This window comes from Periophthalmus magnuspinnatus, chromosome 12 (genome assembly GCF_009829125.3).
Source record: "Periophthalmus magnuspinnatus isolate fPerMag1 chromosome 12, fPerMag1.2.pri, whole genome shotgun sequence".
Classification (NCBI taxonomy): Eukaryota; Metazoa; Chordata; class Actinopteri; order Gobiiformes; family Gobiidae; genus Periophthalmus; species Periophthalmus magnuspinnatus.
The window spans coordinates 12802442-12932261 of NC_047137.1; the positions used below are offsets into that span (position 1 = coordinate 12802442).

A 129820-nucleotide genomic window follows, 5' to 3' on the forward strand; every position below is an offset into this window, starting at 1 on the left:
TAGTAATAGTTTGCAATAGCAGTAGTAGTAATATTAGGAGTTTGTTGTAGTTTGAAGTAGTTTGTAGTAGCAGTAGTAGTATCTTTGGTACTTACTTTATTTCACTTAAGTTAATGCAGGGAAATGTGTGTAAGTTTCAGAGGGGAGGAGCTTCAGCAGATCAGGAGGTCATCTGTGTCACGTTGGATGAAGACCCAGCATTATAACACGGTTATAATGAATGAGTTCAGTGGAAACATGAAAATACCTGATATATACAGATATGATCATCATCATCATTTTGCCAAAAGATATCACAACATTGTAGCTGTGCTAAGATCTGTATCTGGCCTTTGTTATGTTACCTGTGCAGGGTTCACCTCATTGTTTGTTTGGACTGATGACTTCCCACATGATGAGCTCCATATTGAGTTTGACTAGTAGCACTTTATCCACAAGCCACTTTGACCAGTTTTAATCATACTTTGTAACAGTGGAGGTTCCTTAGGTAATGTCCGAGTTAAGTTCAGTGTTCCACAGAATGGTATTAAGTTGAAGTTGTGTGAGTTGTGAGTTCAAGACTGTAATGACAGAGGGCTGTACCAGACGCTCCCAACAGACCTTTACGATACACGATGATCTGCAGAGTCTGTCCATCTTCCTCCTGTCAACAGATCTAACTCACCACCAGGTGGTGCTCTACAGATCTGCCCTTCTCCTCACCTGACTGCCCAAGACACAGGGCCAAAGGTCAGATGACATGACGACAAAGTGGATCATCACTGGTGCCACGTCCACGGATGGACATCCTTGAACAACACCACAACACCACGTTAAGGTGGTGGTTCAAGAAACTTCTCTCATGGCTTGTACCTTTTGCCTATGCCTGTGGTAGAGACCCAAGAGACCCAAGTCTCTTGGGTCTCTACCACAGGCATAGGCAGGTCTCAGAACATCTGACCCTGTGGAATCTCTCTGTAATTGTGTTCAGTGGGTTTAAAGCCTCCGTGCTTTCGTCAGCAGATGTCCTCTCTCCCTCCAGGCAAACTACGTCTCTGTCGGGTAAACATGGGTAAAGAGTTCAAACAGTTATTCACTCAAAGTCTTTTTAATGTCAATGTTGAAGTGTTTTTGAGCAAAAGGGTGGAGTGACAAAAATGCTCATACTGAAACATTCACTCAATACTGACCCGGTTATATTTAACATGAAATTGTATCCATATTGATGACCTGTTTTTTGATGCTGGTGTGAGTTCTAACCTTGCACCAGCTTTCAGAACAGACCTGTCATAGACCTGGTTTAGATCTGGTGGTACTTGGAAGGTCAGATAGTTTCTTTAGTGGTTTGTGTGAAACGTGCATCTGTCATTTGTCATAATTATAGTAAGTATAACAAATGTATTTATATGAAGCATTCCTAGTGAACAGGAATGAGACTGTGACAATGACTGTACAGTACTTCCTTCTCTGAAACAATCATCACAAGGAAATAGTGCTAATAATACCTTTTTTAACATTTATTTCCTTTTAATCTTATTAGCATTACAGCATCCATATTATAACGTAATATAACACTCCTGTACCTGATTTCTTTCACAAGTATTTATTTTTTGACATTTATAGGACAAATAGGTATCAATATCACCCATAGCATGAAAATATAACAAAACATTAGATACACCACTGTTTTATGTTTTCTTATCAAATAAATTTAAATACTTCTGTTGATATAACTAGGAAAACTTCATTACTTCTAAGCGGTACTGCTAATTTTGCGTCAGCACTGATGCAGGACTGCCCAGGTTACATGTTTTACTGCAGTGAATTATTTGTTCACATGTGTTGAAAGGTGCAAAGTGGGCGGAGCCAAGTCAAAGTAAGGGCTGATGAAACACCTGCAATCGTCACAACAACAACGTGACATCAGCACTTCTCTTTAAAAGGACGGCAAGTTTAGGCTTATTCATCACATACAGACTTACACAGAGGCTGCCTAAGATCATCTGGACTCACCTGGACTCACCTGGACACAAGTAAGTAGCAGGAAAGGGTTTGGGTTGGGTTATACTGCAAAAAATAATGTTTACGGCAAAATGACTTGAATTAATAATATTAGGATTGAAATGAGTAGTGTTGACTTGTGCAATGTATAAATATCTATTGTAAAAATGCCAATGGAAGTCTTAAAAAAATAGTTAATGAACATAATTTTTAGGTTTTAAATTTGCATGGGATAAGTAGTAGTTTGAGGTCAGACATAGTACATCGACTTAACAAAATTACTGTTGTTAATATGTTCATTTACGTTCCATTTTACACAACAAAATCTGTATATATGTCTTCAAATAACTGCTTCAGCTGTTATATAAACTGTATGAACAGATTTAAATTTAATTACCAGAGAATATTATAGCCTAAGGAACAACATTTCCATAGAGACAAGCAGAAGAAGGTCAAATAAGAGTTAGGTTTGTGGAGATGCAAGCTCACGCACAGTAAGGATGCATGTTTTTCAGTGCCTCAAACATAACCAAACCAAAAAAAAAAACATGCTTTTATTTTAGATTTGGCTAAAAAGTTACATACTGTGGCTTTTAATAGACTTCGTGGGCCTTTATTGGTCAAAATACCTTGTAAACATGACCCTGTGAGTGGACTTGCCTCTCCACAGACCTGCCATAACTTGGACTTTATTATTATTTAGTCAAGTTTAAGTATTGGCTAAAGTGTTACGCAGTGTACACAGTTTAAGTAGTAGATCACAACTGCGTTACTATAACTACTACTATTACATAGGTTTTGACTGGAGCGGGGGATATTGTTAAAAAAAAAATACTTAAGGATAAATACTTACTTGAAAATAATTTTGAAAACAGAATCAGATTGAAATATTGGTCATATTAGAATTTAAATTTCAAAACAAAACCGGGAAAAAATACTAAAAATAAATTTTAAAAAAACTGGTTTGAAGTCTGTCGAGGTGAGAGAATCTTTTAATCTCACCTCCCACTTCACACAATAGCTGTCATCATTTCACACTTTTGTTATTCAATTTCATTCTTTGTCCTTGATGGGAAAGGAACCATATTTTTCACAAGACCTTAAATCTTAAAAAAGTAGTTTAAAAAAAGTAAAAAAAAACGGGAGTGACGTAACACGGCTGAAGATTGCGCTAAGAACACATGATCCAGCATAGCTACACCTGGAAAACAAGAATGTCAGTGTTATTCTTCATTTGTTTTCATAGTTCTAAAGTGACAGACTTGACTATTATTTTTACTTTCTGGTGGGACACGTGCAGCAGATGTGACATGTGTCTGCCAGTATAGATAAAGGTACTTCCATAGCTGTTACCTAGCAACCATAATGTTTACATGGGCCAAAACATGTCTGTATTACACATTTGCTGTGATTAGACTAATAAAAATGAATGTCAACACATTTATTTTGTTAAATTAAGGTTTAAACTTCCTAGCCTGTAAGCCTTCTCTGTATTTTGGATGGAATTTTCTGTGTTGATGAAATAGGTAGAGGTATGCAGGTATGCAATGTCCTGTATGTTTGTAGTTTTCTTTGCCACTTTTTTGCACAAACTTAACTGATGTAAAACTATGATAAATATTGACCACAGGTACTTTCCCAACACATCATTAGAAAAGCATAAACACTTGTCATGTGCTTTATAAAGCTTTGGGACTTGCTCTTTCAATGAAACATACCTATTTTATTGGGACTGAAACATTTTTTGGGTTAATACGTTTGTTAGTTTTACCTAAAAGCACACATGTATACATCCTGTTGCATTTACTAGAATAAAGACAGCCTGGTTTACCACTTGCGCTGCAGTAAAGTAAGGTGTTGTGTTGTATTGTGATGCAGGTCAAAATGGAGATGACATCGTTGAGCTCGCAGCTGAACAAAAGCGTGAAGCGGCAGTTCATGAGCCTGCCTCAGGGGGACAGGTGCCAGGTGACCTACGTGTGGGTCGACGGCACCGGGGAGGGACTGCGCAGCAAGACCAGGACTCTGCACAAAGAACCCATGACCATCCAGGGTATGACCGCAACTCTATTATTTATCTACTTTTCTCTATTCAACTCTACTTTATTTTACTTTACATGGTTAGTGGGCTTTATTTTTTGGAAGGGGACACTTATTGTAGTAATAGTACAAGTGAAGTGGGGATTTAGATAAGTTAGAAATGATTCCGTAAACGTTCAATGACTTTTTGTGAAATGTACTGGGACCATGTGTTAGTAGTGGAACGTTCTTAGAAGAAAAACACATAAAGATGATGAACGGTAATAAAACTTCCAAACCTCCTGACCAGGACTTGTTCGGACTGGACCAGTACAACCAGGTGTTTGACACTTCAGATCTGTTTGGCCTGGAGCATCATTGTGAGGGCTGACCAGGCAGAACCAGCCCATAATTACACACGTTTAGTCCTGTCACATGTTTGAGTCGTTCAGTTTTTCTTGTCATTTAGTTGCATATTCCAGGAAAACCATGCATGTGACAACTAGGACTTGCTGTACTTAGTAACTCCTATTGATTTAAATAAAGCGAATGACTAGTATTATACTCAAGTACAGCTACAACTACAGTATTATTGACAAAGTACACTTATCTAAAAATCTGCTTAATTACACCAACGTGAGTATTTGTAATTAAATACTTTCCACCCCTGGTAACCATAGTAACTGCATCCTCCTGCTTTACTTCACTGCTACGTTTGGGTACTATGTTTTACAGTAACAGTATTTCACATAGGGTTCATACAAGTTTTGATGTACAGTTGCAGACCGACCTCCGATCACATCATCTGAATATACAAAAATTTTAATCATGTGTGTTTTTGTTAGATATCCCCGAGTGGAACTTTGACGGCTCCAGCACGTACCAGGCCGAGGGCTCCAACAGCGACATGTACCTGATCCCAGTGGCCATGTTCAGGGACCCCTTCACGCTGGACCCCAACAAGCTGGTGCTGTGCGAGGTGCTCAAGTACAACCGGCTTCCTGCAGGTAAACACACAGGCCAGGATTCTTTTATTTGATTTATTTTATTCATATTAAAAGCGCAGTCCTTGTTATCTTAGCCTGCGTCTCTGGAGGTATAATACTCCCTATAACGGAAGTATAGGTAGACTGGACTGTACTAGACTGGAATAGCCAACTCTATCACACTTAAGGGTTCATGTGCCCGGGTGCTGGGTGCTGTATTGATGGTAAATAAACTTCTCTTGCGTTAAAACTCCAGCGTCATGCCTCTTTTCAAATGCAGAGGTTTTCCTGTTTGGTTTGGCCGCCTCCTCTTTGGCCAGTGAAGTGAACGCTCCTCCATGTCCACACTCCTCCGTGTAACGCCATCTCCCTGGACACAAGCTGGTGGCAGATCAAGGACATTTTTAAAAAGTTTCATAGCACACCTTTAAGTGTCTGTTTTAATACTTAGATACGTGAATCATTTGTCATGGCCTAATCCGCACACGTTTATGTAATCATTATGATCATTCCTGTCTTTGTGTGTTCAGAGACAAACCATCGTGCGCGCTGTAGGAAGATCATGGAGCAGGTGAAGGGCGAGGCCATCTGGTTTGGGATGGAGCAGGAGTACACTCTCTGCGGGACAGACGGACATCCCTTTGGCTGGCCCAAGAACGGATACCCCAAACCCCAGGGTGAGTCCAGCTCTGCTCTTCAAACATGGCTGCCACTTTGAGTCAATGAATCGAGCTCATTTTAAAGCCCCCCTCTTTAAAAAACAAAAATTACAAAAAAAATTGAAAGAAAAAATGAATTAAAGCTAAAAGGTAATTCTTTAAGTGTAAAAAGCATCTTATCTTACATCCTCTCCCACATCCTGGACCCCTTATGTTATATCCAAATAGCCTACATCAACACAAAATACCCTCTCGTTCTAGTCTTATGTGTAATATTCCATAGGTCCATACTACTGCGGCGTTGGGGCTGACTGTGCGTACGGCCGGGACATCGTGGAGTGCCATTACAAAGCCTGTCTGTACGCCGGGGTCAGCATCTACGGCACCAACGCAGAGGTCATGCCATCACAGGTATGAATTATTATAATGTAACAGACTAAATATCCACCCATGGACACTGCAGACATAGATCATTCTCATAGGACTGAGCATTTCTCTGTACTAGGGTTGTCAAAAGTATCGAAAAGCAGATACTAATTGATAAGGCCACATGGGAATATAAAAGAAAGTACTAAGTCATTATCATTGTGGTATCAGAATTGGTATTGAGTATCAAGTTCCTTAGTATCAAAATCAAGCTTGAAATTTTATCGTGACAACATTTCTCCATATTAAATCAAAAAGATGATTCGGGCAATAAAAGAATAAAAGTCTTTCTGATTGGCCAAGGGTTAGGAGAGGTGAATTATACAAATAACTCAATTTGGCCAAAAAAAACCCAACATTTTTACTATGAGAGCGTCAATATTAGACTAAAATAGCATCTTGTATGTTGTGTCTTGACAGTGGGAGTTCCAGATCGGGCCATGTGAGGGTTTGGACATGGGGGATCACTTGTGGATGGCCCGCTTCCTCCTTCACCGAGTCAGTGAAGAATTTGGGGTGGTGTCGACCTTTGACCCCAAACCCATGAAGGGGAACTGGAACGGAGCGGGCTGTCATACCAACGTCAGCACTTTGTCCATGAGGAGAGAGGGGGGACTCAAGTATGTATTATAAACTCAAGTCGTGCTAATCTTTCCTTAACTTTTTTAATGTAACTTTTTACTTCTGGTTGAGTATTGCATTATCATTTCCATCGTAATAAGAGACGGTCCAACCACAACCTCTAATTTGTAGCATGTCTCTTAAATACAGAAGACATTTCCTCTCCAAAATTCTCATTTGACTCGGAACATAATATATAAACAGAGATAAATAAGAGCCGCCATGTTTGTTTTGACAGGCAAATTTCCCATGGAGATGAGCACCCTCCAACAGCAAAGTTACATATTGCATATTTAATGTACATTTATATACATTTTCTATTATGGAATCTGCTCCTAACTTTGTGAATGACTGGTCTATACTTAAGCATATATTAGTTCCACTTAGTATCTCGTAGTAACACCTCTGTTCCTCAGGTTCATCGAGGAGGCCATAGAGAAGTTAGCCAAACGCCACGACAAGCACATCGCCCTGTACGACCCCAACGGAGGCCAAGACAACCAGAGACGCCTGACCGGGCAACACGAGACCTCCAGCATCTCTGACTTCTCCACGGGGGTGGCTAACCGCGCTGCCAGCATCCGCATCCCGCGCCACGTGGGCCAGGAGAAGATGGGCTACTTCGAGGACCGCAGACCAGCCGCTAACTGTGACCCCTACTCTGTGACCATGATCCTGGCTGAGACCATGCTCATAGACCCAGAGGAGCAGGACAAGGAGTATGACTTTGAGAAAGAATATATGTGACAAAGTAATACACAATAGTAAGAGTGTGTTACTGCAGATTTATTTCCGAGTACTGTGAGTGTGTAGATGTTTACTATGAGACTGCGTATATTTATTTGAATATTAACATTAAATGAAAACTAACTCAGAGGAGCAGGATAAGGACTACAACTTTCAGAGAGAATACATGTTTTACTACGTGTAGTACATAATAATAAGAGTATGTTACTCTATGTGTATTTAAAGATACTGTGAATGTGTATTTGTTTACTGTAATATCTTGTACATGTTGTCTATTTAAATATTAACATTAAAAAATGAAAGCTATGAATTGTTGGTGTCTTTTTCATAATGATGGTACAGTATAATTAGAGGTCGGTAGAGCAGACAAAATATGGTCTCAAGTACTTCCAAATGAGTAAAAAGTAGTGACCAAATTACTCAAGTAAGAGTAAAGAGTGTTCTCAGTTCTCAGTACTTTGTAACGTTTCTAATGGCACATCGGGCACTTGTTTATCTCCTTGGGGATGATGTTGCTTTTGCTGGAATGTTCCAAAATGTGGCATTAATCTTATCCATTCTGCATTGGTTCAGTTACAGGTATACATTGGAAAAAAGAACACACGCTCTTACAACAAAATTTATTATTAGACGAATAAAAATACATGACATTTATTTTTATGTAAATTGTTGGAATTCAGCGCTACTTCCTGTTTTTTTTTTTATACTTTTCTTTTCAATTTTTCCCCACAAACTGTAAAACTATAATAAATATTTACTACAAGTACTATTCCACCAAAACAAGTCAAAATAGAAATAGAAAACATGAAAACCTGACATGTAAAATGAAGATATACCATTTTGCCACTAGATGGAGCCAGATGGACTTTTTCTGAAGATTGGTCCAGTAATAGCAGCTCTTCAATCTGAGAAGGTCACAGTATTGTCAGTGCATTGTTCGATGAGTTGAACAAGGACACGTGGGATTAGGCCTTTAATGAATAATTTATGAATAGTCCAAGCAGGTCAAATGTGTGCAGCTCCGAGGTCAGAGCAGCAGAGGAGAGCCAAGACAAAATGAGAAGGAAAATCAACAAAGGGGTTTCCTGTGGCATAGTAATGATCTAAACAAGCACAACATTTAGCAAACCTCACAATCCAGGCATTATATGAAGGCAAAGATGAGCAGAGTAGCTAAAAAATGTACTAGAGTAAGAGTAACGTTACCTCAAGTATAAAGTAGTCGACCGAGAAATGACTCGAGTAAATAAGTCAAGTAAAAAAAGTATTTGGGAAAAGGACTACTCTACTGTTAACGGTAACTTAAAGGTCCTATATTACGCAAAATTGACTCTTGCGAGATTTAAGATGTGTTATAAAGTTGTTACCTCATCAAAAACATACCTGGCATTGTGTTTTGCTTCATTTACACATATTTGAGTAATTGTTTATTATTAGTATGTCTAGATCTCCACCTTGTGATGTCATGAAGTGGTAGTTTTCAAGTTAACAGTTACATTTTACCTTTAGTTCAGTAGAGATTGGCAATTCTAGGACTGAAATTCATCCAAATGATTCTAGTTAAGGTGTGTGGAGTTTAAAAACGCAGTGGAGCACTTCCTGTCTTACCACATGACATCACAAGGTGGAACAGAGTGTTTTCATTTTGAGAGAATAAGTATGCAGGATTTGTGCAAACATGTGTGAAATCAAAAACATATACAACTCCTGGTATGTTTTTGATGAGGAAACAAGAGTGTAACGGGAAAAAACACATCACTTATGCCTTTACCTTCCAGCTTCGAGGAACTAAAGATTTTCCCTTCAACAGTCTGTTAGAGTTGACACCAATCTAACATTTTAAACTCGATTTTGATACTAAGTGCGGCTTGATACATGATATTGCTTTCCATACCACAATGATAAAAAAGAACCCCTTTTTATTTCAATGCCAAATTTAATAGGATGTATCTGTAAAGCCCCACTGAGTAACGTTTTAGCCCAAAAATAGACTACAATTATTGTTATTAAGTGGTTTTATATTATACTGATATAGGGCATGACTATATTCTAAAACTATTTTGAAAAGGTAAAATTTTGCCCTATTTGTGTATTTTCTTTAATATCATCCATCCATTTGCTTCTGCTTATCCGGGACCAGGTCGTATTTTATTCAATATCAACTTGTCCAAATGAATATCTACTTCTGATGCTATGAGTACTGTTTAGTATTTGAGCATCGATACTTTTGATCGTCTTATAAACTATCCATGTCAGAATGGTTATAGGCGATGGATCACACATTAGGGGCTTGGACGATCATTCAAAATATGACTAGGATGACCGTTCACACCTTAGGGTAGTTCAATATACAGTGAGGCAAATAAGTATTTGAACACCCTGTGATTTTGCAAGGTCTCCCGCTTAGAAATCATGGAGGGGTCTGAAATTTTCATCTGAGGTACATTTCCACTGTGAGAGACATAATCGAAAAAAAAATCTGGAAATCGCTTTGTATGATTTTTTTAAATAATTTATTTGTATGTTACTGCTGCAAATAAGTATTTGAACACCTGTCTATCAGCTAGAATTCTGACCCTCAAAGACCTGTTAGTTCACCTTTAAAAAGTCCACCTCCACTCCATTTATTATCCTAAATTAGAAGCTCCTGTTTGAGGTTGTTAGCTGCATAAAGACACCTGTCCACCTCATACAATCAGTAAGACTCCAACTACTAACATGACCAAGACCAAAGAACTGTCAAAATGCACACGAGACAAAATTGTAGACCTCCACAAGACTGGAAAGGGCTACAGGGCAATTGCCAAGCAGCTTGGTGAAAAAAGATCCACTGTTGGAGCAATTATTAGAAAATGGAAGAAACTAAACATGACTGTCAGTCTCCCTCAGACTGGGGCTCCATGCAAGATCTCACCTCGTGGGGTCTCAGTGATTCTAAGAAAGGAGAGGAATCAACCCAGAACTACACAGGAGGAGCCAGTCAATGACCTGAAAAGAGCTGGGACCACCGTTTCCAAGGTTACTTTTAGTAATACAATAAGACGTCATGGTTTAAAATCATGCATGGCACAGAAGGTTCCCCTATTTAAACCAGCACATGTCCAGGCCCGTCTTAAGTTTGCCAGTCGCCATTTGGATGATCCAGAGGAGTCATGGGAGAAAGTCATGTGGTCAGATGAGACCAAAATAGAACTTTTTGGTCTTAATTCCACTCGCCGTGTTTGGAGGAAGAAGAATGATGAGTACCATTCAAAGAACACCATCCCTACTATGAAGCATGGGGGTGGTAGCATCATGCTTTGGGGGTGTTTTTCTGCACATGGGACAGGGCGACTGCACTGTATTAAGGAGAGGATGACCAGGGCCATGTATTGCTGTCATAGTTCTACCTGTTTGCATGTTTTTTTCCCTAATTCCGGCTTCATTTTTCAGCCTGTTCCAGCCCTCCTTTTGTTACCTCGCTGCTTTCCCTGCAGCTGCTTCTCATTTGTAAATCAGCACAGGGTAGTCTATATATACTGCTTCTGTTCTGTCAGTTCTTGCTAGATTGTTGACCAGTCAAGAGCAACATTCAAGCTCATCTGAAATACTCAGTTGTTTGCATTTCTGCAATTCTGATCTTGCATTTATATGTGTTTGAGTTACCTGTTCCTGAGTTTATTTGCCCCGCCTGTTTCCCTTATTGAATCCCCAGTGTGGAAGAGATTTTTGTTGATATTAAATAAGACATTATTTCTCAGTTGTTTAGTCCCTGATTTACCATATTCTGAATTACCTACTTAAAGGACACTTTCTGTTGTAGTTTATAAGACATTTGACTGTTCTTTGTGTTGCATTTGAGTCCAGTTTACCTGCGTGATATTGCAAGATTTTGGGGAACAACCTCCTTCTCTCAGTTAGAGCGCTGAAGATGGGTCATGGCTGGGTCTTCCAACATGACAATGACCCCAAGCACACAGCCAGGATAACCATGGAGTGGCTCCGTAAGAAGCATATCAAGGTTCTGGAGTGGCCTAGCCAGTCTCCAGACCTAAACCCAATAGAAAATCTTTGGAGGGAGCTCAAACGCCGTGTTTCTCAGTGACAGCCCAGAAACCTGACTGATCTAGAGAAGATCTGTGTGGAGGAGTGGGCCAAAATCCCTCCTGTAGTGTGTGCAAACCTGGTGAAAACCTATAGGAAACGTTTGACCTCTGTAACTGCAAACAAAGGCTACTGTACCAAATAGTAACATTGATTTTCTCAGGTGTTCAAATACTTATTTGCAGCAGTAACATACAAATAAATTATTTTAAAAATCATACAATGTGATTTCCAGATTTGTTTTCGATTATGTCTCTCACAGTGGACATGCACATCAGATGAAAATTTCAAACCCCTCTATGATTTCTAAGTGGGAGAACTTGCAAAATCACAGGGTGTTCAAATACTTACTTGCCTCACTGTATTATGCATTACTGAAGTGTTATTAGCCTTTAAATATGCACTTGAGGATCTCTGCTTTGGTGTTTCATGTTTAGAACTTATATAAACAAATCTTTTCCAGCTTGGGCGTTCCCCATAGAGGCAGAAGAAGGAACTACGATGAGGAAAAAAAACAAAGATTTTTTTCTAATGACAAACGTGCCTTGGCATGATAATATTAAATAGCGCAGTTGTAATGAAAACAATTTGAAGGTACAACTGCTTTGAACAAGTCTGGCCACGATTTATGGAAAGTGTTCAACGCTTCTACCTGTGACGCAACAATCCTGGGGAAAACCAAACCGCATCTTTTATAATGTTCAAATGATTTTTTTATAGAGGATTACTGAAACCAGTGTGAATGAAGAGAAAAACAAATCCAGTTATGTTTTTCGTGAGGAAATGATGTTATAACATGGTGACTTTTAACTAATAACAGACACTTTTTTACTGTAAACAACCAGGGCATGTTAGTTTCAGTCTTGTTAGCTCCTCCCTTCAGACAGAATGTAACGCAGTGATTTATCAGAACTCTGTCAGAACTTAAGAAGCCTCTTGGATTAGTGATGGAACGTAATCACTCCTAAAAACTTTCGTCCAGTTGACAGAATTCAATTTTCTTTGATCGTTGAACCTAAGCTCTTCATCGCTCCATATTAATTTGTCTGTTTGATCCCCTTCTGGCTGAAGCAACATATAACTGGTAAACATATAGACCTTTTATATTACAGACTGCACTTAGTTAAACATTAAAGACATTACATTACTAGGAACAACTTACTTGAGCTTAAGTGCCACTAATAATATAACATCAGTTTCCAATACCAAAATAGAGGATACAGAGTAACCAAATTGTACAAAAATACTATTACCTACTCATGATTTAAGAGTATTCATTGCTAAGTAGTTGTTAGTGAACAGAACCTTGTGTACTAACTCTGTGGATTATTAATGTTACCTAATCTATGTTTTCTTAGCAACAATACTGGACACTGTTTTTCTAGATGTTTCTGCTCCCATGAAAAAGCTATTTTCAATTTAATGGTTCTGTCTTGAAGCTCTGGGCTTTATCCTACTCTGAGATAACAGTGTCCAGCCCCAAAGGGAGGAGTTTTAAAGAGAAACTGCTCTACTCTTGTTTACTGGCTAACATGATGATGCGCGGTTGTGGCCCTGTTGTGCACTGGCTCATCTTCACCATAGTTTAGTACCTGACCATGTGGTTGGCTTGTTGGGGTTTTATTTGCACAACGTTCTGTGTCTGTGAGAGCATGCAAGTGTGTGTATGTGTGTGTTTGAGAGTGTGTGCGCCGTGAGCTGCTGTAAAATAAAGTCACAAAACAAGGAATGGATGCTAATGAATGTTTAATCATGTTTAATAAAGAGGGCAGAGTTGGTGCTGTTGATCAATCAATCAATCAAACTTTATTTCTATTACAACATTAAAAACACGATTAATAAATAAATAAATAAATAAATAAATAATATTAAACATAATATCTGCTGACCCCTGGTCTAGTCCTTTTGGGAGGGGTTGGAGAAGTCAGGTCAATTCAATTCAATTCATTTATTTTTGTAACGCCCAAAATCACAACAACAGTTGTCTCGAAGGGCGTTCATGTTTTGGTTGATGGGGGAAACCGGAGTACCCGGAGGAAACCCATCCAGACACGAGGAGAGACATGAAAAACTCCACACTGAAAGGCCTGGGCGACCCAGGAATCGAACCAAACCCTCTTGCTGTGAGGCATGAGTGTTGCCACCGTGCTGCCAAAGGTCAATGAGGTTTTCCTTATGATCTCTCTTTCCTGAAGACACCATGTGAATCTGGTGAGCCTGGCAACTCTGAGGAGGCAGGGGAGCTTGCAGAGACTGGTCCTGGGCCTGTGGAGCATGGTGGCCCTGGGGGACCCGGATGGTTCTTGCAGCATTGGTGAGTCTGGCTGTGTTGACGAGCCTGGCTAGAGCTTCTATTCCTTTTTAGGAGCAGAGTTCAAAGAGATGTCTCTGGGTCTCTTTGCCACCTTTTTGGGGACCCTGGTTAGCCTGGTGGCTCTAGCCAGTGTGGCAGTCCTGGTGGCCTAGGGGAGCCTGGAGGCGCTTGTGAGCCTGGCGCCGTCTGTAAGCCTGGCGGCGTTTGCGATTGTGGCTGCGCCTGGCGAACCTAATGGCCAGCCATGGGGCCTGTTTCGTGGCTGGAACCTCCTGCTCCTTTTGTAAGCAGAGCTCACCAATGAGTCTCTGGGCCTTTTCCTAACCTCCTTGGGGACTATCGAGCCCAGGTGGGCTTGGGGAGCCTGGTGGACCTCGGTAGCCTGATGGTCCTGGAGAGCGTGGTGGTCCTGGGGAACGTGGGGAGCCTGACATCCCTGGTCAGCCTGGCAGCGTTGATGTGCCTGATGGCCCTTGTGTGTGTGGGCCTTGGGACTGGAAATCCTTCTTCTTTTGGGAGCAGAGCTCACCAATGTTTCTCTTGGTCTTTTCCTAACCTCCTTGGGGACTATCGAGCCCAGGTGGGCTTGGGGAGCCTGGTGGCCCTCGGTAGCCTGATGGTCCTGGAGAGCGTGGTGGTCCTGGGGAACTTGGGGAGCCTGACATCCCTGGTCAGCCTGGAGGCGCTTGTGAGCCTGGCGCCGTCTGTAAGCCTGGCGCCGTTTGCGATTGTGGCTGCGTTTACGAGCCTGGCGAACCTGATGGCCCTGGTGGGTGTCAGCCATGGGGCCAGTTTCGTGGCTGGAACTCCTGCTCCTTTTGGAAGCAGAGCTCACCAATGAGTCTCTGGGCCTTTTCCTAACCTCCTTGGAGACTAGCAAGTCCAGGTGGGCTTGGGGAGCCTGGTGGCTCTCGGTAGCCTGGTGGTCCTCAGGAGCTTTGGGAGCCTGGTTGCCCTGAGCAGCCTGACAGTCCTGGTGAGCCTGGAGGTGTTGGTGAGCTTGATGCCCTTTTTGGGTGTGGGCCTTGGGGCTGGTCTTGGGACTGGAGCTCCTTCTCCTTTTGGGAGCAGAGTTCTCAGAAGTGTCTCTGGGTCTCTTTTTGACTTCTTTGGAGCTTCTGAAAGCTGAAGTTTGTCCCTGTGAGGATGCTGTAGTTGGAGAAGCCTCAGGCTCACCCCTCCTGAGGTAGGAGGTGGTGATAAAGGGGTGTTGGAGCACCTCCTCGGGGCAGATCCTGGTCTCTGGGTTGAGGTCCAGCATGCGTTTGAGCAGGTGCTCAAAGACGCCCCGGTCATGCTCCTCTGTGATGTCAGAGGTCAGCGGGTTGCAAATATTGTCCAGCTGTATGATCTGGCGAGTGGGATCCAAAGGACTGAGCTGAAACAAGAGCACAGGCGTCACAATCACATATATATCACATACATATATACATATCTCTGTACATAGAATCATACATGGATAGGTGTGAACAGAAGGACCTGTACGTACTTTATATCTCCACTCGTCTGTGGGCGTGGACCTGCTGTAAAACATTGTGGTCAGCAGGCCCCGGTCCAGACAGGACTTGGGAGGGTGCCCCACAATCTCCACCATCAACCTCATCAGGTCCTGCTCATTTCTGGCCGAAAACAGAATCATGCCCAGGAACATCTGAGCAGCAATGCAGCCCACAGACCACATGTCTATGGCCCCATGGACAGGGGCCTGGAGAAGACTCTCTGGAGCTCTGCAAACACACACATTTTACAGTTAGTCACAAATAAAATATTTGCAACACAGTCCTACCTCTACAGACCCTATTTTTCACTGAGGTTTGAACTGTCAACCTTGTGGTTGATGGTCAGGTGTGCAAAATATATATTTTTAAATATTATATAATATATACATATGAAAAGGTAAATTAAACATATAACACACCAATATCGATCAATTATTACAAACTATCGATTAAAAGGTTTTAAACCCATTCATTATAGTTACAACATATAGAAATCAGTGCTACATTATAGGACTGCCCCTGTGTGCGGTCACTATACTACACTGAACATGTACCTCAAGTACATGTGCCTGTAATATACTGTGCAGTACTTTCCCCGTGTATTCACGTACCTGTACGGGATTATCTGCCTCGCCTTTGCCTGTCTGGCGTTTCTCACAGAACACGCTACACCAAAGTCTATGATTTTGATGCACAGCGGCTGCTTCACGTGATCTACCATCATGATGTTATCTGGTTTCAGGTCACAGTGCATGATGCCTACATACTGTAGGAACTTGAGCGCTTCTGCCATCTGCAAATAGGCCACACGTTAGGACAATATCATCACATAATTTATCATATATTTATATTATTATCACTTCTCAAACTGTGGTGCAGGACTGTGTGTGTGTGCAGTGGTCAGAGTTAATGCTACAGTTTAGAGTAAAGTTCCAGTACAGTGGTCAGAGTTAGTGCTACAGTTTAGAGTATGATACAGGCTTCTCAAACTGAGGTGCAGGACCATGTGTCAGTACCTGTTTGATGATTGGTCGAATCTCATTCAGCCTCAGACTCCTATAGGGATTCCGGTTCAGAAACTCTTTAAGGCTGATGTCCAGCTTCTCAAATTCATGACAATAATATGTCGACCATTCAAAGGAGCCGAACCAGCTCACAATGTGGAAATTGTGTGAGCCGTGTGCAGCGAGGGTCTGGAGGATTCTCGTCTGTGGGGACAAAATATTAGTCATTCACATGATTCACATAAAGAGGGGGTATTTTACTCCTATTACTCAAATATGCGAGAAATAGCCTGTTCTAACTAACCTCTTGAAGGCCGGCTATTGTGGCATATGGGCCTTTCATCACTTTGAGCGCCACTGTCTGGTTGGTTCTGACGTTGTGACAGAGAGAAACGTCTCCGTACGTCCCCGAGCCCAGCAGGCGCTGCACCTGGTACACAGTGGTGGACGACCAGATCATTCCTCCAGGGTTCATTATGTGTGGAGGGGTCAGGGTCTCCACAAATACACGTGCAGGTGCGACAAAAAGCAGCACAAGTACAGGCACAGGTAGTCTGAAGAACTAGCGCTGTGTACAAGTACAAGTAGTGGTCGACCAAAGGGCAGGAGTACAAGTACAAGTAACCAAAAGCAGGAGCTGTGTAAATGCGTGTTGACTGTTCACGAGAACCAGATCAAATGACCAATTCTAGGACCTGTCTCATAGGTACAACCGCGGGAACTCAGAGCTCAGTGGCATCGACGCCACGGCAACGGCTTGACGGCAACCGTGTCCATGATTCCATTTGATGATGTCATCGGCCCATATATTAATGCCAATATATACAATGAAGATATTTATAGATTGATAATATGATGATAAGATGGAGTGGAGGTGGCCGGGTAGAGATTCAGGATGGGGCTTCATCTCAGGTGCTCAGCCCAGCAGATACAGGACCCCGCTCTGTAGATGTGCTACGGCTGAAAGACAAACTAGAGAGGGGGTGGAAGGATGGGCTTGAGATAGCTGAGACAAACTATTTTGATGGGACAGGCTGGTACAAATAGGCTTCTGGGCAGTTAGAGGTGTGGCTGAGGTGAGCTGTGGTTCACTGAAGAGGAGGAGAAAGAGGTTGAGTCGTGGTCCTGCTCCTGAATCTCAGCTAATCGTATTAACTCACTTTTATGTTTTGTTTAATTATTGTTCAATGTTGATATTTGAAAAAAAGAGTAAAAATACAACAAAAAACTGCCCCCACCCTCCTCTCCCTTTGCTCCCCATGTTAAATAACTCCCCCTTCAGAGCACTATCACACCACTTAAATAAAACTACTGCACATCGCATTAGGTTTGTGAAGTTGTTGTGTACTGATTTGCATCATGTTTTGTATATTTATGGAGGTGTAATATGGGAGCATGGGTGACGTAGACATGTTTTTGATGAGGGGACAGCATTATAACATGGAAGAAAGGTCAAATAAATCGTTTTTTTGCATAATACCCCCTTCTTTAAGTATATTGCACTATACAACACAGAAGCTTTTGTTATGGCAGCACAAGCAAACTCCAAATGATACTGCATACAGCTGATAATAAGGGACAGGGAGTGTGGTACTGAGTTATCCTGCTGCTGTTATCCAGTGTCTAAGCTCACTGTTATCAGCAGAGGGCGCAAGGACTCTACAAACTGTCACACCAAGGAGCGTTATGGGCTGGCACACTTTTTATGGCTTTGGTTCATCTTTAAAGGTCCTATATTAGACAAAATGGATTCTTGTGTTATAATGTTGTTAAGTCATCATAAACATACCTGGAGTTGTGTTTTTTTCATTCACACATGTTTGAGTAACTTTATTTTTAGTTTGTTTACATCTCCAAAGCTCAAAATGCTCTGTTCCGCCTTGTCATGAAGTAATAGTTTTCCAGTTAACAGCTCCTTTCACCTTTTGTTCAGCAGAGATTTGCAATTCCAGGGCTGAAATTATCCAAATGATTCTAGTGAAGGTGTATGGAGTTTAAAAACTCAGAGCACTTCCTGTATTACCACATGACATCACAAGGTGGAACAGAGTGTTTTGCATTTTTTGAAGAAGAACTTAGCCTTAAACATGTGGGTGAAATAAAACAAAACAACAGGTATGTTTTGATGAGGAAACAGCATTAAAACATAGATCAGAAAATTCAGTAATATGAGCCCTTTAATCTAAATATGGTAAAAAATTGTGATTGTATTTTGAATGATAAACATATAGAGGTTTTATGCTGCAGATTGCACAGATATCGTGGTGCTTTGATTCACCTGCCACTGTTAAAGACGTTGCATTTTCAGTGTGGCTTCATCTTGTGCTTAAACTTGGTAAAATAAATGATTTTTGACTTTCAGATTTGAGTTTGGTGTCTCCTTTTTAGCCTAAACTTTGCAGTAACATTATCAACTTAGTCATTACTTAAAGGTTTAAGTTATCACTCCTGGAATAACAGTAGTTTTGTCGTAACGGGTGAGTGTAGCGGACCAAAGGATGCAGACTCGGGGAATATTTACAGGATTTATTGTAGAAAATAGACAAGGTACAAACAGTGGGTGATCCGGAGGTGAGCAGGTGAGCAGGTGAGCAGGTGAGCAGGTGAGCAGGAACACAGGAAACACAGGGACCGAGGACATGAAGGGATGACAGGAAGACAGGCAGACCAGACGGGCGTAGGGCAGAGCGGGCAGGAGACATCCAGGACCGGAGCACGACAAGAACACAGGGACGACAGGAATGCAGGCAGGAAAGACGTGACACAACAATGATCCTGCGCTGAGTCTCTTCTCCCAGCTCCTTTTATGCACAGCAGGCGTGTTGATTGCACTGATGGGCTGCAGGTGCGCGTGGGAGGAGCCAGGAGCCCAGCCCAGATCTGGCAGGTGAGGGAGGGAAGGAGCAGGACAGGAGTAAAACCAGGAGTGGACAGTGCGGATCATGACAAGTTTACAGTATTAACACTGACAGAGTATCCTAAGTGCAAAAAATAGTGTTCCTTACTCAATTATTTTAAGTAACATTACTAACTAACTAACAAATGCTAAGCAAGAGTGAACATTGCTTGTATTTGTTAGTTAACAGAACCTAAGGGCGTGCTCCTCGGTGGTGGGGCTCTGGGGGTGGACGGGATTCGTCCCAAGTATCTTGGGTCTCTGGATGTTGTGGGGCTGTCTAGGCTGACACATTTCTGCAACATCGCGTGGCGGTCGCGGACAGTACCACTGGACTGGCAGACCGGGGTGGTGGTCCCGCTGTATACGAAGGGGGACCGGAGGGTGTGTTCCAATTACAGGGGAATCACACTCCTCAGCCTTCCTGGTAAGGTTTAGTCCAGGGTACTGGAGAGGAGAATCTGACCGATAGTCGAACCCCGGATTCAGGAGGAGCAGTGTAGTGGAGCAGGGTCTCTATACCCTCCATCGGGTCCTCGAGGGCTCGTGGGAGTTTGCCCAACCAGTCCACATTTGCTTTGTGGATCTGGAGAAGGCATTCGACCGTGTCCTTCGTGGTGTCCTTTGGGGGGTGCTCCGGGAGTATGGGGTCCTGGGCTCTTTGATAAGGGCTGTCCGGTCCCTGTATGACCGGAGCAGGAGCTGTGTTCATTGCCGGCAGTAAGTCAGACCTGTTCCTGGTGCATGTTGGACTCCGCCAGGGCTGCCCTTTGTCACCGGTTCTGTTCATTATATTTATGGACAGAATTTCTAGGCACAGCCAGGGGCCGGAGGGGGCCTGGTTTGGGAACCAAAGGATTTCATGTCTGCTGTTTGCAGATGATGTTGTCCTGATGGCTTCTTCGAGCCAGGACCTGCAGCAGGCACTGGGGCGGTTTGCAGCCAAGTGTGAAGCAGCTGGGATGAGAATCAGCTCCTCCAAATCCGAGGCCATGGTTCTCGACCGGAAAAAGGTGGTTTGCTCTCTCCGGGTGGGTGGTGAGTCTCTGCCCCAAGTGGAGGAGTTCAAGTATTGTTTAAGTATTGTTCACGAGTGGGGCACGGATGGAGCATGAGATTGAGGCATGAGGATTGGGGCAGGAATCTACGTTCCTGCTCTCACCTGTGGTCATGAGCTCTGGGTAATGACCGAAAGGACAAGATGGTGGATACAAGTGGCCAAAATGAATTTCTTCTGCAGGGTGGCTGGGTGCTGCCTTAGAGATAGGGTGAGGAGCTCAGACACAGGAGGAGCTCAGAGTAGAGCCGCCACTCCTACATGTCATGAGGAGCCAGCTGAGGTGGCTCGAGCATCTGCTCAGGATGCCTCCAGGACGTCTCCCTAGGAAGGTGTTCCGGGCATGTCCCACCAGGAGGAGGCCCCGAGGAAGACCCAGGACACACTGGAGGGACTATGTCTCTCGTCTGGCCTGGGAACGCCTTGGGGTCCCACCGGAGGAGCTGGAGGACGTGTCCGGGGTGAGGGAAGTCTGGGAGTCCCTGCTTAGACTGCTGCCTCCTCAATAAGTGGAAGAAAATGGATGGATGAAGCGATATTAACTAATAAATAAAATACTAAGCAAGAGCGAACATGGCTTGTATTTGTTAGTTAACAGAACCTACAGGCCCATATTACACTATTTTGTAATCTATGTTATAATGTTGTTTCCTCATCACAAACAGACCTGGAGTTGTGCTTTGTTTCATTCACACATGTTAAACACACAAACAAACTCTGCACATTTAGGAGTTCTTCTCTCAAACAGAAAACATTCTGTTCCACCTTGTGATGTCAGGTGATGATACAGGAAGTGCTCCACTGTGTTTTTAACTCCTTACAATTCTAGGTCAGTTTGGTGAAATTGCCTTTGTTCTGACTTTGCCAAATTAAAATGAAATCCATTATTGAACCCTCAGTACATAATTTGTATAGCACAAGTCATACACAAGGTCATTCAAAGTGCTTTACAGAATAAAAAAGACTTATTTAAATTAATCACAATACAACAAATTAAAATAAATAATCACAAATAATCATCATAAGATTAACATTAAAGGAGAAAAGTGCAGAATAAAATCAAAAGACTGTTCCAGGTTTTAGCTGCAGAAAACTGAAATGCTTGTCCCTGAAGTCCTCAGAGTGTGAGATGGTTCATATGACACTAACATGTCAGATGTACTTTGGTGCTGGTCCATGGAGAGACTTGTTCACACAGAGCTACTTTAAAGTCTATTCTCTGAGCCACAGGAGCCAGAGACCTGAGCACAGGACACATGTGTGAAGTACTTCCTGGTTCTAGTCAGGACCTGAGCAGCAGGGTTCTGGATGCAGTACATCCAGAACCCTGCTGTTAATGCTTGTTTGGAGAGGCCAGTGAGCAGGACATTACAGTAGTCTAACCTACTGGAGACAAATACATGAATATGTCTCTTTAATTCTGGTCTGGTCTGGTATATACACAAGTTTGGGGTCTTTGTAATGGTAACACTCAAAAATTGTATCCACAGGTGTCAGAATTTGCATTAAGACACTTTGGAGCAATTGCTTTAAGAGACTTTTTTCTTATCCTCGTCTATATTTTTGTTATTGAACTCCATGCACCTACATTAGAATTATTTGGATAATTTCACCTCTGGAATTGCCCGTCTCTACTGAACTAAGGGTAAAAAGTAGCTGTTAGGTTGAAAACTACCACTACATGACATCACAAGGTGGAACAAAGCATTTTCAGCTTTGGAGATGTAGACAGACTAATAATGTAGAATTACTTAAACATGTGTGACTGAAACAAAACACAACTCCAGGTCTGTTTTTGAGGAGTTAACAATATTTTAACATGGCCTAAAGAGTCAAGTATGCGTATTATAGGACCTTTAACCTTCTATTGTACCTCTGTTACTAAGGTAAATTAATGCAATCGTTTCTTTTCTTAATAAACATATTGTCAGGGTTTATTATTTCATGATGATCGCAGCTGTGGACATATGGCCGCCCTGTTGCTTCCTGTTGGACATATGTTGCACTGAAGCTGAGTCATGGTTTGAGGAGGGGCTGAAACATGACACAGCAAAAGCACACTATAATCTCAGGACCAGATCAAACGCCTCCTCACACACACACACGGACACAAGTGTTACCGGGCAACAACCGCGTTCGTCTGTCACCATGGAAACCGGCCTCAGTGCGCTGATGAGGCTGATGAGACAAGGACACGCGGTCGGTCAAAGGGAACATTTTGCAGTTTTTTTTTTTTTTTTAATGGGTGCGTTATGTAACTTTTCTGGTGCTCCGTGGAGATGTGTTGTTTTGCTCGAATTGTTCCAAGGTGTGGCATTAAACATGAATTTGGCATGTGGTTAATTACAGGGTTTTATTGCACATAAATACACGAGCGGGGTTGCCTCTCCACAGATGTGATTTGTAGTTTTGCCTGGTGGCTCCTCCTGATATTCATTTTGTTGTAGATTAGATTAGATGATCAAATTTAATGCCATACTGTAAAACATTCCAAACGAAACAATCAGAACACAGAGAACTATTGTGGTTTGGTAACGTCATCTCAGCGTCATCTCAACACTTAAAACCAGGAAGTCACCAAATGAATTTAGCTAACTGACCCTGTTGAGCCCAGTTTAGTCTTGAGGTACTTGGTTTGAGACTTGGTTTGGTCCTGGTCTAGTCCTGATTTAGTCCTGGTCTACTCCAAAATATATTCTGATTTTTGTCCCAGTTCAGGCCCAGTTTTGATGTGATGTTTGTTTCGTGTGGATGGCTGATTACAGGCTTACTCTGACTCTTTTGTACTTTGACACCACGATGTATCTGTTAGCATCATGTTGACAATAACCATGCTGCTCATTTGTCATTTTAAAATCCTTCACTCTCCCCAGTTCCCATGAATACTTATTCTTTATTGCAAGTATAGCACAGAGCAGCAGTGTGACTGAAGGGCAGACAAGCAGACATCAGTGGACATCAATGTTTAGTTGATACTTTAACTATGAGACTTTTATACAAACTGCAAGGCAAATGAGTATATTTATTTTAACTGACATATCCTAGAGTTTACTACATCAGAACTATTGTCATCTATGTGATTTTTATTATGCATCTAGAAACCATATGAGTGACATGATGTCTCTAGAGCACTGTCACTTTTAACATGTGAACCAGCCTACTACAGCAGAATTTACAGCACAAAACATACATGACATGTTTTTTTCCTACATTGTCCAGTAGATTTTATTCTCCAAAATGCATTACAGTCACATTACGTAACTTATAACCAAAAAATTGACAATGACATTGGTTGTTTTTATTGCACTGAGAAAACTTTCTCTTTTCTCTGACCGGGCTTGTTGCATCTGACTCTTCCTTGGTTTGGCCTCCTCCTGCTAGTTTCCATGGAAATGTTTCCTTTGTTTATCATATCCCAAGGTTTGGATGGATGTGATGTGCAGTAGTTTCATCAGCAGGATGCACGTCGACTGTGCTGCGATAGTGCTCTGAAGGGAGAGGGACTTAACACAGAGAGCAAAAGGGAGGGGAGACTCAAAAATGAAAGCTAAAATTATAAAACATGTTAATTCATTGTTTTCAGTGAATAAAGCATTTTCAAAACTCCAAAAGGTAACATGGTGATGTGTTTGCAGCTAATACCCCATATTAATCTACCTCCTCCTTCAGAATGTTCACTCACTTCAACTCAAACACTCAATTTTAACAACTTTTGGATCATAAAAAAGGTAAAAGTTAACCTGATGATCTAGATATGTGTTAGCAGTTAATACCCCATAGAAGTAAAATACCTCTCTTTAATATTTTGTTATATATATACTACACATATTTATTTATAATAGGTAAAGTCTCTTCTGAATCAGCTTGGAAAGAAATAATAAATATACATAAAACCCAATGTGTCTTTTGTGTTAAAACCTCCAGATTTTAAAATAATAAATCCATCTCCAGATATCCAGATTCCACATCATTCTTTACCTTTTTAGTCTACCTACTACTATACCCACAAAAATCTGACTTTACATATATTTCCATAACTCCCTTGTTCCCAGAGCCGTGATTGGGCGCTGGTCCCATGACGTCAGGGGCCTGTGGGGGAGGGGGTCCGGAGCAGGTGAGCGCAGCGCCAGCATCGCTCGCGCTCTCTCTGCTGCGCTCTCATTACGCGCAGACTGTCCGCCGTAGCGCGCAGAGCAGACATGGGCAAACTGCAAGAATTTGACATCACTTTCACCAACAACAAGGTGGTGTACAGCCCGGGGGAGTCTATCACGGGAACACTCAAAATAAGGACGGCCAACTCGCTGCAGTACAAAGGTAACAACCAGGATTCCGCTTTTTACGCATTTGGGATTTTGTCGTTTACGTCGCTGTGGCTGTGAAGAAGTTACTTTTTTGTGTTGGTACATGGCTGCTGTGGGCTTTGGGAGTGCACTGACTGGGAGGGATTGTGTTTTGGTTGCGTTTAAAGTCTGGTTGAACTGGTGACTGTTGATCTTGCGCGGTACGGTGCCCCTGGGTGCCCATAAAGACGCCCTCGAATGAAAGCGTACTGGAAAGTGAAGTGCTCTGACCACATCCTCTCCCTGACACCGCGTTCCCATCACGTCTTTATCATCATTATCACGACACACAAATGGTTTATTGCGCCAGAACAACAGGTCCGTAATTGCACTGTTGTTAATGCGCAGTGTCGTTGTGTCCACTTATTTTGTTTGGATGCATCATGATTACCTCCTTCTAGTTTTCTATGTTCTTACTGGTAATTGTTTTGTTTTTCTGCAGATTAAGTTGAGTTATAATTTACATTCATTTAAATTATTTTGTTCTGGTTTGAGCTCAGTTTAGTCCGGATTTAGACTTGGTGGTTCACACTTTGGTCCTTCTTTGGCCCAAGTTTTGATCAAATTGAAGACTTGGTTTTGTCCTGTTCTTGTCCCGTTTTAGTCTTAGTCTAGTCCTGGTTTGGTTTCAGGTTTAGTCCCAGTTTAGTCTCAGTTTTTGTGGTTTTTAGAGACTCTGTCACACTTTGGTCCTGTTTTGGTCCTAGCTTTAGTCAAGTTTGAATCTACTTGGTTTGGTCTTGTTCTCGTCCTGTTTAAGTCCTGGTCTAGTCCTGGTTTGGTTTCAGGTTTAGTCTGAGTTTAATCTCAGTTTTTGTGGTCTTTAGAGAATCTGTCACACTTTGATCCTTCTTTGGCACAGCTTTAACCAAGTTTGAATCCAACTGAAGACTTGGTTTGGTCCTGTTCTTGTCTTGTTTTAGTCCTGGTCTAGTCCTGGTTTGGTTTCAGGTTTACTCTCAGTTCTGATGTGGTCTTGAGAGAATCTGTCAGCTTTATCCTTAATTACAGATATAGCGGAAACACCCTTGCTCTGACCCGATTTCTCTGACTGCAACTGTAAAACAAATCGTTATCATTTTTCATGTGCGGTGGGGCTCTGTTCAGATGTGTTTCCTGTAGTGCAGCGTATCAATAACATGTATACAGTGTTAGACAAAATCCCCCTTGGCTCAGTACAAAAAGAATCAAAAGCTCACATGTTTAAGAGTTTCAAAGTCATCATAAAGTTCACGTTTTTGGAGATAAAACCAGCACTGTAACACAATTATAACTTATAACCAAGTTGCTCTGTATTTACGTTCAAGTATGTTGTTCGTAGCAGTAACTTCATACTATTCACCCCCAGTTTTAACTTTTCATATCAAATACTATCCCGTCCTTTTGTCTTTTGGGGACTTTGAGTTAGGGATGGGCGATACTGCACTTTCTGGTATCTATGCAACATCAAATATGAAGTACTTTTTGGGTTTTTTCTTGATATAACCCAGATCTAACCTCTTGGGCGAAGTCATTTCAATATAAAAAGAGCTTCAGACCTGTTTTAAAGGACACACAGAACACCTGACATGAGATGGATCAGTCCAGGTTTCTGCTTTGATGCCAGGCCGTAAAATTTGCATATGTTAATTAGCATTGATATTTACATAAAAGTATCAGTATCGAGTCAGGATTGATGGATTTGAATCTCACACAGTCTTTTCTTCTATTCCTAACCTGACACCTGTTACACGTTTGGACTTTCTCTGCGTGGCACCTAGTTTTTGTGTCATTCCTAACTCTTTTTTTTACCTCTGATCCAAGTACAGGTGCTGTTCAGACCATTTAAGTCTGCTAATGTGTCTACAATGAGCGTAAAGCTGTACTCTGCTGAAACAACTAAAACTCCCATGAGGTGAAGCAGGTGAGCGAGGTGCAGAGGAGCCGTGGGGTTTCCAGCGGGGACACAAAGGGGCTTTTGTGAGCGGTGATGTTTGCGGGGGATTGTTCTGTGATAATAAAGAGCCACTATCAGCTCCAAGTGGCTTTTTTTGGCTCCCAGGAATGTTAATGGACAGACACTGTTTACATGGAGGACTGCCCACACAGCTGAGGGAAGGTGGGACTGAAAATGAGACAGGGAAACAAGAGTTAAAGGTACGGTTTGCAGCCTGTGTTCTTACCGGTTTAAAAAAGGTACTGTAGACGATTCGCAGGACAGAAATGAACCTTTCCTGAATGATCTTGAGCTGTATCAGAACAAATATAAGACACATAGACTAGTATTCATCACTATGGCACCTACCTATCTCATATTAGAGGTATTAATCAAAATGTTTTTCAGAATTATTCCATCACAAATCGCTCAAAAAGACAACCAGTAGTAACTTTTCCGATTATGAGTTTTATGAATCTGTAATGTCACTTTGAGGTGCATAGTTTTATCGTTCTTAGTGCAAATATTGCTTTTAAATTGACTTAAAAGCGATCTTCACATTTTCATCTCATTATGTTTCAAAACTAAACTCCTAATTATTACAAAGTCTGAAGTTAAATATAGATTTTTTTGCGTTACTTGGGCATTTTTGGTTGTTTTTTTTGGCTATATGATGAAATCTAAGCTTGAATGAATGAGTTTTATGACTCGTTACAGATGCAAACTAAGTACGAAGTGTTTCATTCTTAACAGTTGTGTGCGCTTAGAATAGTTTTTGTGGTTTAAATCTGCTCTTTGGTTGTATCATTGGCCTAAACTAGTTTCAATATTACCGTTTATCGTCTATGTTTGCTTCAGCGATATAATGAGCTCGGTAAGTTGGATATTTCCTCGTGTCATTGGCTGGCAGCTCGCTCGTAGGTGATATCTAATGAGGTGAGAGTTTACTAAAGACGCTGTGACGTAAATCGTGTTCTGAGTGACTTAATAACCGGTGAGTTATGCTGATGCAGTTATGTGATGGTCCATGTGCGATAACGATGATGTACGGAAACCGAGGGGCCAAAGTCACTGATTAACCTGCTGTTTTGATAGGGCGAGTCACATGGGTCACAGATCACATAGACCATTAGTGAAAGGATGGAAAACCTAAGCGTTAGAAGTTAGTTTAAAGGGGCAGTCTGTAACTTTTCTGGAGGATCTGCCATTTGTCTCTATGGAGATGTTACTGCTACTCTATTTAAACATATCTACAGTTGAAACCATGATATAAAAAGACACATACGCTTTTTTTTCTTATTGTCTGACATGAAATCAGGCTAAACTTTTCCTGTTTTAGGTTAACAGAAAAAATGTCTAAAAATTAATTATTATTCTGGCATTTAGCAATAAAATACTAATAATTTTCAGTAATCTTAATTGACCTAAAACAGGAAAAATTTAGTTTTTTCAAAGCTATAAATAATGTAGTTGAATAGATACATAGTTAAATAAGTTTAGATAAGTTTAATGTAACACTGTAGAACATTTGAAGCAATCACATCTCCATGGAGACAAGCAAACTGGGAAACCCTCCACTAGAAAAGTTACATAGTGCACATTTAAAGAGCAAGAATCATGTTAACCGTGTAAGTTTTTCACCGAATGAAGCCATGTTCTTCCCTATTTAAAAAAGTTGCTGCCTCATTGTATGTTCAAAAGTACTTCCTCATGACACACTGTAGTAATACTTTGCATATTTATATGTCTATTGCTTTGTGATAAGCTCATAGTTTCTATATGATGTACCTTAGCACCATCGCAGTGAAAGCTCGCTAAAACAACACTCAATCCACTGGCGCTGCTGCTTCTTCCATATGAAATCACGGTAACACTTTATTTACATCCCGTATAAAGAGTAAACAAAGACGTAATTGATCATAGACAGTTTATTCAAGCTACAGTGTGTAACTCTGTGAAAAGCATGCGTCTTTACTGTGATCAGGCTTGCGTTTCCTCAAATTCGACTTGTCCTCCTTCTTGTCTCCATGGAAATGTTGTTCCTTTGGCTATAATCTTCCACAGTATGAAGGATGGTTTTAACTTTCTATTTCCGTGGAATCGTGCAGGTGATGAGCCGCCTCCAGAAAGTCGCTGTACCTTTAAGAATAATTAAGGCTTATGGTTGAAGAGCGGGTGTTATGCAAATGCGATATTTTTTTTTTAGCTTTCTACCATGTTACATCGTTGTTTCCTCATCAGAAACATCCCTGAAGAAATTTAAGACGTCATTCATGTTTCTCCTGGGCCCTATTCAAGCCTCCTTACGGTTAGCTGTTAGATTATGTCGAAAGCTCCGCCCACAAGGCTACATCACCCACGCTCTCACACGACAATTCTCCATAAATAAACAAAAAGATGATGCAAAACTGTACACTACAACTTCACAAACCTGACGCGATGTGCAGTAGTTTCATTATTATGCATGTTGATTATGTTGTGATGGTGTTCTGAAGGGGGAGTGACTTAGCACGGAGAGCAAAGGGAGGGTTGACTTGAATCCTTCTTAATAAACTATTTGTTCACTATAAATTACATCTTTCAAGCTTTTTAAATCATCATATTTGGTAACGCCTCTATCGTATTTAATGGTCGCGCTCTGACCTGTGCGCCGGACAGTGTGAGGTGATTACCCAGAATGCTGTGTGGCCCCGAGACAGATGGTGTTACAGAGTTAAGGTCAGTATGGGCGCTGAGGTGTGAGGGTGTGAGGTCATCGCGTCCTGTTTAGTCCAAATCTAAAACGTGGAGAAGAAACTATGGAAACTGTAACCGAAAACCAAAATCCTTATATTTTTTTTTCAATTTTGGGCAGACATAATGGTTCTTAAGTCCAAAATTTTAATTAACAAAACACATCCACACATATTAAAACATTAACGTCCCAATAGTTTAAAATGGAGCTGGAGAACAGGTCTGAACTCTATGATAATTTGCTGTTTAACTGTCAGATTGCAGATTTGTTGCCCTGGTTTATTGTTAAAGAGGGCGTATTACGGAAAAAATCAATTTTTTTGCGCATTCTACCATGTGATAATGTTGTTCCCTCATCAAAAACACGCTTGAAGAGCTTTTCGATGACATCCGTGCATGTTTGAACCCACAAGCGTACGTCATCCAATGCTCCCACACGACAATCCTACATAAATTTACAAAAACGATACAAATTCATACGCAGCAGCTTGACAAACTTGATGCGATGTGCAGTAGTTTCATTAACAGGATGCACGCTGATTGCACATCGAGCGCGGAGGGCAAATAGGAGTGAGACTCAGAGCGACAAAACGAAAGCGAAACTTATAAAACGTGTTATTAGTACATGGCATTTGCGTTTTCCTGCGGATATAGCATTTTCAAAACTATAAAAGGTAACATGGTGATCTAAATATGTTATGTGGTAGCTGTTATACCCCATAGAAGTACAATGCAGGCAACTGTTGCACACTTCGACAAACGTAGGGATGTGCACTCAACAGTAGAACAAAAGACTGTGAAGGGTTTGCACAGAGTGACTTAAAGCTCCCTGATGGTGTATCGCTCCTGCTTGTACTTGGTCTCGTATTTATTCATGTTTATGTTGTTGCTGTGATGTCTTTTCTCTCTTTTAAAGCATGTGACCCTTGTTCCAAGACAAATGTCCCCCATGAGAGACAATAAAGGATTGTCTTATCTTTTCTTAAGTAAAATACTCGCTCTTTAATACTTGGTTTATTCACATGAAACAAAAACTGGCACAATCTGTCAGCACAAACAAAAAAAACTGAATTTCCTGCTTCACAATAGCTCCAGAGAGCCTCCTTATTCAACTCTTAAGAGGTGATTGTTGTCAACTGAAAGGACCTGAGATTAATATGACAAGTTTGTGGAGCCAATTCCAGTGAAGTAATAAGATTAAACATTTGTGGCTGGTGCAGCTCAGTGAGAAAAAATCTGGAGGTTCTGAGCTTTCACATGATGCATTGGTCTGTCCATGTCCTGAAAACGAGAAAAACTTGTATGCGAGGTCAGACAGTCTCCACACGAACCAATGTGTTCACAGAAATTGAAAAAGAAACTAAAAAACACCCACAAAGTTTCACACCAGCTGCAGAACGTGGAGATTTTCACACCATTCGTAACAGTTATTTGCCTTTTTTGTATTACACGTTCAACAATAGTTTTCTGGGATTGTAAAATTCAACACCTAGATACAAATCGATGCTAAAACTAGATTCAAAACGCAATTCTCTTTTAAATAAGCGACTGAACAACAAACTAGGACAAAGTTGGACCTTTTCAATGCCCTTTATCTTATATTTTTTTGCTGAAATTTACAGAAAAATGCATTATTTATTAACATTGTAGTGTCAAAACTGGTACTATTAAGACTTGTACTTTTTCTGAATTTGTCTGCACCCAGATCAGTACTTTTATCAAATACTCTTACTGCAGTAATTGCCCGTCTCCTACTTCCTGCTGACTGTAGCGAGTAGAGCCCTACCCTCTTAGTTTAGGCTTTCACGCTGTCTGTTAATGTACCACAAATGCACCACCACCATCACCGCCGACAGCAGCAGTGTGATGCGTTCGCTGACATCAGCCTCTCTCGTATTCACATGTCTGATTTCCATGTCTGACTCACTGTGCACTTCTCTGTAACCCTCTGTCGGGGCAGGCCATGTCCTGTTTTTGTGTGTAAGTTCATTCATGTTTTGACCAGTGGGCAGATTGTAGTCTGAAGAGGTTCCTTGTTCAGGGCTTGAGTCAGGGCTTGAGTCAGGGCTTTTCAGGACAGAACAGTGTTAGTAGGTTGTAGCGTGGATGCAGTAAAATATCAACTTATCATTCAGTGAAAACAGGAACAGTATAATTTGGACATGGCTGCGTAAAACTAAGGACCAGCTGCAACAAAACTGACACAGGAAAGAGGGATTTTAGTTGTTCTGCTTCACAAAAATGGAATACAATCAAAGGAAAAGCAAAACTGGATACGTTGGTGACACAATCGCAATTTTATAATCTGGTAATGACCTTTTATACAAACTCCTGCAGCTGTTTTTAATGTTTTTTTAGACTTGGATACTTTGTTTTTCTGCTTGCTTTGCATTTTAAACAGGGCACCCATGAAAAAGAGCCCAAGTGCTCTCATTGGATTCCTGTGTATAAATAAAGATGTAGAAGAAAGATTCCCAGACGGCTTTCTGTATGGAGTCTGCGTGTTCTACCTGTGTCTGGATGGGTTACCTGAAATAGATTAATCCTATAGGAACTCCAGACCATGAATCTATTTGCCTGTTTCACCAAGACCACACACTTTGGCAATACTTTACAAATACGTGGGACCATATCCAGTCTCCCTGATTTCTTTTTTTCCCTTTTTTCAATGTAATATAGATGACCAAAATAAAACAAAACAAAACAGAGGTCAGTGAACAGCAAAAGGATTCACCAAATAACTCCTTTTCAGCTCAGTAATTACACATTTGCACAGTTATACACATCTATAAATGGTCGCCACGTTGAACAAAATGATCTGAAATTACCCTTAAGTAAGTATCTTATTTTTTGAAATCGTAAATGTCTTTCGTTAACATGGATTGAGAAGAGAGTCTTTTTTTGTTTCCAGTTTAGCAAAATGAATCTGCGCTCCACCAGCATCCCAAAACGTCTCACACTGACTTGAGGGTTTGAGAGTTCGACAGCTGCCGACTTCACCGCAAAAAGGACAAGTGTTGGACGAGCTTAAGTGGTTTATTAAGAATTTTGGACAAAGTATCAAATAGGCTTTTGAATATAATGTACTAGAACAGTTCCACAGCATCTGTCACATGAAAGGAAAGGAGTAACAGAAGGAAACGTTTTAGGCAGTTTGAGTATTGATAAATTAAGTTTGTGCAAGTAGACAGACTAATAGTAAAGAGTTGCACAAACATGTGTGAATGAAACAAAACACAACTCCAAGTATGTTTTTAAGGAGGTAACAGCCTTATAACATGGCTAAAACCTCACAAAGAGTCAATGTTGAGTATTATAGGACCTTTAAGTGATCTCCCTGATTTCTTATAATTGCGATTGACAGGAGGTGAATGCATTTTACAAGCAAAAAAGAGAACAAGGGCTGAGAAACAGCAAATTTCTGCAGAATCACCAACCGAAGCGTCAAACTGAGACTATGCCAGGCTGAGGTTATGCCAACGAAAAGCTCCAAAGACTCCAGAGCCAAGCAGTCAACCTGTAACTTGGCTAAAGCATGGCTCAAACTCAAATTTCCCATTGTAGAACCATAGACTGTATATATAAATGGACATACTGTAGCTAACCTGCTAGCTGCCACGTTCCAAATATGAAGTGAGCACGGGCGCACTTCTGGCTCCATCCAGAATCTATGTTACGTCTGCTGTCAGGCTCGTCATTTTGGTCTTAGAATGTTTATATTATCCTGCTTTACATGATCCTGCTATTTTTATTTTGCTATCGTGTCCGTAAATCAAGATAAGAACATGAATAACAGACAAATCAGGCGTCTTAATTCCCAGAGGTCACTCCTAATGGCGTTAGCAACAGGTTTGATTGACAGCGTTGTGGGAAGAGGCGTTACCTTCAAAAGCCTCGCTCTGGATTGGCTCTTTGGTTGCTATGATGGAACTCGGCTTCTGGTTCGCCGCTATAACCGCTATCCTCGATGAGCTTCATTTGACTGTAGCCGAGCTCTCACTTTGTCCACTTGTCTACGTGGACAATGCAAAGTAACCTTATTTTGTAGTTTCTTTTAATACTTGATCTTCAAAGTCTCCCAAAAAAAAAAAAAGTCCCATCCTAAATCAAACCTGCTCTTCGAATCAACGGTGGTCATAATGTTTTGGCTCACATGTATTGAACTGACTGCATTATGTTTAAATCCATACGTCTAGCAGGGACTGTCTTTATTGAGTGAAAGTTTGCGTGGTCTGGTGTCTCCCAAACAGACTATCAGCTTACACACCCCGGCTCCAAACTGGCCCTTTTTTAGCCTGTTATTTATGTCCTCACGTGAGCAGAGTGTGCTGTTACCAAAATGTTGTCTATGAAATAAATCTGTCCAGATATGAAACTCCGATGGTTTTGCGGGAGGCGAGAGCAGAGGCTAAAGTCGGGCGCGTTGTATTATTGATGATAGAATGCATTAGATGGCTCTGATATCGATCGCACTGAGGCGGTCATTACAGCACAGCCATGAGAGTAACCTACTCAAAACACATTACTTACACATTAGGAGCATACTATGGGCCAATAAGGGTGGTGCAGGACCGTTGGCCGCTCCATGTGCAAGTAGTGTAAGTATAGGGCTGAACGATTAGATTTGCGATTTATGTTTAATAATAATGTAATATGAAATGACAAACTAATAGGAGAACATGTTTTTTGCAAAATAAGACAGGATATCTTGTTGTTTTTGTAGAAGATTATGGTAATTGCAATTTCGATTCAGTTGTGATTCATCTTGCAGCCATAAATGTATGTTTGAATATATGTCAAAACACGCATGAAATATTAATGAAACCTATTGCTCATTGGCTTCACGCTTGAATAAATCAAAATACAACTCTTAAAACATGGTTATAACAAGCTCATTAAAACACATTTTCCATAATATTTCCCTTATTGATGATGTACGTATGATTTTAAGACAGGCGATCAAAGATTAGATTTTTATGAAGATATATAAAGTGATATTACTGCAGTTTTGTGTTTCAAGGAACTGTTTTGTAGCACTGATTAATGATTGGCTGCAGGTATGATAATAAATATATACGTTGTTTGTTCAATATGTGATAGATGGAACAATAGTTTTTAACGATCGGGGTCGATATTTATCTTGTGTACTTTTTCTTTGTACTTGTTAGTTTCCTGTACTATGATAAGATCTGAGCTGTAGAGCGTTGAATAAATAACTTCTATGACTTATTATAGATGCAAAATAACAACTTAAGTGTTTAATTCTGCTGTTTTTTTATTGTAGTTTGTGTTTTGGGGGGAATATCCTGCTTTAGGGTGATCGTCATTGGCATGAATTAGTTGCAATATAGTAATTTATGGTCTATATTTTCTTCAACAATATATCGTACTTCAAAGTTTGTTATAGTGACAGGCCTAGCTGCAGGTGCTGGGGTTTCAGACAGAGTCTTTTTAGGTTTAAACCAACTGGATTCCAGCATTGAAACAAACAAAACATCAAATTATAACAGAAAAACTTGGCAATCAAAAAAATCAATGTTTTTGTAATTAAGAATAAATCAGCATTACAATTGTTATCAGTAAAAGCTATATTTGATTTGAACACTTTTATGTCGTAACAGGGAGCACAGTGAGGTCATGTTTGTGAAATGTAAAATCTAAATTTTACATATAGTTCCTTTAAGTCAGAGGTCTCAAACTCAAATTATCTGGGGGACACAGGAGGCAGAGTCCAGGTGAAGCTGGGCCACATCAGGTATTCCCCAAAGAAAGCTTTGTTAAAATCTTCTCAAAAGTCATCGCTGTTTTCAACATACATGAAGAAATATACCAATACTTGTGGATTTTATGGATATACATTGTTATTTATTGAATCTTTTGAGACGACAGCGCGAGTGACACGTGTGTTTGGGGTTTACTGATTTGGCGGAACCTTCTACACGCAACATGGTAACGCCACACTAACATTAAACTTTCATATTGTCCTGCGGGCCACAAAATATCGTCTCGTGGGCTTCAATTTGCCCCCGGGCCACGAGTTTGAGACTCCTGCTTTGAGTACAGTCCATTCACTTTTTGTTCAGTACCTCAACCAAGACATTTACAGGCAAATTTTATCACATTTCTGATGGATCCCCATAATATTGTCTGAAGAATATCACCATCGAGATCAAGAAAATGTGTCCAATTTTGTTATTATTGCCCACCCCTAAATCTTGAATCATTTTTGTTCCAGTACTTTACAGAAGAGCCACATATCCCCAGCACGGTGGACGCAGAGGACAGGGAGGAGGCTGGTGCGGGCTCACATTAGCCTCAGTCTCTCTCAGACGCAGACGGAGCCACCTGATACTGCCCTGCCCACCTCCTCTCTTCCCACAGTCACAGAGCCTTTGTTTGGGCTTTGTCATATTTTCTTTCACCTGTGCATAAAAGATGGATACTTGTGTGCACTTCGTCAAGTCAATATACTCCAGACTCTAATTTACAGAAACAAAGACACTAATGCTTAATTGGCACAGCTTTAGTTTTATTTATAATGTTTGACAGATCTTTTATAGCTCATTCCCCACACTGAGCAAACAGTATTACAGTATATTTAATCGTCTCATTGTGCCCCATCACTCCAAGTCTGTTAAACTTTTTTGACAGCCATATTGTTTCATATTTAAAGAGCCTGTAACCGATTTCTTTCCATGTGTTTGAGCAAAATTTATCTTAATCCCAGTACAGATATATTGTATTAATGTCAGTTGATGTCAGTATAAGTCAGTTGTGTTGTGTCAGCAGCATTTTATTATCTGATGATCAGGAAGTGCACTTCTAACTTGCTAATTGTTACTAACTTGTAACTTACCGTGATGGCAAAACTCCGCTCTCATCCCTGAAAGTTGCGAAACATGCTTATAAACTCATCGCGGTGAATAATTAGGATGTTTTAAATGCATAAGGTAAGTGAGGAATAACTTTGGACCTCTGCAAACTGTTTAAAATGAACTAGGTTTTTTTTTTTAACGTTTTTCAGATAGTACAAATTTGGCATTGTTCCTTTAAGTTGTAAAGTACAGTGTGATTTGCTGTGTCTTATGAGCATGAGTCAGGATGGTAGCGCCCTCTGTGCTAAAGCTCTGACTGACAGCTTCTCTCAGTGTCTCTCGTCTCAGCGGCGTGAACTGTGGTCTGATGGAGTTTTTTTTTTATGCAGTCATAGTCAGTCAGGACAGGAGAATAAGAGTGTACTTGAATTCTTGCCAAATGAATTCTGGAAAATCCCAAATATCTGTTTAAACCGAACACCTTCACGCAATCAAATTTGTGTTTTTCACTGATGCATGTGAAACAAAGAAGCTCATTGGTCATCTATTATTTACAAACAAAATCATATTTCTCTCACCGCAGATTAACAGCCAATGCTATGAAATCTGCTGTTTTTCAGTTTCCTGTGCTATTTTTTTCCTTTCTTTTCCCTCATAAGCGGCCCCATTTGTTATACAGTTGTCCCTCGGTATATGGCAGTTCACCTTTCAGTTTCACCTGATTTTTTAGTATAATCTTGCATTGTGTTCTGCGTCCTGATTGGCTGAGGGACTGTAGACCATTGTCCATCAGTCTCCTCCGTGCCGTGTCTCCTGTACAGTACAGAATGTGTTCAGACAAATTTACATAAACGTTGGATCACAGTGTGACTCTGAAGTGCTGTATGGTTGCAATTTGTTTTCTCCCCGACCAAACCCACAGTGTCGATGAAACTTTCTGCACCGACAAAGGCGCCTACGAAGATTTGAACTTTGAGAATGTGAGAAAATGTTAATGCCTGTGTGACAAAAGTGTATAAAGTGTGTGGTGAGGGGTTTTACAGCTGCAAAACATATAGAATAACTGCAAAAAAAACTGATACTTTGTGGATTTAGCCTATTGCGGGTTATTTTTAGAACGTAACGCCCGAGATAAACGAGGGACCACTGTAATATGGACTTATCTACCTGTCTGGAGAAGTGTTTTATTCTGGATCTAAGGCAGTGAACCTCCTACTTTCTGTTCAAACACAGCAGACTCTCAAACCAGACTGTAGTGTGTAGTGCATCAGTCCCGTGTCCCACAGTCGTCGTAACACGAGTCTCTCAAATGCAGAAGACGACTCCTCTTGAATATCATCGCATCATTGATTTCACGTTTGTTTTGAGTTGTACGGACCATGCGTTTCTCTGTTTGATTGGTGCATTTGTCAGTCAAGCTCACGTGAACTCGCAAAGACAGGACCCGGCTCCAGAATATATGTGTTTTTGAAATATTAAACGGTAAAAACATGTAGTCTTGACAGGTCAGGCAACTTGTATCCCTGTCACTGTGTATGAGCAGGTGTGAGCAGCCTGTTGTAGTGATAGAGATAGGCAGACTGTACCTGTGTACCCGTATACCTGTGTACTAGTGTACTTTTACCTATGAGCACATGAGCGGGTGTGAACAGTTCTCTGACAGCTTGTTTTAGTGATAGTGACAGACAGTCTGAGCAGCTGTGTGGGAAGAAGAGTCTCCTGTGACAGACGGATGTGAGCACGGCACAAACGCTCACAAACCTTCACTGAAACTGGCCCTGCGCTCTGAAACGGCCTTATCTCAGAGTAAACATTAGCCGTCCCACGCTGCTCACGAGGCAGCGGGGGTTTCGGGCCACGCTCGGTTCCGGCTTGAATAAACTAACTAAAAATACTTTTCGCTAAGCCTCAACATGTGTAGAATTTGAATATTTTGTCAGTAAAGTTTGACCACTGTGGGTTTTTTCATGGTCAGTGTCGATAGTTGATAAGGTCTACCGATATTTTTGGGCAGATTTTGATGACTTTTCCCAAATTATTGAATTGAAAGTTATACTAAAAACTCACCCACTGTCTTTTTTTTTAGCACACACTTATAAGAGAGCTGTTTGGTCATGTTTTATGCAGATATCTTTTTGCAAGACGCTCTACCATGCCCCCACAGCATCAGCATCGCTCATTAGAAGGAATACTGATTCAGACGGGCAGTGAGTTCATATTTTCCACTAACTGTAGGCTTCACTCTGACTGAAGCTTAATCTGACCTTTATTTTACCACCATCTGACCATAAAGAACTGCCTCTGTTGGAACTACAACAGGTGAGCTGATTTGTGCCGTTAAACAAGTCTCTCACACATAAAATCATAGTCACAAGCTGCCTAGCATTAGCCAACAGCTTTTCACGTAGTCCCTTTCACCTTTTTGTTAAAAATCAAACTCCTAAACAGCACCGTGAATGCTCGTGTTGATCTCAGGCTCCTGGAAATGTGTTGTTTAAATCCGTTTTGTATTTTTCTTTTAACTTTGCGACAGTGTGCGTTGACGTGTGCGTTGCGTCACCATGGTAACCGCTGAACATTCCACCACAGAGATGCATGTAGAGCCCCCTTAGCGTGCGAAGTATCAATAAAAGGCCTGTTCTGTGTGACTCCTGTAGAGATAATGAGCTTTACAAGTGATCCATCTGTCCAGTTTTTCTAGTTTCAATATCAATATTAACACTGTCAATACATGATGCCAGTACAGGAACAAAAAAACTGCATTTTTGTTCTTAAAGTTGCACCATGTAGCTTTTCTGGTTGAGAATCCAGACACTTGCCTGCAATGTTCCACAGAATTTCATTAAACTCTCCTGTTACTCAAAAAATACTAATATATTATCTAATAGAGAACCTTGGTTTTACTGCGATAGAGATAGACTGATGTTTGGCTTTTTTTAGTTGATCTGCTGCCTAAAACATACGCACAAAGCTTTATATTAACACTTTAGTATGAAGAGATGGCTGCACAGAACATGACTAAAGAGCTCTCTTAGGTTTGTGGTAAAAAAGAGCTGGGGGGGGGAGTTTGAAGTAAGTTTATATGACATAATTTGGGGAAAATGATCAAAATTGGCCATACGTATCGCCTCAAAAATAAAAAAATCGGCCACTGGTTGCTCTGTCTTCTAAACAATCAGTATCACGTCGGCCATGAAAAAAAACATATCGCTTGATCTCTATTTTGCCAGCCTTAGAAAACGTCTATGGTAACAGAACTCGACCCAGCCTCACCCCCTCTCCACTTCCCTCCCTGTTGTCTGGTTAGTGCCTGCGTTTCCTTGACCTTACCAGAGCTTTAATCCAGTTTGGTGAATAAGAATGGCTTAATCAGATTGCTGTGTCTTGTTTCCGACAGGCCTCTGCAGCTCTGCTCCTCTGTGACTGTGATAAAGCGTCGGCTGTGAGGTGAGCTAAATGAGTAGACGGGCTATAATCTCCCGACCGGGCCTGCTTCGAATCATCTGCTCCTCTCAAAAGAGCAGCGGGATTACAGTGTGAACCGAGCACACGCAGGTTCCCAAGTCCGGCTTTAGCGAAGTCAAGTGCGGGCTCTGTCACAGCTGGAGGAAGGCTGTTTGTGTGGGTTAGCTTCCTCCTTATAGGTGACATTTTGAGGACGTTTCACCGTTCAAAAGACATAATAAATTGTTAAAGACGGGATATTGCACATCTATAGAGAATTAATAGTTCATTTTTTCATTTATTTGCCGAAAATGTCAGATATATTCAGCTATCGAACTAGTTGCAGTTTCTCCCCTTCTTGCTCTCTGCACTAAGTCACTCCCCCTTCAGAGCGCTACCGCAACACAGTCAGCATGGATCCTTTTAATGAAACTACTCCATATCGTATCAGCTATGTCAAATTGTAACGTTGTATTTTTGTATTTTTCTTTTATATTTTTGTACTGCTAACGATAAGGAGAGCTTGGACAGTACGAGAGATCACTAGATTACTCAAACATGCATGTGCGACATAAAACCACCAACCAAAAAAGTCCGTCTTGCGCAGTACCCTCTCTTTAATCGCTATGGCGACGATCTGAATTTTTCATCATTCAGAAACCTGGTAAAAATATACCTTGAAAAACGGTTTGTTAATTGATTTTATATATATTTTTAGATTAAGATGATATAATTCTTATTCTAATTTTGCATCTACACCTTTGCACAACCTTAATTTTTTTATATTTTTGGATCAAATCGAACAAAACACTTAAGTCAGTACCTTTTTAAAATGAACAGAATCTTTTTGCACTATCAGAGTGGAGCCTCCCTGACGGTCCAGACAGCTGTGTGATAGATAATGCCTTATTCCCACACACACACACCCCCGCACACCCACACCCCCGCACACACACATACACACACACACACTTTTATTATAGCAGCCACTTCCTGTTTGAGCACAGAGCTGAGGATGTGAATGACTGAGGAGGAACTGAAAGCCAGCAAACACATGTAGCACAATAAGTCCTATGGCAGCCAGACAGGGACAGTTTTAATGCAATTATGGAAATGTTTGAGACATGGAACCCTAAAATTTTACTTAAATTATCACTAAAAGGTACAGTATCAGGGATGTGCTCAGACATTTTGAAGTGAAGCTGCTCAACCAAGTATGAAGGTCGCTTTTCCATTTCGCTTCAAATGAACTTATCCTTGGTATTTGGAATATGATTTTGAAATATATTTAGAAATAACGTTTAGGTGTGTGAATGCTGAGGTTTAGCAGCAAAGATTTGTGCATAGATATAATTGAGCTGAGGGGCCGATAAGAATGTAACAAAAATGAGAGACGGAGCCATAAAGGTGCATGTGAGGGGGGTGTGGGGGTCCTTCCCTTTGTGATAAAATAACTAAAGTAAGTGACATTTCCCGTAATCTGGGCGGTAGGTGAAGAAATCCCATTACAGAACAATAGGATACTGTCCATTGTTTTAGCTACTTCTGTCCTTGATTCAAAACAGTTAGCGTTTTTTTTAACTATTAACAACTGGCATACTTAAAAATACTTGTCATTAACTTATATTTTAGGCAGTTCAGTCAGAAACCTTTCTCCAGAAACCAAGAATTATGTGTTATGTTGCTTTTATGAGAATTCTGCTGATATTTCTCAAAGATATGTGGATTTGGTGCCGTGTCTGTAAAGGTTAAGACACAAATGGTTAAGAGGAAGCTGCGACGGGCAAACGCACATCAGAGAGAGGCAGGAGAGAGGGAGCACCAGCTACATTCTTTTATAGAATAGTTGTGTTTCAAACAACTTTTTACACATCTGTGGTCTTTATAAGGCAAATATTAAACCCAAAAAAATATTGACCGTGAGGCACAAAGGGGCAGGTGCTTTACCTGAGCATGTCCCTCTGCTCTATGTACATTTCTGAAGGTGGCACATTACCTGCCTGATTCAGTGGAAAAAGAAATTCAAATTTAAATAAAAAAAACCCAAAAACAACACATATGCTTTTATTTTAGTCTATTCTTTTTAGTTTAAAGTTACAAACTGTGGCTTTAAGATGGTTGAAATTGCTAAAATGCAACTAGTGTAATTATTTAGTAATATATAGATCTCCCTTGGTTCAGTGTGTGAAATCCTTGTTAAGATCTGTAGTTTAGACTATATGAAACTCAATTCTAAATATATTTGACAGGAATTTTCATGAAAACAATTCTATATATTTATATATAATATTTTGCTAATCAGAAATGTGATTAAACTTCAGTATTTTGGTTGAGGTTTCAAGTAAATGTACTGCAGTGATCACCTTATATCTTTGTCCTGATTACACCACAAATTTCTGCCCTTTTTATTTTAACTTTTTATTTAACTTTTTTTTTTCTTTTTTTTTTTTTTTTTACAACCTTTGACAGTTGATCATTTTGATGCAAGTTATACTCAATATTGTCATTTTGTAATACCAGTCAAAAGTTTGCTCCCTCACACCCTTCTATTCACTGTTTTTTTTTTCTTTGTTTACTACTTTCTACACTGAAGAAATCAAATATATGGTTCAAATTGCATGGAACTTAATTAAAGGGAAAAAAAAGCCAAAAGTTAAATTTCTATTGTGTCGTCACCCTTTGTTTTGTTGCTGTGCCTTGTCAAGGTTCATCAGTGGAATGCCAAGTGTCCAAAGCAGTGATCATGGATGTACAGGCTTGTCAGGTTGTTGTGTCCTTGAGCAAGACAATTCTTTCATTGTCTAATATGAATGTGTTGTGTGTGAGTGTCAGTGGTGGTTGGATGAGCCGTCTGACTACAATAGTACCTTAACACCACCCAGCATGAAGTGAATGAATAATGCACTGTAAAGTACTTTGGGTGTCATGAAAGGTGCTGTTTAAATCTAATGGTTAAGTTTCTAATTAAAGCAGAGAGTGGCTGTTTTGAGGAATCTAAAATATAAAATATGTTTGTTGATCACGCATTTTATGTTCCATATTTTCCCATTCATAGTTTTGATTCCTTCTGTGAGATTCTACAGCATAAATAGCCATGAATATAAAGAAAAAACATTTTAGCGTCAAGTGTGTCCAAACTTTTAACACCTGACACCTTCAAAACATCAATTTGGATACTTTCTTGTAGTCTCTTTCTTTCATTTTGCAGTTCATATTTCAGTCTTTCCTCAAATGTTTGCTCTTAAATGTATTTCCCTGTGTCCATGCCTCCTCCACACTATAGGTCGCATACATTTGAGAGGTTAGCTGGTGCGCTGCTCGTCTGCCACGGCCTGCCCCTCTATAATAGACCAATACATTATTAATGGGTGACATGAATAGAAGCAAGTGTAAAATATTCATTCATGCCATAAGCCAACTGCATGACAACTGCTCCAGAGGGTGGACCTTAAATTATTTTTTTCTAGAGTCTGTGTACCCAGAATTCTTGAATCACATTACAATCAGCCAGACCACAAGCTATCGGTGGGTTTCATTCTCTTCTTTTATGTGAAATCGGAAAACACAAGCGGATAAAAGTAATTGTATACTTTCCAAATTAGTCGAGGCACATTCAAGCAGATTTTCTTGAGTTCTTGTATTGATATGTTAATTAATACCAGTTTGAAGCTTGAAAGTGGATCCCGTTTATCTTGTTTCAGTTAATCCAGAGTCACTCACTTCTTTAATGCTGTGTTCAGGCTGCGGTGACCAGGGCAGGGTTTACGTGCAAAGTCTGTGGTCCAACGTTTCCGCGGCGCATTTGAAACATTTCGACTCGAGATGTCAGAGTTGAAAAATGTAAACTTTTGGTTGGTAAATGAAACACCATTCATTTTAATGGAGAGGAGCTGCACTATCGTCCACTGTTCAACGACTACAACAAGAAGAGCAAATGTGTAGTTATATTACGCTAAATACACACACAAAAAATGAATAAAGTTGTCCAATGTGATGGGGCGATGTAGATTTTTTGAGCGTATACTCGAATATTTGGCGTGTGGCTGTGGCTGATACCCGATTTATTCACGATACCATTATTTTCTTTATCTTAAGTTGAAGTAAGAATCACAAACTAACTGTTCTCTTAAAAAAAATACTAGCAAAATGTATTTATGTTGAATATAAAGTAAGTAAGTAAGTGTTGCATGACTGTAAACATCAGCCATATAATACTCTTTTATTTATATTTTCAGTCTTGAGTCTGTTCAAAAAGACAAATCTGATACACTGAGAACAAGAACAGTCTGGGGACGACACATGGGCACAGATAGAATGGGACAGTGAAAAAAACATTAGTATCAAATATCAGTATTGAATATCGATACCAATGCCTACATTACTAAACTTGTATAAATATCCAAGAATGCTAACAGTAGCTACAGCCTACATACTACTACAATATTAATATTACTTTGACATTATGAGACCAATTTGCTCACTTTTCCCAGGTAAAACCATGTCAACAAGTTAAGGATGTCTGACTTGTCTTAGTTGTGCTTAAAATACACATTAATCTATCAGGAAACTTCACAAAGAAGAGGAAAAAGCAGCATTTCCCATGGACTTGAACGGAATGTCCCGTGCACGCTGCACGCCACGTGCTGCGTGCCAGACCACGCCCCCCTGCTACGATGCGCTGCCAACTTTATCGAAATGGCGACCACATCAACGCAGACACCACACCTATTCACCTGTCTGTCGCGCCGATCCTTCGCTCACTCGGTAACAAAACGATCTTTCCATATAACACAAATACAGTAACTTATCACAAAACAATTCCAGTTGTGTTACGTAACTTTTATTCATTCTTCAAGTAACTACATTTAACATAAGCACTGCATTAAATAAACAATGGCCAGTAAAAATGTTCATGAATCGATTGGCGTAACCTTTAAACAATATCATAAAACCAGTGCCGAACTCGGAAACCAATACTCAAAACTCTGATTAAGCCTGTACAGTATTTGTTATTCTGCAAACACAATTTGTCTGTCTGACTATTAGCCTGTAGCGCATTGTACTTAATCCTTTAAACATTCTCTTGTGTTTTACAGCCCTGCAGCTCAGTCGGAGTCTGACAGAGCTCATGTTATAGTGACTGGTGTTGACTCACGGGTCTGTTGTGCAGAGGGCGGCCATGACGGCTCTCGCACCTGCACAGTTTCCTCGTCACTCTGCTCTACAGCTGTTTCCTCACATTACGTCTGAACACATCAAAACAATACAGCTTAGCACAATTCAACCTCCGCTCAAAGCTCGCACAGCCCATAAAACGCTTAGGAACAAGAACTAGTTATAATTGTTAAACATCACACACTTTTCATGAGTGTTACAATGTGGTGTATGTGGTACAATGAAGTGCCTGGACCTGTCAGGAGCAGTGAATGCCACTGTCCCATCTCCAGATCTTGAGCTAGTCTTGGTCAGGTCTACCTCGGCTGGAGGATTTTACATGTGACTGTGCATGTTTTGGGTTGATAGCTGAGGTCAGAATGCCCAGAGGAAACCCAGACAGACACAGACCCACACATAAAGGACCTACTGATCTGGGAGTCGAACCCAGAACCTTCTTATTCCCCTCTTTTGTTTGTGTCACTTTCACTTCAGTTTCTTGTTTCCAGGCTTATAACAATTGTTCACAAGTTGTTGATGGCACTAGCTTTTATCTTGTGAGAATGTTAAAGTCAAGCTGGGTGTTTGAACAGGTTTTATAGCTCCACCTGATTGATGAAGACTTTGAGTTCTGTAGATAAAAATGAATACATCTTTAAAGTTTTTGCATCAGTGACTCAAAGTCCTTGGTTTTGATTGTGCTCGTGCTCGGTTTTCTACCTTTGTTCAGTTGTGGTTGCTACGGCGCCCTTCGTCTGTCTGCAGTGAGACAGCACGTCTTTGGAGGTGTTTCTAAAGCTCCTGTGAGTAAATGCTACATGAGATATTAAACATGCCTTGTGAACATTAACAGCAAGTACTTAAGTGATACTTTGAAGACAATGAACCATGTATAAAATGCATATTCATGTATGAAAGACCTCTACAAATATGTTCTGAAATACAATGGACTCTTATTTATTTATGAGTGAAATGGTTCATGTGCTCCTAGATGTCTTTAAATTAGATATTTTTTATGCATGCTTTATGTTGTTCTTTCATTAAAAACATGCCTGAAGAGTTTTTTAGATGTCATCCACGCATGTTTTTTAGTAATTTAGTGATCTCTTCATTTAGCAGCACACAAGCCTAAGTCCCCCACGCTCCCACATGACAATTCTCCATAAATATACAAAAGCGTGATACAAAACAATGCACAACTTCACAAACCTGATGCGATGTGCAGTAGTTTCATTAGCGAGATACATGCTGATTGTGTTGTTCTAGCGCTCTGAAGGGGGAGTGACTTAGCGCATAGAGCAAAGGGAAGGCAAACTCAGCGTCAAAAATGAAACAGACATTTACTAAACATGTTAATACATTGTTTTCGTTAAATATAACATTTTCAAAAAACAATAAAAGGTAACATGGTGATCTGAATATGTTATGTGTTAGCAGATAATACCTATAGAAGAGTAAAGTGTGAACTGAATCCCTACTTCAAACATAATCCATATCGTTCTGACCGGACTCACTGTAGAAAAAAACTGTTTCTTTGTATTTTGTCAGTGGAGGAGCAGTGTCTCATTCAGTTCAACAGGTGTGGAAGTACTGCAGGGGTCATAATTCACTGCAGCAGACATGCACTGTTACATCTAGTCAGTTTCATTCCCAGCCTGCATTTCTTGGTGACGTTTAGTCCTATTACTCTTTAGTAGTGTTGTCACGATACTAAAATTTCAACTCTTTTTCAATACTTAGAAATAGACTTGAGACTCAATAGCATTTCTGATACCACGATGATGAAGAAAAACATATTTATTTAGACAATAGAATGTGATTTTCAACATTAAATCACAGTACTTTCTTTGATATTACCATGTGATCTTATATTTGTGTAATCCAGGTAGGTTCCATAGTGGTCCATGTGCATATACTAGTCTATGTGTCTTATACTTCAGGAAAAAGTTCATTTCTGTCCTGTAAATTCCTTTTTTAGCATTGATACTACCTCAAACGAGTATCTACTTTTGATCCTAGTACTTACTCTTTAATTCCATAAAAAACAATCTGAATTTGAACTGGCGATATTCCATTTGAGCCCATTCCAAATACATAATGAGATAAATGAGCCGGGGCTTTGGAGTGGCTGTGGACAGATGTGCAGTGTCTCTACGGGTTGAGCCGTCTGCTGGAGCATGGCCCAAAACGCTGATGCATGATGGGAAATGCCAGGAGGGCGGTGTGCAGATTACAGACGGCGCTCTTGTTTTATGATGCTACGTGTGCGGAGTAAGCCTCTTATACGCGCACATGCATGGACGGACGCACAAATATTGAGCTGCGGTGTGTATTGAGAATGTTGTACAGAGGACTGAATGATAATGTATGTGACAAGGCAAGAAAAGTTAATTTGTATAGCACAATTTGTACACAGAGTAATTCAAAGTGCTTTACAGAATAAGAAGGACATTAAAATCGCACAAATCAAAACATAAATAATCACAAATAATGATAAAATTAACATTAAAACACAAAAGTGCAGAATATATATAGTGTTTTAATAGTTTTGTCTACTGTTCCTGGTCATTCTTTGTGCAGACTAGGTTTATTTGTGGCTTTCTGGTCAAAAACAGTTAAAAAAAATGAGTGTATTCTGCCTCCAGTGGCCATTGCAAATTCAAGTACTATGTGACATGACACAGAACTGCCCTGATTACAGCCTCTGCAGTCAGGTATTTGAAGTGTGGATACCTGTTAGACCAATTACACTGTTCCTCACACGTCCATACTCTGCCTCTTTAGACCTCCAGGTACTACCCAGTTCAGCAGCTCTAGTTGAAGTGTGTTTGTGGGCGGATATTAGGTGTTTAGTCCCCACTTTAAACTGCAGATGACACTACAGCCTCGGCGACTTCTTGAGGTCGTAGGGCATGTGCGTGACGGTGATGTAATCAGGAGAAAGAGCGGAGCTACAATGTTCCACACTGCACCATCAGAGTGCCAGGAGAGTGCCATTGGAGCAGAAGGGTGGGTCTTATCTGCGTATGAGATAATGGTAAAGGTCAGCGTAGTTTGCTCTAAGTCGTCACATTTTCCCATGAAGTCACCCAATGGACTTTTGACATTCTTGCATGTTTTTGAGCGAAAAGCGGAACTCCCACCACAATGTTTATTTATGGTGCTGTATTTGTCTGAATGCTTCTCTTTTACATTATTAGGTGGTACAAAAAAGCAGAAAGGAGAAGTAATGGAGTGAGTTAGCTCGAATTAGCTCAGGACTGGACATATTTCTGGAGGTGATGTTTATTAGTACTTCTCTGTGTACACTGTAGTTTTTTAGCTTTTGCCAGTGCCTCAATTTTGTTCGAGTTGACTACAGCCTCACAGTTTTGCTTTTATTTGGTAACTGTTAAAATAGGCCTGTCACGATAACACATTTTGAAGTTCGATATATTGCTTAAGTAAATATACACGATCAACGATAATATTGAAACACAAGAACCCAAGAGCAGATTTAAACCACAAAACCTATCCTAAATGTGCAATATTGTTAAAAAATTATGAGCTGCAATAATAAACAGCAGAATGAAGCACTTTAATTCATAGTTTGCATCTGTAATGAGCCATAGGAGTTATTAATTCAACCTTTTATGGCTTAAATATTAAAATATAGGCAAAAAATTTACCAAAAATATCCCAGTACTGCAAAGAGAATGTACACAAGATAAATACTAATGCGTCGATATGACAGGCCTATGTTAAAATAGCCAATCCAAACTAATTCCAGTAAAATCTTTTTCTAAATAAACCACATCTGTCACCATAAATAATTAAACAGCTCAATTAAAAACTTTAGTAGTTAGTTCTAGTGAAAAAAAACAAAAAATTACTAAACATTTAAACATTTAAAGTGGTTCAAAGTTATTCCTCATTTACCTCAGAGAATCCTAAGTATTCACCACGAGGTTATTAGTACTTTTAACAGGTCTCAGTGATTTACCCAGGCCAGCCACAACCATATACTTTGACAAAATTTGACTAAGACAAGTGGGTCTGGAGCCATGTCCTGTCTCCTTGATTTCAGAGGGCATGATTGACAGATGGATTAACCAATCAGAGAGGCACATTGTGTCAAAAACAAACATAGCTGCTTAGGGAAATAATAATAATAATTATGGCTTATACTTGTAATGCACTTTTCAAAGCACTACACTATAGTCATGATTCATTCATTTCCACACGTGGTGATGGTAAGCTACTATTGTAGCCACAGCTGCCCTGGGGCAGACTGACAGAAGCAAGGCTGACAATCAGCCCCTCTGACCACCACCTATCATTTGTGCACACCCCACTTTCATACTAGGCAATGTGGGTGGATTTTCAACCTCTATCGTCCACTTCTAGACCCTGCTGGATGTGTTCAGAATGTAAAAGGGACTGGCTGGTCAGGCAACTCCATTACCACAGCACAGAACAAAAACTAGCATGCTAACACGCACTTTCCAATAAAATGTTTTGATAATTAGATGCAGACAGTTCACAGCAGACTTATTTTGACCTCAAGAGCTGCTTACACTTGCTACTGCTACATCTGCACTGGAGCAAGACAAGAAAAAAAATTGTAAAAAAAATCCTTACAGGTGCAAACAAGTACATGCAATAATTATTGAGGCAGAATATTATATATGTTATATGAGTTATATATTGAATGATAATTGTACATAGACATGATCATGGCAGTCCTCAGAGCAGCTCCCAGCCCATCACAGGAGCTGATGCAACATGATACAATCACCCACAAGTCAAATATCACAATCTCACTGTTGTATTCTGTTGAAAGGAAATTCTCATCTGTTGGAGTGTGTCTTTGATCAGGAAAATCACTGACAGAGCAAAGTGTAGAACAGAAACATATTTCCAGTGTGCCCTGAAGCAGCACATTCCAGCTGAGGGAGAGGTTGAGGGTACAAGGAGTCAATAGCAAACACTAAAGAAACTGAGGTGTCTTCATCTGATAAAGAAAGTGATTACCAAACATAAGGCTGTGGTTGTGTTCACGTGTATGAAAACAGAAGCAGACCTGAGCTGGTGTCATGGGTAAAACTGTGTTGTTGTTTTTTCTTGAAGCCCTGTGTGAACCAGAGATGACGTCCCATTTGTTTGTTATAATTTGGTGTTTTGTTTCTCAAGACGATTATCCAATCACAAAGAAAAATCTGCCAACAGTAGCCCAGTTGGTAGAGCGTTTGTTTACTGATCTGAAGGTTCACAGTTCGATTGCTGCTCACGGTAGAACGGTCACATCCTCAGATTCACAGGTTGGCTGTGTGATTCCAGTTGCCACAGATGAATGCTGTCGTTGTGTCCTTGGGCAAGACACGTAACACCCCTCGCCCCCAGTGTCTGCGTACACTGGTGTATGAATGTGTGTGTGTGTGAATGGGTGAGTGATTCCTTGATGTAAAGCGCTACGAGTGCCTTGAAGGTGGAAAAGTGCTGTGACCAATACTGAAATCCAGTTGGTTTAAACCTAAAAGGACTCTCTCTGATCTGAATTGTTACTACCTAAACATCAGCACCTCCAGCCAATCATTAATCATTGCTAGTGCAGCCTCTGCAGCTCAGTGAGTGAATTGAGTGAATTAAGGCTCTGGCAACCCACGTTCAGTTTATTGACCTTTATATAACCACAAACGTCCTGCTGAGATTTGGAATCTGTTTTTCAGGGGAGTCCTGGCCCCAGAGCTGACCATATTGTGTATGTTTTTAGTGGTAGGGGAAACCGGAGTACCTGGAGGAAACTTACACAGGCAGAACATTCAAACTCTACACAGAAAAGCCCTGCGCTGCCCTAGAGCCGAACCCAGGATTGTGATTGTAGTAGCTTTTCAAAAGCTAGATGTAGCATTATTGATAGAAGAAATACAGCTGATCAATTCATTTCCTCAGCTCTAGTAAGACCTCGCAATATCAGAAAGTCAGTGACACAATGACATATTTTCCCAATGTGTTCTTGTCGAAATGCTGAGCCTGACTGTTCACCAGCTCACACTGTGAGCCCACTCCCTCCCAGCCTGTAGTGGCAGATGGCTGCACTGTGGCATGTTCAGAGAGACAGAGAAAACCTGCCTCTATATCCTTCACAATCACACATAGTCCAAACCATTAAAACACAACCGCCATCTGCACACATCCGCAGCACTGCTGCTCACTCTATAGACAGACAGGAGCCGCCAGACGCACAGATGAGCAAATCAAACGCTCCACAAACAAGTCAGTGACAGTAAAGAAGTAGTACTACCATGCCAGTACTGAAAATCTGGCTTAAAATGGATAGGACAGGTTTCCATGTTTTTCTAATTGTGACTTGGCTTGGTGGGATAGCACCTGTGCTAATTATTTATCATAGTTTTACAGCAGTTTTGCCACTGCCACTACCAGTGGCAAAAAGGGAAGAAAAGTAAATAAAAAACAGGAAGTAACAGTGAGTTCAAAAATGGAATAACTCCTGTCACACACCCATCCAAAATACAGAGACAGTTTACACAGAAGGAAGACATTTTTCTGACAGATTAAACCTTAATTTATTATCAATCAACATAATAATCATTGTTCAATCTAGATAAATTATGGCCTTTGTTGAACAATGGTTTCTAGGTAACAATTATGGAATTATGTCATATCTGCTGCCTATGTCCAACCAGGAAGTCAAATTATAAACTAAAATTTCAAACTAAAAACATAGAAAAACCCTGTAACTTTTTTTTAACTTTTTCTGTTTTTCATCACACAAAAAATGTATTAAATCATCTATAAATGCATCTCCCAAAAAGGGCCTCCTACTGCTTGTCTCCATGGAAATTTTGGCTATCGTACGGCGTAAAACGTATCGTAAAACTTTATATTTCCATGGAAACGTGACGTGCCACCTCCAGAAAGTTAGTGTTGCTTTAAATATAATTACTCCATCTTTGAAGCACCCATTGTGTCGTGAATCAGACTTTTAGATTTGAGTGTGGAAATTGGAGCGAGTCGTAACTGTAGGAGCACATGGAGGTGAATGAAATATTTTATAGACTGTTATTATGTTTGAGGTCCAATTTAATTCAAAAAAGACTGTCAAAGTAAATGAAGGGATTTGGGGAAGGTAAGAGTAATGATGTAAGAGTGACAATCTGGTTTATAATGTGAAGTTAATGTAATTGGAAAGGGGAAACATCTGGTATTTTCAAAGCAGAGAAACAAGATTAAGTCATATCTGAAGAAACTCAAACGTTCAAATCATTTCATATCGTCAACATGAAGCTTTTGTCACTTGTAGATTTACTCATGGGGGGAGTAACCACAAGAAGCACAAACTGACGATAAAATGTAACTCAAGTAAATGTACTGTCCGCCTCTGCCCACCTGAAGCGTGGCTCTAAAATGTATTGTTTGACTATGGCTCATCCCAGATAAATGTCCTGAAGGTGTGTGGTCTGTGAGGCTCTGATTCAGCAGTCTATGCCCAGACTGACTGTGTGGGAGGAAGACAATAGTACCCTCATGTGAATACTAAAAGGACAAGGAATTAGTGAGAGTATGAATGAAGAAAAGAGAGCTCATCTCAGTTTCATTAGCAATGGTTTGATTCAGAAAAATGCAACAGATACACCAGAGGCTAATCTCATTCATATCAGTAATTGTTTTGGATTTCATAGCTTACTTTCAAAGCTCTGAATTGACGTAGATTATTACAAAAAGGTGAATCATTCTAAACGAAATTGCAAAAGCTTTGGACATGAAGGTCAAGATGTTATTTTGTGTTGGTTCTAAAGGCGATGAAACAACCAGGAAGCAGAATGAGTCTCTTATTTTGGTTGCAATGCTGAGATTCAGTTGGTTTAAACCTAAATGGATTCTCTGATTGCCTTAGCTTAGACCAATGGCGGAGCTAAACTTTTACATGAACGGTGGCCAGGAGGTGTCAAAGTCTTATCTAGGGGGTCCTTTAAAATGAAAATGTTGTTGTTCATGATAATTCTTTTAAATAAATTAACTAGTGATTGCATGTGTGATTAAATTATTTGTCTTGGCTATGTTTTAGAATTTTATTTTATAGTGTCCATAACAGATTTCTGTGTAATCTAGTAGGAGATTTTGCTGAAAACAGGTGTAAATCCTGTATTTTGTTGGATTTTCCAGGTGAATTACTCCTTAATTAATTACTTATTGTCTCATTATCAGTGCCCATTACAGGTTTATAATATAGTTTTGTGTTCATGTGATGATCAGTAAATAGCTGCAAACACAATGCCCCATTTCTTATGATTATGATACAATTTAGTTTTAAAATTTGCTGCACAATCTGTTCTGTTTGCCCATTTTGGACAGTCACCTGCAGTTTGAGAATCACTGTTGTTAACCAGCTGTCACCTGCACTTGAACTGCATTGTGCCCATTTAATCAACAGACTGAAAATCTCCAGGCTAGAGCTGTACCAACTCTACAGCCAGTGACCACAAGACTGTCCACAAACCTGCGGTGATCAAGTCTGACCAGCACATGCACATAATGGGGCGATAGAAAGATGCACGGCTGGACAGAGTAGTTGAACCCCAAACAAGCCAAATGTTTCATTCTGTCACTCACAGCACAGGGTAAACACTAAAATAACCATTCAAAACCAACATTAATGACACAAATGCAAACGCCTGCATAGCTAAACCGCGACATAAGCATCTTATGAAGACTGTCTCTCCTGTGGTGCTGTGTCATCGTAGATAAATTCATGTCCTGTCATTACTGTATTAGCCAATGACTGTCGTGTTGGTCTCTGCTTATAAAACTATAGAACGTTTTTGATGTTGGTCCTCTACAGATAGTCCAACTTCTTCACTCTGCTCTGGTAATCACCGTGCTTAATTCACATTTCAAAAAGCAAAACTAACACTCTTATCCACTGTGTGCTACTGTAATAACGCACTCAGCTTGTTTTGTTTCACATAAGAAGCACATGTCCCAGTGTTACAAATGAAATGACACGAAGCATGAAACGACTGTGTAAGAATGCATTCACGGATATTCAGAACTTGGAGTTTTTAATCGCAAATGTTCAACAAAGCCCTTTATACACTCTTTTAATGGTCAGTGTCTCTAGTGGGGTGGCACTAGGGGTGGCGAGGGCATTTATAGAGACTGTAGAGTTTAGCATCAGCTGCTGCCTCTCTGCTAGACACCAGAGCTGCTGTGACTAACACTGGACACCGATAGTGGCAAAAGGCTTTGAAAGCCTGAGCCAACTCAGTCTGGGGTTTTGAATAAGAAACTCTACAAAACACTTTGCTGCTTTGTCTTGAACTACTGCTGTCCAGCCTGGGCCTCTCACCAGCAACAGCAGCTGGAGCAGACAACAGAGGCCCACGCTGCACCTGTCAGAATCCACATGTCAGAAGTGCTACTGGGTGCTACACTATGGCCTATGACACAGTGCAATGCAGAAGCTCAGAACTGTCTGTCCACCAACAGTCTGGACAGTCTGGACAGGCCTGCTCTCAGACAGACCTGCCTGTCATGAACTGCTGTGGAAAAAACCTCCTCCAAGATCACATATGAAGACCACATATTAAACACACATATGAAGCTCATGTTCTCTCATGAACTCAAGCATGTGCAGTTTTTTGCCATCTGATCGAGCTTCATCCAAAGGAGAAGTGTGCTCGGCTCAACATTAGCTCCACACTGCAGTGGTCCAAGAGGCAATTAACAGCTACAGCCCACCACCCATGAGCAAGCAGGAGCAAGAACTACCCAGGGCAGCAAGCACAGCCCAGGTTACTTAAAGCGGCTAAGCTAAACCAATATGGCCCACATGGATCCAGCAGTGTGAGACCAGTGCCCTCGAGACAGAACACACTGCACCTTTACACTGGCCTATCCCACTGAACTGAGCAGAAAGAGTTATTGTAGGCCTAAACCCCAGCACCTGCAGCCAATCATTAATCAGTGCTAGTGCAGCCTCCTCAGCTCCGTGAGTGAAATCTGGAGGTTCTGAGCTTTCACATGAGGCATGACCGGTCCATATATTGAGAATGAGAAAAACGTGTGTCATCTATTTGCAGGTTAAGGCTCTGACAACACAGGTTCACTTGGAAATTGTAGTTTAAAACTTTAAGATTATGTATTATGGTATTTTGAAAGGATAAAAAAGAAAAAAAAAACAAAAAAACAAATCACAGACAAGAATACATAAATGAAGAAATAAAAACATATAATCCTAGAACTGAATACATTTTCTACTTAGTAAATGTACTTTTAATGGATTGCAGCTTTTCTCATGGAGGAAATACTAGTGTAAATGACATTATAGATACATTATGAAGGCGTCTCAGTATCAGTGCAGCAGTATGGACATATTCACTGCAGCTTTCTACCACGGACAGTTTGGATGTCAAGATCATTTGGTTAAATGATAATTACATAACTGTGTAATCCTTTAGTCATCAGTGTGATCCATCCTAAAAGGAAAATTCAGATCTGTTGTCCCGTTGACAGATTTGAATTTTTCTTTTACTATGATAATTATATATTTAATAATTAACACAGACACAAGTGCCAAGATCTGTACCAATAGTATTGTGGCATTGTGGTTGCATGTTCTATTTTTAATTAAGTTTACCCTGTGGTTTTTGGGTCAACACTCAACCTACTGCACCACATTTACCTACATTTTATAAATAATCATAATAAATAAAATAAATAAATAAATTAGTGTTTATATGGAAAAGAGAAGATAGTGAGTGAGTGTTTTTTTTCTGTATTTATATGTAAAAATGTAGATTATATAAATACATTGTTTCCTAGTACCTTTTTTTTTAAACATAAATAGTTGTTTTTGCATGAACTTCCTATGCAGGTGCAGTCTTGTGATCTTGTAATCTATCCGCAGTCTTTATTCGACCAAAATTTTCTTTACCCGACTACTACCCTGCAAATTAATAATAGTATCTCTTCCTTTGCACCACCCATTCTGTGACAATTCATTATCTGTGGACTGATTCTAACCTTTACCATTGCCACTACTTGCATTGTCACTAGTCCTAGTCATTTTTTGGCAACTTTAGTGCAAACTATAGGTATATATGTAGTTTTCTGGTCAAAAATTCTTAAATCTAAGTGTGTACTGACTCCAGTGGCCCCTGCAGTTTCCAGTTAGTTAATGACATCAATAAAGCCCAGATTACAGAAACACCTAATCAGAAACATGATAATATTGAAACTACTTTATGCCACTGACACAAAGCAAGATAATACCTTTGTTAAATAGACAGTATCATTAATAGGCATGCACTGCAACAAAGAAACAGCAGAATGAACCAATAATTAGTCATAGAAGTGATTTATTCTACCTTTTACAGCTCAAATCTTATATAAAAATGGCAAAAATAGAGTTCTTATTATTAATATAGGCCTATTCGCAGGGGAAAAAGACTTAATTTGTTTATTTCCAAATTCTTAATTCCTGTTGCTTACAGTAGAGGGAGCTCCAGCACCTAAATGGCTCAATGGAAACAAAAGTGTAGTTTATAAAGTATGTTTTCAAAATGCAAGTTAGAAAAGGTGAAATACTTATCCCGAGGTGACCAGAAGCCAAATGCATAATTATACATGATGATTATATATATATTTTTTCTCTTGTCATTGCAGCGATCAAGGTGAACTGCCAGGGCTCATGTGGAATCTCCAACAAAATGAACGACGCGGCCTGGGCGGTGGAGGAGCAGTACTTCAACAGCACCCTGTCTGTGGCTGATAAAGGTGAGTGTGATTCTAAATATATTTTAGAAAAACCTTAAACATATCTGCAAAATAGATATGTGTAATGCCACTGTGCTAAGCAATAACATCTCCATTAATATTTGAACAGTTAGCTTTTCTTCACTCACATCTTATTCATCGTTACAGACTTGATTACCCAATTACTTCCCTCTGCCCTGCTCATTAGTCTCCTTTACACACCTCCGCTCCATTCTCTGGTGTTATTGAGCTGTTAAAATGCCCACACTCCTATCTGGTCCCGTCCTGTCAGGTGTCATCCCGTCAGGCGGCCGCGGTATCATGTGATTTACGGCCTCCGCCTCGTACCTCATTAGCTTTATGGAGCAGGTGGAATGTTGGATAGACATCAGAGACCTCTTGAGTGGAGTGTGCTGTGGGCATAACTGGACAATAGCGTAAAATCATGACGATAATTACGCTTCATCCTGGTATCGCTTCTCTATGAGGTCCAGAAAATGTGCTCTGTGGCTTCGGTGCCTGTTGAAATGTGCATGGATGTGTGAAAAATGCACGCCTCATCCCGATCTGATGGTGGTCATCAGAGCATGTAATCCCAGTTGGTTAATGATCCAGGAGGCAGTGCCATTTTTCATCCCACAATTTCCAATGTTTCTCAAACCTTTCAGCACTCCATGTCTGGGCGTTTCTAAGTACCAAAACAACAGGATCAAGATTAGACACAGACAAAATCATGACTTTACAACCAGGAAAGGCACGGACTTTAAAGGGAACACATGACACTCAACCTACATATATAAAGTTTAAGCTGATGTTTGCTTCATACACACATTGATTAACTTGTCTGACTGAATTGAGTTACACATCAATCTGAAACGGCTCACGGTGGAACATCATGACCAATATTAGAATCTGATTGGTCAAAACGTCACAACAGCAGGACAAAAACAAATCAAACTTTTGCTAAATCCAGTTGAGAGAAAAGCACAGACATGTCCCTGTCCACGAATAGTCAGTATTTCTGCAAAAATAGGTTGAGAGATGTCCGTCTGCGTCCCTGTGTTTTGGTTTATTTGAGCTTTTCACGCAAACCACAGTGCTGCTCTGTGACTGGTCTGAAACACTGATGACCTGAGTCCAGTTGCATCAGTCGGGGTCAGGTTGGATGGATTCAAACATTATATTGACAGTCTTGCATTTTCTGTCCCATCAGCTGAGGTCATAAGACGCAGAGATGCACCGATATCCAGCTTTTTTTGTTCAGATACTTTTACTTTGAGTATCTGCCAATACCTGATATCAAGCAGTACTAGGGCAGAGACTGAAAATATCATTTACTTTCAAGCAGGTTATTGTTATTCCAGTTATAGAATGATAATATAATGCTATATTTTAGACCACTTTAAAAGGTTAGTATGGAATTATGAAATGTTCCTGATTCATCATTATGTAGCAGGGAGCAAAAAGTGTTTTATGACTACAATTGATTAGCTATTTATACAGACTCAATGAGAATACATGCTTTACTGTTTATCTCAGGCCAGTATGAAGTCTAAAGGCCATGGTTTTACAGTGTGACTTATGTCCAAAGCTGAGGATAGAGGGGAAATACTGTAGCTTTGAAATATGGATGATGTATAGGGTTTGTGGAACAGTAAACTCCTTTTATAGCAGTTTTCCATCATTTTAATGGGCCCACCTCTGTCTCCTATCCACACGCCTCAGGTCCTGCGCTTATTATGGTGTCCGGCCTGTTAGCTGCCTGTCTGTAAACATGAGCAACGAATCCCTCCAGTGTATCCCAGCGCAATATCCCGTATGTGCAGTATCCCAATGCATCCCAGTCAGAAGTGTACATGGGAGACCTATGAATAATACATTCTGCCTGCTTTCTTCATCTCTGTCATTTTTCCACTGTCTCCTCTGCGCTGATAATGTGGCCCCCGGGGGTCGGCTCACTGCTAATGTGCTATGTATGTGTGGGTGTGTGTGTGTGTGTGTAGAGGGTAGGGCCTGGTCAGTGGAGGAGGAGAGGAGGAGCATGGTCAGTGGAGGAGCGGGGGCTGTCACTGTAGACTCGTGGTGTTAATATGTTGACCTTCACAAATGGTTGTCTCTCACTCGCCTGTCACTTTGCTCACGAATGTCTGTCACAATCAATATATAATATGAGAGCCAACGCTAATAAAAACGGCTAACATAGGAAAGTCCAGAATTGTCCCCATTCCCTCCGGAGCGCCTTGAGCCACATCCTGACAATACCAGAATCAGATTAGTTTATTTCAGTGGCTCATTAACACTATACTTAATACTGAATACTATATTGAGTTATTGTTCAGTACATGACAGATGGGGACCAATATTTATTGTTGAACTTTTTCCTTGCATTAGTGGGAAAAGTTATATAGTTATGGTTATTTATATGTACATCAACAGGGGCCACATCAGCAAAAGGGCCAGATGTAAAATAAATCTAACAACTTTTTTAACTTGTTAATTAACTGTTTCTGTATTTATCACTTATTCAAGTTACACATTTTGTATATGGATTTGCCTAGATGTAAAAATATGGCTGTGTAACTGTGTATCTCCTGATAAAATGACATTTTAAGACCATCATACCTTTTAATTTGATCTGTCAAGGGCCACATAAATGATGTAGAGGGCCACATTTGGCCTTGAGTTTGACACATGTGTACTACAATAAGATATAAACTGACTACTTGGCTGTTGAATTCCGCATTTGAATTGTCTTTATTTATTGCAGTTTGTGTGTGTGTGTTTTTTTTTTACAGATTTGTACATTTAGAATACTTTTGGTGGATAATTTTGCTTTATGGTTTGGTTTCAATATTATCGTTTATCGTGTGTATTGACTTCAGCAATATATCACACTTCAAAATGTGTTGTCATGACAGGCCTAGAGCTCATTGGTCACTCATCATTTACAAAATCAAACTTCTCTTGTCTCAGGTTAACAGAGTTTAGTGCTTCACTCATTAATTCTGCAGAAATCCGTGATGTTTTTCAGTCTCTAGCAATATCTTTTTCACCCTTTTTTTCTCGTAAGCTGCCACATTTGTTACAGACAGATGTATATCGCTGACTGGCTAATCCACCTGTCAATCACGCCCATCTGAACTCGGGAGATTCACTGGTGTAGTATTGCAGAAGTGTGTATTCTAGATCCCAGGTAATATAACAACAGTTTTGAAGATCTGATAAGCATTGTTGTCTTTGGGCTTTCTTTGTGGTGCAATTCTGGTTAAGCAGGTATTCATTTGTCATTTTTATTCATTTCAATGGAAAATTTGAGAAAGGTTTCACTGCTAAAATATGATATAAAGTAGGTTGAGTTGTGTAAAATGTGCATTGTTTATGTGCACATGACAGTTAGCATCACAGCCCCAGGGAAAGTTGATATTATTAGCTGCAACTGCAAAAATGTAAAGTAATGAGCCACGTGTTATATCTTTATTAGGTCCTAAACACATATTGAAACTCCAGCACTGCAAACACCTTGTAATGAGACTTGTAATTGAGGTTAAAGTCATTCCCACACACTTTGAAGCCAAGTGAAACCAGAAAGCAAATAATCAAATCAAACAAGAGGAAGTGTGCCACACCTGCCCACAGCACACAGAAACCACAGCAGACCAAGAGCCAGTGCAGGTGCAGAGGAACGCCTTGGCCTTGGTGTAGGGGTGAAGGATACTGAGAAATAGTAGTACTTTAAAAAAAAAATTCTCCCAATAAACATAATCGTTTATTAAATGTTTAATGTTCAAATATCGCACAAAATGAGGGGGGAACAGCACAGAACACACAAAAAACCCAAATCCTGACATCCTGTTATAATCCAGGTTTAATCGTGGTTTGGGGAAAGGTTTAGTCCAAGCTTAGTCCTGCTTTTGATGTGTTGTGTGTAGAAGTCTGAATACAGCCATAAAGGTGGATTAGATCAAATACTTGTCTTTCTGGTATGCAAATAAAAGATTAAGAAAAATGCATTTACAAGGCTATAAAAAGTCTGCAACTGAGCCTGTGTTGCCAGAGCCTTAACCTGCAGATGACGACACATACGTTTTTCTCATTCTCAGTATATGGACAGGCCTTACGTGAAAGCTCAGAACCTCCAGAATTCACTCACTGAGCTGTAGAGGCTGCACTAGCACTGATTCATGACTGGCTGCATGTGCTAGTGCTTAGGTGGTGACGATTCAGATCAGAGAGAGTCCTTTTAAGTGTAAACCAACTGGACTTCAGCGTTGAAACTGGCAACACAAATGAGAGACCAAATGAAAACCAAAACAACACATTATAACAAAAAACTTGGCGTCATGTCCAGTGTTTTTGTAATAAAGAATAAATTTGCATTACTTTTGTTATCAGTAACAGCTGTATTTGATTTGATAATGTTACTCTCATATCAGGGGACACAGATCAGGTCATGGGATTCAACATCTTAAATACAGTACAAATATCATCTGATTATCATTATCAACGTAATGCTGAAAATTGTTATGTTCATTTTTGTCAATATGGCCCAGTTTTAGTCTAAGTGGAAGCACAGAGTAGAGGCTTTGTGCTGTTGAAACTGCTGCAGAGAGATGAGATGATAAGAGCTCTGTTCTCTCAAGGCCAAAGTCACACTGTGCTTTGTCCACTCTGTTTCAACCTCTGCTTGTTCTTAGGATACTTAACATTATTGTATCTGATAGTTTTATGCTGAGGCTATATATAGATGCTGTAGCCTACATCAAAAACAGCTCAAGTTGTGTTTTGTTTAGTTGAAATATTTTATTAAAGGGCACACATTATGCTAAATGGACTTTTCTTTTGGTTATACTCTTGTACTTGCATCAAAAACATACCTGGAGTTGTGTTTTGTTTCAACATTTCATGAGGTGGTGCACTATGTAACATTTGTAGTCAAGGCTCTTCCAGATGGATGCATAATGCCACACTGTGGAACTTTCCAGCAGAAGTAATGATGTGTGGAATCAAACAGGTGGCAGTCCGTCCAACAGGTTTACATACTGCACCTTTAACCATCTCCACGTGTGTTCTCTGTGTCGTCTCAGACATGAGTCATGTGTCTCTGTGTTTCACCTTGTGTTTAATCAGTCCAGAGCGCGCACACACACACACAAACACACCCCCACACACACCCCCGCTTTCTCTCTCTCTCTCTCACACACACACACACACACACAAACACACACACGCACACACGCACAAGGAAAATCAGGAACTATTAGCTCCACTCTCTCTCTTACTCACACACACTCCCTCTCTCTCTCTCTCTCTCTCTCTCTCTCACACACACACACACACACACACACACACACACACACCCTCTGTCTCTCTCACACACACTCACACACTCCCTCTTCTCTCTCTCTCTCACACACACACTCTCACTTTCTCTCTCTCTCTCTCACACACACTCACTCTCCCTCTTTCTCTCTCTCTCTCTCTCTCTCTCTCACACACACACACAACTCCCTCTCTCTCTCTCTCACACACACACACAACTCCCTCTCTCTCTCTCACACACACACACACACACACACTCTCTCTCACACACACATGCACACATTCCCTCTTCTCTCTCTCTCTCACACACACACACACACTCCCTCTCTCTCATACACACGCACACACACACTCCCTCTTTCACTCTCACACGCACACACACACTCCCTCTTTCACTCTCACACACACACTCACACTCCACTCCACTTCACACTTCTCTCTATCTTTCACACACATACACTCGCTTTCTCTCTCTCTTTCTCTCTCTCTCTCTCTCTCACTCACACACACACACTCTCTCTCTTTCTCCTTCTCTGCCCTTGTCCTTTCCTCACCCCCTCTGTCTTTCTTTTCCCTCTCCCTCCTTTTCCACACTTTCTTCCCCCTCCTTTCTTCCCCCTCTCCCCTCTCCCCCTCTCCCTCCCTCCCTGCCTCTCTGTCTCTGTCCAGTTAGTCTCCAGTTTATTTGTGTGTGTGTGAGTGTGTGAAACTCCATCCCACTGGGAAGTAGGTGACTCCTCCTGGGATCTTCCCCACGCTGCCACTAAACTCAGCCTAACCAGAGCCAGTCAGAGTTTAGACAGACAGCCGTGTTTGTGTTTATGTGTGATGGTGGCTATTGTGTCCTTGAGCAAGACACTTCACCCACATTGCATTCACGTCGAATCTCTTCTGCTTTTACTGAGGAGCGCTTGTGTTTAATGTTTAATCTTTGTCCCTCTCTCACCTATGACCCACGACCCAATGAGTTCAGTGGGCGTCGTTTGTCTGGTGAAAATGTGCAATCGGAAATCAACTTATATGGGGTAATACCAGATGGAAAACAATGAGAAAGTTGTATCAGAGCCAGCCCTGATCCTGTCCTGACCTTCTCTCTCTCTTCTCTGCTGCAGGGACGTTATCCTCCGGAGAGCACACATTCCCATTCCAGTTCGTCATTCCAGGTGAGTGTAGAGCCCGCCCTGTTTCTCACACCAGGACCGGGTTCAAACCAGGACTAGAGTGAGTGCGCGCTTAGACTCCAGGCTGCTTGTCTCGGCCTGGGTCTAGTTCAGTTCTTTAAAGGAGCACAGTGTAACTTTTGTGGTTAAGGGTCCGCTACCTTCTTGTCTCCATGAAGGTGTTATTTCTTGACCTTCAATATTCCACAGTTTGTTATTAAACTATGAACATGACATGACGCTACTAGGCCAAATTACAGGTTAGATCTGTGGAGAGGCGTCACAGTAACAATACATGTTTACCCAGGTATTTTTTTGCAATAAAAACACCTGTGATTGTATAAATGTATACATTTTGAGCTTAACGGGACTGTACTCTTACAGTTGTAAAATAAAAACTACAGTCACAACTGAACCGGGGTTGCCAGAGCCTTAAACGCATTCTCAGTATATGGACAAGATATACTTTACTATACTAAGGTCACTAAACTCTTTCTGGTTTCTGACTGGATCATTGTCTTGAGAACCAAAACACCAAATTATAACAATAATTACTTGGTCATCATGTCTATTGTTTTTCCTGTTAAAATAAATCAACATTACAATTGTTATCAGTAAAACAGTAAGTGGGTTAGCTATGATCATTTATATATACAGTCTATAGTGTGGACACAGTTAGGTCATGTTTATGGAATTTAAAATTAAAAAACAGTAGCACATCCATTGAGACAAGCATATAACGAATGCCCACCAGAAAAGTTACATAGTGCACCTTTAAAGAGCTGAACTATGATCTTCCCCTGTACATGACTAGACAGAACCTCTCCTATCTTTTCTCCTCTGGTTTTGTTTCCTGCTTACACAATCACGCCGTTGTGATTTATGACATGTTATTCCTTTTTCATGACTCCTGATATGAGAGGGAGAGTGAGAGCTCCGGCAGTGGGTGCAGACCGGGCGCCCGAGGGTGCTAGTTGCCGGTGTACAGGGGGTGCTGGTGGGTGGCTCTCACAGGGGGGAGGTTATTTTTAGGTCTGTGTAATGAGTGTATGCCCCTGCTCTCCTCTGAGCTCTTATTGTTAGGATATACTGAAGGAAACACAGGAAGACAACGCCCTCTACTGGTCCTATTCTGTAGTGTTTTGGCCATAGGGTTGAATTGATACTTCAGATACAGCAGAGGTAGTATAGACAACTGAAACAATAAGATAAGAGCTCAAGTACCTTTAAAGAGTGGTTTTTTGTCACCTTACAGGACCTGTATGTGAGATTTTGATTATAAATACCATAACCTTGACCTAGTGTCCCCCAGAGGTAACCGTGTTCAAATATAGCTCTTACTGAAAACAATTATAATGCTGATTTATTCCTGATTACTTTTACATCATTTCATTCATTTAAATTACGCAACATAGGATTAAAAATAGCTTCATGTTTGTTTGTTCTGCATTTATTTATCACAAGGAAAAATCACATGTTTGTGATCAAGAACTGCGATGTATTCTTTTGATTTTAGGAAAGTAACTGTATTCTGAATCCTGCCAAATGAAAAAGTAACTACACCAAAAATGTGTATTCTTGGTACATGTATTCAGTTACTTCCCAACACTGGAGCTCAGTCACATAAATGCAAATGCTATTTCCATAACACAACTTCAACCACAAGTTCTTTTTCAAAGCTACCAAATATTTTTAAGTAAGATAACTATAATTTCAAAATAATACAACTCAAGTATAGTGATAGAACTACGCTTTGAAATCCAAATTCCTTCTCAAAAACTATTCATGAACATTTTTGCCCTTTAATCAAAGATGTAAGTGATACCTGTGTTGAAGTACACTCTTGACCTGTTCAGTAACTTTAATGCTGAAGCTGCCAGGCAATGTGGAGAGTGTGAGGTCATGTTTATTATGTGACTCAGTGGAAAATGTTAAGTCACTCAGGATCAAGAGTGGGGCAGGTGCAGCCACGACAAGTGCAAAGTCTGCTCCTGTCACCTCTCACCTGGAGTCCTGGGTATGTTCAGGATTTGAACTGGATCTGCCATAATTGTGTTTTTAAGAAGGATTTAATTCACAGTGCTTTAAAATGTAATGTAGACCAGGAAATATTTAGACTATTTATTTATATATGAAAACGAGGGTTGTCCAAACTATCAAAAATCAGAAACTAATCTATACTATAGTAAACTTAGAAAACTGTACACAACAACTTGACAAAGCTGATGTGATGTGTAATAGTTTCATAGCGCTCTGAAGGATGAGAACAAAGGGATGTAGATACGTTATTGTCTGCAAATATAGCATTTTCGAAACACTAAAAGGTAACACGGTGAGCGATACATGATATGTGTTAGTGGTTAATACCCCACAGAAGTAAAATACCCCTCTTTAATATTACATAATACATAAATCATGTTTGCTCACCACACAAAGAGATCTTGTTTATGACTTTGATTTGGAAATATATGTCATTAGAGCGTGTATAAAACTGGTGAGGCACTGTTTTAACAAGGAACTAATGTCCTCTTATCTCACATAGCCACACCTTTTCATTTGTCATATTATTTATTTCCGTGTGCTTGTAATTTATAACTTTATGGGCTGAATTAAGCTAGGGTAAAGCTACAGTAAGTACAAAACCGCATTTGCTTCTATATCTCCCCCCTGTGGTTGAAAATGACATTGTAATTATTGCCGAAATAGGAGTATTCTGAGACTTGGTACATATAAAATACAATTATTTCCAAAGAATCAATTAATTAATGTAAGAAACACAAGATTATCTGCTGTGTAAGATTACTATTACTTCAAAATAACACAACAATGCCACTCTAGTCATTTAGTATTGTCCTATGTTTATAAATGTGACTTAATTTAACTTATGTTTTGTAACTTTTCTGGTTTTCTGGCTAAGTTATAGGTTAGATCTATGGGGAGGCGACCCTGCTCACAGAAAGAATGCGTGCTTTTCCGATGTTTCTTTTAAGCATTTTATTCTTCATTATTAACACATGTAATTAAATTAAAATCACCAAGCCTCAAATCATATTACAAGTTTAAGGTTTTATCATTATTATACCACGTCTACTCGGGGGACCTTTAAATATCGTTCCTTAAATTATCAACCAGTGGCGTTTGTTTGCGTTGATGATTTCAGTGTCACCTCCAGTGTACCAGGACCTGGACTCACACGGATATTTTTATCTGGCTGCTTTTAAATTCGCTCGCCTCCAGCCATTTTCCTCCATCCTCCTTATCTCCTTTCCTCTGTCCTATTTCTTTGTCACCTTTACTGTGTCCTTGTTCCTCATCTCCTTTCCTGTGTCCTCTTTCCTTGTCTCCTTTTTCCTTGTCTCCTCTTTTGCGTCCTCTCCTTGACCCATTAAACTGTCATCAGCACAGTCAGGTTCAGACAAGCAGCTGTACCAATCCTTAAAAATGTGTAATGAGGCATGTTATTAAACTTTAAAGACACATGACACTCAGGGCTCATACAAACTCACAAATATAGTTGTTGTTAAACAGAGAGAAGGACTGTGTCAGAGATGGAGACCTTTTAGCAGTTATGGCAGCAGTATTTAAAGATTTACAATACTTCTTGATTGAATTTACTTCTTGGATGGGAGGCCGCTGGGAATGTCAGATATCACAGACAAAACTATCATTGTGTCCTTAGGGAAGACACCAGCCACGTTGCTTAGTATGAATGTGATGTCTACTTGAGTGTTGGTGGTGTGAGGGGCCAATGGCACAGATTGGCAGCCTCCCTTCCATCAGCGTACACCAGGGCAGCTACGGCTACACTAGTACCTTACCACCACGAAGTATGGAGTGTGAATAATGCACAAATTGTAAAGCGTCTTTGAGCGTCTGGAAAAGCGCTACATTAGACTAAGGCATTATTTATTTTTGAACCATTATCTCGAAGTATATAACAGAGTAATACATGTCTCTAAACTCTGTAAAAGACACTTAGTAACTGTAAAATCAATCTGTCAAATGTGAGATCAACAGAGATGATTTACTTTTGAATTTATAATTGTAAATGAGAATAGTAAACTAAAGACCGCCTGTCTGTTGCAGCTGCTGTGCCCACGTCATTTGAAGGTCCGTTTGGGAAGATCGTGTACCGCATAAAGGCCGCCATCGACACACCGCGCTTCTCTAAAGACTACAAAGCCCAGCGCCAATTCTACCTCCTCAACCTGCTCAATCTGAACCACGTCTCCGGCGTAGAGGTGAGTATGTGCCCGCTATGTGCCCGCCATAGAGCTGAGTATGTGCCCCCCATAGAGCTGAGTATGTGCCCGCTATGTGCCCCCGATAGAGCTGAGTATGTGCCCCCCATAGAGCTGAGTATGTGCCCGCTATGTGCCCGCCATAGAGCTGAGTGTACAGATGAGCGCCCTCTGCCATAGAGGTGAGTGCCAGGGATAGTTTAACATCGTATTACTATTTAGAGCCCAGTTTAGTCCTGAAATAGATTTAGTTTGGTTCCGGTCTACTCAATCAGATCAGTTTCAGTTCAGTCCCAACTTTCCTCTCACGTTTTAGGACATCAATATTGATTTGATATAACATGGCCTCTTTAACGTTTGTACGAGATCCAACCTTTGTTTTATCTTGTTAATTGTCAAACAAACCACATCCTTGACTGACATTATAGTTAATATGTCATGAAGTCTAATGATTATTTGTACTTTTCTTTTTCCCTCTGAAGCATCCTAGCTACGCTGTGGTCACTAAAAAGTTTAACTACCTGCTGGTGAAGACAGGGACACTAATGCTGAAGGCCCGCAGTGACCTGAGGGGCTACATCCCAGGACAGGTCATCAGACTGTCCACAGAGATCCACAACAAGTCCGGGAGGGACACGGGCTGTGTGCTGGCCAGCCTCATACAGGTACAACCAACAGATTTAATTTTGTCTTTTGCATTTACAGTCAAGGAAGAGTTTTTATTTAGCCCAGTGGAGATTTTAAGATGCTAAATACGAAGCCTAACGTTCATTCAAAACTTTTCTGACACTATGGAGTCATACATGTGTTTTCCAGTAGTGCATCAGCAGTTTATTGAATTGTTTTGTTTTCTTTAGGTTTTTTTTCTTGTTTTGTTAATGCATGTGGACGTTTGGCACATTTTGCAACATAGTGTTTTTGGCATTCAGGCCCTTCAGACTTGGTTTTCATTCCTGGTTTTATCCACCTGTTTAAGTTCTGGTTTAGTATTTCAGTTCTGATCTTAGTAGTTGACAAGACAAATATCTTGGTATAAATCCATGTTTATTTGTTGAGTTTAAGCTTCAATCGCTGCTCTGATGTGTCTTTGTGCTGTCCTGTGTGTAGAAAGTGACGTACCGGACCAAGCGGCCGGTGATGGACTTGCGCACCATTGCGGAGGTGGAGGGGGCGGGGGTGAAGGCGGGCAAACACGCCGAGTGGAGAGAGCAGATCATTGTACCTCCCTTGCCCCAGTCTGAGCTCGCCGGCTGCAGCCTCATCCACATCGACTACTTCATTCAGGTCTCAGCACAAGAACTGGTTTATTTTCATATAAATTAGCCATGACCAGATGTAAGATTCCAGGACCAATCAAAATCAAATCAAATAAAATTTTCAGGTTCACATTCAGTCATGATCAGCTTAGAAGTTTATATTGTTTATATTAATTAATTAATATTTATTTAAAATCAAAATAGAAAAAAAAAATTAAAAATCCTGATTGATCAGTATTGAGAATCTTTTTTTCTTTTACTTATTCATGCATGATTAAGCCATCTTTTTTACATTTGCTTTTCTGTTTGAAAAGAAAAGAAGAAATTCTGAAAACTTTGAGTTCAATCATTTAGTTTTCCATCACTAACCCTTCTCTCTCTTGTTTTGTACGATCCAGGTATCGCTCAAATCCCCTGACACTGTTGTGACCCTGCCCATCCACATCGGGAACATCGCCGTGAACCTGTCCCCAACCAGAGTCCCAGACCCCGTCCCCTCCAGTCCTGTGGGCGTGGCTCCGAGTGCTCCGCCCTGTGAGGACAACCTGGGTGACCTCTGTGCGGGGGGCGTAGCCAACGAGGAGATCCCCACTAAGAGCCACTCCCAGCAGGACCCAAGCGGGCAGCCCGTCACCATGTTGCCTGGAGCGGCACTGCCCCCTGCAGGGTTGTACCCCGACCTGTCTGCACAGCTCTTCTGTTTGTCCACGGGAGCCACCATTCCTTTCTTCACCGAGGGAAGTGACATCACACCCATCCCCACGTCCTGCTCCCTCATCCTACCCCCCGAGTATAGCAGCTGGGACTTCCCTCAAGGTCAGTTTGGGCTGAGTCATTTGAGAGAAAACTAAAGTCTCCATATTTTTTTACACATCTTGTTCATATGGTTTTGACACATTTTAATTAAAAGGTCTGTACCTGATTTCAAACCATGAGTGAACAACATGTTTTAGTTTTAACTTTTAGCCCCTCCCACTTAGTCCTTTCTGCTGCTGTGATATTGCACCATGACACAAAAACTGGGATAGTGTCATGATTTTTAGTAACAATGTGCCTGATTGGACAATAAAAAGTGCACATTTAAAAAGTCAGGAGCTTTTCTAGTCAATATTTTTCTCTTATTTAGCAGCTTTTGCCATACAAAGGGACTTGATTTTTACTGTCAAATATCTGAAAATCAGAACTTGTTTATTTAAGCAGTGGTTCGACTTATTCCTCACTTTCCTAATGTATAGCAGTATAATAGTAGTGATGGGACTTTCAGCTCTTTTATGCGATCCGAATCTTTTGGACCCATTCATTTCAAAGAGCTATTCAAAAGCCTCTTTTACCTTTATTCATATGACAGAAGCCAATGTAAGAACTCATTTTATCTACAAACTAATCACAGAGAGATGACCAAAGCTCTTTTTAAAATGGTTCAAACTGAGAGTGGGAGTTTGTTTTTAGCCTTTAAAATGATGCATTAACTTTGCACTACATGTTTTTCTGTGCACAAAGCCCTCACGTGTGTCACCTGCTCTGCTTCTGTGATGATTCTTGTGTTGATACAGTGTTCAGGATAAAAATGCGTATAAATCTGAAAGAAAAAGATTCTTCTTTTCAAAAATGAGATCCGGTTCCACCTGTAAACATTAAGGAACCGTTCAAAAGAGCCAACTCGTTCACGAAGGTTACATCACTAATTCTTAGCATCCAAATTATTCACCGTAATGAGTTTATAAGTGCTTTTTGCTACTTTCAGAAGCCAGAACGGAGCTGAGCCTTCACTGTATTGCTAACAACATCTAGCATTCTAACATGCAGTTCCTGATTATTTTGTGACTTATGATTATGTGATTCCTGATTATTTACTGACTTATTTTGACCTCAAGAGCTGCTTATACAATATATCAGTGCTGGGGCAAAAGTGCTATAAAAGTGTATTGGCATTTTCCCAGTTCATCATGGAATAGATGAAATAATTTACTGACAATAAACATGATTATATTTGGCAATTTTTTTTTTTTTTTATATCAATATTTATATTCTTCTTATTTCAGAACCCCCTCCCACATATGAGGAGAGCTGCAGTACGGCCAACTCCACTCCAGTCAACAGCAGACAGTAAACTAAAGCAGTGTCATCAGGCCCCGCCCACAGACCCCTCGGGGCCAATCAGGACCCCTACTGTCTGGATGCAGGTCACCGCTCTAAAGACTCTCCTGTTCTCAGACAATGACTTTTGAATATTGTTCTCACTGACAGCAGGTGAACTACACTGTGCCTACACCAGGAGAATGGGGCTGATATGGGATTTTTTTTGTTGTTGTACTTTGATGCCTTCAGAAATTTTGAGCCCAAAAACTCAGAAATTCATATTGTTTTGTCATAAATTTCTGTTTTGTTTCTCTGTAAGGACCAATAGAAACCTTTCTTTTAGATTGATTAGAACTTTTAGATTTTTAAAAGATGGATTTCAATAAAAAGAAACAAAATAAATCAATATAAAAATTTCATATTTATTCTTTGGGGGAAAAAAAAGTATAATATTGGACATTTTTGTCACTAAACCAAAGCACACTCCAGATGATTGGAACAGCTATATATATATATATATATATATATATATATATATATATATATATATATATATATATATATATATATATACATATATACATATATATATATATATATATATATATATATATATATATATATATATATATATATATATATATATATATATATATATATATATATATATATTTAATCTGTTTTGTTTTGTTTTTTAATCAACAGAAATCTGTATTGAAATGTCTTAATCAAAAATGTGTCCAGGTTTAAGTCTTTGAGTGCCCTCTTGTGGATGTCGTATGTACATTACTAACAGCACATTACTTGCTACAAGAATTATGAAACTGCAACATTAACTTTGTATTTCCAGTTTCTTGGTTAATGTTAATTTTGTTTTTGTTTTTTTCAATCCAATGAACCACAGCAGATCAGCCACCCAATTTCTTCAACTATGGTCAGTGTGATTAAGTATTTCTTTCTGATAATTCTGAATCACAAAAAATTCTGAGTGACCTTACTTTGAATGTGACCTAAAAATCGAAACAAAATTATAAAAAAAAAAAAAAGTTTACTACAGTAATTCCCCATATGTTGCTTATTTTTTTGCTTTCTTTCTTTGATTCTGAGCAAAACAGAACAACCGTGGCCTTACCCTTATGTTATGTTATTTACTGTACAACAATGTTAAAATTACTCATAGTTTAAGTGATTTTTTTGTAGTTAGACCAGAAGTAAAATGATTTGAAGTTTGAGATAACTGTGAAACTCCAAAGCCCAAGCCTGTCTATATACCTGGATGAGTCTGTACACTACACTCCAAATGTTATGAACCACACAAAAACGACAAATTGTATTTTTTATTAACATTATTATTATTGTTATTCATTTACAATAGCAGACTCTGTTTTCTACACACTGAAAGAATATGTAACTATGTAAGAGACTAGTTCATTTTTAGTTTTTAGTTTGCTTTTTTAATTGAAATCCAACAACCTACCAAATAATAGGTTATTATAAAACAGGCACACACATGTTATGCAAATGTTCTGTTATTTCCATATCCCAAAGCCTCAACATTTGTAAACCTAATGTGTATTTTGTCTGCTTCGATAAACCAGGAGTGTAAGAACCAGGAATTAACTGCAGGGAGTAAAGTCATGTAGTACAGACACAGTCACAAACCACTTCTTCAAAAACCTTTTTCTTAAATTATTTTTGTTTTATCTTTTGGGACAGTTTGTGCTCAAATGTAGCTAACTCAAGGACAAGGGCAGTCACTGGAATGTGTGATATTTGTTATAATTATTTTAGATTATGTGCAATGAGTGTTTTGACCTATTGTAATCTCATGCTGCTTTATTTCAAACTCATATTCCTTCTTATGGTACTAGAGCTTTATGAACCTCCTTCTTTCTGTTTCCATTGCGTATGTTTCTCCTGTTTTACTGTTTATAGTCACAAAATACAGATTATTATATCACCTCTATGAGAAATGTATCTGACAGTAGACATACAGTAATTTGTACTGTGACAAGTGTAAAATAAAAGATTTTTATAAACAAAAATGTATTATTATTATTATTATTATTATTATTATTATTATTATTATTATTATTATTATTATTATCACCATTAATGTTATTTATTTATTTAACTATGTACATGTGCATTGTCTTGCTAAGGCTAAAAGTAAGCTAATGAAAGCAATAATTTAATAATGTAAATAATTGATTTTAAATTTAAGAAATAACTACAAGAAGCGTAATAACAACATAAATAACTGAATTTCAGACCATTTCAAACCACAAAAAATCAGTAAATAATTTTATTTTTCCATGTTCCGTTAAAAGACTCCGCTTCCCATCAGCCCCTTCGCTTTGTTTGTAGCCTCCATGCTAGCGTCACACGGTTAGCCGCCTCGTCTCTTCGCTCTGTGCTGCTGCAGCTGGGACGCTCGCTCCTTCTGCTCGCTTTCTCGGGGGAAATCATGGCTCCTGCTCTACTGCTCTTCAACAACAAGTGGAACATTTAATTTTTACATCTTATATTTCTAATGGGCGGCGATTTAGAGAAGTTTAATACGAAATAATTCACAAAAAGTAGCAACTCCAGTCTTCACCACGATGCAAGTAAGTAATTCATTTAACTTGTATATGAATAATCAAGTGGTTTTGTGAACTTAAGTTATGCCAAAAATAAAACATGAGCTTTAGATTAACCAATTCTTCTAGTTTTGTAACTTACTGCAACTGTAAATTTTATGATCACCAGTGTCACCTGATTAGATCCATGATTTGAATGCCTGAGCACTGTTCCAGCTGTTAAAACCTATTGTGGCTCTTGAGTGGTGCTAGTACTTGTATTTTTTCTAGTGGGAGGCCTACCTAAGACCATAAGAGCACATTTTGACCTCGTTAAGACCGGTTTTGTGTCCTTGTTCATTAAGTAAACAAAGAAACAAGCAAAGAACTACTGAAACCCAATATTCAGTAAGTTTTACATTACTGAACATTTTAAACCTGTTCACACTCATACAAAGATCACATTTCAGAACATGTTTTACAGATCTCATCTACAGGGTCTGCAGTTTTTTTTTATGCAGAATAAAACAGGAGATTGTCTTGTTTGTGGAGGAAGTTATGGCACTTAAAAAATTGCAGCCTTTGCATCAAATTGCGATTTTGGTTCAGCTGTGATTAATCTTGCAGCACAAATTTTCATGTGACTCCCTCAAAACATTATTGATTATTATTGACTATTAAAGATAACATTGATCATGCTTATCAGTCCCATTTACATAATTATATATTTTTAAAAAGTCTGAATATAAAGTAAGGTAAATGCTGCATTCCCCACTTCTACACCACCTCCTTGTGTCTTCTTGTGTTTGTTGTGTTTGTTTCTTATTGTAAATATTGATTTTGTACTTACTGCTCAAATATTGTTTATCCGGTTGTTTTATGTTACAATGGTGATTAAAAAAAAAACTCTTTATTTAATAGAATCCCATTTTCAACATTGAATCGTAGCACTGTACTTTCTTTAATATTACCATGTGGCCTTTTATCTGTCTTCTACTTGTTCTGATACAGTTCAAGATCATTCTAAAGCTATTCAGGAAAGGTTCATTTATGTCCTGTGAATGTGAATTTTTTTTTAGTATCAAAACCTGCTCAAATGAGTATCTAGTTTCGATACTAGTTTTGTATCAATTAGTATCAAATTTCTGATACTTTGACAACCCTAGTTTAGACCAAATTTCAACCTTAGTCCTAGTTTGAAGTTTGGTAATCACTGTATTGCCTTAAAATAGTTACCTTACTAAATGTTAGAATTTTGCTGACTTAGAAGCTGTAAATATGAGGTTTTAAAATCTAGATAAGCTCATAATAGGAGCCTATAGGTCTGTTGACTTAGCCTGCTAACCTTTCTTTCCACTGCTAACGCTAACAGTCTGCTTTTTTATTATTAACTTTGCTTACATACTTTGAATACCAAATTTGTTCAGAGAAAGACAGTTGCTTTCTGTTCACATAGAGGTAATTAGGTTGTGGTTTTAGTGCCATCTATAACATTTCTGTGTCTAGTTCATATATTACTAGTTTTAATTTACTTCATAATAATTGCAAATAGATCAGTAACAGTTTCATTACTATTTTCAATATTATAAATGTGCTTGATTTTAGACAAAAAGACAAAAAACCCAAACATTTTGTTGATTTATTCTGTTTGAAATTTTTTGTAGAATTCTAACAAGTCCAATAAGTCCATAAACTTGTTTCCCCACACCTTTGAAGTGTAGATCAATGAAAATTCAAAATGTCCATGGTGCAAAATATCATTGTCGCAAGAAGCAGTGTTGGATATTCGATTAAATTTGTCCAAAGTCTTGAGGGAAAAAATCCTATAAAACTCCCAGTGAGGTGAACATGTGGTTACAAAAAGCATTCAGCTGAGCCTATTTTATCATAATTTACGCACACTTAAAGGGGGAGCATTGTGCAAAGTGCCTTTTTGGAGCTTTCTACCATGTTATAATGTTGTTCCTTCATTAAAAACATGCCTGAAGAGGGTTTTATATGTCACCCATGCTTGTTTGAATAATGTAGCGCTCTTTCCTGGGCCTTATTCAAACCCTCCACAAGGCTGTACAAAACTATCCTACGTAACACATTTTCCATACAAAATGATAAACTACAACTTCACAAACCTGATGTGATGTGCAGTAGTTTTAGTGTTATAATGGCACACTGAAGTGAGAGTGACTTAGTCCGGGGAACAAGGGGAGCAGGGACTGAAACTTATTAAACATTTGAGCGTTGTTTCTGGTGGTGATTTAATATGTTATGTGTTGGCAAAAAAATGTAACGCAAAAAAGTGTAATGCCTCTTCTCATACTTAACTGCGATTGGTTTAAAACACTTCCTACCAGTGGCACAAGTCGTGTTTCAGATTGTTATTTCCCAAATACCTGTACACAGTTTAACAGAATACAAAATGGTTCATATTTGTCACAGTAAAAAGAAAAGTGATAAATATGATCCCATTAGACTGGGACTGTCTGTGTCTTTAAACACAGCTCCATTCTCGTCCCATCCACAGCTGTCCCCCTGTGTCTTCTGTCCACTCCAGTCCAGCTCATATGGGGTTAAAGTGGGACAATGCCTTTTGAGCCAGTGCATTGATGAGCACACAGATAACTACCACAGGCCAGGCATTCCTGACATGTTTCAACCAGCCTCAATGACACACAGGAGGCTCTGAGGCAAAGGTGGGTCAAAATCTGTCCAGTGCAAATAGGGCTCAAATATAGATATGACAATGTATTATATTATTACAGAGGTGTGTATTGTGATACTTTTAAATAACTTAAATTCATATTGAATTGCAGAGTTGTACACTTTTATATGTGCTTCACTACAGATTGAAGGCTGAATCTGCTGGACTCTAAACGTGACTTCAAGACCAATGTGTTCCCATATTAAGGACATTGTGACCATGACATTCCAATACATGTTGTTTGTACATTCTGCATAATCAAAACATTCATTTGTAAACTTTTAGCACCAGTTTAAGGGAAATTCTTGTATCAGCACAGGTATGGCATCAAGTTACTAGTAATGGGATGCATATCATATTGTGAACTCTGCATTGAAAAGAGTGTTACTGTATGTTTACACAAACATGTAACTCATTATTTTATATCCCAATAAAATTAGTTAATATTTTTACAAAAGTGAAAAATGTATTTGTGCTCTTTACTTCAACTTAAGATGCAGTTTTGGGCCTTGCTTTACTTATATTGGTAAATATCCATTACTGGTCACAGCAGCAGCTCAAATATATATTAGTATCAGCTCAATTTTTTTTTTAAATATCAGAAAATCTCATAGGCCCTAGGGCTGCAGAATATAGTGCAAAAATACTGATATCGTGATATAACGGCAGAAAGGTCTTTTATCTCAAAGAAATTTACAGTTTTCCCAAATTAGCCATTTTTTAGTTTTGGTTTAGTCAATGTTAAGCTTTTATTGTGACAGTTAGACAAGTACATTAAAAATGGCACAGATGGCATGAAAACTGTTAACCCTGTAGTTTAGATCTGTACAGACATGCTCTGAAATGTCACTGTGTGTCAGATGCCCTCCCTGTGTATAGCATGGCTGTAAGTGGAGTTCATGTATGGAATGGCCTTGGACAAATATAAAAAGTATGAAAAAAATGTACAAGGACAATATCTTAGAGATGTACCATCATGAAAACAAATATTAATGAATTGTTATTTAAAAAGTGATTATTTTTATAAGTTATGACAAACGGAGGAATATTATGTAGATGATGGATGGTAAATTAGGGGTAAATAAGATATGCTTCTTTCTACTCTTTATTTTGAATGTTTTAAACTATTTTTTCTTTGTTTTTTGTTAAATGTACATGTTTAAAGTGTTCAAGATAATGTAACTCTAACTCTAAATCACAAATCTAATCACAGTCATAATGTTTGTCAGAAAAATCACTCTTGCATATTTCTCCCAAACCGTTCAGAACTTACAAAACAATAAACCCTTTTCACGGAGCCGCCCGGCTAGTTACTGCTCTCTCAAAACTTTCTGCACCGTGCATTCTCTATGAGGATTTAGCTAAGCCTTGTTAAAGTAAATCAGTAGTTAAATATCAGACAGAGAACAGCAATGTGATTATCCATGTGTAACTTGCTAACTCGGTGTCCACTGCCTGCGATTTAAATATTGATTTATTTTGGCGCAACTTGGCTAATTTCCAATACACAATGAACAGAGAGTGGCTCTGCGCTTTTTGAGAAAACCGGAACTAACCAGGCGGATCTGTAAAAACTGCCTATAACCATAAAGACAAGCAGGCGTCAAAACCCCCACCAGAAAAGTACCATAATGCACTTTTAATATTGTTTGTTTCTCAGCTGTTGACATAGTAACTGATGCTTCCTCTTAACTCCGTTGTAATAATGTTGTGTTTTTTGCAGATGACATTTTACACGTCCAGCAGTGTGACTCTGCTGTTTGAGTTCTGGGAGGTGCATGGAGTGGCAGGTAAATGACTCGTGCTCCTCTACACAAACTCAAAATATATAATAATATATAATTATATATAATAATATATATAAATATGTATGTGTATGTATATATATATATATATAATATTCAAACAGTAAGTGGCTGTGATGTTTACAGTACAGCATATGGACAGGATAGAACTAGCAGGTAAAGTGACTGCAGTATATAGGATCATTAAAGCTGGAAACAATGGAAAGTGTTAGATAAAATGTGGATTATAAGATGAGATAAGACCTTTTTTGTCCCACAATGGGGAAATTCCAGTGTTGCAATACTCTGTCTCACTGCACCAGGTGATTATGGACCAGTGGATTCACTCTGCAAAACAACTTTATCCAGCTAAACTCAGACAAGACTGAAGTCATAGCCTTTGGCCACAGGAACAAAGAGAAAGTGTTAGCAGTCACCTCCAGTCTCTCTGTCTCTAAAACCTTCAAATCAGGCTAAAAATCTAAAAAACTTTGCAAAAATTAAAGTTATACTCTCAAAACCAGACTTTGAGAGACGTATTCATGTATTCGTCTGCATAATGTTAGACTACTGTAACGTCCTGCTCACTGGCTTCTCGAAACAAGCGTTAAAACAGCTGCAGTACATCCAGAACACTGCTGGTCGGGTCCTGACTAGAACCAGGAAGTACGAGCACATAAATCCTGTGCTCAGGTCTCTGCACTGGCTCCTGTGGCTCAGAGAATGGACTTGCTGCACCAAACTACATCTCTGACATGTTAGAACCATCTCACACTCTGAGAACTTCAGGGACTGGCCTCCTGCTGGTCCCAGAGTCAGGACTAAACATGGAGAATCAGTGTTTCAGTTTTATGGAGCTAAAATCTGGAACAGTCCTGAAGATGTCAGACAATCCTCTACTTGGACAATGTTTAAATCCAGACTCAAAACAGTGATATTTATGTTTTGATTTGTTTGTATAGTGATTTTAATGTCTTTCTTCTGGTAAACACTTTGAGTTGCTTTGTGTATGAATTGTGTTATACAAATAGACTTGCCTTGCCTTATTAATATGTCTGATATAATTTGTGGCACACTCACCGTGGTGTATTGTCAACATACAAAGCTATAAATCAAACAAAGCTGTGAAGTTGTGGGTTTGCAATGATGTATTGTTAGACCCAGGGTTGTCCATAGACTGTAAATAAATGGACAAATACAAAGTGAGCATGAGACCGTTTCGGCTCCACTGACTCTGGCTCCATTTCACTTTACATTGGAAAATTGTCACCCCTCTCTCTGCTGTAACTGCAGCTGTCAGGCTCGTCATCTTGGTGCTAAAATGTTTGTATTAACCTGCTCCACATGATCCTTTGTATTTTAATATGCTATTTTGTCTGTGACTTATAAATGAACAACAGACCAATCAATCACCTTGTGTCCCAGAGGTTCCCGGTAGCGTTAGCAAAAGGTTTGATTGACTGTGTTTCTAAATCCAACAGTACAGGTGGGAAGGAATTGACATCATTATTTAACAATAATGTACCATTGTACTGGTACCAGTAGCTTGGTTGCCTTGGGTACGAGCTTGAAGGACTGAAGAAGCAGCTCGGATGAGCAGCCAAACGTATTCACTCCTACAACTTTTTGTCCAGTTGACAGATTTAGCTTTGGCTTTTACGATGGTTCAGACCTGGATGACTGAGGGGTTACACACACATCTTGGTTTCCTTGGTTAAGAGCTTTGGTTCATGGTTACATTGAAGTAAAAGGCTGTGTCTGTCTGATGTGTCTCAGGTATGCTGCTGTCTGTGCTGGTGGTTTTCCTCCTCACATTGACCTATGAAACCCTCAAAGTGACCAGGATCTGGCTGGATCATCACTTTAAGTGCACAGCGCCCCCTCCTGCAGGAAACAGAAGTCCTTCACTAGAGGGCTGTCAATCAGAATCGTCCCTGACCCCCATCGCGTCCACACAGCCCCCTCCCCCTGTCAGCACCAAGCACAGGTAGGACTGTACGCTCAGGGTGGGGGGTGTTTAGTAGTGGAAACAAAGTCACTAAAGACACTACTTTGTTTCCACACTAAACGCATTCAGTTCATGCAGGTTATGCCTGGATTCAGTACCCAGTGTTGAATCATACTGGATTATACTAAAAACACTATAATCTCTAAAATTTAAAAACTAAAATTAATCTGTGCACATTTGTATGAGGCTTCTTCTGAATCGATGATTGATATTCAAATAGGCTGTACTTTCTCTTTCGTGGTGTAACATTGTCGGTGTGATTGGTCGCTAAGTGCCGGCTTCACATGAACAAAGCGACCATTTTCTTTGGCTTGGTTTTTATTATTTTAATTACTTGTATATTTGGTCATTTTGATTAACAGTTCCTTGTGTGTGAAGTTCACAGCTCTTTTTTTTTCACTTTTCTATCATTCTGATTGGTCAGCTGGCGCTAACCCTGCCCTAATCCTAACAAACATTTGTGAATTTTGTGTGAACACACCCTAAGAACCTTTCACAGTAGCCAACATTTAAATGTTAAAGGCTGTTGTTAAACTATTCTACAAAGTCTGACACTGTTTTGCCATAACCAGTTTTGATGAAATTGCCTAAATTTGATTCCCGAGTGCTTTGCGTTGCCCAAGACCGTTCCCTCCCTCCTTCATTGATCTTTTTACCTCCTCCAGTGTGCTCTTCCACGGGGTCCAGGCTGGTCTCCACACTCTGCAGGTGGTTCTGGGATACATGCTCATGCTCTGTGTCATGTCCTATAACACATGGATTTTCCTGGCTGTGGTCTGCGGCTCAGTGCTGGGATACTACATCCTCTTCCCCGTCGCCTCCTCCATGTCCAACTATGCGAACACTATATGACTATTCTGGAGAAGGACTGTTTCACACAGAGGGCATCTCTTTTGGAAACTCAGGACGTACTCGAAATGGAAATCTGTGTTTTTGGTGGTATGTTTGGTGCAATTTTTAGTATTGTTATACTTTATGCTTAGGTAGGAGTCATGAACTGGACTTAATGTTAAAGACGAACTATGTAACTTTTCTTATGGAGGGCATGCAACCTACTTTACTTGTTAAATGTTAAAGAATAGGGATGCACCGATCTGATACAGGTACCAAATATCGGCACTGATCCTGAAAAGTTTGCTGGACCAGATATCGACTTCTAAATATCGGTTCAGCTGATATCGTGGTTCAACATATAAATTGATAAGCAATAAGACTGTTTACTGGTCATAGTTACATACAACAGCTTCATAACATATTTGGATCTTTTTTTTTCTTATTTTATTGTTTTATGAAGTGCTGTAAATGTTTTTTCAGTCTCTGCGCTGGTATCGGTTGATATTGGGCATCGGCAGATTCTTAAATCGGTGTTAAAAAAAAGCAGGATGAGTGCATCCATAAAGGAGCACTATTGTGTTTCTTGCATTTATTTAGTCACTGGTGTTTTTCGTCGCTAAAATGACTCTATGAAAAACATACATTTTTACGTACAGTGGGCTCACATCTCCACAGATCTGAACTGTAACGTGTTCTGATGGCCCCGCTTACTTGTCTCCATAGAGATAGACACGTTTTATGCCATACTGCGGAATATTCTTGGCAAAGCAATAACTTTACTATGGAAGCAAGAAGTTGGACCCTCCACTAGAAAAGTTCCGTAGTGAACCTTTAAGTAATGTAATGGTCACTGCCATACAAGCCTGTTTTGTTAAGACTTAATTTACTTTGTACGTAAACATTTAGTTATTATTAGCAGATAATTTGTGTATCATGAAGTTAATGTAATGCTAACCCAAGTGTGATTAATGGTGACTCTATTTTGCCATAACTTCATAATTCTACTACAATGTTTTGTGTCACTTCGCCAAGTGTTTTAAACGATATCTCCGTTGTGTCAGACGCATTGACTACTCATGGTATCCACATGGACGCTTAAGGCCCAAAGCTGCATCTTAAGAAGTTTGATAATAGTTACTGATCTCATAAAAAATACATGTGCCAAAAACGGTTGCATGTTGATTATATGTTGTAATTCAAGGTGAAATGTTGACTTCATATACTTGTACATATTATTTAATTACATTTTGTCTGGACTTTTTCTCAACACTACAACTAATAAAATGAACCTTGGTCTTTAAAGGGCCTGTACCTGATTTCAAACCACCATTTTTAACTTTTAGCTCTGACAAATTAGTCCTTTCTGCCATTTTGATATTACACCGTGACACAGAAACGGTCTGGTGATGTGTCATGTGGTTGTTTTTTGTAATTCCCCAATTTCTGCTTGGGTTTGTTTTTTGTTTTTGTTTGATATTCTTCAAAATGCACCATAACAGAGAACTGAGTGTCTGGAATAGTGTCAGGGAGGTGGTTTCCCAAGCTTCCTTTCACTCAAGATCTAATTACAAAGCTATTTTTTGAATTTATAAGATTATTAAAATGAACTCTAAACAGTAAATTCACCACGTTTCTGTTTGATCATGATCCTTCTCCCATTAGACTGTCTGGTTTGCATGTCATTTTAATCATCTTACATTTGGTTTTAGTCAGATTTAGTTGTGAACATAGCAAAAGTGCTGATCAAATGAAAAAAGGAGACCCAGTCAGTAGCTTTCGTATTAGTTATTACCAAAGAAAATGCTATGTAAAATGAATAGATGGCAGCTTTTACCAAGCAATCCATGATGTAAAGAGCATCTTGACAAGAATAAATTAAAATAACATAGTTGTAGCCTTCTAAAAGTATCTAAAACAGTGAATTTGAGGCTTGTTTCTATTAGAATGCTTTACTTTTTCCTTCATATTTCAGGCCAGTACTTCTGTTCTTCACATAGTTGTTCCTCATTGCGCTCTTGACTTCGTCCTGTCCGTCATCGTCACATGACCTCTCTATTTTCTGAAACCATGACTAAGCGCTTCAGTCAGGAGGTTTACCGCAATCATTTACTAACCACTAACTGCTACTACCCAATACTTCTACAGTTCATTTATTGTGATTTCAGTTCAATTTGTGCAATCGTGTAAAAATGAGCCAAAATTGTTGTTTTGGAAAATTTTTATTCATATTTTTTTTATTGCATGTTGCATTTATTTTAGCATTTTAGCATCAATGAATAAAACCAGAGGCGGTGCCAGGGAGGGGCTTGAGGGGGCACTAGCCTCCCCTAGAATGGTCACCCCACTTTCATAGCACATCCAATCTTGACTAAAAATGCTGCTCAAAATGAGACTCCAATAAAAATAAAAAAAATCCATATTAGCTTTGATACATCACTGAAGGGGCTAACTACATTTTAACTTGTTTAAAACAGCAAAGCAAACATGGTGAGGGGGTGCTCCGTTGTTAAAAAGCTCTAAATTAACATGTTAAACGAGCATCCACATCGAAGACCTTAGCACTCCTGTAGCTCTTCTAACCTAAAATGCTCCCCGTGAATAAAACACATTTAGCAGATGTACACAGGCTTGAGCAGGAAAATCCAGTTAGCTTCAAACTGCATAGTGGATTATTATAACACACCCTAAGCAAGATATGCAAATCAACATGTCAAAATCGAGTCTTAAGCCTGATGAAAAGTCAGACAAAACAAAACACACTTTAAAATTAAATAAACACTTTAAATAGAAACAAAAATAATAAGACATATCAGTAACATAAATTGCTTTTCTTGTCTCCTGACATCTCTCTTCAGATAATATGACTGCACGGTTGCATCAAACATATAAGATCATATTACAGTAGAAAAACTCCATATGAAGAAAAGATTTGAACTGTTGAAGTGATTCTCCCAAACCAATGAGGCCCTCTACTGGTCAGGTTCAGGCATTACATAAAGTACGTACATAGTCACACTCTGATGTCCTTAGATACTCTGCTGACAGGCCCTGCAGCCACACAGCTCAAACATATATCTCAATGCACATGTCATTCATTTTGGTTTCCGGTTTTGTCACATGGAAACAAATATTAGGGACGTACCGATCCACCTTTTTTAGTTAAGATATCAATATTGATACTTGATACTTGAATTTAAGTTCATACCTCATTAATCGATTCCAGTGAAATGGCATTTAAAACTGTTAATTGGAAATCTTTTGTCATAAGTTGTATTATATAAATGTTATTTATACAAAATAACTACTGAACAGCTTTGTATGAATAAATATATAAATGTTCAGACATTATGAGACCTTCTAGGCCAGGGGTCACCAACCCTGTGCCCACGGGCGCCATGTCGCCCCCAAGCCCCACATGAGTCGCCCGCAGACCGGTTCTAAAAATAGCACAACTCACTAATGAGCTGCATTGGAACTGATATTTGATACCAATATTTTGTATTTTAACAAATTCATTTTGTTAGAAAACAGGGCATCAAAAATTGCATTATTCTTTTTTGTTGATTTAAAATAGATTAGAGTACACTAGCCTGGCATGCCAGCCCCTCCTCTCTAATATGTCCACACATCCTCACAATGGCTCTCTCCAGGTTGTGGACCAATTAAAAACTAATGCAACATCTCTCAGATGTCTCATGAGAGGCAGCAGTGCTTAGTGCGTTTAGTGCGTTTCCTTCATCATCTGCTGATTCAGCTCATCTGGTGCTGTTTTATAGCCCTTCTCTGTCCATTTTAAGATCCACTGTCATCACACAACAGTCAAACTTTATCCAGAGGGCGCAGACACTGATCCAAGCATCACATACCTCAGTCATTACAACACACACTCACATCGGCCTGTTCCACACATTCAATAATTAAAGCTCTAAAGTGTGACCAAATCCAACCATGTCCAAAAACATAACCAGCATAAACCACAATACTCCTCCTTTAACCTCCCACTGTCTACGCCAGAACCACCTCCACATCTGCCGGCTCTACCTGTCCGTTCGAGATTGGCCGGGTACGCGCACTCTCTGGCCTCTCATTGGTCGGTGACTGGAAGCCGCTGTCGTTGTGGGAGCTGTAGACCGTCGTCTGGAGCCTCTGGGGTTGGACCAGGTCTGAGTCCGAGTCGGGTCCGGACGCGTTCTGGTCACTGTCCTCCTCATCCTGCACGGCGATCTCAAGCTCGTGAATTGCACTTTTGATGGCCGCCTCCTCCTCTTGTCTTTTACTTCCCATGAGCCTTTGCAGCAAACTATGTGGCGACTTTTTACTTTCACTTTCAGTTTCACTTTCAGTTTTAGAATCCATAAAGTTTTCAATTTGCAGGGTTGGCTCAACATTTTCCACATTTAGCTTCTCCTCAACAATCTTTGGGAACGTTTCACTGACTGGCGACACCTGTTTTTGTTCCTCAATTTCTCCATTGTTTCGGATTTTGATGGAACTTCGCGGGACTTTGTCTAGCTTTGTGGTCACGTGGGTTACCTCTTCTTGTATGCCGTCCTCCATAACTACCAGCCCTGTCTTAGACTCCGTCCCACTGGCCACCTCCTCCTGGTCAGATGCGGGAACAACGAGCTCCACCACCGGATGGATTAAGTCACGGATTTGGTTGATCGGAGTCTTGACATCCTCCTCCTGGCTGGACAGGCTGTCCTCCTCCTCCGGGATAAGGTCCTCACCAGGCACCTCCAGGCAGGACTCGTAGGGCAGTGGGACCCCCTCTAGCTGGATCATGGACACTACTTGATTGCGCTTGGTGCCTGAATTGGACCCTCGGGCTGAGCTTCGGAGCTGGGGGGCTGCTGTAGAAGAGTCAGATGATTCAGAAGGTGGAGATTCCTTGCTTTCCTTAACACTGAACTTGGATCTCCAGTCCACTTGGTCCTCCTCTCCCAGCAGGTGCAGGTTGGGGTCGCTGTTGGTCAGCACGATGCTGTCTCTGTACAGGTTGTGTCTCCTCTGGACGGCTGCTTCTTTCACAGCTGCAGGAGAGAGAAAAGGAGAGACAAGCGTGAATGAATGGATGACTTAAAGTTTCAGAATGGGCCAATAGCCTAAAAGGACAAATGAAGAGTCCAATAACAAAAACAATAGTATATTTCTTTTTGTTACCATGTTCTACACATATTATCAGTGACAATAATGTATAGTGGCTTTTATCAAGAAGGGGAAGAAATAATATTTGGCTTTTGAAAACATTTTTATACAAAGAGTGGACGACAAGCGTCTGATCACTTTAAAATGGCACATATGTTTTTGCAAATGAACTCTTCAAATATACTACCAACCAGAGGGTCAGGACTCCTTGCCTCGCCAGCCAAGGATACATACTTTTACTTTTTTATACAAAGACATGTAGTCTGGTGTAGAGATGCACCAGTACTGGCATCAGCTGTCCTTAACTAGGGCAGTCACACCAGTACTACCTATGCAAATATTTAGCCTTCTGAGTAATACTAGATCTAAGTCAGGGCTAAAATATATCCAAAACAAGTTTTAAACAAGTCATGAGCCAAAGGAGGACAAACATTTGGATTAAGTTGACTCTAAATTGTGAGGATTCTGTGTATGACCGTAGGAGCTCGCATAGCATGTACTATAGTTTGAGAAATACTACAGATCACCATTTGAAGGGCCCGTAACTCATTTATTTTCAGTATAATTGAGCTAAATTTGTCTTGCCCCAGTAAAGATATATTGTGTAACCTAAAGTGAACACAAAGCATTGTGGCTGCTGTGGAAATGTGTAAATAAATAAAAATAGAAATGATTAATGACAGTAGAAAGACGCCATGCTGACCTGACATGATGTCCTTTGACACGGACTGAATGATCACCTCCTCGTACAGGTCCTCCACCAACAGGAACCTGGAGAAGTCCTCAAAGATCAGCTCCTGGAACCGAGGCAGCTCCTGAAGAGGACAGACAGATCAATGTGTTGCAAATGCAGACAGTTAAAGTGGCTGGGTTTTTGAGTGAAATGTGTTTAGCCCCAGTACAGACATTATATCAGCAGACAGATGTGTGCTGTCTGCATCCGATTCTAAAACATTTTATCCTTCGGGAATCAGGAAGTGTGCATTAGCAGTAGTCGTTGCTCTGGTCTCTAAAAGTTGTGAAAAGTGCTTATAAACTCATCGCTGTGAATAATTAGGATGCTCAGAATACATAACTTTAATTTACTGCAAACTGTTTAAAATGAACTAGTTCTGTTTTTTTCTTGAGTTTAAAACAGTAAAATCAGGTACAGTATAGCATTAACAGCATTAACATGATTTGAATATAGTCTTAAACTGAATGTCTAGAGTCTATTTGAGTTACTAATTTCATTTTAAGGGTGGTCTGAATGATCACATCGATATTTTTCCTACTAGAATCAAAACATATCAATCAGTGTCAATAATATACAACTTCCCATTTAAATGTTCTTTCCCATTGGCATTGTTGACTCAAATAAGTCAGTTTGATCATGATATAGTATTTTTGTGCATTTTATGAACTGATAATATGCATTCATAAATCTAATAATGTATGGTTGCTCACCGGTACACAAGAGGGCGCCAGCTGCTGCAGCATGTAGGGCACGATGATCTGAAGAAGAGCCTCTCTGAAGAACTTCTTCCTCACGGTGCTGCTGTCATAGTCAAACTTCTGCGTTGACAAAGACACACATCCAAAAACAAAGTCAAACTTCTGAGCAACACAATCTGAAAGAAGCTTCAGACAAAATTATACAACATTTATACTTTGGAGCTGGTTTAGTCGTTCCCTCGTTTGGTTCTAGTCTTACATTTGAACCCTACTATAATCCTGCTGTAGTCCTGGTTTAGTTTTGGTCATAAGGTTAAGGTTAGTCTTTATTATCCCCATAAAAAAATTTGTCTTGCGCATTTGACCCATCCTTCAATGTCACTGGAGCAACCACAGTGGGACCCATCAGACCTTGAGCTAGTGTTGGTCAGGACTATCTGAGCTGGAGGATTTGACCTTCTGTGCATGTTTGGGGTTGATGGGGGAAAACTGGAGTGCATTGGGAGAACATGCAAACTCTCTGACCCTGGACCTTTTTACAGTGAGGTAATATACTTCAGAGGAGCCTACAGGTTGATTTTAAATGTTAAGTGTTTTTTTTTTTTTTATCTGCTTTTGATTTTCACTGAGAACAAGTGAAATGAAAAGCTGTACCTGATTTTTTTACCATATATTTCAGTACAAGTACAATACAGATATATTGTATAAGCAGCTCTCGATGTCAAAAGTCCACTGTGTACCATCTGCATCTAACTAGGAATCAGGAAGTGTGCATGTGTATTGTTAATTGCAATGGGAGCGGTCCTAACTTTTCATCATTCTGAACCCGTGGATAGAAGGCAGTCCCACCTTGAGCACGCGTTCCTGACACTTCTGGATGCTCTTGCACAGGTCGCTCTCTCCCGGAGCCTGCAGAGACTGGTTTAACAGCTGCTCAAACGTGTACACCGCGTTGTCCATTTGCTGAAATCATACAAAACACTGTTAGCGATAATCATAAGTGAGGTTGTGATTTATGATTTATGTCCAGCAGGTGGAGACAGAGATCCGAGTAATATATGAACTATGTGACATTTGCAGTGTTCAAAACCATATTTAGTGGGGTGTTTAAAGGTTCACTATGTAACCTTTCTAGTGGAAGGTGTGCTTGTTGTTTCCATAGAGAAGTTATTGCTTTGTTTGGAATGTTTCACAGTCTGGCATTTGACTTATCTATGCTGCATGTACTCAATTATAAGCTTTTTAACGTTCAAAAAACATGTATTGTTACTATGAGCCGATTCACCGCTCCACAGCTCTGACCTGTAAGTTGGCTCGGTGGCGTTACAGGCTTACCTCCATGGAAATGGATCCATTTCATGCCATACTGTGGAGCATTTCCAGTGAAGTATTAACATCCTAACAGTGTGGACTGTTAGGATGCTCAGAATGCTTAAAGTAAGTGAGGAATAACTTTGGACGGCTACAAACTAGTTCTGTCTTTCACACTTTAATGACAGTATATATGTGGATATTTTGGTACCTCTCTGAGCAGGATCTGTGCCCTGCAGCTGAACACTCTGGGCCCGCTCACACTGAACCTCTGCTGCAGCCCCTCCAGCTCCAGACGCTCCAGCTCATCATAACACGAGTGCATCTTCACCGGGTGGAAGGCCAGCATAGACATGCGCTCCATCAGCTACAGGGACAAACATATTCAACCATTAAACATCCTATAATACGCGTTTTTCTAATATATGTTACAATGTTGTTTCCTCATCAAAAACATACCCTGAGTTTTTGAGTATTTTGTTTCATTCACGCATTTAACACGCAAACGCTGCATATTTAGGCTGCGTTCTTCTCTCAAACTACTGCTTCATGACATCACAAGGTGGAACAGAGCATTTTAGACTTTAGATAATAATAAAGAATTACTCAAACATGTGCGAATGAAAGAAAACACAACTGCTCTCTTCTGCGATGCCTCTCTGCAGGTTATTGTGACGGGTATGTGGTCAAAATGCTGCTGTTTTCTTTTCTGGATATTCTTTAGAGATCTTCAAGGCCCATTTGTCTTTTAATTTCCTTGTTAGTAACTTTATGAATAACTATGCATAAAGGGGCGGAGCCTATCAGTTGTGAAGTAAACAAATGGACATGTGATAGATAGATAGATAGATAGATAGATAGACAGATAGACAGATTGATAGATAGATCCATCCATCTATCATTTGTGCAGTAAACATGGACCTGTGACTGACCGACCGACCGACCGACCCATCCATCCATCCATCCATCCATCCATCCATCCATCTATCTATCATTTGTGCAGTAAACAAATGGACCTGTGATGGATGGATAGACATATGATTGATGGATAGATAGATGATAGACTGATAGATGGATTGATGATTGATTGATGAATGATGGTAGATAGATGATGGATGGATGGATAGATAGATGGATAGATGATGGATAGTTGGAAGAGAAATGGATGATGGATAGATGGATGATAAATGGATGATGAATGGATAGATGATGGATAGATGGATGATAAATGGATGATGAATGGATAGATGATGGATAGATGGATGATAAATGGATGATGAATGGATAGATGATGGATAGATGGATGATAAATGGATGATGAATGGATAGATGATAGATAGATGGATGATAAATGGATGATGAATGGATAGATGATGGATAGATGATGGATAGATGGATGATAAATGGATGATGAATGGATAGATGATTGATGAATGATGGTGGATGGATAGATGGATGATAGATAGTTAATGGATGGATTGATGGATGGATGATTGGTTGATGAATGATAGTGGATGGATAGATAGATGGATGGATAGATAGATGGATGATGGATAGATGAGATGGATAGATAGATAGGTAGAATGACTATATTTCTGTGTTTTTATATAATTAAAACATTTTCAGTTCTGGCAGTTTTATGAAATATAAATCAACCATCACCATAATGATGATATACCTGGCCTTATTTTAATACAGGAAACACATACACAATAGACAATCCTATTAAAAAAAACATGAGATTATTTCATTATAAAGAACCAACGTTAAAAGTCAGTGTATGAGTGATAATCCCACGTCAGTTTGTAGGTTTTCATAATAATACCTTTAGTAATACACCTCATTTCCGCAGCTCTGAGGTGTGGTACATCCTACAGCTATACAATGTTGAGCAGGTGGCACCTCATTCATTCCTAGCCTATAAAAGGGGATAATAAACACTACGAGTCACACCTTCTCATTCAGTGTCTCTTCTTTATGTTTACTAATTCAACATTATAGATACATACTGATAGTGCTGCCATGAAACTCCATTTTGATACTAACAAATAGACTTGATGCCCAATACCAACCACGATGATAATACAAAAAAAAACAAAAAAACACTCTTTATTTAGACAATAGAATGTGATTTTCAATATTAAATGGAAGTACTTTCTTTTATATTACCATGTGGCCTTATATCTGTGTATTCCCTCAGTCGTCCAAGTAGGATCCATATTGGTCCATGGGTGTATACGAGTCAGCCAGTAAATTCCATACCAACATCTCAACACTTGCAGTTTCAGTAGTATAAATCCATCTTTACCCACCTCTCCCAGCTTGTCCTGGTCCTGCTCCACAGAGTTCTTGCTGAGCTCCACCAGCTCTCTGCTGAAGACCTCCCTGACCTCAGAGAAGCCCCGGGATGTGGGCACCATCAGAGCGTCCAGGATGGAGCTCACGTACGGCTCCACACTGCTCTTCAACACCTGCTCCACCTTTGGGAGGACCACAGCTAAGAGAAGAGAGGGGGAGGAGAAGTGAGGAGACAGGCGAGGGAGATTTAACTTCCTCATTCCCTCCTGTCATCTGTCTGTCACTGTCAGTCACAATCTGCCACTCACAGCCTGCTAGCTTTTGTCTCTAAACCAGCCAATTCTCAGGCCATTCATATAACTATACTCTCTCCTCCTTCTTTGCTGAATCTTAAGCTTGGACAGCTTCATCATTTATAATTAAATCAAACGTCCCTTTCTCAAATTGACCATTTTGACCATGTTGTAACAGTAATTTCCACTTTGCAAAAGCAGTGTGAGCAGTGGGGCAGCACTGGCTCTAGTGGAGACAATGAGTGAGTGTTAGTGGTCGGAGGGGCCGATGGTGCAGATTGGCAGCCTTGCTTCTGTCAGTCTGCCCCAGGGCAGCTGGAGCTACAATAGTAGTTTACCACCACCTAGTGTGAAGTGAATGAACGATGCACTATAAAGTGCTACATAAATCGCATCACCATCATCATAGCTAATATGAACAGTGGTCAATTTAAACAGTGATGCACTTTATAAAAGTTGAGGTTTTTCCAAACCCGACTTTCACGCAGTTGATCATGTAGAGTCCTCTCACTATAGCAGATGTAACCTGATACAAACCTGGCACTCGTACACAAACTGGGCCTGGCTCTGACAGGAGCAGAGCCAAAACTCTTAGTCACACCATAGTGTGACAGGATGTGTGCAACTTCATATGATGGAACGCTCCAAACAGGTTTGTACAACACACGATAGATTCCAGATAATTATTCCAAATATTAGCCCAATGTGTTTTTCTTAAATACACACAGAGGTGTCACTGTTGGGTTAACACTGGTATGTTTACCTGCACATCAGAAATCTGATCATTATCTGATTTCTGGAGTTATCAGATCATTGAAATGTCTAATTCTAATTTCTCTCTGAATGTTCACAATTATGCAAAAAGGGTCAAACTAATGTGGCAAAGACAAAAATGAAAAAGAAAATGATCAGATTTATTTTGTCCATGTAAACACACAAAATCAGATCTGATTATTGCAGATTCTGATTATTGAGCGAGACAGAAGCCACTTCAGAGCAAGAGAGGAGCTGCTGCAGAGAGAGGGAGGAGCTGCTGCAGAGTGACAGGAGCAGTGTGAGGAGGTGTGACCATGGTGTTATTTCTGTATTTATTTTATTTTGATAAGAATATCGTGTTTGCTAAAATTACAATAACATCATATTGCAGACTATTGTGTAATGAATTCTTGGCACAGATACTTGAGCGGGTTCATTTAAATACTATTATAATCGACCGAAGTACAAGTTGGGACTGATGCAGGAGTGAGGAGGTTGTTTTGTGTTATAACTACAGTCAGAACAAAGGAATGTGACCTGTCCACTTCACACGGATGACAACTGTACAATTGAAAAGACAACAAGAGGTGACAGCACAACACACAACGCCCAAACACACAGGGAGGGGGCGCTGTCAGAACACTCTATCATTTTGACAGATAATAATGAAAATAATGCGTCACGTGTTTTTGTTGTCGTTAAGAGCAAGTGTTATTATATGAAATATGTCGCAACACAATTTCCTCAAATATTAATTAGGAAATGACAAATAAAATGTGTAGAATACCATAAATAGATGCTCATCTGTCCTGGGATAGACTGAGATAAGCAAGCAACAACAATTAATAATAAAAACATCTATCTTTTGAACTGTGAAAAGTACTCAAAATGGAGCCTATAAACAGGAAGCTGATACTGACGAATATACTCTACATTATACAGTACACCTCAATTTTGGAGCTGCCCTCTCACCTTTGATTTTGCCGGAGACGTGTTCCTTGGAGTTGATGATCTGGTCCATGTCCGTCCTGAGCGCCGCGTCTAAGGGCCCTCTCTGGGCCTCATGTCCCTGCACCAGAGCCTCGTAGTGGGATATGGTGTGAGTCAGCACCTGCCTGTACACCGCTCCAGAGATCTGCACCATAAATAACAACGTGTAAGCAGGGTAAGAGTACTGTTACTTCAAAATATAAATCAACTAAAATGTAAGAGTTAAGTAGACGTTTATTAATGGTTGAAAAACTAGAACTAAAAAGTAGTAAAGGTTGATTATGACTGACATAAAATATATTACAAATGTAGATGTTTAAGATTAGGTAAAGATGTGGAGAAGACATATTGATTGTGTTGATTTTTTTTCAACTTTTAAAAAATGTAATACTAATATAAAACCACTTAATAATAGAAAGGTCCACTGACTTCCTGCGGATTTTCGATTTACATGTTTTATTGGTGAAGATGTTTGATGTTTACATGTATAAAAAATGTATAGAGCTGTGGGTGGAGGTAGGGGGTAGGTGAAAATAGGAATATTCTGAACAATCAAACTGGATAATAAGGATAATAAAAGAACACGCAAACATGTAGTAGTAGCAGTAGTGTAAATAAGGCGTACCAGCATCCAGCTACGTTGTCTCTGCTGCAGTTTGCCCTTAAGCTTAGGCCCGATCACACTCCTCAGGTCGGGATGCAGCTCCTCCATCACCAGGTTAGCCAGAATCTAAGGGAAACGCAAACAATGAACAAATAATAACTGGATATTTAGGGCTGTGCAACTTTTGAATTTTGATCAAGACTGAAATTCAGTTTATTCTAATGGTCATTGATCAGGTTGTGTCTTTATAATGGAGAGATTTCTACAGCCAGTCTCAAACAGGACACATTTTCGAGTCTCTGGCCAATACAAACCTTAACATTAAGACAATATTTTTAGCTTCTTGCAATATTCTTTCTTTATTTTTATTTATATAGGGTAACAAATGAGAGAACTTGGGCTCTTGTTTTCATGGGCGCCCTGTTTAAAATGCATTACAAGCAGAAAAACAAACAACAAAGTAAACAAGTTTGCATAAAACATTAAAAACAGTATCCAGTTATGCTTTTCCTTGGAGTGTATTCCATTTTTTGTGAAGCAAAACAGCTAAAAACCCTCTTTTCCTTCTCAATTTTGGTGTAGTTCTTAGCCTTATGCAGTTATGTGATCTTGTATTAAATGTTCTGGTATCAGTGATTAAGAAATAGGTGAGGTATTCTGGCAGTTTTTGAAGTAGTCTCTTATAGATACATACAGTGCTGTTCTCTTCTAATAGACAGTGACCGTCCACCCACTTTTTCATGTGTTGTTGTCATAGTTATTTGTAAAGATTATGTTTGCAATAGACTGTACAGCCGTACTGAGTAGGCCTGTCACGATAACACATTATGAAGTGTGATATATTGCTAGTAAATAGTAAGTAAGTAAATACAGACGATAAACTCATTTATGCCACTGACACAACCCTAAAGTAGGATTATCCCCAAAAACAATTCTAAATGTACAATTGAGCTATAATAAATAAAAAGCACAATAAAACACATCATTTGTATCAATAATGAGAAGTATATATTCACCCCTCTACATCCTTCTCAAATCTTATTGTTGTATAATATAATTTGACAAAATCCCCACCATAAATATTAACCAAACAAAAGTACTGTTCAATCTATCATTTATTGAAGTCGATAGTATTTAGTATTTTTTTATTTATTCATTCATGACAGGCTTCCTACTCAGCACAAATGCCACAATCTCAAAATCACAAATCTGACTAAACTCCCCGTGACCTCTCTCCTGTATACATGTTGTGTATCTTCATTACAGCAGTGTTGTGGTTGCGCCCTCTCCCTGAGCTGAACAGGGGCCGGTGTCTGCGCAGTACAGAGGGGCTCCAGGGGCCCCTCACAGGAAGAGCCTGGTCCATGTTCACTACAGTCCTACACATCCACACACTGTCACCTGCCTGAGATAACATTTATACATATGTCACTGACCACCAGCAAAGGAAACAGATGGGTTACTACAGGGTCAGTAAACTATATAAGGAATACTGATAATTATAGACATCAGGAAACTCCGGGTCTGCAGTTCACATCTGTAAACACTCCCCTAATCTGTCAGCTGTGGCACTGCATTAGTTTTAATGGACAAAGTAAACAAACACAGAGGCAGCACACTTTAATAAGAGGCCCATTCACCATTCATACATGCCTGCATTCCAAAGGCTGCTACCCCTCTATACATTAGCTCCAATGCATTTTCAGCGGAAGAGTTAGCGTTAGCCTCCAAATATCACAAACCAAGGCTATTTGGCAACTGACGACCACTCGACCTCAAGAGAGTAAAACCAGAGCCTCTATAGAGAACATCGCCGCATACAGCACTGTTTTACATCAATCATTAAGTTAGCTATTAGCACCGAAATTAGCATGCATGCTAACGGCAACATTATAAACATTTCTAAAATCTAATGTTATTCTGGACAATAACGCACGAAAAATACAGCGGGCCACAGTTTAACAATGACATTTTAGTTTTATTTCACAAAGCTCCACAAATCCTGCATACAATAGTGAACTTTAGAAACTGGAGTTGGAGGTTAAATATTGATTCATTATGTTATTAGTCCATGTCAAATGTAACAAAAACATTAAACTGTCTACAAGCGCCAATTTAAATCTTTTTATTTCACTGTCCTATTAAAATGAATAGGACAGAATGTTCATATCACATCACTTGGAAATGTATTGAACTTTTAATATTTTTATTTTAATTTTAATAAGGATGATGATGACTTAGTAGGCCTACCTGGGGGGGCTTGCCACACATGAGGTCCCAGCTGCCGTAGTGCTCTTGAGCCTGGCGATAGCGTCGTACACTGTTGGTGAAGGCTGGAGTCAGGACTGTGCCCTCGTCAGGAAAACCTACAACACACACAATATCAGAATGATTCAAATGTTCGACAAGTTAGAATTACAGTGGCCCCTGAAAGTTGAGAAAAGCACTTATAAACTCATCGAGGTGAATAATCAGGATGTTAGGAACAAGTGAGGAATAACTTTGGACCATTGCAAACTGTTTCAAATGAAGTAGTTCTGTTGTTCACTCTTTTAAGACAGTAAACATTAGGTACACTGCCTTTACTGAATATAGTTTGCATTTAAAAAAGAAATAAATGTTTAAAAGGCAGTTGCGCAGACGAGAGGACTCTTATAAACAGGAGCTTTCCTCTAGCCTGGTGACGCCTCCGCTTTGCTCTGCTGTGCCCCTCACAAACCCTGTGTAGGATAATAGCATGTTACTAGCCTCTCATCAGTGGCCTACCCTTCCATTGCACAGACACATCTTCCCCAGTGCAACAATAAGGCCTGCGTCACATGGCTATATTCAGAATCAGAACAGCCACCCTCACATGTGTCACGACCCAAACAGGAAGACTACAGCGTGTCCAAAGCGTCGCCACGGTAACCAGACCTCCTCGACGACGGGACAATGGCGCCCGCACACGAGGCAACCGCTTGTTTAGGGAAGTTTTGTCTTATCATGTGTTTGGATGGAAATAGGCTGTGTGATATAATGATGAATGAGCCGCGCAGGGCAGAGTCAACTCAAGCAGGTGTCTGACCCCTCAACTATTGTTCATACAGTGTGTAAAGTGTAATGTTGGACCCTGGGCCTGGTTCATGCACCTGGATGGCAAGGCTCATTTGAGTAGACTATTTTATCTTAACATATGCATTAGTTATGTCTATGCTAACTATTCCATTTGGGTCTATTCCTGTATTAGGCGTATATGCCATTTTCCTCATATAATGCAAATGTGCAAATGTGTACAAGTTTTTTTCCGCACAAAATTCAAATTATATGATCATGTGACCTTTGTAAAAACTGCCTCAACCGTCTTGCCCTAGGGATCCACCAAGCTTTTTCTGTTCCAAAACCCATGTTGATAATTTGGCTTTAAGTATCTGTCGATCCCCGATATCAACCGAACCTAAGGAACCTGAAGATATAATTTATTTCCTATTTATTTACAAACTACGTATGGTAAAAAATGATCTAAATGTGTTTTGTACCTGTAGCTACAGAACAACTTTGAAAAGATTTTGAGGGCCAACCTAGTAACTTATTACATAAAACTGAAGACCAAAATAAAATATCGTGAAACCAATAAAATGTTAAATATCGGCGCTGATATTTGATACCTGTATCGTATCAGTGCAATCCTAGTTTATCCCTGAACTTTACCATCAGGTTCTCCTTAAATTCACCCATAGTTCTGCCCTGAGCCCTGTGTAACCTGCAGAACCATTAGGGCTCTGGCTTCTGAGAGAGTGGGAAAATGCAGAATACTTAATGCTGATTGGACAAAGCTTCATGACAGTGCAACAAGAATAAGATCAAACTTGTTAAAACTAGTTGAGACAAAAGCACAGACATACAAGTGCATACTTTTGCACATTTTTCAAAACAAAACAGTCTATATATTTGGTTTGACTTGCTGCCCTGTAATTGGACTGGTCATTGAGTAAACGAGCCCGCCACCAATGGAAATTCGTCTGGCTGGACACATGCTCTCATTCAATGTTTTTTTCTTTATGTTATTACTTTGAATATGGAGTTACATAGCAAAGAAAATTCCACCCTTTGCTTTGTCAACAGCTTTGTAAACCCTTGGCCTTCTCTCAATGAGTTTCATAATGAAGTCAGGGTCAAGAGATGCCAAAAGTGCAAAGCAGTGATCGAAGCCAAAGGGTAGCTATATTTAAAAATCTAGAGTCTTATTTTGAGTTTATTTGTTGTTTACTACCTTCCGTATGTGTCCATTCATAGTTTTGGTTCTTTCAGTGAGAATCTACAATCATAGGAATAAAGAAGAAAACATAAATAAAAAAGTGTGTCCAATCTTTTGACTGCTGGTGTAAATGTTAGAACAGCCTACAGCTTGTTTTCAGACATAGAGCCCCGTCAGAGCAGTACAGTGGCAGACTATTGTTCTGAGTGGAAGCTGTCTCCACTTGAGTGTTTAGGATACGGCACTTCCTCCTCTCGCTACCTCAGGATCAGATAAGTCTCTCCTTCCCTGCACGCTTTTCTCTGGCTGCTGGTTTCACACTGGCTGTACTCAAGAGCGGTTCAACCATAGACTGTATATATAAATGGACATAGCTAACCTGTTAGCCGCCACGTTCAAAATATAAAGTGAGCATGGGCGTGCTCCCAGCTCCATAGACTCTGGCTCCAGTTCACTTTCTTTTGAAAAACTGTCACCCCTCTGTCCGTAACTGCTGCTATCAGACTTGTCATTCTGAGCTTAAAATGTTCTATATAAATGTGCTATTGTGTCCATAAATGATTGGCTCTTTGGATGATACTCAGTCGAAAAATATCGAACTTGGCTCCAAATTCGCCATTATAATAACTGCTAGCCTCGATGAGCTTCATTTGGCTGGAGCTGATCGCTAATGGTGACGTCACACTCACTTTATATAGTCCATATATATATATAGTCCACTTCTTTGTACAGTCTGTGGGTTCAACAGAGTTAAAAATACACACTGCAGTACATAGCTAGTTTAATAGAGGCAAACCAGCTCTGTAGTGAGTATAAATCCATGCTGATATAGTCCGCTGCTGTGTTTGGTCTGTGGAGACATGACTTACAGTGCCCTGACAAAACCAGGAAGTGTCTGGCCACACACAGGAAGCAGATCTCACTTCAGAACTCTGCTTTGACCACCACACTGTGTTCTATAAAGCCTTTTGGTGGCATTGTTTCTGCATATTGATGGCGTTCCGTTCAGTTCAACATGATTTATATAGCACGTTTAAAAACAACTTCAGCTGGCCAAAGTGCTTCAAATAAAAAGTTAACAAAAAACAAATACACAGGTAATACAATATATAGACACAGAACAATAAAACACCAAGATATCCTGTGTAGCTAGTATTAAATGCCAGGGAGGAGAGGTGGGTTTCAGTCTAGTCTTAAACTGTGTTAAAGACTGAGAGGATCTGACAGACAGAGAGAGGTTGTTCCATAGTCTGGGCGCTGTGTCACACCACAGCGGCCACAGAAAAGGCTCTGTCACCTCTGGTCTTGAGTCTGGTTTTGGACACAGCAGCAGGAGGCGGTCAGCTGACCTCAGGGCTCAGGGTGGAGAACATGGCTGCAGTAACTCCCTCAAATAAAGAGGACCCATAGAGTGCAGACATTAAACACAGATACGGTGTTGGCCTGATATTGAAAACTTAGCCTATATTTGGCACCGATATTTCTTCTTCACTGCTCGAGTCTGTGTGTTCTATGTGTCATTCCCAGTTTATCCTCAGTGCATCAGATTTGTCTTTTTGAACAGAGTCATGAGTGAAAATATAAGGTTATATCCCAAATAAATACATTTTGTTATTTTTACAAAAGCGTTAAGTTCATTTGTAAACTTCACTATAACTTGACTGAAATTTGGTCCTTTACATGGATTTTACAGCTTAATATTGGTATCGTCAAATATCGGCTACAACAGCAAGACAAATATCAGATATCCATATAGGACCATCCCTAATTGTACTTCTATAACTGGGTATATCACCAGCTGCCTAAAGAATACACATAAAACTGCCAGAAACGATGACACATATGGTTCAGGAATTTAACTGATGTGAAGCTAACCACTCTGCCACAGTCCAATGTAATAAACGTGCAGTATGTTTTTTGCCATTTTCACTGATATAACTATGGGATGTATTTTTATAACTGAATTTTGAATGTAGAGAATATTGTCCTTGTCAAAACCTGCACAGGTGTGAACAGAGAGAAATCAGATTACTCACGTCAGATGAAACTGTTTAATGACATTTACATAATCTGATAACTCCAGAAATCAGATAATGATGGATTTTTGATGTAAAGAGAGCAAAAAACAAGGAGATACAGAGCTTTTCCACCTTCCAACCACTCAAAGCACACAAGTGTACGCAGACACTGGGGGTGAGGTTGGTTAAGTGTCTTGCCCAAGGACACAACAAAAGGTTCACTGACTAATGATGTTTATGTTGAGAGCGGGATTCAAACCGTCAACCTTTGGATCAGTGGACAAAACGCTTTATCAACTGAGCTACATGCAAAGTAGTTTTATCTGAACACGACACTCAGAGCAGGGAGATATCTGTATGTGGACAGACAAATGCGTCGAGGAACATTCGACTTGTTACGTTTGACTTGGGTTCACTGCTCCATTGGACATTTACTGTAGCGAAAATTTGTATATATGAGTTTGCGTTCAGTGAGTTATCAGATCAGGAATTCACATATGACCATGAAAGGATAAAGTAGTGAAGAATATAAAGCTTAGTTTGAGGTGCTCTCCATACAAGGCAATTATGACATGTCTAATTTACATAGACAGTTATATTTACATCATATTTGTATAATGTATTTTCAATAAAGACAAATGGTTAGTTATTGCACCTGTCTGCTCCTATTGGCAGGTGGGGATGGAGAGAATAAGAGGGAGGGAGAGAGGGGGGGGCTAAGATGGGAGAGAGAGAGAGAGAAAGGAAAAGAGGAAATGAGGGAGAGGGGGTGGAGAGGAGGGAAAGAGAGGAGAGAGGGAGAAAGGAAAGGAAGAGTGCAGAGAGAAGAGGAGAGAGAGTTAGAGAGTGTGACAAAGACAAAGGGGGAGAAAGAGAGGAGAGCGGGAGGAAGGAGAGGAAGAGTGCCAAGAGAAGAGGAGAGAGAGAGTTAGAGAGAGTGACAAAGACAGAGGGGGAGAAAGCGAGGAGAGCGGGAGGAAGGAGAGGAAGAGTGCAGAGAGAGAGAGAGTTAGAGAGAGTGACAAAGACAGAGGGGCAGAAAGAGGGGAGAGCGGGAGAAAGGAGAGGAAGAGTGCAGAGAGAAGAGGAGAGAGAGAGAGTTAGAGAGAGTGGCAAAGACAGAGGGGCAGAAAGAGAGGAGAGCGGGAGAAAGGAGAGGAAGAGTGCAGAGAGAAGAGGAGAGAGAGAGAGTTAGAGAGAGTGGCAAAGACAGAGGGGCAGAAAGAGAGGAGAGCGGGAGAAAGGAGAGGAAGAGTGCAGAGAGAAGAGGAGAGAGAGAGACAGAGGGGGAGAAAGAAAGGAGAGAGGGGAAAAGAAAAGGGAGAGTGGAGAGTAAAATTAAAATAAAAAAGAATAAAAGAAAATAATTTGACCAAAGAAAAATATACAAATAAAAACAGCTAGAAAACACACACAAATCTGTATCAAAATCACTAAGATTGAAGCTTTATTAGACTCAAAACCTGCATGCAATAGTTTTACTTTTTACTCTTTAAGTACTTCTTCCACCACCGCTGTGAACACCACTCATGCGATATCAGATGAGACTTTGAGAAACTCCAAACCCATAAGAAACGTGCAGATGTGTGTGAACCTCCAGACAAGAGTGTGCAGCTGTGACAGACCAGAGCTGTACTGTACAAACACCACCATCAGAAAACATGGATAAACACTGACACATGTGGAGAGAGGGAGGAGAGGAGGAGGGACGGAGGAGAGAGGGAGAGGGGAGGGCAGAGAAGGGAGAGAGGAAAGGAGAGAGAGAGCAAGTAAAGAAGGGAAATAGGGTGGAAGGGAATGAGAGAGAGAGAGAGACAGGAGGATGGGGGGTGAAAGAGAGGGGGAGAGGGCACAGAAGGGAAGAGAGGAAAGGAGAGAGAAAGGAAAGCAGTGAGAGAGGGCGGGAGAGAGAAAGAGGTGTGAGGGGGTGAAGGAGAGGGGCAGAGAAGTGGAGAGAGGAGAGAGGGGGGAAAGGGAGAGAGGGGTGAGGGATGAAGGAGAGGAGGGAGAGGGCAGAGAAGGGGAGAGATAAAACGAGAGAGAGGACAGGGAAGACAGAGGGGTGAAGGAGAGAGGGGAGAGGGCAAAGAAGAGGAGAAAGGAAAGGAGATAGAGGAAAGCAGAGAGAGGGCGGGAGAGAGAAAGGGTGAAGGAGAGGGGAAGAGGGCAGAGAAGGGTAGAGAGGAAAGGAGAGAGAAAAAGAAAAGCAGAGAGAAAGGAAAGCAGAGAGAGAGGTGAGGGGGTAAAGGAGAGGGGCAGAGGGACAGAGAAGTGGAGAGAGTGAAAGGAGAGAGTGGGAAGTAAGGAGGAAAGGAAAGAGGGCAGAGAGCAGAGAGAGTGAAAGAGAAAGGAACCCAGAGGGGGAGAAAGGAGAGAGGGAGAGAGGAAAGGAGAAAGTGGTGAGAAGAAAAGAGATGCGGGTTAGAGAGCAAAAGAGGGAAGGAAAAAGCAGACAAGGTAAAAGGAGAGAGAGAAGACAGGAGAGGGAAGAGACACATAATGAAAGAGAGACGGGGAAAGAGGGGGATGGAGAAAGAGAGAGATTAAGGGGAGCAGAGTTGACAGGAGAGAGAATATGAGGATATAGAAGAAAGGAGATAGACGACGAGGGATTGAGAGACGAACGAGGGGGAGAGAGAGAGAAAAAGAGATTGGAAGGATGGAGAGAGAATGAGGAAAAAAGGGAGAGGAGAGAGAAAGAGAGAGAGGGGGGGGAGTGACATGGGTAGGGCAGAGAACGCTCCTGCTCTTTATGTTGGCGCTCAGACTCAAGTGACACTGGAAACGTGGGAGACTGTCCACACATATGGGAACGATTGAAATAAATGGGGCTGCCTGGCTTATAAATAACAGAACCCTACAGATGATAGATGATAAATATACAGTACAGTTACATTTTGGCACACAGATACATCTCACGCTCTTTACTAAACTCCACCCCATCTCCACCGCAGCAGCAGAACCATCAGTCTCCTCAGTGACACTTGCCAATATAGTCAGCATGCAGAAAAACACAAAAATCATTTAAGGTAGAGCTGTCAGAAGTATGTTTTCGGAACAATCATGCCCCAAATCCAAAAATGAATCAATAAAGATGATGGAACACTGTTATAGCATAGCTTAAATTTCATAAAAGTTGAGTCTCAAAATTAGTGTGGAGTTTTGAGCCTTTTTTGTAGTTGACTTTGTGTTTAGTAGAATGTGTCCTTAGATGGTCCACTTTCACTGAGTAAACATAGAAACATGTATGTGTTTTGTACAGAGGTCAGAGGTCATGTTTGTGAAGCGTCCATCTCCTTGGAGAAACCAGGTGATAGAGGTGAGACAGGCGTGTGCGGACAGGCCCTGAACACACCATAGTCACAATAAGGGACATTAACACCAGAGTACTACGAGAGTACCCTATTCTGACCAGGTGACAGGTGAACGCACCACACGCATATAAACATTTATTTAGGGAAAAGGCTTGCGGTCAGCTCCGGTGTCTGGCCAGAATAGACTCCCCATGGAAAGTCCTCTTTTTATTTATGTTTTTTTAGCTTTCTACTCCTCATCCGAAACATGCCTGCAGTAGTTTTAAATGTCATCCATGTATGTTTGAGTAATTTTCCCATCGCTCCTTACAGTACAGACTCAACCCACAAGCCCATGCCCCCACATGACAGTTCTTCATAAATGTATAAAACCATGATATAAAACAGTACAAAATAAACTGATGCAATGTGCAGTAGTTACATTAGCTGGATGCACGCTGATTGTGTTGTGAAAGGGGAGTGACTTAGCATGGAGAGCAAAGCTAGGGGGGCTCAGAGTGCCAAAAATGAAAGTGAAACTTATAAAACATGCTAATACTCTGGGAATATTACATTTTCAAACCAATAAAAGGTAACATAGTGAGCTCAATATGTTATGTGTTAGCAACTAATACGCCATAGAGCTTTAAGAGCGGTTTAAAAAGTTAGCTCCCAGCAGCTTTTCAAACATTTATTATTATTATTTCTAAACGTCTATGAGAAAACTGAATGGACAATTTACTTCCAGAGCTTCCTAACAAAGAGCACCAAGTGACAGATGCAAATGGCATGTCTGAACAGGCCCTGAACGCGCCACATCCACAGGCACTTCATTGACAGCGTCTATAGAGACCATGGTGACAGCGGTGTATATCCAAACTGGCCCTGAATGCCACACATCTCTGACAGTACGGTACACAGAGGCGATACTGAGCATGCCCAGAGTGGAGCAGGGGAAGAGGAAATGAGTATAGCCTGTTGGATCGAGTCCAGCCCACAAATGCTCCTTCAGTCTGCTGTTTCAGGCCTGATTTAGGTTTGCTTTTGCCACTGCCAAATATGGATGGCTTTAGGGACTTTCCTGCCTTTAAACAAAACATGTTTTCTAATACTTCAGCTACAACATTTACATTATTATTATTTTACATTTTGTTCTTTGTTGTAAACTGTAATATTCTTCTAAAAAACACTTAAAGGGTCTATATTATTTATTCTGACCTACGTTACAATGTTGTTTCCTCATCACAAACATACTTCGAGGTGTGTTTTGTTTCATTCACACATGTTTAACACACAAACCCTGCATATTTAGGCTGTTCTATTCTCAAATGTAAAACGCTCCGTTCCACCTTGTGCTCCACTGCGTTTTAAAACTCCATACACATTCACTAGAATCATTTGGATGATTTCAGCCCTGGAATTACTAATCTCTACTGAACAAAAGGTCGCTTCATGTAGTGGAACAGAGAATTTTGAGCTTTAGAGATGCAGACAGATTAATAATAAAGGATTACTCAAACATGTTTAACTGAAAATAACAAAAACACAACTCCAGGTATGTTTTTGATGAAGTAATAACAAGAGTCCACTTTGTGTAATATAGGACCTTTAATAAGAATTGACTTCATGTTCAAAACAGCAGAACTGATAGAGTGGCATTTCACTGTAAGAAGCAGTAGATTGTCATTTTCTTGGTTTTATTTTGGAACAATGAATAATTAAATAAGCTCAAGTTAGTATAGGGATGTGGGGAGTTACAGGAGTAGGTGAAAACAGAGATTTCCTGAGTAGTCAAGCGTCAAAATTGTGTTAAAAGTGTTGCTTAATCTGTCATCAATCAGTAATGCTGTGGTGCTTTCATTCTCAACTGTGTATTTTGGCAAGTGCAACTCAGAATACACCAGGGCAGGTTCAACTCTAGTGAGGTCAAGAGAATGTACTTTTTTAAGAACAGGATTAATTTAGTCATTACAAATCATTAAAGAGGTCATTCAGTGATTTTGAGAGATCAGTAGTGTTGGGAATTACTATTACTCATTAATTCCCCATCTGATTTGTTATGACTACTGTAACGACTTGGTCACAGGTCTCTTCAAACAAGTGTTAAGACAGCTGCAGTACGTCCAGAACACTGCTGCTCGGGTCCTGACTAGATGAAAAATGTGTTTGTATGCAAAAATATCGATTTTAAAAACAACAAATATCTAAACAAACAAATAGATACAAAAAACAGCTGTATGAACAAATAAAAAAGTATGTGCTTCTTCAGACTGTAGAAGTGATAATTTTTCAGCATAAACCGTCAATTTGGTATATTCCCCACACATTACTGCCACCTCATAGCTTTGACCTGAGGCTAGACGACAGCAGACTTCTATGATAAAGCCTGAACGTAATGGTGCATTTGTGAGTGTTTACCTGCAGTGCTCGTTCATTACACAGAGGACAGATGTGATTATGTGATTATAGGCTGGTCTGAAGAGAAACCACCTCGACTAAAGACAAAGTCACGGTGTAATTACATATGTACGAATGCCCTCTGGAATGTGACCTCACTTTGAAGAGCTGCAAAAATCAAGGTTCATCTGAGGTGATGCAGTGTTCAGAGGGTTCAGCTGTGCAAATGAGAAGGACAAGGGGGCGCCACTGTGTCTTACCTGGAAAATTACATACCACTTAAAGCTACTGTTTTAAAAAGGGAACTACTATCACAATGGCACCTGGTTTGCCACTGCTTTAATCTGCACATAGGACAGATACAAGTTTGTTAATTATCACTCATGCCACTCCCACATGAGTCTGGTAATGCAGTTTAAATGCGCTGGTTTGTGATTCCTGAACAGTGCACAGTGAAAGAATGGTCAGTATGTTGTTGATGTGGTGTGTTGCGGTGGTGTGCTTTTTGTCAGGTCTGACGGAGAATGAGAGGCATGCTCTGAGCTGGCACTGCTTTTATTTACCGGTACAATGATGTAACACACTGTAGCTCAGGTTTACCAAAGGGCAAGACAGGCACTCAAGCGGAGGAGTGTTGTCTGTGTGAAGACTTTACGGTAACTACACTATTATGGTATACAGCCGTTATGAACATGCCTGAAGTAGTTTCAAATCACTCATTTGACTGCTCGACTACAAAGCAAGGACAAAATGGTACATAATGCACAAAATCTGGGATGTTCAAAGGAAAAAAAACTACATTATATCTGAAGGAGCAGTGCAAAAAACATAAATGATTACTTAAAATGGCTTAATAAAATAATAATAAATGTAACTGCGTACAACCCACCTCATGTTAATAATAGCAATTTTTCATCAAGATTTCCTAATCCGCTTTGTTGCTCTTATTCAGTCACGGTCATCGGATTTTACATCTCTTCTTCACCAACACCAGTGTCTATATCCCAATGGAGATATTTCCCTTACCTTAATTTGATGTTTCCCTGCTAGGGTCTAAGCACCAAAATTGACTTCTTTAATAAACAATTGCACCTTGTTCCTTGTTGAATATCTTACTGCACCAAACCAATTGCTGATTTCAAGTTAAGTAAAGCATTTAATATTTGGAATACATTGTCCATCTCACTGCATTTAAAATCTCCAACAGAGAAACATAAGAACCATATTTACAACAGAACCAACCATGAAAGAGACCATCACACTCTCTAAACACTTGCTAGTCTATATAACACTTCATATGATTAGTATTGTGACTGAATCTGAATCTGTAAATGTGATGTTACCGTTGTTGGCATGGCGCACACAGTCCTCCAGCACGGCACTCCACTTGCTCTGCTCCTTCTCGGTGAGCACACAGAAGTAGTGGTGATTGGCGTACGGGTGCCACAGGATCAGGGGGTACTGGGTCACAGTCTTTATGAAGGGAGCGCTGCCGGGTTTGGCCTTCACTCCTGAAACATAGCACACAAGAAGACTGGTTTCAGAGAACATTTAAGGTCCTATCATAGAGCCCTGTGGGACTCCTACGCACATGTACTTCGCTGTAACGCTCCCAAACCCTTAATTCTCAACCAGTGTGCTGGAAACACTAGTTTGCCTTGAGGGATTGCCAGGTTTGCCATGTAAAATATACAATTTCAGTTAACTCATTCACTAATGTAACGATTTGCCATGCTGCCAAACCAAAAGAAACCAAAATGACCGAATGAATATGAATATAGTAAACTCCAAGAAACAGATACAGTGGCACAAATTGAGGGGGTTTGTTTGTAAGATTATATCAGTGAGTGTGCCTTTATTTTAATTTCTATGGTCAAGTCTAGTTGAAATAGAAATTAGTTATGTGAGATTCAGGCCATTGCATAGGTCTTTCAAAGTTTTGGACTGTTTCCCTAGTCAGTTAATGTGGCGTATTTTTTGCACCTTATAATTTTCGTTTAGACAATATGATAAATACCAGCAACAGCCCATTTTTTATCACGATCATTTACATAATTTACAGACAGAGACAGATATTCAAAACATTTAGGCTTTGAGCCAGGGAACAGAAGGTTCACAGACAGGTGATCTTTAACATTCATGGCAACACCACTTCCTTTAGACTAGTGTCACAGTATTGGAACATCACCTCCAAGACTTGTCACAATATTGATTTCCCTGTCACTTATTTTATTTCAGAAAATATCAATTTGACACCTGGGAAAGGTTTGTTAGTAATATTGATCAACTAACTTACACAACCTCTGATCATTTCATTCATGTCTTTGAGCTACTCTACGTGAAATCTGTACATTACGGTCATTTGTTTTCATTGGAATCCAAGCTGGGGGTGCTGATTTTGCCACGTGAGTTTGTCCTGAAAGTGTGCCACGGAGCTGGATTGCACAATGGCAAAGTGGGGCCGATGGAGCCAATCCTGCCCACCAGCACAGACAGCGGATGTAAGGAGGGTACACAATAACAATATGCACTGGACAGAGTGTGCCAAAAGATAGCATAGATACATTTATCCATTAATGTACAGAGGAGTACAAATGTGTCGATGGTGGGGAGGTGTTGATTACATTATGGGGATTTAAATCTGTACGAAGTTCTTAAGTTTTGCTTTTTGGGGACCAGAAATTAGGTTCCCGTGAGGTAAATCTGTTACTATTAGAAAAACATGGTTAATGTATGGTTTAATTTTGGTTAATGATAGGATTTAGGTCAAGATTAGTCAAATAATATGAAATGGATGAAGTCAATGTTACATCCCCCAAATGCATGGAAACGTGTGAATATTTTCTTACCTGGGAGACTATTGTTCACAAGCTCCATATATTCCTCCAGGGAGTTCAACACTTTGTAGCCTGCACAGTTGAGCCTAGCTTTAGGCTTCAGTCCACGCTCACAGGCCTGCTCAACAGAAACACACATTAGATGCATTATATACAGTATGCTTCAGTAGTTCTTGTTTTAGACATACTATTCTGTTCTCATAGAACTCGATGGTGTAGGAGTTTGGGATGGACACATATCTGTTTCTCCACTTCCTGTTTTCCTCCAGATACTGCAGCAGGCTCCCTGAGAAGATGGTCTTCCCCGCCAGAGGGTCCTGCAGCCAGAAAAACAAGGGAAAAAGTGATAAAAACTTAACATTAGTTTCAGCCAGTTGTGCCTGTAACCGTTGTTGTGTCCCTGGGCAAGGCACGTTTCCCACATTGCCAGTCAATATTAGAGTAGCATTAGAAAAGGCTGATCAACCCAATTAAGTTACACTGCGCCTCATATCCTATTATTAAGTAGTAGTAGTAGTAGTACAGACAACTAGTCAAAGTGCTAGTAGTAACAGCAGTATTGTGGTAGTTGTAGCAGTAGTAGACAAACAGACAAAGAGCCATGTTAGCCATTCCAGTGGACTGAAAACTAATGCATTTACTATTGATTCTGTCTTTTTCTTTGAGTTCACAGTTCATAGTATTGATCCTACAAATCCATAGTGGCCTATACAATTTGTGATGCACTTTCTGTTTGCGCTGTCTGAGCACATATTCAGATGTGTTCATGTGTGAAATCTGGCCCACTTTAGGAACAGTAAACCCAGACTGAACCAGGATATCCTGTTTGGGCACTGTCAAAGATCCAAAATGGATAGAGCCATACACGCCAGATACGAGCCCACTATCATTGTACATTGTTATTCAGTTCAACAAATTTTAGTATTGTGAGAAGAAACCCTGAGATTTTATCAAAGATTACTGACACCATGACTAAGTTTCTTTTATTCACATTGCCTAATAGGGTTATTAAAAGTATCAAAAAGCGGATACTAATTTGATACTAAAACTGGTTTTGAGCCTTCATACTCATTTGAACAAATATCACATCTCATTTGAGCAGATACTAAAAAAGTCACATTCACAGGACAGAATAGTTTCCTGAACAGCTTTAGAATGATCTTGTCTCACTGTCTCTAAAACCAAATCAACAACCATATCAAATCAATAACATCTGTAGCTTTTTACCATCTAAAAAATATTGCAAAAATCAAAGGTATACTATCAAAACCAGGCTTGGAGAGACTTATCGATTTTAATATAAAGACAGTTCTACAATTTAATGCTGAAAATAACATTCTATCGTCTAAAGAGTGTTTTATTATTACTGTGGTATCAATCTATTCCTTAATATCAAAATAAAGTTTAAAATTTTAGTTTCATGATACATTCTATTCCTCTAGTATGAGATCAGTTTAAGCAAATCTAACTTTCTGAATGATACGTTAAGCTAATGTGAACAGCCAAATAATAATAAAATAAAAAAAATTCCATTTGACATTTTTGGAGTATAAATTTTAGTGCAGTTACTTCTTTTTGCTAATAAATTGTCACAATTATTATTTTTTAGTTCTTATGACTATATCATGGGTGAATTTCACATAATTTTGATTGATGTGTTTATTAGAGGACAATTCTTGTGTGGGGTTTCTTGGTTTTGGCTCTATTGGTGTTGGTTCTTTGCTAGTTGCTAGTTGGTGTTGATTCTGCAATCTGATAGCTCAACTAACTGGCTGAGTCGGATTTGTATTTAATTGTTTGGATAAAGAACAGAAGATTCACTCATTAAATCAGAATGTTAGATCACACTATATAGATAGACTAGCCGCTAGCGTATGAGAATTAATAAAAGATCTTGTAACATTTTTCCCATGAAAGGTATTGCTTTGCCTAGGACGTCTGACAGAATGGTATTAGACCTGCCTATCTTTACTCGCTTACTGTGAGTAGTGTCTCCTCTCCACAGATCTAACTTGCAACTTGTCCTGGTAGTGTCAGTTTGTCTCCATTGTTGACAAAGTAATAACATCCTCAAAGAAACAAGTAGGTGACAGACCCTTCACAAGTTACATGGCGCACTTTTAAGGACTTAACTTTTTTATTTTGAAGTTCATGGAAGTGTAAAAAAAAAAAAGTGTTGTCCCTCTTTCGTGTACAGTAATTAATAGATATAGTGCTGTTTACTTGCCTTCCTGTGCAGTAGCTGGGCCTGCGTCCCTCCTGTCCCTTCGATCTCGGCCCTCACACTGTTGAACAGGGCGACAGAGTACTGCTGCTCATATATACGGCCAAAGTCACTCATCACAGCCCGCGTACGACCTGAAATACACACAGCATTAAAATATATAAGGTTACTTTATTTATACCCGCAGCAGGTAGAACTGGTTTGCAATTGGCTTCCATACATAAGTTATACAGGGTGGCCCAAAAGAATTTGACCCATGTGACTCAAAGTACCACTGTACAATGAGGGTTCATTCCTCTGTGTATTTGCTCATATTAATGTCAGAAGGGTACTATACTTAGAAACAAAAGAGTTATGGATTTTTTTTCAACTGTCAGTGACTTTTGGGCCACCCTGTACATACAATAAATACAGATACAAATACAAACATTGCTCATAAGGACTTACAGTTTTAAAAAAGCTACTACAATCATTAAACAAAACCTGGGTTGCCAGTGGCTTAAAGGTACAATATTACACAAAATGGATTCTTGTGAAGTTTAAGCCATGTTACATAATCAAAAACATACCTGGAGTTGTGTTTTGTATGATTCACACATGTCTGAGTAATCCTTTATTGTCTGTCTACACGTCCAAAACTTAAAATGCTCTGTTCCACCTTGTGATGTCATGGCTGTTTTCAAGTTAACAGCTACTTTTTACCTTTTGTTCAGTAATAACGGGCAATTCCACGTCTGAAATTATCCAAATGATTCTAGCGAAGGTGTGTGGAGTTTAAAAACACAGTGGAGAACTTTTTGTATTACCACATGACATCAGAAGGTGGAACAGCGTATTTTCTGTTTGAGAGCAGAACACAGCCGGAATATACAAGGTTTGTGTGTTAAGGTCTACGTGTACCCATGCAGATGTTAACGCTTTTGCCTAGAATGTTCCACAGTATTGCTTTAAACTTATCTAGAACCCGCCCACAGGTAAGGGTTTGTTTTTCAAGCTACCTATTTAGAAATAAAAGTATTCATCATGAAATAAATGGCTGATATTTTCATCTACTGCCATACTGTGGGACATTCCAAGCAAAACAATAACATCTCCATGGAAACAAGCAACTGCAGGTGACTGGAAAAGTTAAATGGATGGTTATATCAGTGCCAAAGATAAATCACCCATCCCTAACCCTTATATTTGTATATTTACATCCTTAACGCTCAACACGGTAATGGACCATTGCTTTTCAGAACTGCTGTAATAAAAATATTCAAAATGTGCAAATGTAAAACAGCCAGTAAAGCATCCCATAGAGGCCTCTTAGAATGTTATGCAAAGTGTGAAATAGAAATGGAAATAAAAAGTGTTTGCATTTACTACATGGATATAATGTCATAATATAAGCACTAAGTTAAAGGTGCCCCTTGCCCCAGTACAGAAATATTGTACACGCATCTTTTGGCTGTGCTGTCTGCATCTAATTATAAAGCGTTTTTGTAGTCTGATAATGAGGACCTGCACTGTTAGCATGCTAGTTTTTGTTAGCTTTACTGCAATGGCTGAAAGTTGTGAAAAGTACAAGTGATAAATTAAAGGTTCTACTGTGCATGCTTTTACTGATTATGTTTTGTCATTATTAATACAATCCAGCCAGTCAGAAAATACATATTTGTGAATGTGATTTGTTTTAAATTTTAAAAAGTTAAAAAGATTAAAAGTTTTCTGCATTTTGAACCATGTTATACTGTTAACCCCTCATGAAATACGGACCTAGAGATGTACGAGGGTCATTCAATAAATATGGTATAAGGACTTTTAATACACATAGAAGCTTACATTTTGTTTTTGTTTTGTTTTTTTACTTGTTTTTCACATGGATTTAATTTCTTTTGCAGATTAAAAAAAAAACTTTGAGAGTTTTGGCGATTAACAAAGATGGCCGACCAAGAAGCAGGCTCCAGGATTGAACAGCGGTCAGTTATCAAGTTTTTGGTTGCTGAAGGTGCAAACCCGTTGAAATTCATAGGAGAATGTCGACTGTGTCTGGTTCGATCACCTCAGGAGACCTCACTTCTGTAGGCCTCCCTGCCTTCATCCTTAACACTGCTCCGTCCTTCTTTAAACAATTTAGCCACTTGTAGACATTTTTTTGGCTGAAACATGTGGCACCAGACACAGTTGACATTCTCCTATGAATATGGGTTTGCACCTTCAGCAACCAAAAACTTCAATCCTGGAGCATGCTTCTTGGTTGGCCATCTTTGTTAATCGCCAAAACTCTCAAAGTTTTTTTTTTAATCTGCAAAAGAAATTAAATCCATGTGAAAAACAAGTAAAAAAAAAAAAAAAAAGTAAACTTCTATGTATATTAAAAGTCCTTATACCAAAAAATTCACCTTATTTATTGAATGACCCTCGTATTTTACTATATTCACACTTGTTTCATTAATCCATTAATCCAAAGTCGTCTTCTCTGAGCCTCAAAAAAGCTCAGTTCGCATTTTGCCCAGATTGTTGCGCCATAGGTAAAGCTACAGACTTCTGCGCAGTTTTTAAGCCCATAAACCATCACTGGATCCGTTCTGTGGTCAAGCTGTGTTCCCAAAGAAAGCATGGTTCTAATTATATAAGGTTTTTATATGCTGCGAACCAGGAAGTAAAGCTGGTGTATTGTTAGCATGCTAGGTATTGTTAGTAGTGACGTGACAACAAAGCCCTGCTCCGTCTCATTGAGGTGAATAATTAGGAAGCTCGGAATGTTTTAGTAAAGTGAGGAGTAACTTTGGACCATTGCAAACAGTTTAAAGTGACAGTAAGACAGTGAAAATCAGGTCCTTCAGTCCTGCAGTTCAAAAGTCACATAAGCTGGTCTCATTGTGCCTGGTCAGCAGTGGTGATGTGGACACGGGACAGTTTTGGATGGACCACAGGAAAAAGCAGAAGCAGAGAGGAAACAGCTGAGAGGACAGACTAGGGGACAGGACATGGAACAGGATACAGGACAGGAGACATGAGATTGGGAGACAGGGGAGGACTTATTAAATCGGCCAATGAAAACAAACATTCACCTAACTCGACGTCCTGGCAAATGTGAAAGTGCTGATTCAAGGCTGCTTCAGCAAATTACTATCTGCCTCCTGAGACGCACTCAGGATAAGACGATCACATCTGACGTCAAAAGCTGTAAGCAGGACGGGCTCTGGTTAGTACTTGGATGGGAGACCACTGGGAAAATCAGGTGCCATTGTGAGATCCCAAATTCAAATCCCAAAAAGTATGAATGTGACGTGTGTGTGAATGTTGGTGGTGGCTAACCCTAACATTCTGGTAGACAAGTTTTATGCCATACTATGAAAGATTAAAGCCAAGGGAACAACAGTTGCAGGGAGACGTGCAGGAGGACACCAAATAAGTAGGCCTGTCATGATGATTACTACATCGACTTACCACCACTTGTACAATTTCTTTGCAAAAAAAGTGGGGAGATTAGGGGTATTTTGTGGTAATACGCTAAGATTTGAGCTGTAGAAGGTTGAAAAAGTAATAACTTCAAAGGCAAATTATTAGGCCTACAAATAAGAGTCAGGTTTGTGGAGATGCAAGCCCGCTCACAGTAAGGACGCATGTTTTTCAGTACAATAAACACGACCAAAATGAGAAAAAAAAACACATCCACATACAGAAACACACACACACACTCTCTTTTATAGCTATATACACAGTGGGGCTTTGAATAAATAATACACACATTACAGTTTTTTATTGGCTCTGTTGGTTTTGATTATATTTCTTTTCAAATTAAAAATATGAATATATATTTTGCAGTATTTATATTTGTAAATAAAATGCTAAAAGTCTGTTTTTTTAGCCAGCCTCTGCTCAGACAGTGGAGCACGGCATGTGGAGCAGACCACATGAGTACGGCTCAGAGCGCAGTGTTCCCACAGAGCAGACGCTAAGAATGAAGGAGGATATTTTTAAAGAGCTCTGACGTACATACAGGAAATGACTTGAACCAGACATGGATGGGGTCAGGGTTAAGGGGCATCTGATATTTGAAGTTTAGATAATTATTGATATGAATGTTATTATACTTTACATACTTTGCAGGTGCTGTGACGATTCAGATCAGAGAGAGTCCCTTTTAGGTTTGAAACAACTGGATTTCAGCATTGAAACTGGCAACGCAAATGAGAAAATGAGAAACACAGGACTACCACCAACAAACAACTGCCATGAAACATACACTTAAAGCTGCACTATGCCACTTTTCTGTCATTGATAGTATTATACCCATCGATCTTATTAAAATACAGGTGGTTTTGTTGGTAAAAGTACCTTAAAAAACACACAATCTAAAAAAACAAGCATTCCTTCCACCAGAAAAGTTACATCAGTTTCACAGAATGGCTTTAATCTTCTTTACATCTCCATGGAGTCAAGATTGTGATGATCTGTCTAATGTTTGATTTTATTTTCATGACACAGCCCTAGACAAATTAATTTCGCAAGTCAATAAATAGGAATCTACACATACCACTGCGTTTAAGGCGTGTCAAGCCTTGTTTAAAACTATTGTATACATTTTTAATTTTCCCAATGTCATCTGGGGACCCCGTGAAATCATTTTGCGGCCTCTACCCCCAGGTTGAGAAACGCAGGTCCAGGAAATATTAAGTAATAAAATGTAAAGATAGATAAGTTAAATACCGTATAGTGCAGTATTCCAGACTAAGCAATTACATCTCCACCGAGACAACTTGGCAAACCCATCCACCAGAACAGCTACATACAGTACCTTTAAATAACTGAACATTTTGTTGTGAAATGAGGACACATCTGGCAACCCCACACAGCACCATGACAAGACTCAATGGTTGAATTGAGTCTTTTTATTACAAGACAATAAAACATAGGAGAGTATATGAGCGGTTAACAAGTTGTGATTCACTCGCATACACAAAGCACACGGTTCAATGGGAGAGGTATCATTACAGAGGATGGCCCAGGATGGCAGGCCGACTTTGAGCAGTGGTGGAACCTAACAAAGTAAAAGTAGTAAAGCACTGTACCAAAAAATTTAGGAATCTGTCTGAATATTTTTTACCTTTACTTCACTTTAAGTATACAAGTATTTTTCATTACAGTTTGAGACTTGCTGAGTAGGCTGAGCTTCTTTTTTTTTTTTTATCAAGTTCATAATTTGAGCAAAGAAAAATATATAAAGAGAAACAGCTAGAAAAAAAACGATTCAATTGTTTCTGTTGAACAAAATTCAGCAAAAATCTTTAACAAAATCACAACATTTAAAGCTTCACTAAATCTCAAAATCTGTGCAAATTACTTTACTTTTTACTCTTTTAGTATTTTTTTAAACTGGTACTTTAATACTTATTTTAGTATGTTTTTGCTCTGGTGTCTGTACTTTTACTTAAATAACAAAACTGAGTACTTCTTCCACCAATGCCTCTGGGTTAGTGTTAGGCCAGGGCGGGGTCACAGACAAATGACAGGAGCTCTTATCCAGATATTACAGAAGTGTATACCGTGTGCGCTAAAGAAAATAAGGGGACTGGTATGTGCCCCTGCTGGTTTAAAAATGTCACTGCAATCACAAGTTAACCTAGGATGGCTTTTCGAGGACACAGACTCAAGTTTTACCAATTCAACCAATGAACATGCCGTACCTCGTTTGAAAACTTTCAGAAATGAGCTGCAGAATCATCTCATGTCAGACATAATAGTTAGCGCCGGCATATTTAGAAAAGTCTGTTAACTGGGGCGTGCAATAGCCTAATTACACTTTTTACCAACACCTTTTAGCAGTAAGATGTGCAAACCCAAAGTGTGTGGCTCTGGTTTGTGTTTCAGTTAACATAAAAACTATATTTGACTAGATGGATAGTTTATGATTTATTTAAAAGTAGGGATGGTCCGATATGTTTTCGCTTTTGTTTTGGTTTTTTTGAGCCGATAATGATATTTGTCTTGCTGTTGTGGCCAATAAACAATATTTGTCAATACCAACTCTTTAAATATTTATAGTGCAGACCCAATATATGTTAAGTTACTAGTTAACCTTTGTAAAAAAAAAAAAAAAAAAAGAAAAGAAAAGAAAAATGTAAATCTTGGATATACACATTTTCTCTCACGATTCTGTTCAAAAAGACTAATCTGATTCACTGAGAACAAACTGGGAATAACTCACACAGACTGGAGCAGTGCAGAAAAAATATCAGCACCAAATATCAACAAAATGTTCAAAATTGGACTGATACCAATATCTGGAGAAATCCTTCGAAATTACCAATATTATTTAAAAGTAATAATCCAATTTAGCAGAATATGTCTCTTTTATGTCTCCTGTGCAGTTGTCAGTGTGGCGTAGGTGAGGTTTGGACATGGATTTTACTGCACTTTTTCGCATTCTCCACAAAGTCACCAGTACTCAATACCACAGTTAATACTACTGTCAGTACAAGTTTTTCTACTACTGTCACCACTTCTGTACTACTGTGAGGGCTGAGATGAGAAGCAGGGGACAGACTGTAGTGTCAAAATCACACCAAACGCGTCTAGTTGGACTATTTGCATTTGAGGGCAGACGCTTGAAAGTCATTGACACGTAGCGAATTTCGTCAAATGATCATTTTTAAACTTTTAAACACACTATTTACACATTATAGCCTACACCTTTTCATTGTTTAATCTAACTGGACAAGTTTCCACGACTTTTCATGGATTTTGAATGGGTGAAGATGGTTTATAATCTCCTCAAAACTCCCTTAAACATAATTCAAGCCAGCCATTTCACCCCAAAAGTAAAAGAATGTTGTTGTTTTTTTTCATCTTACTGCGCTGAAAAACATACAGCTTTAATGTGAGCGGGCTTGCACCTCCACAAACCAGACTCCTCCTGCTTGTTTCCATGACAATGTTGTTCCTTTGGCTATAATCTTCCACAGTATGACATAAAACTAATCTGTTCCCTTGGAAAATGTTCTGAAATACAGTTTAAACTTGTTCTGTACCTTAAATATTTGCTGTATGCACAGACATCACTTCCACAAGCTCTGTTTCAGCTATAAGATTTCCATTACATTTAAACTGTACGCTAATGATAATTGCTCAGAGTGTCTCAAAGCTTATGCTAACTTTTATTAAATGCATAAAATATAAAATAAAAAGCCTATTAAAATTCTAATTAATTAAATAAAGACCACCCGATTGTTTTTAAATATCAGAATACTTCAGTTTGTGGCGTCTTTATATTTATAATGTCTTTTATTTTTCAAAGGCACTGCACCTGATTTTGACTGCCTTAAAATGTGAAACTAGTTCATTTTAAACATTTTGCAGTGGTCCAAAGTTATTCCCCACGTATCTTTTGTGTTCCGAACATCCTAATTATTCACCACGATGAGTTTGTTGTTAGCAGTAAGGCTAACAACAACTAGCATGCTAACACCTGACTATCCTCCTGACTATCGGAAAATAGACTGACAAATTTTGCTAAAAAAAAATTGGGTGCAGTGTCTGTAAGTGTAAATTAGCCTTAGGATTAGTATTGAGACACAAACATATTTTTTTTTCTAAACAAAGAAGTGTCCTCCGGTGAAGAGTTCATGATCTTTAATTATTACTTCATGCTGGCTCTTTTGTGCACAGAGCCAATTGCGGATGATTGATTGGCATTTTAGATATTCCTTGCTGTAATTAAGCCATTGTTATATTCTAAAAGGCTACTGTTGTTTTGTGCAGTGTAATAGCTGACAGGTAAGGCTGCGCTATTAATCAAGCTTAGCTCTTTGTAGTGGAAAAGTCTACAGCCAATCCTCTGTCAGTAAAAGCGTGAGGTTTGGAGCAGACGGAAAACTTCAGAGGAAGACATTGGGCTACTTTTTTATGTTAAATATCAATGATTATAGGTCTGCATTGTTTGCGTTCAGAAATGTAAAACAAGCATCGAAACTAGATACTCATTTGAGCAGGTATCGATGCTAAAAAGTCACATTCTTTTATTATATTAACCAGCCCTACTGACAGTAACGCTTGGGATGGTTCTGATATTTGAGCAGCTAATACAGACTTCCTATTGTGTCCTGTGTTATGACAAACCAAGTGGTCCGCCTCCATCCTGCTCTGAGTGATTGACAGGTACATTTAACCAATCAAACGAGCCCTCAGAGGAATCAGCCAGGTAAAGCTACTTCATTTTTGCCCACACCTGTTTACCAGTAATTACAGTATTTGTTGGAGTATTTATTGGTAAAAAGTGTAATGACTTAAAGTGACAAGTTAGGCTACTCATTTCACTCAAACATAGTTAACATTATTATATTTATTATATATTTTTTTACTTTCTGGTTGGACATGGGCAGCAGATATGACACACATAGGTCACTCCATAACTTCTACCTAGTAACCATAATGTTAATAATGACAAAACAAACCTAATGTGCACAATAGTTTTGATTTGGCAAATAAAAATAAATGACAGCACCTTTATTTTGTATAAAGGTTTAAACTGGCCGATAAATGTCATCCTGTGCGTAAAGTGTCACTGCATTTTGGATGGAATTTTTTGTGTTAGTGTTCTACCTACCTACTCGATACTAAATACCAATTCTGATACCACGATGATAATAAAAACACTCTTTCTTTAGACAACAGAATGTGATTTTCAACATTAAATCGTAGTATTCTCTTTTATATTACCATGAGGCCTTAAATACTTGTTCTAATGCAGCTCAAGATCATTCTAAAGCTTTTCAGGAAAGGTTCATTTCTGTCCTGTGAATGTGACTTTTTTAGTATCGATACCTGCTCAAATCAGTATCTAGTGTAAATACAACCAGAAATCACCACTGCAACTGAATTTTTGTACTTTTCTCCTCAACTTTTTCCCCACAAACTGCCACTTAACTATGATAAATATTTACCACACGTACTATCCCACCAAACCAAGTCATAATTAGAAAAAAACCTAATTAGAAGGCATTTGTGAGGGCACAGTGAGGTGAGTACCAGTCCCCAGCTTCCTTATAAAGTCATGTTATTGTTTGGTCTATGTGCGTATTTCAAGTATTTGGCTGACACCCAAAATGACTAAACATGATTCACAGGAAGAGTTTAAATGTCTACGGCCTGCCTCATAATGCCAATAGCTTTTAATTATACATTTTTTAATTTTCAAAGGCACTGCACTTGACTTTGATGACCTTAAAATGTAAAACTGGTCCATTTTAAACCGTTTGCAGTGGTCCAAAGATATTCCCCACTTATCTTATTCCGACCATCCTAATTATTCGCGACGATGAGTTTACAAGCGCTTTTCACAACTCTCGGAGAGCAGTGTAAATTTTGTCATTGCAGTAAAGCTAACAACACCTAGCATGCAAACACGCACTTCCTAATTATCAAAAAACAGACTGACAAATTTTGCTGAAAAATACATGGGAAAAGTGGGTGCTGTGTCTGTAAGTGATTCTAACCTGTTTTATTGTATTAAGGTGTGTAACATATTATTATTCCTCTCACTTAGTTATAATACAAATGCATTTCTCCTCTCTTCTCCAGAATGAACCATAAATGTGCATATATGGCATATATTTTCTCTTAAAGATCTTATATTACACAAAATTGACCCTTGTGAGCTTTAAGTCTTGTTATAATGTTGTTATTTCCTCATAAACATACCTGGAGTTTTGTTTTGTTTCATTTACACATGTTTCAGTAACCCTTTATTATTAGTTTGTCTACATCTCTAAAGCTCAAAACGCTCTGTTCCACCTTGTCATGAGTGAAGCGGTAGTTTTCAAGTTAACAGCTACATTTTACCTTTAGTTCAGTAGAGATGAGCAATTTTAGGTCTGAAATCATCCAAATGATTCTAGTGAAGGTGTATGGAGTTTTAAAACACTTTCTATATTACAACATGAAACTGAGTATTTTCAGTTTGAGAGAATAACTCCTAAGCCTAAATATGCAGGGTTTGTGTGAATGAAACAAAACACAACTGCAGGTCTGTTTTTGATGAGAAAACAACATTATAGCATAGATCAGAGAACAGCGTAATATGTTCTTTATTATGTTACATTTTATGTTACTCTTATTGTACATAATAAGAAACAGTGTGTTACATTAGAGTCTATTTTTAGTTTATTTTTTAAGTTTATTTTATAATTATTTTAAGCTATTATCTATTATCTTGTTTTTGCATGTTACCATTTTCCTGCTGTTCTTGAACTGTGCAGTGCAATACTGGAATTTCCCCACTGTGGGACTAATAAAGGCATATCTTATCTTATCTTATTTTATGCATGTTTTGGGAAAGTCTTCATTAAAACATAGCTCAGTGCTGTTAAGTTTCAGATTTAGACTTTAGTTTTATCTTTTATGATAGTCCTTGAAGGTTATCACAACATTTTAGGTCATGGTTTGAACTTATGGTCGAGTATGGTTGAGTAGTGCTGTTTTCCTCTAGGTCTGGGTAATTTCTAGTGTAATACTAGTGTAGACTTGGTTTAGATCTGGTTTAGTCCTAGTTTAGACCTGGTTTAACCTTCATTTACATGGTGATGATATTGTATATATATATATATATATATATATATATATATATATATATATATATATATATATATATATATATATATATATATATATATATGGATCTGGTTTAGTTCTAGTTCACTAGAAATGGTTTAGTTCTAGTTTACTTATGTATAATAGCCTATTATAGCCTATTATAGGCTATTATACTTATGTATAATAGCCAAATGTTTTCTACTATTAATTCCTGGTGTAGTGTAGACCTGGTTTAGTCCTGGTTTAGATCTGATTTGGATCTGGTGTAGTCCTGGTTTAGATCTGATTTGGATCTGGTTTAGTCCTGGTTTAGATCTGATTTGGATCTGGTTTAGTCCTGGTTTAGATCTGATTTTGGATCTGGTTTAGTGCTGGTTTAGATCTGATTTGGATCTGGTTTAGTGCTGGTTTAGATCTAATTTGGATCTGATTTAGTCCTGGGTTAGACCTGATTTGGACCTGGTTTTGTCCTAGTTTACTTAGTGGTAACTGAAATACTATCATCATAACCAAATCTGGCCAAATATTTTCTACAATGGCACAAAGCTGCAACAGAAAATCTCATTCATCCTCAACTCAGTATTTTAAATAATAATCATTCTGATAAAAAAAAAAAGAACATTTCTAAAATCCAACCTTAAATAACGTCTTACCTGAGATCATCTCCCTCCTGCTCTCGTCCAAATGTGAGGAAACCACGTCCCCCATTTTTACGCGCGCTCCTCAAACTATCCAAAACTTCCAGACAGAGACACTTCAGGCTCCGATCCTCCCGGGAATCTGCGCTCCTTCTCGGGTTGCCTTCTCTGCCTTCTTTTGGAGCCTGAACCAGAGAACCAACCGCGGGGAGAGGAGCGGCCCAGAGGGAGCAGGCACACCCACGGCACTCATCACTGGTCGGACGTGTTCAGTGGCAAAGCGCGGGGTGTGGCCATGACATCCACTGGCACCGGCGCGACATGTTATTACTGCTGTACAAAAGTGAGCACAGGGGCAGAATAAACTGTCAGAGAACCAACAACGAGTGAGTATTAACATTAAAATAGTAAAACTGAAAATTCTCAATTGCTAAGTCACGTTTCAGATAAGTTATTACCATGAAAACGTTGTAAAGTTGGTCAATTAAAGCCTTACATTTACTCGTGGGAAGTTGGCATGGTTCAAACCTGGCGCACAAGACAATGGCTCCCTCTTGTGGACATATAGTGTATTGCGCACAGAAGCAGCGGTGGGTAGTACTCACTAATACACTTTTAAATCTCGTATAATTCTTAAGTAATACTCACCAAATTTTAGCAGTAGGTAAACTGAACCTTGCGAGATTTTTGGCAATATATACGGTTATAATTGTTCACTTACACTTGAACTTATCACTACTTAATTTCCAGGCTTATGGCTCTTATTTGATCTTATTTGATTATCTGAGGTTTATTCACAACCACCTTTTCTTTAAGATCGCCCCACAGGAAGAAATCGGGACTAGTCAGGTCTGTGGAGACACATACTGCCCCCTGTCACTCTGTGTGAAAACAAATTATTATTCCTTTAATGGCATTTACGCTTGAGGCATCTCTGGTATTAAAATGTCAAAGGTAACACTGGGCTTCTGAATTTGACCCATGTGACTCAAAGTACCACTATACAATGAGGGTTCCTTCCTCGGTGCTATATTTGCTCATATTAATGTCAGAAGGGTTGTTCTAAATGCTCTGAAAAAATAAAAGAAAAATATTTAGAAACAAAAGAGATAAGAATTTTTTTCAACTGTCAGTGACTTTGTATTTACTTGAGTAACTTTTCAGAGAAATTGGACTTCAGATGTACTTTTCAAGCATCATACTTTTACTCCTACTTGAGCAGTATTTTATTGAAGTAACAGTAGTCTTACTTGAGATATGTTTTAGTCTGTTCCATTTTTGTGTTTATCCTTTGAAAATACCAGACTTTGTGCATTATTTTATATTTTGTTCTCCAAATTACATTCACTTCAAACCATTAATGAGATATTACATCCCGACGGTTACTCTTTCAGTTCATCTTACTTGAGCAGTTGTTTTAAAGCAAATACTTTTTTACTCTACTTGAGTAATTTGGAGGACCACTACTTTGTCCTTTTACTTCCATCCATTATTTTCTTCTGCTTATCCGGGGCCGTGTCATAGAGGAAGCAGTGCAAGTGCAAGCAGGGACTCCCAGACTTCAACCACCCCAGACTCGTCCACCAGCTCCTCCGGTGGGACCCCAGGGCGTTCGCAGGCCAGCCGAGAGACATAGTCCCTCCAAAGTGTCCTGTACTTTTACTTGAGTAATATTATTTTGAAGTATTGTTACTCTTTTTTAAGTACAATTTTTGGCTACTCTTCCTACCTCTGCAGGATAGAGGGAATATATATATATATATATATATATATATATATATATATATATATATATATATTACTGGGAAGCACTTTGGTCACTTTGAGTGTTGTAAAGTGCTCTACAAATAAATGTTGATTGAAATGTTGATTGATATATATATATATATATATATATATATATATATATATATATTCTTTTTAATACCAACACATATTTTTTAGGCTAATAACAGCATAGATGGGATTTGCTCAAAAAGGTACTGCTGCGTTTCAGATGACATCACAACATTCTGTAGAACAATAATATTTAAAACAGATGAAGCTAAAATGAACGTTGTTAAAATGCAGATCTTTGTGGTAATACAAATAGCGATTAGTCCCAAGAGCTCACCTCTTGGGACTAATCGCTAACAGAAATAATGAGGTTCTGCATTTGTGATTTTACCTTTTGAATGTTTCATGTTAAAATTCAATGTAATAAATAGATAAAACTGACTCTTGTCCCCACCTGGGAGTATGTCATATCACATCACACATCGTCACAAAACTAGTAAGTGATTTTATTGTTCTAAAACAGATTCTAAAACACTGCCAGACAAACAGTAAATTGTAAGTCTTTGGCATTTAATCAAATATCATGTTTTTGTAAATTAACTCTTCATATCATCAGAGATGGGAAGAGCAGCCAAAAATTGCACTCAAGTAAGAGTAATGTTACTTCAAATTAATATTACTCAAGTGGAAGTACAAAGTGGTGGCCCAAGAAATTACTCAAGTAAAAAAGTATTTGGAAAAAAACTACTCAAGTAAAAGTAATTGTCAGGACGTAACACCTGATTTATAATTTAAAGTTAATGTAATTTGAAGGACAAAACTTTAAATAATGCACAAAATCTGGTATTTTTAAAGGATAGACACAAAAATAAGACAAACTAAATCATATCTGAAAGAGCGGTGCAAGAAACACAAATGTTCAAATTAGAGCTGGGCAGCGATTACAGTTTTTAATTACAATTTAAGCATGTGATTTTGACCGATGCCCTTGACCTGCGTTAACGTGTGACAAAATAATCGTGATGATGATTTTGATATATAAATTATTTCATATTGTCGACATAAAGCTTTTGTCACTTGTGGACTTTACTCACAGTGGGAAGAGGAACTAAAACTTTTACTCACGTAAAAGTACTGTTACTTCAATTAAAGATATTCTGAAAAGTACAATTTCTTGTTCTTGTAGTTACTCTAATAAATGTAACTGAGTACTACCCACCACTGCATATCATCTTATTTTTTTTATTTGTTTTTGTTTTGTTTTTTGACAGAACTTTATAGAAATTTATAGAAGGCCTACGTTAATTACAGAGATATTAATAGTTAAACAAAAGAAAATATATAAACATATTCTTGCATTATCTTACCTGTCCTTTCCAGTTTCCAATGCTTTAGAGTAATGTGGAAGCAAACGTTTTGTGTTCAAATAATTTAGTTCCTCTTAAAAGTCAGAAGTACTTTATTGTGTAAAAAGGGTACTACAGTAACAGAATGAACCTGTGTTGTCAAAGCCTTAACCTGAGAACACATCCAAGTTTTTTTCAATCTCTGTACATGAACAGGCCATGCTCATGTGAAAGGCTGAGTAATGATTGGCTGCTGGTGCTGGACTTTAGGTTGTTGAATGTGGTAGGACATTGAGGAACAGACTCTGCAAATTTAAGCATCAATTGGAATAGCAAAAGACTAAGTTTAAATCTGTCAACTGGACAAATCGTTGTAGGAGTGAAGACGTTTCGCTGCACATACAATCCACTTCTTCAGTTCCGGTCAGATTACTGGTGTACTCTGCCTTATATCTATCAGAAGGGAGGGGCTGACTACGCTGAAACTATAAACACCTATTGTCTCCAGTTTCAGCCTTAACAACATTATCCAACCTTTAATGGCCCTCCTATTGTTCTTTTTGTTTGCTGAAGAAGCGTCTTGGATGAGCAGCGTCTTCACTCCTACAACGATTTGTCCACTTGACACATTTAAACTTTGTATTTTGCCATGGATCAGACCTGGACAACTTAGGGATTACACAGACATCATCAATTGTCATGCACACAGGGAGATAAGAATAGAAAAAGGTGCCAATATATTACAACCCTGAGTGCCAATACACCGAAATGATATATTTATGCAGCGCTGGTTACCGTGTACCCGACTCAAAGGCCCTCTTGTTGAAGTGTGATATATTGATTAAGAAAATGCAGATGATAACACTGAAACTAATTCATGAGCTGTAATAAATAAAGAGCAGAATGAAACCCTTTAGTACTAAGTTTGTATTTATGATGACTCAGAGGTAATTTATTCAACCTTTTACAGCCTAAATCTTGTTGTATAGCCAAAAAATAACCACAAATTCCCTAGTAGTGCAAAGAAATAGTACACACAATAAATACTGACCCCCCAAAAATATTGTTCCAGCTTTCATATATTGAACGATAAGTCAATATAGTATAGTATAGTATCGTGACCAGCCTATGTGGATCTGGAGAAGATATTTGACTGTCCCCCGTGGTGTCCTTTGGGGGATGCTCTGGGGATATGGGTTCCAGGGCCCTTTGCTAAGTGCTGTCCGTTTCTTGTGATACTGAAACAGGACCTGTGTTCTCTGCAGTAAGTCAGACCTGTTCAGTACATGTTGGACCAAGGCTGCCCTGGTTCAAATGCAAAGCTCTTGATTTACTGGTCAATCTAACCTCACCTATGGTCATGAGCTTTGGGTAATGACCAAAAGGACAAGATGATGGATACAAGTGATCAAAATGCAGCATGGCTGGGTGCTCCCTTAGAGATTGGGTGAGGAGCTCAGTCACATGGGAGGAGCTCAGAGAAGAGCCGCTGCTCCTCCACATGGGGAGGAGCCAGCTGAGGTGGCTCGGGCATCTATCCCGGGTGCCTCCTGGACGCCTCCCTGGAGAGGTGTTCTGAGCAGAAAGAAGCCCTGGGGAAGACCCAAGAAAGGATGGAGAGACTATGTCTCTCAACTGGCCTGGGAACATTCTGGCTGCCCCTGCAAACCAGCTTTTTACCATGTGACCTGACCGAGTCGTTCAGCCTGTGTCTGCTGGGGAACAATTTGTGCTTGGCTCTTCTGTCGTGGATTTTTTGCTCTGATTTTGTTCTCCCCATGTAGAAACACCTACATTCACAGGGTTGGTGCTCATGTACAAAGCTGTTTTTTCGGACTCTCGCTCGCTCTCCAGTTCCGTACATTATTCATTCACCCCATACTCACACATTCACACATAAACACACGCACTCACACACACATGCACACACACATGTACACAGTGTGCAACAATAGTTTCTTCTTGTCTTTACTTTGCTCTGCTCTTTTTTTTTGAAAGTACAAATGAAATACATAACAGGTTAGTAGTTGCTTTCCACCACAACAAAAGATAAGAGGAAAGAAAAAGAAGAGGAATAGATGCTAGAGGGAGTAGTTCAGACTAAAAAGATTTTATTTTTTATGTTTTAGAGTTGATTGAATTCCAGTTGCAGAAAATAACTAACTGAATACAAAAGTAAAAGTACTGAAAACATTTAGGTATCTATAATTTACATAAGTCAATTTTATAGTGGATTTTTTTTCCCCTTCACTACATCTGAGAGCGTGTAACCATACAAAATTGTTTAGCTTGTTAATCCCGACTGAAGGTTTTGAGTTCAACTTCCGGCTTTGAGAAAACAAATATATACATAGAAAAAGTCTATAAACATTGAGAAATTGATTGACAAAATAAATTCTTTACCAAGATCACTATATTTCATGCTTTAATTTGTACAAATTAGTTTTAGTTTTTACTCTCAAAGAACATTTTAAACTGTGTACTTGAATACTTTTACTTTAAATAGATTTTTTTATGTGATCCTTTTACTTGTGTACTCTTTTGCTCTCGTATCTGTAACAAAATTGCCTTGTCACAAAATGTACATGTTTTGTCCAATAATGGCCTTACCCTCCTTTCCTGTGTTTCCATGACAGCAAAACCAGTCAGGGCACTTTCCCCTCACTGAGTCGTCTCTGATTGGCTCAAACTGTGCATATGTGCACATAGCACTTCTGAGCGTGCCCAGTGTGTCGGGTGGGCTCAGACAGGTGAGTCCTAGAGACTTAGGCTTATTCAAGATAAGGGATTTTTTTGCCAGGACTAAAGCAGGACTGGACCAGGACTAAACCATGAGTAAACATGTGTTAACCAAGGACTAGACCAGGACTAAATCAGCACTAGACCAGGGCTGGACTTGGACTAAACCAAGACCTGACCAGGACTAAACCAGGACCAGACAGGACTAGACCAAGACTAGACCAGGACTAGTCCAGGGATAAACTAAGACCAAACATGGACTACCCAATGCCTAGATAAACCAGGACTAAAACCAGGACCAGACCAGGACTAAACTAGAACTACAGGCTAATCTCTCACACATGACAACACAAAAATTACACATTTCCCCCTTCAGATTCAGAGACGTAGGCCTAGTTGGGATAAACTATTTGTGGTGCATTGCACGATTTGGATTATTATGTGATTACTGCATAGACTTGTGCTTTAGACTGGTTTATACCAAATATTTAATTGAAGTTCAGGCTCCGCCTTTCCTCCAGAATGACTTTGTGCATGCTCATCTCATTAAGAACCAGACTAAGCCAGAACTAGAACCAGATTAACCCGGGCTAGACATGGACTAACCAAGGACTAGACCAGGAGTAAACAATGGTTAAACATAGACTAACAAAAGACTACCAGGACTAAACATGTACTAGTCCAGGACTAGACCTGGCCTAGACCAGGACTAAAACAAGTCTAAACTAGGACCTGACCGGGACTATCAGTACTATTCTGAACCTTCTTAGTGCTTGCATTTGTCTCCCCTCTGTGCCTCAGCTCCAGCTCCTCTTTTTACCTGGTGCAGCTCCCCTTTATTGGACCTTCTCAGCTTCAGAATGCAGCGTGTGAGGAGGAGCAGTATGGACCTGCGCAGTGACTTCAGAGCTTTCACCTCAGCGTTGGACCACAGCTATGAGCGTCTGAAGAAGATCGTGTACAAGCTGGATCAGATATGTGAGAAGACCAGGCAGAGGACGGACGGCCTTCCTCAGAGGGCAACTGTGGCGGCTGGTACAGCTGGGGTGAGTGTGGGGGGAGGGATGATCACAGGCATCATGGCTCTGGCCCCTCTGACCGGGGGGATGTCTTTGGTGGTCGCGGGCATTGCAGCCGGTGCAGTTGCCGCTGGGGCAGCTGTGGCTTCAGTGTTTCATATTGAGAAAATCTCAAATGAAGACACAGTGAAGAAGGTGGTGAAGTTGCTCACAGAGTTTCTGGAGAACGTTGGATCCCTGAGCCCAATACTGGAGGATCTGAAGACTTCTCTCAAAGACCTGGACAGGGACACAGAAGACCTGGTTCGCACACAGACCCGGATCCAGGACCTATATTCTCTGCTCTGTGATTTTACTGAAGATTCCACAGTAGAGCGCCTCCTGCAGGTCAAAGAGCAATGCAGCAAAACCCTGGATGAGCTGCTCAAGCTCAGAGAAGCAAGATGGGGCCAGGCTTCATGAGGTTTGGAACATGAGCCTTGAGCTCCTGGTCCTGAAGGTCATGAAGGCTTTACAAGTGATAAACTATGCATGGATGACTGTTATACATCACCTGTGTAACAGCGCCCCCCTGTGGCATCATAAAGCACAGTCTGTAGATACATTCAAACTCTAGTCTAGACTGTACATTGCTGAGGTTCGACTCAAAGAAATAACACTGTGTATTTCAAATCTCTGAACACTGCAAAAAAAGATTATCTAGCATAATTAAACTAACTTAAGCAGACTGTCAATAAAAATTGTACATTTTTAAAAATAGTTTTACTTGTTTCAAGATATTTCATCGTGATCCATCTTATTTAGATATTACAACTTTCTCTAAGCACATTTTATATTAAATCAAGCCACGTTGTTTAAGCTATGCACACATGCCCGAGTTTTTAAACTAATGTTGTCTTCAAACTAATGTCCTTAACATCTCAAAAAGATCACAACAACCATATCATTGTTTATACTATCAGCATTAATGCCAAGGGACTTTTTTTTACCTTAATGGATATTCAGCTGTAAGTACAAAGTACCCAAGAGGCCAACAGACTCTATGCGCCTGGATTAATAAAATATTTATGTAAACACACTTAAAAAGTAGATACAAATAGCTGAAGTCTCTTTATTACAAACCTCTTTAAGCATTTTCATACCATAATAAAATTGGTAAGATCATGTTTTCTTGGAACATAGGTCTTGGTGTTGAATATCACAGAGTGGTATAATTGTGCAATATGGTGAAATTTGTCAATATTTAGACAAACTCTTAGCTTTGACTCCACATATTTCAAATCTGACACATTCCCAACAGGACTAATACCTTTTTTATGAGCAAAAATGTCATTACTGTCATTGTGCATGCATTCTACGATTTGATTGTGGTGAACAAGAGATTTGCTAATATTTTTAAAATAAAATTTAGATACTTTTTTTTTTTTTAATCCATGTTTAGATTCAAAACACATACATGTATGCCTTATCAGGGGATCAAGGGCCTCTATTT

The 129820-nt window shown here is 39.5% G+C and overlaps 4 protein-coding genes across 5 annotated transcripts; 3 read left to right on the forward strand and 1 right to left on the reverse strand.

Moving 5' to 3' along the window:
* Positions 1-1913: 1913 nt before the first annotated feature.
* Positions 1914-7744, forward strand: LOC117379374 (glutamine synthetase). Its single transcript, XM_033976075.2, has 7 exons — positions 1914-2012; positions 3859-4033; positions 4845-5006; positions 5516-5662; positions 5928-6055; positions 6491-6690; positions 7108-7744. The coding sequence occupies exons 2-7, from the start codon at positions 3865-3867 to the stop codon at positions 7436-7438; spliced, it is 1137 nt and encodes a 378-aa protein (XP_033831966.1). The 5' UTR covers positions 1914-2012; positions 3859-3864; the 3' UTR covers positions 7439-7744.
* Positions 7745-24397: 16653 nt separating this feature from the next.
* Positions 24398-70848, forward strand: arrdc1b (arrestin domain containing 1b). Of its 2 annotated transcripts, XM_033976329.2 has the most exons (8): positions 24398-24608; positions 56363-56473; positions 62884-62934; positions 67018-67172; positions 67655-67837; positions 68280-68456; positions 68827-69244; positions 70471-70848. In XM_033976329.2, exons 1-8 carry the CDS (start codon positions 24491-24493, stop codon positions 70536-70538), a joined length of 1281 nt encoding a protein of 426 aa, XP_033832220.1. In that variant the 5' UTR covers positions 24398-24490; the 3' UTR covers positions 70539-70848. The 2 variants fall into 2 exon arrangements, with proteins under 2 accessions (XP_033832220.1, XP_055081664.1); XM_055225689.1 differs by lacking the exon at positions 62884-62934.
* Positions 70849-72861: 2013 nt separating this feature from the next.
* slc31a2 (solute carrier family 31 member 2) lies at positions 72862-82010 on the forward strand. Its single transcript, XM_033976301.2, has 4 exons — positions 72862-73116; positions 77490-77556; positions 79327-79537; positions 80224-82010. The coding sequence occupies exons 1-4, from the start codon at positions 73111-73113 to the stop codon at positions 80408-80410; spliced, it is 471 nt and encodes a 156-aa protein (XP_033832192.1). The 5' UTR covers positions 72862-73110; the 3' UTR covers positions 80411-82010.
* Positions 82011-82602: 592 nt separating this feature from the next.
* niban2a (niban apoptosis regulator 2a) lies at positions 82603-121652 on the reverse strand. Its single transcript, XM_033976302.2, has 14 exons — positions 121464-121652; positions 110236-110366; positions 108197-108325; positions 108021-108126; positions 106515-106682; positions 95477-95592; positions 93248-93352; positions 92605-92767; positions 90598-90782; positions 88497-88652; positions 87824-87937; positions 86987-87094; positions 86244-86355; positions 82603-85425 (listed from the first exon to the last, which is right to left on the reverse strand). Exons 1-14 carry the CDS (start codon positions 121516-121518, stop codon positions 84398-84400), a joined length of 2676 nt encoding a protein of 891 aa, XP_033832193.1. The 5' UTR covers positions 121519-121652; the 3' UTR covers positions 82603-84397.
* Positions 121653-129820: the final 8168 nt, after the last annotated feature.

What these genes read in the sequence shown, in the direction of transcription:
- LOC117379374 (XM_033976075.2), top strand. Translation starts at nt 3,865, where the DNA reads ATGGAGATGACATCGTTGAGCTCGCAGCTGAACAAAAGCGTGAAGCGG. An exon ending in GTACAACCGGCTTCCTGCAG is followed by an intron (nt 5,007 to 5,515) that starts GTAAACACACAG and finishes TTGTGTGTTCAG; the next exon opens with AGACAAACCATCGTGCGCGC. An exon ending in AGGAGAGAGGGGGGACTCAA is followed by an intron (nt 6,691 to 7,107) that starts GTATGTATTATA and finishes TCTGTTCCTCAG; the next exon opens with GTTCATCGAGGAGGCCATAG.
- arrdc1b (XM_033976329.2), top strand. Translation starts at nt 24,491, where the DNA reads ATGGGCAAACTGCAAGAATTTGACATCACTTTCACCAACAACAAGGTG. An exon ending in CCTGTCTGTGGCTGATAAAG is followed by an intron (nt 56,474 to 62,883) that starts GTGAGTGTGATT and finishes TCTCTGCTGCAG; the next exon opens with GGACGTTATCCTCCGGAGAG. An exon ending in ATTCCAGTTCGTCATTCCAG is followed by an intron (nt 62,935 to 67,017) that starts GTGAGTGTAGAG and finishes TGTCTGTTGCAG; the next exon opens with CTGCTGTGCCCACGTCATTT.
- slc31a2 (XM_033976301.2), top strand. An exon ending in GGAGGTGCATGGAGTGGCAG is followed by an intron (nt 77,557 to 79,326) that starts GTAAATGACTCG and finishes GATGTGTCTCAG; the next exon opens with GTATGCTGCTGTCTGTGCTG. An exon ending in CCTGTCAGCACCAAGCACAG is followed by an intron (nt 79,538 to 80,223) that starts GTAGGACTGTAC and finishes TACCTCCTCCAG; the next exon opens with TGTGCTCTTCCACGGGGTCC.
- niban2a (XM_033976302.2), bottom strand. Translation starts at nt 121,518, where the DNA reads ATGGGGGACGTGGTTTCCTCACATTTGGACGAGAGCAGGAGGGAGATG. An exon ending in CAGGAGGGAGATGATCTCAG is followed by an intron (nt 110,367 to 121,463) that starts GTAAGACGTTAT and finishes TGTGTATTTCAG; the next exon opens with GTCGTACGCGGGCTGTGATG. An exon ending in TGGCGCCCTCTTGTGTACCG is followed by an intron (nt 86,356 to 86,986) that starts GTGAGCAACCAT and finishes TGTCCTCTTCAG; the next exon opens with GAGCTGCCTCGGTTCCAGGA.